Raw genomic sequence first — 114,859 nt, 5'->3', positions numbered from 1 at the left:
AAAAAAAAAAAAAAAAAAAAAAAAAATACAAGTAACACATATTCTGTGTAGAAAATTTGGAAGTTTAACAAAAATAGTGTGATTGTCAGTTTTATGTGTCAATTTGGCTGGACTATAATACCCAGTTACTCAATCACACACTAACCTAGGTGTTTCTTTTATTTATTTATTTAGAGGCAGAGTCTCACTCAGTTGCCCAGGCCAGAGTGCAGTGGTGCGATCTCGGCTCACTGCAACCTCCACCTCCTGGGTTCAAGTGATTCTCCTGCCTCAGCCTCCCAGTAGCTGGGATTACAGGTGCCTGCCACCATGCCTGGCTAATTTTTTAAAAATTTTTAGTAGAGATGGGGTTTCACCATGTAGGCCAGGCTGGTCTCGAACTCCTGACCTCATGATACACCCACCTTGGCCTCCCAAAGTGCTTGGATTACAGGCATGAGCCATTGCGCCTGGCCCAATATTTTATTTTATTCATTTTTTTTTTTTGGAGATGGGGTCTCTGTCACCCAGGCTGGAGTGTAGTGGTGCAATCTCGCTCACTGCATAACCTCTGCCTCCTGGGTTCAAGTGATTCTCCTGTCTCAGCCTTTCGAGTAGCTGTGACACAGGTGTGTGCCACCATGCCTGGCTAATTTTTGTATTTTTAGTAGAGATGGGTTTTTGTCATGTTGGCCAGGCTGGTCTTGAACTCCTGACCTCAGGCCATCCGCCTGTCTCCATCAACATTTAAAAAAAAGATGTTAATGCTTCACAGGTTGTGCATCTTTCCCCATGTGAGTCCACATTCTTTTCTACCCTAGGATTACTACCGGCACAGAGGAAGGTTAAGCACTGTCCCCCTTTGGTTGGATGTTTGCAATGCTTCTGCTTTTATACTGCAACAAACAATACTTGTACTTTCCCTCCATCTAGCACTGTGCCTCCAGGAGAGAGGGGTTTTCTTCTGGGTGCCCTTGCAGACATGACTGTGCTTGTCCCGGTCCAATCCCAGTGCCAGACTGGATCATTGGCCCTCTAACTCACCCTAGAAGGCCTGGGGCTGGAGAGGCCTGGAACTACTCGGAGGTAAGTGCCAGTGTGAGGCCAACCAAGCCCTTCCAGACCTGCTTTCCTTTCCTTGTGCATAAAGAAAACATGCCGAGTCATTGTAACTTGCATTTTTTGAGTAGTGCGGTCAGGCCCTGTGTGGCACAGCCGTAGGCCTGGGTACCTCCTAGTGCGAGGAGCAGGAGCTGCTTTGCGCAACGCCCTACAGTCCCTGTCAACTCCTGCCCAGGGGCACTGGACAGGCTGGGCTGGGCAGGGGCGGTGCCGGTGACAGACAGGACACTCTTAGGGGCTCCTCCTGCACAGTCTGCAGGACGCAGTAGGGAGAGATCTTCATCCTTGCCCCCTTTTCTGGTACCTCTTGGGTTTCCCTGAGCAAGGCTGCGGTGGTGGAGGGAGCTATTTTGTTCCAGTGGATATTAAACATTAAAGCTTTTGTTTTGTGTCATGGGGAGATTAAGTTGATTTTCTCCTGGGCTGGTTGTTGAATAGCTGAGAGTGAAACTGGCTTCCTAGAGTAGGACTAAAAAGCTCCAGAGAGGGGCTCACAGAGGGATTGCTCAACCACTGCAAGCCACAGCTCCTCCTGGAAAATCTGAAACCACCACGAGCACCTCCCTCGTAAGGTCACCGGAGAAAGTGAGTGAGGAGATATGTCACTTCCCAAACCAGGGTTCCTTGGCCCCCAGACACATGAGTTTTACTCTCTTTCTTCCCATCCCTGCCTCCAGAATTAGCAAGGGCACCCAGTCAGCCATCCTGTTCTAGTGACTTGGACAAGACATTTAAAAAGCATTTGTCAGTCCGGGCGCGGTGGCTCACGCCTGTAATTCCAGCACTTTGGGAGGCCGAGGTGTGCGGATCACAAGGTCAGGAGTTCGACACCAGTCTGGCCAATATGGTGAAACCCCGTCTCTAATAAAAATACAAAAATTAGCTGAGTGTGGTGGCGGGCGCCTGTAGTTCCAGTTACTCGGGAGGCTGAGGCAGGAGAATTGCTTGAACCTGGGAGGCAGAGATTGCAGTGAGCTGAGATGGCACCACTGTACTCCAGCCTGGGTGACAGAGCGAGACTCTGTCTCCACAAAAAAAAAAAAAAAAAAAAAAAAGCATTTGTTCCATGCTACTGTGCAAAACAGAAAAGTGCTGCTGCTGGCCACCTGGTCGTGGTTTTGCCATCACCGATCCTCTGATTTCACTCATCAATTCATTTACCAGGGTCTATGCGTTGGGCACAAGTGCTGGATGCCCCAGCAGCACGTGTTTATGCCGCACTGTCCTGTGATTTGTATAAACAATTGCCTGCTAAGATTGTTGATCAGGGAAGGTGCCAAGGAGTTGTCACTAGGGAAGGTGACAACCAGTTTTGAAATAACAGAATTTTCTGCAACAAAACTGTGCCTGTGTCTAGCTGGCATGGGTGAAGAGGGGATTGAGGAAATACATTCATTTCCATATGTATTCTTTTTATGTTAATTTCATTTAATTTTATTTTTGTAGAGACAAGCTTTCACCATGTTGACCAGGCTGGTCTCAAACTCCTGACCTCAAGTGATCCACCTACCTTGGCCTCCCAGAACTTTGGCCACCGTGTCCGGCCAACTCTTTTTTTTTGTTTTTAAACCCAAGCTGGAGTGCAGTGGTATGAACACAGATCATTGCAGCCTCGACCTCCTGGGTGTAAGTGATCTTCCCACCTCAGCCTCCCGAGTAGCTGGGACTATAGGTGCACACCACCACATCTGGCTTTGTGTGTGTGTGTATGTGTTTTTGGTAGAGATGGGTTTTGTCATGTTGCCCAGGCTGGTCTTAAAATCCTGAGCTCAAGTGATTCGCCCACCTCTGCCTGCCCAAGGGCTGGGATTATAGACGTGAGCCACTGCAGCTGGCTCCTGCACAGACGTTATGTGGGAGAGTAGCATGCTTCTCAGTGATGTATGGAGAGGTTTCAGAGGGAAGACCAGAGGTCCTCTATGGGGCATTTTGGGAATTTGTGTACCTGTGCCCAGGCATTTCCATATTAAAGAAAAAATTTTTTTACAGAGTCTTATTATGCTGCCCATGCTGGACTTGAACTTTTGGGCTCAAGCAGTCCTCCTGCCTCAGCCTCCTGAGTAGCTGGGACTACAGGTGTTCTCCATACATATTTAATATGAAACATTTCATTATTAACGTTTCTCCTTTATGTTACAATTATTGAGTATAAAAATCTTTTCAAAAATTCTTTTTTTTTTTTTTTGGAGACAGAGTCTTGTTCTGTCGCCTAGGCTGGAATGCAGTGGTATGATCTTGGCTCACTGCAACCTCCGCCTCCTGGGTTCAAGCGATGCTTGTGCCTCAACTTCCCTAGTAGCTGGGATTACAGGCGCCCACCACCAAGCCAGGCTAATTTTTGTATTTTTAGTAGAAATGGGGTTTCACCATGTTGGCCAGGCTGGTCTCAAACTCCTGACCTCAGGTGATCTGCCAGCCTCGGCCTCCCAAAGTGCTGGGATCATAGACGTGAGCCACCGCACCTGGCCAAACCTTTTTATTTTTACTTTGCTCTGTTGACCAGGCTGGAGTGCAGTGGGCCCCAGTTATCCCCCTCGGTCTCCTGAAGTACTGGGATTGTAGGCATGAGCCACCATGGCTGACTGTTTTGTTTTTAAGAAAAAAAAAAAATGAAAGGAAAAAAAATAGAAGCTCCTTCTTACAAAAGATCTTTCTTACAAAAAAAGAAATTGCGTGTGTAGTCGTAAGTTATATTATCTATGAATTCCAGGTTAAGATAGCAAAGAAGGATTTATAAAATATTTTTAAAAAAGAGTGGAGGTGTCCAGTGGAGCTGAGGCCTCTTGTGCAGGACCCACATTAAATGGGAGCCACGGTCCGCACACCACAGCTAGGGTCCCCTTCCCATCTGAGGGCCGGGCTGGAGGGTGTCAGACAGAAGTTAGGGAAGCCTCTCAGTGCCAGCGAGATGGGGACAGCGTGCTAGAAAGCTCTATTCAGGGAAGGACACCTAGCCTGGAAGGGGCAGACTCTGAGCGGCAGGGACACATCAGAGAAACAGTAAAATGGGGCTTCTGTAGCAAAACTGTGTAGGGGCCCAGACTTTGCATCTACTTCAGAAGCTAGAGCTCCGCTGCTGACTCAGAGACACCGCAGAAGATGGGAAGCGGCCTGCAGAGGATGCCTCCTAGAGCTTCCCTGAGGCTCAGGCAGGGCCAGAGCCACCGTTCTGGGGTGACTGGGACCTGGTAGGAAAACAGCTGCCCTGTGGATCATGGCGACCTTCCTGGCTCCACATTCTGGGCCTGGGGCCATCTGGGGCCCCTTCAGACTAAAGGACTGACATCAGTCCTGCCACAACCAATGCTCCTGTCCCTTCCTGGGGTGACAGGAAGTTGGTGTCGTGTGTGTGTGTGTGTGTGTGTGTGTGTGTGTGCGCGCGCGCGCGCGCGTGCGTGTGCACAGGTGTACATTGTGGCCCTTCCAGGAGGCTACACTCGGAATAAGCTCTGCCTCTCAGGGGGTGGGGAGCCATCAATGAGAATGTACTGACTTAGTCTGTGTTGCGATAAGTGAACACCTGAGGCTGGGGGAATTTATAAACAAGAGGGGTTTGTTGGACTCACAGTTCTGCAGGCTGTGCCAGAAGCATGGAGCCAGCATCTGCTTCTGGTGAGGACCTCAGGAAGCTTCCACTCATGGCAGAAGGAGAAGGGGAGCTGGCGGCCCATGCAGATCCCAGGGTTAGCGGGAGGCAAGAGAGAGGAGGGGAGGGGCCAGGTTCCTTTTAACAATCAATTCTCGGTCGGGCGCAGTGGCTCACACCTGCAATCCCAGCACTTTGGGAGGCCAAGGCGGGTGGATCGCTTGAGGCCAGAAGTTCGAAACCAGTGTGGACAACATGATGTAAACCTGTCTCTACTAAAAATACAAAAATCAGCCTGGCGTGGTGGTGTGCACCTGTAATCCCAGCTATTTGGGAGGCTGAGGCAGGAGAATCACTTGAACCTGGGAGGTATAGGTTGCAGTGAGCCGAGATCACGCCACTGTACTCCAGTCTGGGCAACAGAGTGAGGCTCTGTCTCAATTAAACAAAACAAAACAAAACAAAAACAAACAAAAAGCTAAAAACCCCAAAAAACGAAACAAAAAAACCAAACCAAAAAAATCCTTATCAATTCTCCTAGGAACTAACAGTGAAGACTCACTCACTGCCACGAGAAAGGCAGGAAGCCATTCATGAGGGATCCGCTCCCAGGATCCAAACACCTCCCACCAGGACCCACTTCCAACATTAGGATCACATTTCAACAGGAGATTTGGAGAGGACAAATATGACAAACATCAGCTTATGATTTCTTGGGGAATTGCACTTTAAATTTATTCAAACTCATCTGAAATAAATGTTGGTTGAACATGATGTGACTGTCACACTGACTTTGCATCATCTCTCCCCAAGCCATTCCATCTCTGCTGGTTATAAGAAATCTCTTACTAGCAGTCGTTTAATTGATTTACTTTATCTTATTTTATTTATTTATTTATTTAGAGACAGAGTCTCGCTCTGTCGCCCAGGCTGAAGTGCAGTGGCCGGATCTCAGCTCACTGCAAGCTCCGCCTCCCGGGTTCACGCCATTCTCCTGCCTCAGCCTCCGGAGTAGCTGGGACTACAGGCGCCCGCCACCTCGCCCAGCTATTTTTTTGTATTTTTTTAATAGAGACGGGGTTTCACCATGTTAGCCAGAATGGTCTCGATCTCCTGACCTCGTGATCCACCCGTCTTGGCCTCCCAAAGTGCTGGGATTACAGGCTTGAGCCACCACACCCAGCCTATCTTATTTTATTTTTTAGAGATAAGAGTCTTGCTGTGTTGCCCAGGCTGGAGTGCAGTGGCACAATCACAGCTCACTGCAGCCTTGAACTCCTAGGCGCAAGTGATCCTCCCACCTCAGTGTCTAGAGTAGGTGAGACCACAGGCACATACCACCCACACCCGGCTAATTTTTAAATTTATTTTTTGTAAGGGGTGGGGATGTCGTAATATTACCCAGGTCAGTCTTTAACCCCTGGGCTCAAATGGTCCTCTCACCTTGGCCTCCCAAAGTGCAGGGATTACAGGTGTGAGCCACCAGTGTCCAGCCTAGCCGTCTTTACTTTTGGCTAATGTAGCCTGGTGAATCTTAAGAGACATGTAAGGTACATAAGGCTCTCGTGGGCTGGGAGCCCTGTGGCATAGGCTCAGCATGGGTTCCTTATACCTCTGTGTGAGTGTGGCAGCTGTCTTCTTACCTAAAACTCCATTCAGCAAACTCGAAGAGGTTTAGAATCTTGAATTGATCTAAGCCCTTTAGAAAGTTCTTAGGGCTCTTCAGATTACATGTAATAGGCAGCCAGTTCATACTGTGTCAAACATGGAAGTGGAGAGTGAGCTTCAAGCTTAGTTTGATTCTGTGACTGGATATTTCTTGCTGTTGCTCCCTTCTGCCTTCATCTGATGGGCTTCCTGCAGATTGACAGCCTGGCTGCACCACTTCCCACCTCTCCTCTCGTGGGAGAGACTGCCTGGTTCCTGACAGCTCTGAGACAAACATTACTTTTCAGAAGACTCAACAAGCTGTTATTCATACTCTTCTTATTCAAAGATCAGGTTTTTTTTATAGCAACACCTAATCTATGAACCAGGACCCATAAACAGTGAGGGAAAATGTCTTTAGAGACAACCAAGAAATCCCAAACCCATCTGTTTCATTTGCAGAGGAAACTCTACAGCTCTTATTCAGGACCTGTTGACTTTAGCTTTTCACAGAATTCCAATGAACTTGGTTACCTGGCTTCCTAGGACTTGACAGGTGAAAAAAAGCAGGTGAGAAGCTTTTAATAAACAACAGTAACATGAATGACCTCAGACACTATGAAAAGCCTCAAGGATAATTTATCACTTAGGCAACAGAGTCAAGAAAGGAATTCTGGCTGGACACGGTGGCTCACACCTGTAATCCCAGCACTTTCGGAGGCCGAGGCGGGTGGATTACCTGGGGACAGGAGTTCGAGACCAGTCTGGCCAACATGGTGAAATCCTGTCTCTACTAAAGATTAAAAAAAAAAAAAAAAAAATTAGCCAGGCATGGTGGCACGTGCTTGTAATCCCAGCTACTTGGGCGACTGAGGCAGAATTGCTTGAACCTGGGAGATGGAGGTTGCAGTGAGTCAAGATTGTGCCCATCACCATACCCAGCTAATTTTTTTTTGTATTTTTTGTAGAGACAGCGTTTCGCTATGTTGCCCAGGCTGGTCTTGAACTCCTGGGCCCAAGCGATCTACCTGCCTCAACCTCCCAAAGTGCTGGGATTACAGGTGTGAGCCAGTGGAGTGGAATGGCACAATCTCAGGTCACTACAACCTCCACCTCCCAGGTTCAAGTGATTCTCCTGCCTCAGCCTCCCAAGTAGCTGGGATTACAGGCATGTACCACCATGTCTGGCTAACTTTTTGTATTTTTAGTAGAGATGGGGTTTCACCATGTTGGCCAGGCTGGTCTCGAACTCCTGACCTTAGGTGATCCACCCGCCTCAGGCTCCCAAAGTGCTGGGATTACAGGTGTGAGCCACCGCGCCCACCTGGACAGCAATTCTTAAAGTGTTAAATGAATGAGCATGCAACATTAATGATGACTGAGGGGGGTGTGTGTGTAACACTCATACAGCAAGAGTGAACTCAAAGACAGGCAAATATAGCAAACATTTTAGGGAGAATTTATACTAAATTGTTACCAATGATTACATTATTATACGATAACTATTATTAGAGAGATGTCTGATTAAATCTTTTTTTTTTTTTTTTTTTTTTGCTGGGCACCATGGCTCATGCCTGTAGTCTCAGCACTTTAGGAGGCCAAGGTGGGCAGACTGCTTAAGCCCAGAAGTTCAAGATCAGCCTGGGCAACAGAACCAGACCTTATCTCTACTAAAAATAAGGCTGCAGTGAGCCAGGATTGCATCTTTGCGCTCCAGCCTGGGTGACACAGGGAGACTCAACAAAAAAACAAACAAACAAACAAACACAAAAACCAAACCAGAAAAACGAAAAACCCACCTTTTTTTATTTAAACTTTTCTCTATTTTCTATAATAATTATGTTTTACTTCCCTCCGTCCCTCCCCGCTTCTTTTCTTCATTATCATCCTAGACGCCCAGCACATCATAAGAGCTTAAGACACATTAATTGATTGAATCTGGGAAATGATTCAGGCTGTGTTTTTGGCTGTGATTAGAATTATGCCCTTTATCTGGGAAACCTTAGTGTTCTTTGTTTTTCTTTTTCTTTTTGAGACAAAGTCTTGCTCTGTTGCCCAGGCTGGAGTGCAGTGGTGCGATCTCGGCTCACGGCAATCTCTGCCTCCTGGGTTCAAGTGATTCTCCTGCCTCAGCCTCCTGAGTAGAGTAGCTGGGATTACAGGAGTGCACCACCACACCCAGCTAATTTTTGTATTTTTAGTAGAGACAGGGTTTCACCATGTTGGCCAGGCTGGTCTCGAACAACTGACCTCAAGTGATCTGCCCACCTCAGCCTCCCAGAGTGCCAGGATTATAGGCATGAGCCACTGTACCTGGTCACCTGAGAGTTCTTTAGAAGTCTACCCATATGAGGCCGGGTGCGATGGATCATGCCTGTAATCCAGCACTTTGGGAGGCCGAGGCAGGTGGATCACTTGAGGTCAGGAGTTTGAGACCAGCCTGGCAAACATGGTGAAACCCCGTCGCTACTAAAAATACAAAAAAAATTCAGCTGGGTGTGGTGGCGAACGCCTGTAGTTCCAGCTACTCAAGAGGCTGAGCCACGAAAATTGCTTGAACCTAGGAGGTGGAGGTTGCAGTGAGCCGAGGTGGCACCACTGCACTCCAACCTGGGTGACAGAGTGAGACTCTGTCTGGAAAAAAAAAAAAGAAGTCTACCCATATGAGTCACAATGTGTGGCTACTAGGAAGGAAGTATTTAATAGGTACCGGGACTCAGAAGCTTCAGATCTAATAATCCATATGGCCTGTGATCCAGCTGCCTGGGAATAGGCTGTGATGGTTAATTATATGTGTCAACCTGACTAAGCCACAGGGTGCCTACACAGGTTGTTCAACATGATTTCTGGGTATGCATGCCTTCAAGGGTGTTTCTGGGAGACATTAGCCTTTGAATGGGTGGACTGAGCAAAACAGACCTGCCCTCAGCAGTGTGGTTGAGCACCTTGCAATCTGTTGAAGGCCTGAATGTTAGTGTAAACCCTGGAAATTTGAGTCAGGTCTCAGTTAATTTAGAAAGTTTATTTTGCCAAGGTTGAGGAACATGTGCCTGTGACACAGCCTCAGGAAGTCCTGGACACGTGTCCAAGGTGGTCAGTGCACAGCTTGGTTTTATACATTTTAGGGAGACATGAGACATCAATGTATGTAAGAAGCACAGTATGTTTGGCTGGGCGCGGTGGCTCATGCCTGTAATCCCAGCACTTTGGGAGGCCGAGGTGGGTGGATCATGAGGTCAGGAGTTCAAGACCAGCCTGGTCAATATGGTGAAACCCCGTCTCTACTAAATGTACAAAAATTGGCGTGGTGGCGTGTGCCTGTAGTCCCAGCTACTCAGGAGGCTGAGGCAGAAGAATTGCTTGAACTTGGGAGGCAGAGGTTGCAGTGAGCTGAGATTGCACCACTGCACGCTAGCCTGGGTGATAGAGTGAGACTCCATCTCAAAAAAAAAAAAAAAAAAAAAAAGTACACTGGTTCCATCCAGAAAACTTGAAGCAAGAAGTGGGTTTCTAGGTCATAGGTAGGTGAGAGAAAAATGATTGCATTCTTTGAGCTTCTGATAAGCCTTTCCAAAGGAGGCAATCAGAATATGCTTCTCAGTGAGCAAAAGGATGACTTTGAATGGAATGGGAGGCAGATTTGTCTTGAGCGGTTACCAGGAGGATCCCCTGAGTTCCTCCAGCCTGGGTAATATAGAGAGACCCCATCTCTAATAAATAAATAAGAATGAATTAACTCTGCCTGACTGCGCTGAGATATCCATCTTTTGCCTTCAGTGCTCCTGGTTCTCAGGCCTTCAGACCCGGTCTGGAATCTAGACCACTGGGTTTCCTGGTCTCCAGTTTCCAGACAGCACTGACAGTGGGAATTCTCAGCCTGTAAAACCATGTGAGCCAATGTCTTTTTATTTTTATTTTTTTGAGATGGAGTTTCACTGTTGTTGCCCAGGCTGGAGGGCAATGGCGCAATCTCGGCTCACTGCAACCTCCACCTCCCAGGTTCAAGCGATTCTTCTGCCTCAGCCTCCCGAATAGCTGGGATTACAGGCGTGCACCACCACACCCGGCTAATTTTTGTATTTTTAGTAGAGATGGGGTTTCACCATGTTGGTCCGGCTGGTCTTGAACTCCTGACCTCAGGTGATCCATCCGCCTTGGCCTCCCAAAGTGCTAGGATTACAGGCATGAACCACAGCGCCTAGCTCTTAAAATATCTTATTGTAGGCTGGGCATGGTGGCTCACACCTATAATCCCAGCACTTTGGGAGCTGAGGCGGGCAGATCACCTGAGGTCAGGAGTTTGAGATCAGCCAGGCTAACGTGGCAAAACCCTGTCTCTACTAAAAAATGCAAAAATTAGCTGGGCGTGGTGGTGCAGACCTGTAGTCCCAGCTACTTGGGAGGCTGAGGCACGAGAATCACTGGAACCTGGGAGAGGGGTGGAGTTGTAGTGAGCTGAGATCACACTACTGCCCTCCAGCCTGGGCAAGAGAGAGAGACTCTGTCTCAAAACCAAAACAGAAAGTTATCTATCTGTCTAATCTATCTGTATCATCTATCATCTATCATGTATCTTATTGTATTGTACTCACCCTTCTTTTATGATGATATGAGATGGTATGGTGCCTACGGGATGATAAGTGAGGTGATGACGTAGGCATTGTGATACAGCATTAGGCTACTGTTGACCTTCTGTATTCCTGAAATCTGTGTAACCATCCCTTTCTTGCAGTAAATAGCTTGGTGTCCCCATTTAAAGGTATCTTTTAAGTCTCTGGATAGGCTCAATGCTTTCTGGTGCAACATATTGCTGTCAATCAGAACACCTTTTCTGTTCATGTCTTCCACGAAATTTAATGCTTTTTCCATCTTTTGTTTTGAGACAGGGTCTTTAGCACCCAGGTTGGAGTGCAGTGGCACAATCGTGGCTCACTGCAGCCTCCACCTCCTGGGCTAAAGCCATCTTCCCACTTTAGCCTCCTGAATAGCTAGGACTATAGGCACAAGCCACCATGCCCAACTCATTTTTAATTTTTTTGTAGAGATAGGGTCTTACTCTGTTGCCCAGGCTAGTCTTGAACTCCTGGGCTTAAGCGATCCTCCCTCCTTGGCCTCCCAAAGTGCTGGGAGTACACGTGTGAGCCACCGCACCCAGCCACCTCTTCCATCTTATCACACACCATGGCTATAACTTGCAGTTTAAAGTACAACAGCAGGCCAGGCATGGTGGTTCACACCTGAAATCCCAGCACTCTGGGAGGCTGAGGTAGGCAGATCACTTGAGGTCAGGAATTCGAGACCAGCCTGGCCAACGTGGCAAAACCCCATCTCTACAAAAAATGCAAAAATTAGCCCGGTGGGCAGCACATGCCTGCAGTCCCAGCTACTCAGGAGGCTGAAGCACGATAATTGCTTGAACCCAGGAGGCAGAGGTTGCAGTGAGCCGAGATTAGGCCACTGCACTCCAGCCTGGGCGACAGATAATAAAAAAAAAAAAAAAAAAAAAAAAAAAGCAACAGCAAAACTGGAGCAAAGTTTTTCTTCATAATTTTATGGATGCAAAGTTCATTTTTATGTCAATCTCAGCAACTTCAGATGTGACTTTTTGTTTTTTTTGAGATGGAGTTTTGCTCTTATTGCCCAGGCTGGAGTGCAATGGCATGATCTTGGCTCACTGCAACCTGTGCCTCCCGGGTTCAAGCAATTCTCCTACCTCAGCCTCCCCAGTAGCTGGGATTACAGGCATATGCCACTACACCTGGCTAATTTTGTATTTTTAATAGAGATGAGGTTTCTCCATGTTGGTCAGGCTGGTCTTGAACTACCAACCTCAGGTGATCCACCTGCCTCAGCCTCCCAAAGTGCTGGGATTACAGGTGTGAGCCACCGCGCCCAGCCAGATGTGACTTTTGTTTCCTTAAAAGGTTGAGAACTTTAACTTTTCACTTAAAGGAAGCACTTTATGGCCTCTCTGAGGCATACCCGACTTGCCACATCACTACTCTTGCACTTTGGGGCCATTATTAAATAAGGGTTTCTTGAACACAAGCATTGTAATACCCCAACAGTTGGTCTGATAACTGAGATGGCTACTAAGTGGTTAACTGGTGGGCAGCATATATAGCGTGGATTTGCTGGGCAAAGGATGATTCGCAGCCCAGATGAGATGGCAAATGATCTCATCATGCTTCTCAGAACAGCATCAAACTTAAAATGGTTTACTTCGGGAATTTTGTATTTAATATCTTCAGACCTGGGTTGACTGTGGGTAACTGAAACCTAGATGGTATAGCCTACTACACACCTAGGCTACACGCATGGTACAGCCTATGGCTCCTAGGCTGCAAACCTGTACAGCACATGACTGAACTGAATACCGTAGGCAACTATAACACAAGGATAAATATATGTGTATCTAAAAATAGAAAAGATTGGATAAAAATAGGGTTATAACTCCATGGGGACACTGTCATAGATGTGGTCCATTGTTGACTGAAATATCACATGGTATGTACCTCTATCTTCTATCAGGTCTGTTTCTCTGGAGAACCCTGACAATACAGGCTGGAAACAAGTAGATAACAGTTTTCTTTCTGTATCAGACAGGTAATATGCCGACATTGTAACAATGTTTCAGGATGGCACATCGCACACCTGTGTGTGAACACCTAATCCTCATGCTTATGAACTACATAAGGAGCTGGTAACAGTTTTGTCAGTTCTGTTTTTTTGCCTCATCCCATTTCACCAGTATGGCACTGCAAAAGTGCAGCAATTCATTCAAAAGTTCCTATTTCTACAAATTAAATAAAAACACAATTAAATTTTAGTAGGTGCTAAAACTTGGTTTTGAAATTTTATTAAAAAAATATATTTGCAAACATATAAAATTTAGGATGAAAAACGCTCATTTTAAAACATGTAATAACTTAATATTTGCAAACATACACAGATGGTATAAAATCCATACCATTAAAAATGTTAATGACACAGTATTGCGCTCATGGAACAAAAACCTTGCTGTAATTCCAGAGCTTCTCGTCCCCACATTTCAGGGAGCTGAGAATCTGGTACAATGAAAGTCATGAGAGCCACATGGCCAAAGCAGTAATACAGAATAAAAAACCATTTAGAACACATATTTTAAAAACATGTTTCTTAAGGAATCACACGGATAAAAAGGAAACACAATTCTGCATTTTCCCCACTTTGAAGTGAATGATATTGCATCTTAGCATTTTAAATGAAGGTGTCAAATACAAAACGGAGGGAATCACTGCACACTCTGCTGAATTTGCTGAAAAACAGGCTCCTCGAGGCCCTGGTCCACTCGGAAATGTTCTCAAGCACAGCTGTAAAAAAGCCTAGTGTAAGCTGCTTGACTGTGCTCAGATCTTAGCATTTTAGAGACTTGAAAACAGAGAGCACTATTGGTTCCAGAAGGTACGTTGAACGCAACTGAAGAAAACCGAAGGGAGGCAAGAAAGAAACACATGCTCTGCAGCTAATGTGCAGCCAGGATGCAGGATGCGCACCCCGTGATTCCTCAGTTCTCCTCACTCACATGGGCTGAGCCCACTCGTGCCTGTGCCACCTCTCATTCCTCTCAGAGTTACAGTATGATGGCTGATTTTGTTTTTTGAGCAGTTAGGCACCTTCAATTTCATGTTGCATTATTAGTAATACAATGGCAGTTAGGGCCTCTACTACGGAAACGAGAAAATTTCAAACTACATTCTTTGGGGGAGGAGAGTAATAAAGCTGCATGGTTTAAAAATTTACCTAGTAGTGGATGATAGGGTTTATATAATTTCTACAAGAAAACATAAGCCAGGAAAAGAACAAAGCTTGACATGCAAAATCTGGTTAGACATATACTAAACTAAGCTTGTGTGTCCCCCTGTAGATAGGGGCCCAGCTTGACTTCTTTATTTATTTATTTTTCTTTGTTTTTGAAATCGAGTCTCACTCTGTCACCCAGGCTGGAGTGCAGTCGCTCGTACTTGGCTCACTGCAACCTCTGCCTCCCGGGTTCAAGTGATTCTCCTGCCTCAGCCTCCTGAGTAGCTGGGATTATAGGCGTGCGCCACCACGCCCAGCTAATTTTTGTATTTTTAGTAGAGACAAGGTTTCACCATGTTGGTCAGGCTGGGACTTGGGTTCTTAATAAAATATCACTCTCTGTGATGGCTACATCTAAGCCTCTGAAGGTGAGCTGTGGACATATCACATGTGGACAGCATGAAATGCTTCTGACACTGAGAGTCACTTGCAAAACTTGAATTCAAAGTCAAGCGGGCCAAATCTCACACCTTTTGAATCCCAGGAGGGACACAAAGAAGAGCTTCTGCCTTAAGGGACAAGGCTGTCTGGGAGGCGTGAGAGTCCATTAAAAGACAACACATTAACTACAACAAAAAGAAGAGCAGCACCACCCAGCAGTGGTGCCCCAGACACACCTCTCCTCCAAGCTCTGGGCTGCTCCTCTTGGAGCCCACACTTAGACCCTGGGGGTGGGGGTGGGCACAAAAATAGAGTGGTCTAAATGCAGGTCTCCTGGGGTTCTGCGAAATCTAGCCAGAAGCATCTCCATCTCGGTGTCCATTTCGATTCAACTAAGCTTCCAGTAAAGACACTGCAGCAATGTAAACATGCAACCTAGGCTAGCATGAGGTTCTAGATAGTAAGCCTGAACTAGGAATAAGGCAACTAAACTGTGACTTTCGGGCCAGGGTCATCCAACTGCAATTATCCAGGCTTGGCCTGGCTTCTCTAGAGATTCATTCTGGCCTGAACTTCCTGGTAATCATGACATGAACTTCTGGCTTCTGAATTTTAAGTAAATGCTTTGAATATATAAATTTGGGAGGTGAAACAGGTTTACCCTTTTCAAATCTTCATGACTTGGTTTACTTTCATACTAAGGAAGCCTTATCATAGATTCTCTTTACTGTCTATCATATCCATTCCTAGCATTAAAGGTGAAAATTAATATGATCACAGATTCTCTTTAGGATATTCTCTCTTAACTCTCTCATAATATTACATACCTAAAAGCATAATTTCAATTCAAGAATCCCTTGATTTGTCTGTTCACCAAAGCCCACTGAGACCACATTTGGGGTGCAATCACACCTACTGGTGCATCCACTTTATGGAAGTCACGTGGCTCCCTGGACACCATCTCTTGGTGTCAGCAACACTCTGTATCCTACTATAGCTTTCTCGTTCCCAGATGATGCATAAGCAATTCATTTTTGGTTGCTTAATTTACACACTATCTGTGAAAACAAACTATTCATAATTGAGCATGAAAACTTATAAGCTTCCCTGAATTCTGCACAATTCACACATAATTAGGTAGACAGCAATAGAAGACACTAAAATGAGAAGCAGAAACCCTGTCCAGGAAGCATGTTTAGATCAACAAAAGCCAATCATTCTTTATGCTAAAAACTAAGACCAAACTAAAACAAGTACGTAATTCACAAGTAATCTTCTAGAATTTCAGCTAGAAAAAAATAATCTATTGACTTATGATTGAGTTACCATTAAAGCTTAAATGATTGTTCCCAAGGAACCATCATATCTGTCAGCATTATTCACAGCTAATCCTTATGCTAGCTGGTTGAGCCAATTGGGTTTTTACCCCATCATTAAATAGTGCTCATAAAAAGTAAGCAGTGCATCTTAATTGGTTAAATACTACAAAATGACCTGTATCATAGAAACGAAGACACTTTCATTCAAAGAATATCTTAAAATTACTATTGCTGAAATAAATCAAAATCTACATTAAAATATTACTAAACACCATTACATGCTATAAAAGAATAAATAGAAATCATGGCAGATCAATAGCAGCATAACAAAGCTTCTTTACATATTTTCACACTTTGGGCTGGGAAAGTACTCACAGCCTAGGAATACATTGGTAGAGTTCGGAATCACATTTTCTTTTAACTCCATAGTTCTACAACAAAATAAGGGCAGTGTGAATAACAGCTCCCTTTTCTGCATAGCTTTAAAACTATTCTCAGTACACTCAAGGAAAGGAACCAGGATGGCTTTGTCAGATTGGTCCACAGGTCCTTTTGTCAAAGTGTTAAGGAAAACAATCAACAATGACAGAAAAGGAAAATAAGGCTGTGCTTCACACACAAACTTAGCATTTTCAGAACCACTGGAGAGTTTAACCTAAAATGAAGATCTGATAGGATGTGGGCATTCCCAGTCCCAGCCTTCCTTCAAAGGTGTGACATGCCTGTGTCAGAGCCTGACAGCGCCCTATTCAAACGGTAATGCTGCACTGGGGGCCTGCTGCGGGGCAGGACTGGGGCACTTAAAAACAAAACGCTATTAAGAAATTTCACAACTTTTAAGGCCCAAACGGGGCATTCATATAAAATATATTTCACTTGAGGAAATAATTCCCAATTTGCCACCTTAAATTCTGGTCCTAAAAGCTCGAAGCTACTTTGCAGAGCTGCCTTCTACTCTGTTTAGAACTTGACTGTCAGCCCAAAGCCTGTTTCTATGGGGTAGGCTGGGGCAAGCGGTGGGGGCCAGGCTGAACTTCTGCTGTGAGGCTGGTGACTACTCCTCTGTAAGTCCTTGAAAGTGAAAGCGAGCTGAGAATCAGATTCCTTATTCCACAGCCTTGCTCCTAGCTGATGAAAACACCCATATAACTTAACACAATGATTTTTTTTTTTTTTTTGTCAAAACAAAGGTCTGCTGGTGATGCTTCACAGTGAAACCTCCATTATCACTGAGAATGTCACTTGGAAAACATTCTTAAGAAATGAGTCTCTTTCTCATAGGCTCAATTTCAGGATTCTCAAACTCGATGTTCTGTTCAGAAGTTTCCATGATGAAGCCTATTTGTCTCTGAGGTTAGCACTCTGCCTTTAGACTTACTCTGCTCCAGTCATAGGTTGTTGTTGTCTTTGTTCTTGGTCAGCACCTGCAAGTAGACTTCATGAAGTGTACTGAGGAAGCTGGAATCATTCTAGAAGAGATGGGAAATGTTAAGGATACGAATGCCACATTTACCTCGACAGATTTTACTTCCTTGGTAACAGTTTAGGAAAAAAAATTGTATAAATGATTTGTATAACTGATAATCCCACCATCCAGAGACAATCATGATTAATATATTGAGTTTGCGCAGATATTTCTCCACCAGGACAGTGTGCTTGAAAAAAGAGAAACAGTACTCCCAGTCTGTTTTTTTTTTTTTGCCCGCCCCGGTCTCCCAAAGTGCTGGGATTACAGGGGTGAGCCACTTTGCCCGGCCTCCAGCTAATCTTTTGAATTTACTTTATGAACTGATTCTGTAGGAGGAATGTATACAATTTATTTTATTAAGTAATGAAAAATCAAAGATAAAATTGGTATCCTACATACCTTTATGAGATGTATTAATGTATCCTGGAGCTGAGACTTGCTAAGAATAATGGAAGGCTTTCTCTGACTTTCTGGCGTTCCAATAGTTAGAGGAGAAGGAGAGCTGGCTTTCCTCTCAAGATCTGAAGACCTTGTTACTGTCTGCTGGAAAACACTTGGGGCCAGCAGGACTGAAGACACTGCAGTGGTCGTTGCAGTAACCAGTGGGGCGCCTGCAACCTGGAGAGGAACAATGGTCATTTTGTACCAAAGTGCAGAAGCCAGTAGCCAGGCCCAGAATAGGGACCATGTGGAAACAGGCACAAGCAGCAGAAGAGTGAAGCCCAGAGACAGATTATTTTGGGCTCAGGTAAACATTCAGTAGGAGCATTTGAACATCTAGCATCTGGTTATAAACTTCCGTTAGCTAAAGGATGACGAGCCCATTTATATAAGAACATCCTAGAATCATCACAGGAAGCCAAGTCCAACTGCCACAGAAGGTAAGAGAAATAACAGTATAGAATGCACAGTAAGAAAAATCCTATGATACATTCAAAATGTAAAGGCTTTTTGGGAGGGGAGTTGGGGAAATGACTGGAAGAGGACACGAGGGAACTTTCTGGAGTGACAGAATGTGACATATTGATTGGGTTGCCCAAGGGATAATATATACATGTGTCAAAAACTCATTTAAAAATCTGTATTGTTTGGCTGGGCGCAGTGGCTCATGCCTGTAATCCCAGCACTTTGGGAGGCCGAGGTGGGGTTCGAGACCAGCCTGGCCAACATGGTGAAACCCCATCTGTACTAAAAATACAAAAATTAGCCAGGCATGGTGGCCTGTGCCTATAATCCCAGCTACTCGGGAGGCTGAGGCATGAGAATCGCTTGAACCCAGGAGGTGGAGGTTGCAGTGAGCCAAGACCGCACCTATTGCACTCTAGCCTGGGTGACAGAGCAAGACTCTCTCCAAAAAAAAAAAAAGAAATAAAAAATACACATTTTTTTTTTTTTTTTAAGGCAGGGTCTCACTCTGTCACCCAGGTGGGAGTGCAGTGGTGCAGTCACCACTCACTGCAGCTTCAACTTCCTGGGCTCAAGCAATCCTCCCCTCATTTTTGATTTTTTGGTAAGAGACAAGGTCTCACTATGTTGCCCAGGCTGGTCTTGAACTCCTGGGCTTAAGTGATCCTTCCACGTAGGCCTCCCAAAGTGCTGGGATTACAGGTGTGAACCACCATGCCTGGACTCTAAAAATCTGCATTTCAGTGTATATAAATCACACTGCAATAAAAAAGAATTTAAAAATCCAGTTATGACCAGGGGCGGTGGCTAATGCCTGTAATCCTAGCACTTTGGGAGGCCTATGTGGGAGGATCACTTGAGGTCAGGAGTTTGAGACCAGCCTGGCCAACATGGTGAAACCCCGTCTCTACTAAAAAGACAAAAACATAGTAGAGTGTGGTGATGGATGCCTGTAATCCCAGCTACTTGGGACGCTGAAACAGAAGAATCATTTGAACCTAGAAGGTGGAGGTTGCAGTGAGCTGCACTCTGGGCAGCAAAGCAAGACTCCGTTTCCAAAACAAAACCAAAACCAAAAACAAATCCAAATCCAGTTATGTTCAATCTATTTTTTTATACCATTATAGAAAGCAATGAGAAAATTTCTTAAAAATAAAGCTAACATCTACCTCTCTCCTCCATTTAGATGTGCCTCTAGGCTAATTCCAGCTAATTATCTGAATATGTTAAACCAGTAATCATCAGTATTTTCAGTATTCTCAGATCTAATACAATCAACAGAGATCTACACTTCTTTCTCTTACATGTCACTTCCTCATTTACAAAGAGCACAGTTTCAAGGGTATGGTTTTTGGCATCTGAGCTATTTATCCTTTATTTATTTTTGGTGCAAAAGCAGGCTGAGAGCTCCTGCAGATAGATCACCACGCAGAAGGACAAGACACACAGAAAAGAGGCTCGTTTCCAAGAACAGTCAGGAGCTGGCTCCCATTTAAACTCAAAGATATAAGACCAGTCAGAAGCTGGTTCCCATTTAAACTCCAAGACTCAAGGAGGGTACAAAGGCTCAAAGGAAAACAGAAATGATTTTAGGGAGCTAAAAAAACCTGTGTGCATCGCAAGGTTAGTGGGTGATGGAGAGTAGGGACAACAAAAAACAAAGCAAGGGAGGACAAACGGGACAGAACACACAGGCCTGGGAGGCTTTGTTCTCAGAGCAATGGGAAATGAGAGGACTGTAGCAGGATAGTGGCTCTGCCACCTGTGACATCACAGCTCCTCCAGGGCAATATTTCCTACTTACAAGCCAGGTTACCACACTCTTAGCAGTCACCCGTTCACAAATACCGAGTAAGGGCCCACCCTGCCCTCTACACACACAGTCAGGGAAGATATCCATGCAGATGCCTCAAGATCCACAGAGGCCACAGTAATGGACTCTGCCAGGACGGGGGTGGGAGGTGCCTGGCCTAGGAAAGGCATCTAAGATGGGCTGGGCTCCACAGCCAACTCTTTTCACTAAGCTGACAACCTTTTACTTCACATTCAGCAGAAGAACTTAAAAATACATAATGTGTCCTTTAGAAAGAGGGAGTCCTGGCTGGTCCAAAGGTAGTGAGTTAGCTCAACTGATTGTTCATAGTCAGTTACAGATCAAACTCCTTGTTCTGCTCTACCTTCTCATTATAGCACCAGACTAGTCTTAAAAAAAAAAAAAAAAAAGAAAAGAAAAAAAGAAAAAGCAAGTCCTTACCGGGATGGCACTGGATAACACCTTAGGCTGGACAAATACTTCAGGATCCTGGTTCTGCTGCATAGACTGAAATGTTTATGAAGAGAAGATAGATGGATATAAGAAGTTTCAATTGACTTCCTAGTCTTAATTGAAGAAGACTTTCCCAGTGGAAAATCTAGGTTAGTAATAGAAAATGGTTCAGATATTAACTAGTTCCTAGATTCCCAAGGGAAGAGTCTGACAGAAACTTGCAACTATGCAGCCAACGATTCAACTGCATGAGAGCTCTGCGACAGCCTCTCTTCTTTAGTTCTGGAGGGAAGGGGTGTGTGCAGAGCCTTTCAGGTTATCTTTAAAGAAAAGCCTGAGACTTGTATCCCTTCTAAGAGACAGGGACAGCCCAGGAATATACATAATTTTTAAGTTTTGTGGGTATATAGGTGTATATATTTATGAGGTATATGCATTTTTTTTTTTTTTTTTTGAGACAGAGTTTCGCTCTGTCGCCCAGGCTGAAGTGCAGTGGCCGGATCTCAGCTCACTGCAAGCTCCGCCTCCCGGGTTTACGCCATTCTCCTGCCTCAGCCTCCCAAGTAGCTGGGACTACAGGCGCCCGCCACCTCGCCCGGCTAGTTTTTTATATTTTTTAGTAGAGACGGGGTTTTACCGGGTTAGCCAGGATGGTCTCGATCTCCTGACCTCGTGATCCACCCGTCTCGGCCTCCCAAAGTGCTGGGATTACAGGCTTGAGCCACCGTGCCCGGGTGAAATGTTTTAATATAGGCATGCAATGCATAATAATCACATCATGGAAAATGGGGTATCCATCCCCTCACGAATTTTTCCTTTGTGTTACAATCTAATTATACTCTTTTCATTATTATTATTATTATTATTATTATTATTATTATTATTATTTTGAGACGGAGTCTTGCTCTGACCCCAGGCTGGAGTGCAGTGGCGCGATCTCGGCTCACTGCAAGCTCCGCCTCCCGGGTTCACGCCATTCTCCTGCCTCAGCCTCCCGAGTAGCTGGGACTACAGGCGGCCGCTGCTACGCCCGGCTAGTTTTTTTGTATTTTTAGTAGAGATGGGGTTTCACTGTGTTAGCCAGGATGGTCTCGATCTCCTGACCTCGTGATCCGCCCACCATGGCCTCCCAAAGTGCTGGGATTACAGGCGTGAGCCACCGCGCCCGGCCCTCTTTTCATTATTTTAAAATATATACTTAAATTATTATTGACTATAATCACCCTGTTGTGTTATTAAATACTAGGTCTTATTCATTTTTTTTTTTTTTAATGCATTCACCATCCCCACCTCCCCCTACCTTCCTAGCCTCTGGTAACCATCCTTCTATTCTCTATCTCCATGAGTTCAAATAAAGTGAGAACATGTGATGTCTGTCCTTCAGCCTGGGCATATTTTTGCTGTTGAGTCTGTAGAGATAGAGATGAGAGATCTAGGCAGCATGGCACCTCTCGATAAGGTGATGTACATGTGGACAGTTGAAAAAAATCAGCTTTATTTGACCTCATACCTTCAAGTCTAGGATGCTCTTATGGCACCTCTAGGGTACTTGGCACAAGGTAGGCACTCTAGGAGAGTGCTGTGGGAGATAGGAAGGGAGTTAAGCTTTGGAATAATTTGGTCCTGAGTCAAATGAGGACTCCTGGAAATGCTGGGCAAAAGCAAAACAAACATACAACCTCTGCTAAAGTGCATATCCAGATAGGAAAATAAATTACTTGGTTGTTCATGATAGGGCTTCTTACCTCAGCTGTCTCCTAGCCCGACATACTTTAAAGGGACAACTCTTCAAAAACTGTCGGTGTCATGACAGTTAAAACCAAGGTCTGTAGTTTCATCCCATCCAGTTACAGTTACCCACCATGCCCACCCCCACCCTCCTGCCATTACCTGAAGGGGAGCAAGCACCATGTTGCTCAGGGAGGCTGAGGCTGCCGCTCTTGCTGCTGCTGTCTTAGAGGGAGGCTCTATGAAGCTCTCAGGTGTGGCCAGCTGACCAGCTGCTGGAGAAAAGCTGGCTACCATTGCACCTTTCCCAAGTGGTTGTGTCTGTATTTGGTCATGCTGTGGGGTCAACCTGAGTTTCTGGAGAAGATCAACGCTTGGGAGGGATGTGCCAGCTGTGTTCGTCACGTTCAATGGGGCCCGGAAGGGGCTCTGGCTGGCAATCAGACCGGCATGGCTTAGCTCAGGGACTGGCTGATTCAGGAGTGGAGACCTCTGTCTAGGTGTGGTCTTCACCACCTGCATCATGGTGCTGTTTCGAGGTAAGCTGGGGGGAACCTGTGTAGTAGGAGCTTCAGATGGCAGAGTGGGACTGAGAACGGGACTCAACGGGATTGTGTAGGTTGGGGCATGCTTTTCATTGGACTGTGTGATGGAGGCTGGAGTGATTAGCACCGGGGTGGTGATTTCAGGCTGGACTGAGTGGTGGGCAGCAGAAGGGACACCCAGGGTTTCTGATTGAGGGGCTCCTCCTGACTGCTCAAAGGGAAATGGTAGGAATGAATTGGGCTCTTTCTGGGAGGCATCTCCTGGCAACCTCTCCACTTCTTCTGAATCCAGACCCACAACTGCTGGCTGTTCCTTTGGCAAAGAGGTTCCAAATAACTCTTCTACCGTCAGATGCTTGTGTCCAGATGGAGCAGACTGAAAAACAATGAAACCACCCAGTGAAAGAGGTCTCTTATAAAACAGCATAACCAAACTTCTTTTCCAGAAGTCAAAGATTGTGCAGAATCAAGGATGGATGGAGTATAAAAATAAGGAATGGAAAAAACTGAAGATGTACTAAGGATTAAGGCCCAAGTTCATCCAGTGTCCCCAGGTTGGTGGATGGAAATTTGCAATGGTAATATAATTCAAATTTTTAGGGTCTCTGGGAGGCAGGATCAGAATTCACCGTTCTTTTTCTTGGCAAAGCTCACTGTGCCCAATTGTCTCATGTCAGCAACACATAGGGAAATGACACTAGAGGAGACACAGGGACCGAATGCTGATCAGGTGATTCCACCTTTCACTGTTCTCAATGAAACGCTAGGCATTGGACCTCCGTAAATCAGAAAACAAATCCAGCCATTTAACAGTGGGCCATTACCCCTCCTTATTCCCTAGCTACAGAATTCTTAAGAAAAAGCAAAGCATTTAAGCCTGACAATTTAAAATGTATACATATTTTAGTAAGTTGGCTTACTGACACCATAACCACTCAAAGGAAAACCTTTTGTGCTTTCCTGTGCTTGTAAGCAGTATTTCCACAGTCAATAACGTTTATTTCCTGAGTGCTCACAGGGTGCCAGGTCTTGCTCTAACCTGGGCTCACGGGACGCAGTAAGGGAGGAACAACAGCTCCCACAGAGCTTACATTTTAGTGGGAGACACACCTAAGTACTTTGAAAACACAGGCAGCCTCAACTTTTTATGCCTAAAATGACTGAATTAATTGTTTAGATCTGTTTATACTGAAAAAATTAGTTCACTGAAACACGATTCTCAAGGCTTCAGAAAATCTGTAAGGCCCCAGAATACACTGCAAATTAGTATACTATTGATAAAACTATGGTATGATCACATTTCTACAGGAAAACAAACCCAATTTTGTCCAGGCAAATGTTTGTTTCATCCATTTGATAAAAATTCTTGAATTTATCAGGTGCCAGGCATTGTGCTGTCACTGTGATGTGAAAAAAGAGGCCAGGACAACTGGTAAGGCCCACCTCCCAGCCCTCCCTGCGCCCCACACTAGGCAGAATTGCAGAGTTGAGTGGGAGGGAAGGTGCTAGGAAGAGTGAAACTGGGGAGGGATGTGGTGAGCTGGCTGGGGAGCACAGCCACTGAGACAGCCACACGTGCTTCAGCACAGCTGGGTCAGAGGCTGGGTGGGAGGGTGACGGAAAGAGAGAAGCAGTGGGCAGACTGCAGAGTATCTGAGCCATGTTAGAGGATCTGGACTTTATCCACAGGACAATGGCGACATGTTCAGGGGATGAGCCATCAGGCTTTATATTTTAGGAGGTGCACTTGGTTGGCCACATAAAGGAAAAATTGTAGGGGTGAGACTGAGGAGAGTCTGGACTAAGATACTGGCAGAGAAGAGGATGAGAACCGGAGTTGGAATGGAAGGAGTTGGTGGCTGGCCAGGCAGCAGCAAGGAGCCGAGAGGACACCCTGGTATCTGCGTATTGGGTGGTGGTATCACTGCCTGGGCAGGCCAGCCCAGGAAGAGTCCCTAGGGTTAGGCAGAGGGGGAAGCTGAAGTTAGTTGTGAACATGTCTGGAGGTCTCTGTGGGACCTCTAGAAGCTGGAGGTACTGACTTAGAACACAAAATGGTGATGTTATTTTATGTTATTAAAACACAAAAATGGTAATACAAGTCAAGGGAGCAAAGGTATCCCCTCAGGAGGTTGTAGCGACACAGCTGTGGTGTCCTATCAACCACCCAGAGGCAGGGCCTGGAGCCAACCACTGCTGCCTGGCTCTGCTCCTTTCTAGCTGTGTGGCCTGAGGAGGGCTGTCCACTTCTCTGAGTCTCAGGCCTCTATAAAGTAGGGAGGGCTGGTAGAGGCTGACATGTATGGAACCCAGTGCGTGTTTAATGTCAGCACTCCAAACAACATGGAGAGCAAGTTTGCCAAGGCAGGGGTTCTCTTTCTCATGTATTCCTAATCCTTGCCTTTCTTGCTCTTGGACTTGCCTACCCAAGTAATGGCACCGCTACCCAGGACCACAGATCCCTTCAGTACATAGCAGACACTCAACAGTGCTCTCTCCCAAAGTTCTTTCAGGGAGTAGGGGGAAGTCAGTTTGAGGAGAGAGGGAGCTTAAGGCAAGAGATCCTGTGTCAGCAGGGGCTCATGTCAGACAACAGGGAAAGAGGGCCAGCAGCGATGAGCATGCACACAAGTTTGCATGCGAAGGACAGAAAGTTAAGGGACTGCCATTCTGTCTTCTCTCCCTGGTATGAGGACAGCATCATCTGCTAGGTGAGAGGGACAGGGCAGGTCTGAAAAAATGTAGTCAGTAAAAAGTAACTTGTGGAGGAAGAGGCAAGAACCTCCCACAGTTGAAAAAAAGTTATAGCTTCATACCAAACCATTTCACCTTAGAAAATATTCAATAAAGAAATTCCACCAATCTCACTTCAAATATAAGGCAGCATCAATATCTAATTTTAAACTGTGGATACAAAAAAATACTAAAGATCTTACATGTTTCAATTTCTTCATATTTTTACTTCTGAAAAAAACTGTAGAGTTTAGGGTCTGAAAAAAAAGACACCTCAGTTGTTAATTGGGAAAATTACATAATCTTTCTTTTTCTTTCTCTTTTTTTGAGACAGGGTCTCATTCAGTCAGACTGGAATGCAGTGGTGTGATCACAGCTTATGCAGCCTCAACCTCCCAGACTCAAACAATCCTTTCATGTAGCTGGGACCACAGGTGCATGCCACCATGCTCAGTTTATTTTTACATTTTTTGTAGTGAGCCATTGAGCCCAGCACAATCTTTCTAATTTAGTTCCTTATCTGAAAAGCGAGGACATTCTGACAATGATCTCAGAGCACTGTTGTGAAAATTAAATTCTCAATATAATGTCTGGTGCCCAAAAAGCATTAAATTGAAGTTGGCTTAAACTGTAATCACATAAACACCATGTGGTCTTTCTTTTTTGAGACGTAGTCTTGCCCTATCGCCCAGGCTGGAGTGTAGAGGTGTGACCTCGGCTCACTGTAACCTCGCCTCCCAGGTTCAAGCAATTCTCATGCCTCAGCCTCCTGAATAGCTGGGATTACAGGCACGCACCACCACATCCAGCTAATTTTTGTATTTTTAGTAGAGACGGGTTTAACCATGTTGCCCAGGCTGGTCTCGAACTTCTGACCTCAAGTGATCTGCATGCCTCGGCCTCCCAAAGTGCTGGGATTACAGGCGTGAGCCACCAAGCCCAGCCCACCATGTGGTCTTAATAGCAAGCATGGAGTACCAAACAAAAATTCATTAAATGCTCCTAGAATATTATACCCCACAATGCAAGACAACAACAACAAAACACCTGGTAAGATGATCAAGGCTAGGCCATTATAAACCTCCTGGTCACTCCCGATGCAAAGAATCATCAAGGACACAGCTGGTTTGTTTAAAACTCCCTGGTAATATTTCAAACCCATTCCATCTAGGTCAAAATAGACAACAAATTCTCCCCTGGGACAGACTTCTCTGTCCAGGCCACATAGCTGCAGACATGTGCACCAGTTCCATTTACTACACTGAACATTCTTAGTCACTTGTGAATTCCTGGCATCATAAATGTCTACCGACAGCACAATAGACATTTATCTCCCTATTTTAAAAAACTGTATTAAAATATACACAAAACTTACCATTTTAACCATGTTTAAGTGTAAAATTCAGTGGCATTTAGTACATTCACATTGTTGTTTTTAAGGTTCATCCATGTTCTAACATGTATCAGAATTTCATTTCTTTTTATGGCCGAATAATGTTCCATTGCATGTATATATGACACTTATTTATCCATGCTTCCACTAACGGACACTGGAGTTCTTGAGATGTTTCCACCTTCTAGCTAGTGCAAATACTGCTGCTGTAAACACTGGTGTGGAAGTATCTGTTTGAATGCCTGTTTTCAATTCTTTTGGGTATATACCCAGGAGCAGAAGTGCTGGGTCATATAGTAATTCCAAGTTTAACTTTTTGAGGAACCACCCAACTGTTTTTTCCCTAGTGCCTGAACCATTTCACGTTATCACCGGCAATCCAACAGGGTGGCCAGTATACAGCAGTATATGAGGTAACAGAGTATATGGAGTATTTTCCACATACTCCCCAACACTTGTGATGTTCTGTTTTAATGATACTAGCCATCCTAATGGGTATGAAGTGATACCTCAATGTGGTTTGAATTTGCAATGTCCCTATTGACTAATGATGTGGAACATCTTTTCATGTGCTTATTGGCCATCTGTATACCTTATATGGAGATTCCTATTAAAATCTTTTACCCAGTTTTGAATTGGGCTAATTCCTTTTTATATACATTATATGCTTAGAAAACGAATGGGTCAAGTTTCTTAGCAAAAAAGTACTGGAAAACAACACTAACTCTTTTTTTTTTTTTTAATTTTTGAGATGGAGTCTCACTGTCACGCAGGCTGGAGTGCAGTGGTGTGATCTTGGCTCACTGCAACCTCCACCTCCTGGGTTCAAGCAATCCTCCTGCCTCAGCCTCCCGAGTAGCTGGGATTGCAGTCACGCACCATCACACTCGGTTAATTTTTGTATTTTTAGTAGAGATAGCATATCACCATGTTAGCCAGGCTGTTCCTGAACTCCTAACCTCAGGTGATTGGTCCGTCTCGGCCCCCGAAGTGCTGGGCTTACAGCCAACGTGCCTGGCCAACACCACTAATTCTTATTAATGCAAAGAAAATGGATCATGACTACTCCATCTATTATAGAATGTGTATGTAGACACACAAACCAATATTTAGATATAAACTACTTTGGAAAACAGAGATCAGACTGGGTCTATGTTGCAGAAATTTAAGAAAAGGAACAATCATGGAGAAACCTCATCACAAAATACACCTGAGGCATAATCCAGACCGCAACTTTTACTTGTCCAGTGAAACATAAATTAACTTTGAACAGCCAAAAATCTACTTTAAGTCAGGCAGAGTGCCTCATGCCTATAATCTCAGCACTTTGGCAGGCCTAGGCGGAAGCACTGTTTGAAGCTAGGACTTTAAGATCAGCCTGGTCAACACACTGAGCCCCTGCCTCTACAAAAAATTTAAAAAGTAGCTGCACAAGGTGGTGTGCACCTGTGGTCCTGGCTGCTTGGGAGGCTGAGGCAGGAGGACCGTTTAAGCCCAGGAGTTTTGAGGTTACAGTGAGCTATGTTCACGCCACTGCATTTGAGCCTGGGCAATAGAGTGAGACGTCGTCTATACAAACAAACAAACACAAACATACCTACTTTATATTAAAATATGAAACCACCATATGGCAGAACCCTGAACCCTGACTTTAAAAGGAGCAGAAAGTTTCCAGATTGCTGGGCGCGGTGGCTCAAGCCTGTAATCCCAGCACTTTGGGAGGCCGAGATGGGCAGATCACGAGGTCAGGAGATCAAGACCATCCTGGCTAACACAGTGAAACCCCGTCTCTACTAAAAAATACAAAAAACTAGCCGGAAGAGGTGGCGGGCGCCTGTAGTCCCAGCTACTTGGGAGGCTGAGGCAGGAGAATGGCGTGAACCCGGGAGGCGGAGTTTGCAGTGAGCCGAGATCCGGCCATTGCACTCCAGCCTGGGCGACACAGCGAGACTCCGCCTCAAAAAAAAAAAAAAAAAAAAAGTTTCCAGATTCTCTATGCTGCCTCCCTAAAACTACTGCCAGGCCAGACAGATGCTCTGACTTTCTCTAGAATGGGGTGTATGGTAAAGCATTATAGTTTTGGAGGTTTCCTCACATAAGAGGGAATAAACATTGATGGCAATAATGAATCATCATACACACAATGCTCCCTATGCTAAGCACTTTACATGTATTACTCTATTCATCTGCTAGCGTAGGTCTATTATTATTGCCACTTTATAGATGATGCCCAAATACAACAACAGAACCAGACTCCAACTTAGTTCTAACAATACAGTCTATATTCTTAACCAGTGTGCCACCATACAGAGATGTCAATCCAGCAGATTATAGGTAACCTAATCACCTGGATGGTGATACTTACCTCTGGAAAACAGGTGCTGCTAAGGTTTGAATAACTGAGGTGGCTACAGATAAAAATGCATCAACATTTGGAAATACTATCATTTGGCACAAATCATGTTTTGGTCAGTGATGGACTGCATATACAACAGTGATCCCATAAGAATACTGTGTTTTTACTAAATCTTTTCTAAGGCTAAATATACAAATACCAGTGTGTTACAAATGCCTATAATATGCAGTGCACTAATGTGCTGTACAGGTCTGTAGCCCAGGAGCCACAGGCTATCTCATTGAGCCTAGGTGTTAATAGGCAATGCAATCTTGGTTTCTTGGTTTGTGAAAGTACAAATACACTCTATGATGTTTGGAAATGAAATTGCCTAATGACACATTTCTCAAGACAGTATTCTCATTGTTAAATGACACATGATTGTACCTAACTGGTTGAATTTGTCATAGGAGCCTAGGTGAGCAGAACATTCCTCTTCACACAAATCCCCAAAAGCTTCACAGTCTCTGCATTCTTTTCTGTTTCTGATAAGAAAAACTGGTTGCCCTCCTCTAGTAGCTGGGCTTATTTATTCATGAATTAACCTTCCATCATCCACAGAAAAGGTAAAATGTTACTCTTTTCTCATGCTTGAATATGCTTAAAGTTAGGATTCTGACTTTTTTAATACTTCATGTAGATCAAGTGTTAGTTAGTCTGATCGTTTAGTTTGGGAAACGGCATTCAGCAAGCAACAGCATGTACGGCGCAGGACAAAATTATCATATTCAGCATCAGGTTTAATATGGTTCATTCCTCATCCCAGAGAATTGATGTTTAGAGAATTTTACACTTCTGTTTGGAACTACTGGTCACTGCAGTGGGCACACTGTAAGATAGGCATTATTCTTGAACATAGGAAGCAAACCAAAACAAAATACACTACAGAAACAATCCCAAGAAAAATTTAATAAGTGAATTATGCGACTGAAATGGAATGTAATACTATCAAGGCTTGATAGCAGTACTTGCTCCTCAGCACTAGATGGCAGTATTACTAAATAAATATAGTATCTGCGTGTGGTGACTGGCGATAAATTAAGCTAATTTTAGTCAATCACATGGCTTCTGACAATATCCAGATCTCAGTATTTCATAAAATTTTGTCACTATAACCTAAAAAGTGGAGTCTTCCCCCCACCCTGAAACACAGTCTTGCTTTGTCACCCAGACTGGAGTGCGGTGGCACAATCTTGGCTCACTGCAATCTCCCCCTCCTGGGTTCAAGCAATTCTCCTACCTCAGCCTCCTGAGTAGCTGGGATTACAGCATGCACATCACCTGAGGTCAGAAGAAGTTTGAGACCAGCCTGGGCAACATGGTTAAACTTGTCTCTACTAAAAATGCAAAAATTAGCTGGGTGTGGTGGTGCGTGCCTATAATCCCAGCTACTTAGGAGGCTGAGGCATGAGAAAGAATCGCTTGAACCTGGGAGGCATAATCTGGGAGTAAACTGTGTGCGCCACCACACCCGGCTAATTTTTGTATTTTTAGTAGAGACGGAGTTTCACCATGTTGGCCAGGCTGGTCTCAAACTCCTGACCTCATGATCTGCCTGTTTTGACTTCCCAAAGTGCAAAGTGCAAACAGATGGGATTACAGGCGTGAGCCTCCACACCTGACCAAAAGTGAAGTTTTAAAAGTATATGAAAAATCACAGAATAACACATCAGCATTATCTGTACCTCTTGAGTTCTGTATGTCTACAGACTCAGTGCTGTTGTTGAAAGGCTGAGCATCTATGGCTTGTCACACTCATTTTTCAACTTTCAATGGGCAGTGCTTTACAATTTTTTTTTTTTTTTTTTGAGATGGAGTTTCACTCGTTGCCCAGGCTGGAGTGCAATGGCACAATCTTGGCTTACTGCAACCTCTGCCTCCTGGGTTCAAGCGATTCTCCTGCCTCAGCCTCCCAAGTAGCTAGGATTACAGGCATGTGCCACCACGCCTGGCTAATTTCTTTTCTATTTAGTAGAGATGGGGTTTCACCATGTTGGTCAGGCTGGTCTTGAACTCCTGACCTCGGGTGATCCACTTGCCTTGGCCTCCCAAAGTGCTGGGATTACAGGCATGAGTCACCGCGCCTGGCTGATTCTTTTTTTTGTTGTTGGGTTTCTGAAAGAGGGTCTCCCTCAGTTGCCCAGGCTGAAGTGGAGTGGTGCAATCTTGGCTCACTGTAACCTCCACCTCCTGGTTTCAAGTGATCCTCCCACTTTAGCCTCCTGAGTAGCTGTGATTACAGGCGTGTGCCACCACACCCAGCTAATTTTTGTATTTTTAGTAGAGACGGGGTTTCACCATGTTTGCCAGGCTGGTCTCAAACTCCTGGACTCAAGGGATCTGCCTGCCTCTGCTTCCCAAAGCCCTGGGATTACAGGTGTGAGTCACCGTGCCTGACCTTACAATTCTTAAGGCATTTTTTTCTGCTCCATTTCTTCCTTAGGTCTCACAACAAATCTGCTTTAGGCAGTACAAGAATCCTTAACCTCATGATTCACAAAAGGAAGATGAAGTGATTCATGATTTAGAAAGGGATAGTAGTAAGCCCACTGCACACTCCTGGATGATGATCCTAAATCCAGATACAGTAAAAATGGGGCATGGGAAGGTAGAATACAAAATTTGGTTTAAATTAATTATCATCTAAGTATCTAAAAACATTTTGGATACATTGCTGATGTGAATGTAAAGCTGTACAGACTTCCTAGAAAACAGTTTGGTGGTTTCTTTCTTTCTTTTTTTTTTTTGAGACGGAGTCTCGCTCTGTCACCCAGGCTGGAGTGCAATGGTGTGATCTCGGCTCACTGCAAGCTCCACCTTCTGGGTTCACACCATTCTCCTGCCTCAGCCTCCCGAGTAGCTGGGACTACAGGCGCCCACCACCACATCCGGCTAATTTTTTTGTATTTTTAGTAGAGACGGAGTTTCACCGTGTTAGCCAGGATGGTCTCAATCTCCTGACCTCATGATCCGCCCGCCTCGGCCTCCCAAAGTGCTGGGATTACAGGCGTGAGCCACCGTGCCTGGCCTTTTTTTTTTTTTTTGAGACAGGGTTTTGCCCTTGTTGCCTAGGCTGGAGTGCAATGGCATCACCTCGGCTCACTGCAACCTTTGCCTCCCAGGTTTAAGCGATTCTCATGCCTCAGCCTCCTGAGTAGCTGCGATTACAGACACCACCACCACGCCTGTCTAATTTTTGTATTTTTAGTAGAGATGGGGTTTCACCATGTTGGTCAGGCTGGTCTCGAACTCCTGACCTCAGGGGAACCACCCGCCTTGGCCTCCCAAGGCAGTTTCCTATTAAACTAAAACATGCAATACCAAATGACCTCACACTTGTACTCCTGGACATTTATCCCAGAGAAATGAAAATTTATGTTCACACAAAAACCTGTACATAAATGTTCATAGGAGCTTTATTTGTAATAACCCAAAATTGAAAACAATCTAGATGTTCTTCCGTTAAGCGAGTTGCCAAAAATAGTTAAACAAATTTGTAATACTCTCAGTAATAAAAGGTAACAAATTTGATACATGTAACAACTTCAGTGAAATGTTCAGAAATTACGCTGAGTGAAGAAAGACAATCTCAAGAGGTCATATATATGATTCCATTTATATAATATTCTTTTTTTTTTTTGAGATGGAGTCTCGCTCTGTCACCTAGGCTGGAGTGCAGTGGTGTGATCTCAGCTCACTGCAAGCTCTGCGTCCCGGGTGCATGCCACTCTCCTGCCTCAGCCTCCTGAGTAGCTGGGACTACAGGCCCCCCGCCACTAGATCCAGCTAATTGTTTGTATTTTTAGTAGAGACGGGGTTTCACTGTGTTAGCCAGGATGGTCTCCATCTCCTGACCTCGTCATCCACCCGCCTCGGCCTCCCAAAGTGCTGGGATTACAGGCATGAGTCACTGCGCCCGGCCTATATAATATTCTTGAAATGACTTTATAGAACTGGAAAATAGATTAATAGTTGCTAGGGCTAAATGATGGTGGGATCGGGGAGGCAGAGGTAGAGGCAGAGGCAGAAGAGGGTATGAAAGGGAAGTCAGTGTGTTTATGAAAGGGCAACATAAAACATCCTTGTGGTGATGAAAATATTTAGCATCTTGACTGTGGTAGTGGATATACAAAGCTATACACGAGATAAAATTACACAGAACTGAATATACACACAAATAACAAGGGAAATCTGAACAAGATGTGTGGATTGTGTCAATAACCTGGTTATGATATCACACTATATTTTGCAAAATGTTATCAGGGGGAAAATGGATAATGGGTACATAGGATCTTTCTGCATTATTTCTTACAACTGCATATAAATCTGTAATTATCTCAAAACAAAAAATCTACTTAAAAAACTATGGATTTTATTTGGTATCTGTTCTTCTATCAGACTATCAGTTATAAAGAGAATTAACTCAACAAATATTTACAGTGCTACATGCTAAGGACACAGCAATGAACAAGGCTCATAAAACTGCCCTTCTTTCCTATTAAGAGACAGCTTAAAAACAAAATAAAAAGCCAAAACTGCTTTACATGGCGCTTATATTTTGATGGGCAGGAGACAGACAAAAAACAAAAACAGAAAACACGTTAGCTGGTTAGAAACCTTAGTGAGAAAATAAAGTACAGCAAGAGGATGGAGGTGAGGGAAGGTTGTTTTATTTTATTTATTTACTTATTTATTTTGGAGCTGGAGTCTCGCTCTGTCGCCTAGGCTGGAGTGCAGTAGCGCAATCACAGCTCACTGCAACCTCCAGCTCCTAGGTTCAAGCGATTCTCCTACCTCAGCCTCCTGAATAGCTGCGATTACCGGTGTCTGTTACCACGGGCTAAGTTTGTATTTTTAGTAGAGATGGGGGTTTCGCCATGTTGGCCAGGCTGGTCTCGAACTCCTGACCTCAGGTGATCCGCCTGCCTTGGCCTCCTGAAGTGCTGGAATTACAGGCGTGAGCCACTGCGCCTGGCAGTTTTATTTTATTTTTAATCAAATTAAATTAAGTTAAATTAAATTTTTGAGACAGCGCTTTGCTCTGCTACCCAGGGTGGAGTGCAGTGGTGCGATCAAAGCTCATAGCAATCTCAAACCCCCTGGGCTCAAGCGAGGCTCTTACCTCAGCCTCCCAATTTTCTGGGACCACAGATGCATGACATCACATCTGGCTAATTTGAAAATCTGTTTCTAGAGAAGGGGTCTCACTATGCTGCCCAGACTGGTCTCTAACTCCTGGGCTCAAGGGATCCTCCTGCCTTGACCTCCCAAAGTGCTGAGATTATAGACAAGAGCCACTGTACCTGTCCAAGGGGTATTACTATTTTTTCTTCCTTGAGACAGACAGAGTCTTACTCTGTTGCCCAGACTGGAGGGCACTGGTACAATCTAAGCTCACTGCAACTTCTGCCTCCTGGGTTCAAGCCATTCTGGTGCTACAGCCTCCTGAGTAGCTGGGATTACAGGCATATGCCACCACACCCAGCTAATTTTTGTATTTTTAGTAGAGACAGAGTTTTGTCAATTGGCCAGGCTGGTTTCAAACTCCTGGGCTCAAGTGATCTGCCTGTCTTAACCTTCCAAAGTGCTGGTGTTACAGGTGTGAGCCACTGCGCCTGGCCAAGGGTTATTTTAAACAGGGTAGTCAGAGAAGGCCTGACTTATGGAGGACATATGAGGCTTGAAGGAGGAAAGGGAGCAAGCCCTATCTGGGGGGAAAGTATTACAGGCCAAGGGAACAACAAGTGCAAAGGCCTGTCCCAAGGCAGGAACATATCTGGTACATTTGGGGAAAGGCAAGAGAGCCAATGGGACTAGAGCCAGGTGAGCAATGCACAGTGACAGATGAGGCCTGGGGTAGAGGGGCCAGGTAAGGTAGGGCCTCGTGGTCCACTGTCATGATCCTGGCTATTATTTGAGTAAGCTGGGACACTGCTGGAGGGTTTTAAGCAGAGGAATGCCACGATCTGAGTTATGTTTTACAAGGATTACTCTGGCTATTGGGTTAAGAATAGATAAGAAGCAACCAGGGGGCAAAAGATGGGAAACCAGGTAGCAGGCTACTACAAAATCCAGATTAAACAGTTACTCGGATCATAATGACCCAGGAGGATGTCATTATGTTGCTGCACGTATGAACCTTGACACAAGTGAAAAATCAAACTTGCACTCACTATAACCCTTACTAAACGTTACTCTTTGTCACTTAGGATAAAGCTAGAGCTTTAGCTGTACAAACCTTATCTTGTGACCCAGAGGGCGTTTCTTCTAGAGTCTCGGTGCTTCCCAGATTGGAGAGCTGAGTGCTTGGCTGTAACCCAGGGCTGGAGATATTTGAGTCGCCCATCTGATTCTTTAAAAAGTTAAAAGAAAAAAATATATCATGTGAAAAAAATTGCTATTATTTGGCTCACAAAACAGCATTTGAGGTTATCAGAAATGATACTTTTTAAAAAGAAGAAAAACCAACCTCGAAATGTTTGCTCTGTACTCCAATGTAAGTAACATGCAATAAAATTTCTAGAACAATGAGCACCTAATTTGAGACAACAGTGTTGGCCACAACTGTTATTTTTATCACCTTTTTAAGAAAAAGATAATGGTATTACTTTATCACATATTCTTTTAATCTTTATTTGTTTCTCTGAGACGGAGTCTTGCTCTGTTGCTCAGGCTGGACTGCAATGGCACGATCTTGGCTCGCTACAACCTCTGCCTCCTGGGTTCAAGCAATTCTCCTGCCTCAGCCTCCCAAGTAGCTGGGATTACAGGTGTGAGCCACCACGCCCAGCTGTTTTTTTTTTTTTTGTATTTTTAGTAGAGACAGGGTTTCACCACGTTGGCCAGGCTGGTCTCAAACTCCTGACCTTGTGATCTGTCCACCTCGGCCTCCCAAAGTGCTGGGATTATGGGGGGCATGAGTCACTGTGCCCGGCCTGATTTTAATTTTAAGTAAAAGCTAACATATGGTAAAATTAATTTTTAAGGGGTGTACCGTTCTATTTCTGTTCCTATAGGCATAATCAGGATACAAAACAGTTCCAATCATCCAAAAAAATTTCCCTTGTGCTGTCCTATTGCAATCATGACCTCCTTCCACTCCTGGCAACTAGGTCTATTCTCTCCCACTCTAGTTTTATCTTTTCAACAGTACCTTAACTCGTTTTGCCAATTTGAAGCTTTTTTCAGGATCATCGATTAATAATTTAGTAGCTAGTATTATAGCAGAACTGTATGCGAAACAGTGCTTTTTCACATTTTGTTCCTTGAAGTTCTGGTGAGGATGAAACAGGCATGAAAGGAAAGCACTTAATTCAATATTTAGCGAAGAGTAAGGTGACAGTATAATTCCGCTAAAAGAAAGTTCAGCAGTAGAGAGCTTGTCTCACTCCAGTGAAGCGTGGGGGCTTTGAGGTGCCAAGTAAAATTCCAGGAGAGTTTCATAACCATTAAATGCCCATTGCTTGCACATAGTAGATGGTTCATAAGCAGGTATTGAATAAATTAACTAATGTACCACAACTGCCATTTTATTCAACTTTTGGGAGAGAATTTTATCAGCTAATTTATAAACTAAAATGCAAAACAGAAGAGAAAGAAAACAGTGAATTTCAGAAAAGCCTCTCATTTGGGTAAAATTTCAAATGAAGCTTAATGAAGGTTGTGTATCTACCACCCATTACAGACCATGACCATACTTTTTAGTATTATGTGGTACAAACTATCAGAATACTTTTCAAAGCCTACACAAATTCCTAGGACCACTGAGGATCCTAACAGAAATGGCAGTGGTAAAGAGGCACGAAGCTTTACCAGAACTAGCTGCTGCAAGCTAACTTCCGCACTCCAAGACCATCTTCTCCCATAGTAATCTTATAGGAGTAGAAAAAAGCATTGTAAATTTTCCTGCCAAAAACAAGTACTCTGGGGTAAGCGAGTTCTTACCTTATGTTTTAGATTTAAAATTGTAAGACACACCTTTAAAAAGAGACACAGGGTCTCACTGTTGCCCAGACTGGAGTGCAGTGGCACAACCATAGCTCACTGTAGCCTCTGACTCCCGGGGTCAAGTGATCTTCCTTCCTCAGCCTGCCAAGTAGCTGGGACTGATTACAGGAGCATGTTAACATACTTTCTTTTTGAACTTATATTTCTGCTGGTCCTGGAGGCCAGCTTCCCTAGTAAAATAGTCTCCTGCAGACCTCCTCCTCTCCTTTTGGTCTTCCTTGGTCAGCACCCAAGTACTCAGAGAGCCTTACCCTCTCATACTCATCCTTGGCTCTGCTCAGCATCTCCAGGATGTCGATGGGCCTGTGGTCGCTGCAGCCATTGGCCTGGCTGGGACTCTGTTTATCCAGAGCAGCTTGCTGGGATCGCCGTGTCTCCTCTTCTACCACACTAGAGGAGAACAAGGTTTTAGAAAGGCCTCTTAAAATCTGACCCAAGGTTTCTTTTGGTGTTCATCTTCCAAGGACACACTAAGAGTGTCACATGATGACATTATTCTTTTTTTTGTTTTTTGAGATGGAGTCTCGCACTGTTACCCAGGCTGGAGTGCAGTGGCGCAATCTCGGCTCACTGCAAACTCCGCCTCCTGGCTTCACGCCATTCCCCTGCTTCAGCCTCCCGAGTAGCTGGGACTATAGGTACCCGCCACCACGCACGGTTAATTTTTTGTGTTTTTAGTAGAGACAGGGTTTCACTGTGTTAGCCAGGATGGTCTCGATCTCCTGACCTCATGACCTGCCCTCGGCCTCCCCAAGTGCTGGGATTATAGTCATGAGCCGCTGCACCCAGCCAATGACATTATTCTTGCAATATTTAACACAGAACCTCAGTTACCTCATTTCAGGAATATATGACTTACCATTTCACTGTCTCATTAACAGTGCCAATATTTACCCTTCAGAAGGATAAAAATACAGAATTCCTTCCTAGAGTTGGCAGAGATGCATTAAAAACTCCACTAAGGTATCTCCCTTTTTCCCTTGAAGTATTTCAAAATCAGTCAAACTAATTGCTAAAGTAAATCTGAAAATGGACAATGCCACCAAGACACAGGAAGGCTGCATAGTTGAACAAATCCTCTGTGGAAAGTTTGGATTGACACTGGGCTAGTAAGGACAAAGTCATTTCTTGAAAATAGAGGTCCTGGTGAATCCTTAAAAGTTAATGATAATGCTATAAGCAAATAAAAGGTTTCCCCTATTCTCCCTTTAAAAAACCACCAACTTAGCCTGGGCAACTTGGCAAAACCCCGTCTCTATAAAAAATACAAAAATTAGCTGGGCGTAGTGGTACACGCCTGTAGCCCCAGCTATTTGGGAGGCTGAGGTGGGAGGACTGCTTGAGTCTGGGAGGTAGAGGTTGCGATGAGCTGAGATCACGCCACTGCACTCCAGCCTGGGTGACAGAGGAAGACCCTGACTCAAAAACAAACAAACAAACAGACAAACAAACAAAAAAACCACACACTAAGTGGGTTTCCAGTTTTTAAGAACACCCCCTTCTCCCTTGTATAGAAAGATCTGAAACAATTACAGCAAAATGTTAGGAACTGAAAGCTGGGTGGTAAGCACATACATATTTTATTATTTCCTATATTTTTCTTCAAGCTTTCAAGCCTGAATAATAAATTTTAATAAAGCAACTTTTTTTTTTTTTTTTTTTTTTAAAGATTCATTTAGGCCAGGCACAGTGCTCATGCCTATTATCCTAGCACTTTGTGAGACCGAGGCAGGAAGATCACTTGAGCCCAGGAGTTTGAGACCAGCCTGGGCAATACAGTGAAACCCTGTTTTAAAAACCAACAAACCCAGCCTCTACAGGAGCTCTCAGTACAGTGTGGGGAAGAGGTGGACAGAGACGGCTTTTTTATTTAAAAATACTGGGTTAAACAATATTAAACCGACTTAAAAAAAATAAAAAACAGAATCCTTGAGTTTTATTATTATTTTTGTAGAGATGGGGTTTGATATGTTGCCCAGGCTGGTCTCAAAACTCCTAGTCTCAAGTGATCTTCCTGCCTCAGCCTCCCAAAATAATGGGATTAAAGGCATGAACTACCACAATCCACCCACTGAATTTCTGTTTGTTTTACTTATTTTTTTATTGTACAGACAAGGTCTCATCATGTTGCCCAGGCTGGTCTCAAACTCCTGGCCTCAAGCAATCCTCCCACCTCAGCTTCCCAAAGTGCCGGGATTATAGACATGAGCCACCACACCTGGCCAGTTGATTTTTAAGCACGCAAAAATTTATTGTGATTCTCCAAGGGCAGGCCTATAGATATTCTCAAATTTTATTTGATTATAGAATTTTCCTCTGAGGCAGAATTCCTGTTTGGAAAATGTGGCTTTAAGGTTAGTTACCTTATCTAGATAGTTTCTCTATCTATATTTTTATAGCTCTTCATAAGACTATTACTTCTAAAACAAATGTAGAATCATGAATTTCATGGTAGACTGAAAGACTGGTATGGGATATGAGAATAAGACCAAATATGAACTGTTTATTTAATGCTCAGATATCGGTCACATCAGCCTGAATCCATCTTCATAAAGGATCTGTCACACAGCCTGTTTTCCACCTACTTCCTGACATGTTGCCTGACTTGGCCATGCTGGTATTTAACTTTTCCCTGACCCAGACTAGGATCTGTGATTCTGTGATTATTTTGGTTTAAAAGAAGAATATTTCTTTTCTTTTCTCATACCAAAGCCTCCCTAGTAGCTGGGATTACAGGTGTGCACTACCATGCCCGGCTAATTTTCGTGTTTTTAGTAAAGGCAGGGTTTTGCAATGTTGACCAGGCTGGTCTTGAACCTCTGATCTCAAGTGATCCGACCACCTCAGCCTCCCAAAGTGCTGGGATTACAGGCATGAGCCACTGTGCCCGGCCAGAACAAGTAATTTTATAAAGCTCACCACTGCTGAAAGCAGAAGCTGTCAGGGGTGGTATGGAAGGGACTCTCACATAAATGAGGCTTGGACTCTAAGGCCTCTTCTAACCAAACTTTATGAATAGCACCCATGCCGTTCTCCTTTCCTTTCAAACACCAAAACCTACCCCTAAGATGTCTGTAAGATCAGGAATAAAGCTTACTTCCATGAGTTCTCCAAAGTTTACATAGTCTATGTGGCCAAACATTCAAACAACATTTTATTGTTAAAAAGAGTTTCTGAGGCCGGGTGTGGTGGCTCATGCCTGTAATCCCAGCACTTTGGGAGGCCAAGGTGGGTAGATCATGAGGTCAGGAGTTCAAGGTCAGCCTGGCCAAGATGTTGAAACCCCATCTCTACTAAAAATACAAAAATTAGCTGGGTGCGGTGGCAGGCGCTCGTAATCCCAGCTACTCGGGAGGCTGAGGCAGGAGAACTGCTTGAACCCGGCGGGGCAGAGGCTGCAGTGAACCGAGATCACACCACTGCACTCCTGGGTGACAGAGCAAGCCTCTGTCTTAAAAAAAAAAAAGAGTTTCTGGCACACTGGATTTCCTCTTTAGGAGAGTCAACATCTTCTAAGTTTAGTGGGTTTTCAACTCTGCCACCACTGACCAGAGAATATCCAAATTTAGATGATATAGGTCTAGAAGTTCACTCATTTTCCTACATAGTTTCTCATTTTTATAAACATTGTTTGGAGTAAATCAGTTTTTTACTTGGAGGATCTTTATTATATTGTGGCTGTCAAACAGTGATGGGAATAATTGTATTTAAAAGAATGGGCACTGATGGACACATTTATTTATATGTACAATATACTAACAAGAACTGTACTAGTATTTTGGGTTAGTAGAGGTGATATTGTCAAATATGTAGCAAACGACAATAAAAAATGTAACAAACAGGCTTATGCAGGCAGATTTAGAACAAAGACAGATAGATAGTCTTCTTTAGTTTTGGTGACCAGAAAAGCATTTATCACAAAGTTAAGGGTAACACAGTATTCTCTTCAGCCATAAATAGGCCAGACACTTAAAACTCATTATCAACAGTTTCACCATGGTATTCTCAAATCACTATTTTTTTTTTTTGAGATGGGATCTCACTATGTTGCCCAGGTTGATCTTGAACACCTGGGGCCCAAGTGATCTGCCCACCTGAGCCTCATAAGTGTTATAGCTGAAATGACAGGTACACACCACTGCGCCTGGCCTCTCTAATCACTTTCTTTTCTTCTTCCTTTTTTTTTTTTTTAATTGTTAAACAGAGATGAGTCTTGCTATTCTCAGGCCAGGATGGTCTTGAACTCCTGGCCTCAAGCAATCCTCCCTGCCTTGACCTCCCACAGTGCTGGGACTACAGGCACGAGCCACTGTGCCCAGGCTCAAAGCACTTTAATAACACACCTGATTCTAGTCAAACAAGCTGAAAATTTAAGCAATTGTCCCTTTTCGGGCATTTCTGGTGAAAGAAGCCCCAATGCTCTTCTTTTCCCTTCCAGCTTCCCATTTCTACTCCTCATCCTATTTCTGGGTTCAATAAAATATTTTTAGAAAGGCCTTCAGTCTTCAGCTTCATTTACCATTTGAAATCTTGCATTAGGGGTAACACTTGCCCTGATAGATAAATGGTTTTCTTTCGATAGTTGTTAGAGCTAAAAGACCCAGATCGTTTCACTCAGGGCCCAAATGCTCATTCTGTAGGAGAAAGTGTTTATATATTAATATATTCCAAAGTTTAGAAAAAATTCTGGATTTCTAGATAACCATGAATCAACAACCCTGTGTCTTCTTTTGCTGCTGCTGTTGTTGTTTTTGTTTTTTGAGACAAAGTTTCACTCTTGTTGCTCAGGCTGGAGTGCAGTGGTGTGATCTTGGCTCACCGCAACCTCCACCTCCTGGGTTCAAGTGATTCTCCTGCCTCAGCCTCCTGAGTAGCTGGGATTACAGGCATGCACCACCACACCCAGCTAATTTTGTATTTTTAGTAGAGATGGGATTTCTCCACGTTGGTCAGGCTGGTCTCGAACTCCCGACCTCAGTGATCTGCCCGCCTCAGCCTACCAAAGTGCTAGGATTACAGGCATGAGCCACCGCGCCTGGCCAACCCTGTGTCTTCTTTTTGTTTGTTTGTTTGTTTTTTGAGATGGAATCTTGCTCTGTCGCCCAGGCTGGAGTACAGTGGCGCGATCTCGGCTCACTGCAAGCTCCGCCTCCCAGGTTCACGCCATTCTCCGGCCTCAGCCTCCTGAATAACTGGGACTACAGGCGCCCGCCACCGCGCCCGGCTAATTTTTTGTATTTTTAGTAGAGATGGGGTTTCACCGTGTTAGCCAGGATGGTCTCGATCTCCTGACCTTGTGATCCGCCTGCCTCGGCCTCCCAAAGTGCTGGGATTATAGGCGTGAGCCACCACGCCCGGCCCAACTCTGTGTCTAAGTAACCACAAGTAAGCTGCCTTTGCTGTCACTTTCAAAGCTAAAACGAGTGATCATCAAATAAATGGCTTTGTTGAAAAATGGTTTTAGCTGGGTATGGTGGCTTGTGCTTATAGTCTCAATTACTTGGGAGGCTGAGGCAGGAGGATCCCTTAAGCCCAGGAGTTTGAGACTAGCCTGGGCAATGTGGCAACATCCCATCTCAAAAGAAAAAAAAATTAACGATGCCCTCCGGGTGTACACAAGTAATAAACATGGGCCTGCCCTGCAAGCTTACAGCCAGAACAGACAACAAAGCAGGGGGCTGATAACTTCCGATCAGGACATGTTGGTAGTCTTAGATCATAATCTGGCCTTAGCTATGTCTGCCTTCTTTACAATGTAAATATACCCTGAACTGAGATTCTGGGTTAATTACTTCTATATACTTTCATCAGTTTAAAATTAGGCTGTTGGCTTGGCACAGTGGCTCACGCCTATAATCCCAGTACTTTGGAGGATTACTTGAGCCTAAGACTTTAAGACCAGTTTGGGCAACATAGTGAGACCCTGTCTCTACCCACATCGCAAAAAATTAGCTGATAGTGGTGGTGCATGCCTGTAGTCCCAGCTACTTGGGAGGCTGAGATGGAAGGATCACTTGATCCCAGGAGTTTGAGGCTGCACTGAGCTGTGACTGCGCCACTGCACTCCAGCCTGCGTGACAAAGCGAGACTGTCTAAAAAAAAAAACCAAATAAAGTAAAATAAAATAAAAATAAAATAAGATTAGACTGCTAAAAAACTTAAGATTATTTTCTTTAAAACGTGTAGATTGAAAACTGCAAGAGAGCAAAGGGAATTTTATTTTGACAGATGGGGATGGCGGAGCAGGGAGAGAGGTCCACATTTCTAAGAAGATTCAGGCAAAAACTGAAAAAAAGCAGAAGTGCACCAGAGCACACCGTCTACCTATTATAGCATTTTGCCCAGAGCTCTGTAGTCCCTCAGGCACCCTGCAGCCCCGTGTCGTGGGCTTCCAGAATCCAGAATGGCAGTCCAGCAATATGGACAGGTCACACAAGGGCTGGCTTCTACAGGCTAGCTTGAGAGAGGACAATGAACTGTCCTTTAGAACATTAACTCAAGGAAAATAATTTTCTAAATGTCAAGGTTCTGAGTTACAAAAAATCTTCTGGAACACAACCCATGAGTGGATTGGGGCCTGCTAAGCCTAGAGTCTGTGTCAAACACAAGTTCACTTAAAAGAACTAAACACAGACGTGTGTGAGAGTTCTCTATCAGGCTATCACATATGGTATCACTTGTTACAGTGGAAATCTGGACAGAACCTAAATCAGAGCCACTGTATATGGTCAGGCTGTATACCTGATGCAGATATCCTCTGGAGCCAGGCAGTTTGGCAGCCCTAACCTACAGGTCCAACAGTAAGGTTCTGGTTAAATAATCATCTGTCTATAGAGCTGGATACAATGCAGCTGTCACAAATACTACAGAGAAAGATTTAATGCCTCGGAAAAATGCTGTTCATAAGAAAAGCAGTATATACAGTATGATCCTATTTTTGTAGAAAACAATCATACATATCTACTTAAAATATACAAAAAGACTGGAAGGAAACTGAAATGCACACTGGGAGGAGTAAGATAATAATTATATATATTTTAAAGCTTTTCGGCCTTTTCCAAGTTTTTGGCAGTAAAAAGAAATTGGGGAAATACATGAGTTGGCAGACTTACAAAGAGAAGTGGAAGGGGATTATTCTTCATTTCTCACATACCATCAGTTAAATTTATGGAGTAATATACTTACTCAGCCATGAGTTTTGCTATGCGGTGACAGTCATTCTTGTCATAAAACCAGATACTATATATCGACACTTGAAAAACAAAGGGAAAAAAAGATAAGAGGAAATGAGGTTTCAATATTTGGGTATATGTAAATAATATATTATCAACATGGAATGTCACTAAATATACCATCAGACCCTCAAATTGTTAATAGTCAATCTAAAGAAAACAAGTATCTCCTCCCCAAATGCTGTTTAATAAAATCAGGACAGGTAAAACATTCAGATAAAAATGACACAAAATAGTTTTAAACATTATCACCAGATCTCAGTGAACCTAAGACGTTACAAAGCGTAAGATGGAACCATTAGTTATGTACTATCAAGCTTTCAAGAAAAAGGCTTCCAATTAAACTAAGAATCATACTGATTCTAAGATGCATTCTAAATTGATATTAAAATTGTTGCCGGGTACGGTGGTTCACACCTGTAATCCCAACACTTTGGGAGGCCGAGGCGGGCAGATCACTTGAGGTCAGGAGTTCAAGACCAGCCTGGCCAACATGATGAAACCCATTTTTACTAAAAATACAAAAATTAGCCGGCTGTGGTGACATGCCTGTAATCCCAGCTACTCAGGAGGCTGAGGCAGGAGAATCGCTTGGGCCGGGAAGGCAGAGGTTGCAGTGAGTCGAGATCATGCCACTGCACTCCAGCCTGGGCAACAGAGTGAGACTCCATTAAAAAAAAAAAAAAAAAAGATACTAAAATTGTTACAACAAAAAGCTTTCAAAACAAATGTCAGCTCTATATCCATCCTATGACTGACTGTTTACATGTGAAACGGACTGAGCTCAGTCTATGGCACTTCTTATCCCACTCTTTTTATTTCCAATATGGTGCTCAGTTCAAAGAAAGCCCTAAAAAAATTACTGCAAGATAAATGAACTTTATTAAAGATTATAATATATAAAAGCTACTATAAATGTTCTTTGGATAAGGTAGAGTAGAAATACTAAACATACATGCTGAAACAGACACATGGATGGATAAGACCCATTGCTACCATGTGTGCCCATATGATGACACTCACAGCTCAGCACACTTTGCACCTCCTTAAATACTTACAATGATTCCCTAGCACAGAAATGGCAGGTATCATCATGCCTTTTTTAAAGAAACATTACAACTTTTTATTTTGAAATAATTGGACCTTCACATGCAATTGTAAAGAACAGACAGATCTCAATTGTTTCCTCCAATGGTAACATTTTACAAAACTATGGTATACTATCACAGCCAGGATACTGACATCAGTCCAGATACAGAAATTTCCACGGCCACCAGGATCCCTGGTGCCTTTTAGAGCCCACATCCACCTTGCTCCGGCCCCTCTCCTGTCCCTGACTCTTGGCAAATCGGAACCTGTTCTCTATTTCTACAATGTTGTAATTTCAAGAGTATTACATTATATAAATGAAACTACAGAAGTCATAGAAGACTGCTGTCCATTTCAAGCTGGCTGTAATGAGATCCTCTTTGCTCTTCCTGTTCCACCGCCTTCATGGAAGGGAGACGCAGAAGTCACCTGGTGGCCAATTATCATCAGTGGGGCTTCCAATCCTTGCCAGTTTTGCTGGGCTGGCCTAGTATTGCCAGCAGGACTCTCGTTCAGTCTAGGAGAGGAATGAGCCTACCCGGGCCACCTTCTGTTGCTAGGCTGAAGGTCAAGAAACACCAGGCCCACGCCCCCTTCTTATGTTGGGTAGGGGTTTGTAAGACACTTTCCTGCTGCTGTTCCACCAGTTCTGGGTTCCTGACCAGATCGTCCTCCTTCTACCTTTCACAGTTCTCCAGATTGTCTGTTGTGTCATTTCCAGGTTTTATAGTTGTAAGTGGCAGGCAGAGAGAAGTCTATGTATGCTACTCGGTTTAATTGGAAGTTTCATTTTGCATTTTTATGGATGGGAATACAGGTTAATGGAGAGACTAAGTAACTTATTAACTTGAGTTAATAAGACTAAGTAACTTATTAAAATGAGAGAAAAAAGTCAGTCTCAGAGCTATAAGTAAAACTTGGGTCAGGCCAGGCGTGGTGGCTCACGCCTATAATCCCAGCGCTTTGGGAGGCCAAGACGGGCAAATCACCTGAGGTCAGGAGTTCGAGACCAGCTGGCCAACATGGTGAAACCCCGTCTCTACTAAAAATACAAAATTAGCCGGGCATGGTGGCCCATGCCTGTAATCCCAGCTACTCGGGAAGCGGAGACAGGAGAAATGCTTGAACCCGGGAGGCGGAGGCTGCAGTGAACTGAGATTGCACCACTACACTCCAGCCTGGGCAACAAGAGCGAAACTCTGTCTCAAAACAAACAAACCCAAAAAACAAACTTGTGTCTTCTCAATCCTAGACCAGTTATCTTGTTACTACATTTTCATTGCTTACATCTCATTGCATTGAAATAACATTACATTTTTTTATAGAAACAAAGTTAGTGAGCTTAGTTATGCTTGATGATTAAAGTGACACATAAAAGAATACATAATTAAATTAAAAGGCACATTAAGAGGGTGCTATAGAATATAGGAAATAGAAGTGCTAGCACAAGAGATTTTAAATAAATCAAAAAATCATTTTTATAACTATTATTTGAATTCCATAAATATATTATCAGTATATATCGATTTAGAAAACCACTGCTATTAAAAGTTATTTTAATGGTCAATTATTTGTTTCACCCTAAATTAAGGCCATTATTCCACAAAAGACTTCATAGCAAATCATAACTTTAAAAGTTTCCTTCTTGGCTGAGTGCAGTGGCTCATGCCTGCAATCCCAGCACCCTGGAAGGCCAAGGCGGGTGGATCACCTGAAGTCAGGAGTTCAAGACCACCCTGGCCAACATGGTGAAACCTGTCTCTACTATAAAATACAAAGAATTAGTCAGGCATTGTGGTGGATGCCTGTAATTCCAGCTACTCGGGAGGTTAAGGCAGGAGACTCTCTTGAACCGGGAGGTGGAGGTTGCAGTGAGCCGAGATGGTGCCATTGTACTCCAGCCTGGGCAACAAGAGTGAAACTTTGTCTCAAAAAAAAAAAATTATATATATATGTTATATATATAATTATGTATATAATGTAATTATGTATATAATTATATATATGAAAGTTCCCTTCTCAGTAGAAATATAATTTTGAGTCCACTGTTATTGCAGAGTTAATTAAAACATGATTGATACACAGAGCGAGTGAACGGCTTCATTTTAATGATTGAAGATCATGAACAAGAAAAAATCCTACCCTGTTTACAAAGGGCTTCTCAGGCAGGGAAAAACCTCTAATTACACCAAAACTGCTCTAATCTATGGAGCCCGTGTATGGCCATGTGTCCCACAGGTGGCCACACTACCTGAAGGAAGTCCAGGCTTGCTAGTCTCTGAGCCTTCAACCAGCTGGGAAGAGTTTCCCATGTTTGGAATCCATTTTCACAGTGCCTCTTTTGTTCACAGAACGTCAAAGCACTGTGAGTGCTCCAAACAGAATCAAACTCCAATGAATAACAAGTAATTTTGGAATGTTTTACATGACGGTAAGTCAATAAATTCACTCAGCTTTAACATCTCAATGGAAGGAGCACAGAAGCAGCCTTGTTACAGAGATAATTAATAAGCATTATCTACTGCAGGGTCTTAGTTATGATCTTAGCAGCTAAGGCTTGCTCCAACTACAGTAAATCAGATCAGGGCTTTAAAAAGACTCCATATATGGCAATTATACATGACCACCTTTCTTGAAATACGCCTCTTCCAAGCCTGGCTAATGAACAACCCAAACACCGAAGTCCAAATACAAAAATTTGTTTTCCTCCAATAAGCTATATTAATCTGGACATACTAAAACAATACACAGTGATAAGAAAAATTTATGACATGTGGCCGTGTGCAGTGGCTCACGCCTGTAATCCCAGAACTTTGGGAGGCTGGGGTGGGTGGATCACCTGAGGTGAGGAGTTCGAGACCAGCCTGGCCAACATGGTGAAACCCTGTTTCTACTAAAAATACAAAAAGTAGCTGGGCGTGGTGATGCATGTCTATAATCCCAGCTACTCAGAAGGCTAAGGAAGGAGAATCGCTTAAACCCAGGAGGTGGAGGCTGCAGTGAGCTGAGATCGCGCCACTGCACTCCAGTCTGGGTGACAGAACAAGACTCCGTCTCAAAAAAAAAAAAAAGTTTATGATATGCAACACATCAGGCTTAGAGAGGAACACACAATATTTTCTGTGCTAAACAGAAGCAATTAAGTGTGTTTTCACAGGTGCTTCTAAATTTAACTCTTAGGAAAGAACTTCTTATCAATAATCACAATAAGTCCATCAAAGCTGTCAACTTATTTTGAAAATCCTTCATTTAAGATGCCCCCCTTTTCCTTTGAAGAAATACAATATAATTTAGAAATAAGGCACATGCCTTCTGCTTTTGTATATTATCAAACTGCCTAAAAAGAGCCAAACACTTTCAAAGGCATGTTTGCAGAAGAAATAAAGATAAGAAAGCCATAATGATAGCTTAATGGGTAAGGGATAAGAGTCACACTCGATTCTGCCAAAAGCAGACCTGTAGAGGTTCAGACACGCATCCAAGAATCAGCTCTGTCTGCCCACATATCAAACCGTCAGTGCATGCAACTGGCAAGAAAGCCCAGGGAGCTGCCACGGAGCCTGTCACTATCACTCATGAGGAAAGACAGACAAGTTCACCAGATAGCTAAAACTGCAGAGGACCTCCTCTTCAAACCAAAGTTAAACATTCTTCCCTTAAGAGAACTTATACTCTAAGGCCCAACACATTCTGCCAACAATTCACTTGCTGAAATAAATTTCTCTGACTAACTATGCCACGGAGAATTTAGGTTTTTGGCAACATAGTATTGCCTTTTGCTATGGCAAATGATGGCACACTGTTTTACAAATGGCCTTTCTCAAGATGAAAGAAACTACTTAGTTAATGGATACCTACCACACACTGTGACTGCTAATAGCTATCCTAAGTCAGTCACGTTGCATAAGATAGACAAGACATTGAAAAGTTGGCTGGGTGCGGTGGCTCACATCTCTAATCCTAACACTTTGAGAGGCTGAGGTGGGAGGTTCACTTGAGCCTAGCAGTTCAAGACCAGCCTGGGTAACTTAGTGGGACCTTGTTTATTTAAAAAAATTTTTTTTAATTAAAAAAAAAAAAAGAAAAAAGAAGAAAAAGTTAGGAGGTGTGATAGAACATTTCATTGCCTTCCACAAAAAATATCAAAATCCATCTAAGAATATCAAACATTAAATGTTTCCTTTGCTTTTCAAATGAAGGTCCCATTCTTTCGAAAATGTAAAAAAAAAAAAAAAAACTTATTACAAAAATTAAAGGTATTTGAACTATTTTGTATTGAGAAATTTTAATAACTGGAGTTTTGAGTAAGTTTTCTATTTCCTTAGACCCATTTAAAGATATACCAACCTATTATGATTTCATATAATATTTCACTGTTTGTCATCTTGAGAGAGGTACATGGCTCACACAAGATCAAGAAAAGTCAAATTAATTTGGTATCTTTATAAAATCCCTTGAGACTTCTAGAGATGCTGTGAAATGTCACAAAAACAGAGCGGGGAATCATTCTCATACATATGTTGTCTTTGTGATTCATTATTTAGATCTAACCTACTTTCTAAAAGGATCTGAGGAGGCTGGAGATTTTCTCAGTATGGTGCGGAGCAAAAAGGGGATTTGATAAAAAGCTTTTTGGTAGTGATGTTAAGAGTCATAAAATTTCTTTTTCCTGAAACTCTGTGCTTGAGAAAATAAATAAGGAGAAGAGAAGTTACACAATTTCTAAAGATAATAATGACAAAGATCTCTTACACCAGGAAACAAAAACAAGAAAACGGGCTTTGGGTATAGACAAATACACTTTTTATATATAAAAATGGAATAGGTATATAAACAAAAGTCAGCCCTGGCAAGTGAAAAAGCAAATACGTCTCCCTCGGCAGATCATTTCCTTTAAGACAAGAATAAGCATGGAGGCTCTCCAGGAACATCAAAGGGTTAGGAAAGAGAGAGAAGGGGAGAAAGGCTCCATGATAGAGGAGCAGAAAACACACACACACACACACACACACACACACGAAAAAGGATATGGAGCCTAAGACTGAGTGACGTGAGATCGTAACAGATTTTGGCATGTTACAAACACTTAGGTAGATGAGATGCTGTATATTTGCAAGTAACGCTGGAAAATGTGATTCAATTATCTTTGCAGCTTAACCCTTTTGGCCAAAAAACCCACTCATTTCAGACCACCACCAAACACTAATATGGTAGAGAAAGAGTTCAATTTCTAAAATTTAAATTGTAATATGTACTTATTGAATAATTCAACAATGATTAAAAGACTCAGGACAGGTAATTTAAAAATGCTACTCTTCATTTAAAAATTTGGTGCCTCTGTCTAAATTAAATCAAATCTGAATATATTAACTCAAAATACTTCTTCCACTATCCCATTAACATTATAATCTCAATATAGAATTCAGACACATGAAATGACCATTGAACTTCTTTAGGAATTAGGAAAATAAACCCAACAATATCACAACTAATTACTCCCACTTGCAAAAGCTTTATTCTTAAACAATGGGCAACCCTAAGTAAAACAGTGAATTGCACTACGGTTTTGCCTTTGCTTTTAGGATTTCTATCGCTATTGCCACACAGTACCCACAACTCCTTAAAGTACAGCTTCTAAAGTGTGTGGTGTAAATCAGGGGTCCCCAACCTCAGGGTCACGGATTGGTACCGGTCCGTGGTCTGTCAGGAACCAGGCTGCACAGCAGGAGGTAAGTGGCAGACAACAGAGCATTACTGCCCGAGCTCTGCCTCCTGTCAGATCAGCTGCGGCATCAGATTCTCATAGGAGCTCCAGCCCTACTGTGAACTGCGTATGTGAGGGATCTAGATTGTGGTTCCTTACGAGAATCTAACGCCTGATGATCTGTCATTGTCTTCCATCACCCCTGGATCTGACCGCTGTTTAGATGCAGGAAAACAAGCTTAGGGCTCCCACTGATTCTACATGATGGTGTGTTGCATAATTATTTCATTATATATTACAATACTAACAGAAATAAAGTGCACAATAAATGTAATGTGTCTGAATCATCCTGAAACAATTCCCCAATCCCCATCCACTGAAAAACAGTCTTCCATAAAACTGGTCCCTGGTGCCAAAAAGGTGGGGGAATGTTGGTGTAAATGATTACGGTTCTGCCAAATGTTGGACATGTCCAACCCCTGCACTGGCAGTCTAGTTGCTCTAGTATCCCACACAAATATCATTTTTATGTATGATAAGGGAAAGACAAAGGCAGGGGGAAGCATGACTCTTGACCTCCATGGAGTTGAATTCCCATTTCCTAGGCTTCCAAAAATCTACAGTTAGGGATCTGGGAAATGGGTCAGACGGGGTGTAAAATAGGGGGGAAACTTCTTTTCTCTCCTTTCCCTCACTTCTACGCTCCTACACATTTTTCTACCAATTTACTAATCAATATCCACAGCAGGGTTGTAAGCACAAATATGGACTATAAGAGACCTCAGAGTGTGGTGGGATCAGTGATGAACCTGCCTTACCTACAACTCTGGCTGACTGTAGTACTTGCAGGAATCCAAGTGCTGTGTGGCCACACATGTCATTTTGTCACAAGAAAAATCAGCAATCTAGGTATGGATGTATAAAATATGGTAATTTTAAAACGTTGGTAGCAAATGCTTAGTCTGTGCTTTCCTTTTATTAAAAAGAAAAAGCTGGCCGGGTGTGGTGGCTCACGCTTGTAATCCCAGCACTTTGGGAGGCCGAGGCGGGTGGATCACTTGAGGTCAGGAGTTTAAGACCAGCCTGGCCAACACAGTAAAACCCCATCTCTACTAAAAATACAAAAAAAGTAGTTAGGCACGGTGGCATGTGCCTGTAATCCCAGCTACCGTGGAGGCTGAGGCAGAAGAATCACTTGAGCCTGGGAGGCAGACGTCACAGTGAGCTGAGACTGCACCAGCACACTCCAGCCTGGGCAACAGAGCAAAATTCCACCTCAAAACAAAAACAAAAACAAAAACACCAACCAAACAAAAAAAAAAAAAAACAAAGGCCGGGTGTGGTGGCTCATGCCTATAATCCCAGCACTTTGAGAAGCTGAGGCGGGTGGATCACCTAAGGTCAGGAGTTCAAGATGAGTCTGGCCAACACAGTGAAACTCCGTTTCTACTAAAAATACAAAAATTAGCCAGGCGTGGTGGCGTGTGCCTGTAATCCCAGCTCAGGAGGCTGAGGAAGGAGAATCACTTGAACCTGGGTGGCAGAGGTTGCAGTGAGCTGAGATTGCGCCACTGTACTCCAGCCTGGGTGACAAGAGTAAAACTCCATCTCAGGAAAAAAAAAAAAAGAAAGAAAAGAAAAGAAAAGCAAAAGCTGAGCATGCCTGGAAGCAGTGACTTTGTAAGTGACTCAGACCTGCCTGGATCCTCCAGGGCACTGAACCCGAAGGGCCCAGTCTCCAGGTTTATTCTGCACACTCCAGAGGAGCTTCCCTCTTCTTAAGACTAGTGGTTACTCTGTTTCAATTTTTACATACACAGATAACTTCAGTGTGTAAACAGAAGGTGAAAACCTACATATTACAGTTAACATATTTCTGTCACTTAGGTACAAAAAATGATTCCCTTTGTGAGTTCTCAAAATAAATAACATTCAAAGTATTGAATACTTAATATAATTATCTAAAAGAGATAAATGATACAGGCATGGTTAACTTTACCAATCTTTACAATTAAGATAACACCACAATAAAAAAAAAGATGAAAAGTGCTTTTATCTAACAACACTACCTGAGGGGGAAAAAGTCAGTAATTAATGAATCATAATGAAAAGAATCTTCTTTGGAAATTCTGAAATTTCAATGGATTTACAAAGATACCAAGAAGGCACCCGGTAAATGCTCTAGCAGAATACTAAGCAGCACCTACAATGAGCCAGAAAGTAATACATGTATTTTTAAAACATGTGAACTAACAGTGTCACTGAGTCAGACTCAGCCACTGAGTCTTAAGTCCCTCTGTGTTTCTGTGGTGTTTTTACCTCTTCAGTCTACAAATGTGGCAACAGCACGGCTCTTTCCTTATCTTGGTCCAGAAGGCCAGACTAATGCAGTTGCCACAGACCCTTTCTCCTTCACTGATTACAGAATCATACCAACCACAGCACTGCCGCAGCTGATGGTGGAAGACTGCCTTTCTTCAAGCTAAGAAAGAAGAACTGCACTGAATTCAAAGATATCAAAGAATGAACCACGGAAATTTTCTTGTTGTTTATGAATTCCTCTTTCAGTCTGGAGGGAGAACTCACATTTTTGGACTGGACAAATTATAAACTTATCTTGTAAGGAAATTTCTTGCACTGTGCTTTAAAAGTCTGAAGATTTGCTCCAAATGCCAACAGCCACCTACCATCTCTACTGTTTTGAATCTTACCCTTGAACTGAGAAAGGACAAGCAGAGAGACAAAAAAAGCACACACTACAGTATTTCTTTTACTAAAACTTTCCATTTGGCAGCAGCATTTTCAACACTATGGAAATGAACCTTCCTACTTTTTCTAGTGATCTAATTTTACTTAAAAACACTATATATCAAGAGATTGATGCCCGATATAAAGGAAAAGTGATAAGTGAAGCAGAAACAAAGAGGTACTTCTCTCTGGCTTTTGGAGGTAAGTTCTTAAAAATATTAAATAGCAATAATTGTTGACATTTTAAATTATACTTACGAGATAATTGTCTTTTTTGTTTAAGCAGGCTAAAGAGCAACATACTAGACTAGTAGCTATATGACATTAACACCTTTTTAAGAAAATTTCAGATTAGATATTACTCACATAGGATCACTTTGAAAGTGTTTCATACAAACCACAAACTTGTAATTGTTTAAACCTGTCAAGGTAAAATAAAATTCGGGAAATATCTGTGTTCTTTTGAAAAACTGAAAAGGGCTTTGTCTATTTTCCCAAAACTGCTTTTGGTTTTACAGAAAACATTAAAAAATACAAAAAGTGGCATTAAGTGGGAGATACATGCCTTAGGGTGGAGGAAACATGAAAAAGTTGTCCTTATAAATGATTAGCTTCCAGTAAAGAGATGCCATATCTAACATGCACATAAAGTAAAATTATCATTGTTTTTGGTTAAAACTACCATTACACACTGGTCTATGGTGAGAATAAGGTCTGAGAAGAGAAAATCAAGACTATATACTCTTTCCAAACAATGGATGAGTACTGCCGCTGAAAATGACCAACAAAAAATATGTACATACCCTTACTGTCTCTCTGGTAGATGAGATTGTCACTATTACTAGCCCAGTCATTCAAATTTACAACCAATTACTCTCAAATCACAGACCTTAAATCATTAATTTTTATCATTAATCTACAGGGGGTTGTTTTAAGAATAAACGTGCATAGCTTTGGGCTTAATGTAGTAGCACATTTCATTAAGAATCCTGACCCAGCTGGGTGCAGTGGCTAGTGTGATCCGAGCACTTTGGGAGGCTGAGGTGGAATGATCGCTTGAGGCCAGGAGTTGGAGACCAGGTTGGTCAACACAGCAAGACCCTATCACGACAAAAAATTTGTAGAGACCCTATCTCTATTTAAAAGAAAAATATTTAGCTGGTGTGGTAGCTCACACCTATAGTCCTAGCTACTCAGGGCACGGGCTGAGGAAGGAGGATCGTTTGAACACTACAGCCTAGGCAACAGAGTGAGACCCTGTCTCAGAAAAAAAAAAAAAAAAAAAGAATCTTGACCCTTACCAAGAAGGTAGAGTTTTGACACAGAAAGTTCTAACGTCCTTTAGTAACTTCAGCTTATAATTTTCTAAGAAAATACAATAGAGCCTAAGAACTAAAAAAAATTAATAAAATTCTTTAAAAGTGCACAGTAGTTTTAATCTATATGATATAGCAGCTGGTAAAGTGCTTGGCAAATGACATATTCAATAAATGTCACTGAATTAAGGTATGTATCTAAGTTAAATAATTACCTTGGTTAAAAACCAGGTAAAACGCTATATATATATATATATATATATATATATATATATTTTTTTTTTTTTTTTTGAGATGGAGTATATATATGCAATTTTTTTTTTGAGATGGAGTCTCGCTCTGTTGCTCAGGCTGGAGTACAATGGTGCGATCTTGGCTAACTGCAACCTCCGCCTCCCAGGTTCAAGTGATTCTCCTGCCTCAGCCTCCTGAGTAGCTGGAATTGCAGGCGTGTGCCACCATGCCCGGCTAATTTTTGTGTTTTTAGTAGCAATGGGGTTTTACCTTGTTGGTTAGGCTGGTCTCAAACTCCTGACCTTGTGATCTGCCTGGCTCAGCCTCCCAAAGTGCTAGGATTATAGGTATGAGCCACTGTGCCTGGCCTAAAATGCAATATTGAAATAGTTTTTGCCAAAGAAAATCATTAAATGCCAGAACCAATTTTATAGAGCTTGATGGTACTGCAAACCTATATTATTAATACTTTCAATTAGCCAGGTTATACTGTAGACTGTCTAGCTGTAAGAAAGAGAACAATCAGTTCTGTTTGCTTTTACAAGTCATGCGCCACAAATGCTGCTTTGGTCAGTGACAGACTGCATACATAACAGTGGTTTCTTAAGATTATAATACCACATTTTCACTGTACGTTTTCTCTTAAGATGTTTTTAGATGTACGAATTCTTACCAATGTGCTACAACTGCCTCTCACATTCAGTACAATAACATGCTATACAGGTTTGTAGCCTCAAAGCAATACCATATATTCTAGGTGTGTAGGCTATGTCATTTATGTTTGTGTAAGTACAGTCTATGATGTTCATACAACAAAACTGCCTAATGACATCTCTTAGGACATATTCCCGTTGTTTAGCGACTCATGACTGTACTTTGTTATTGATTCACATGCCAGGTTTAGATTCTTAAAAAATTCCTTAGAACACACTTTACAGAATATTCTTGGGGCATTTTGTAATTAAGTGATAGGTAAGCATATAGATATTTAAAAAAGATTCCCCATTACTACTTTATTCCTAAGAGGTGTCCACAGTGAAAATCAAAACACCTCTGATACTGGTCTTGAGGAAAAACATGTTCTAAGAGAAGTATTACTCAGTGAGGTGTGCTGCTTGTAGCAGGTATGTATTGGGTTGGTGTAAAATATTTGTGGTTCTTGACATTACTTTAATTGCAAAAACCACAATTACTTTTGGACCAACCTAATAGGGAGGTACGTTGCTTGTAGCAGGTATGTATAATAGGCTCACCACCTTGCTGAGGGAATAGTGAATCACAGAAGCGTGATTTCCTCATCACAGAAGAGCGGACTTTGGAGACAAGTTTCCCTTGAAGATTAGACCAGAAGTGTACGAACCCTGTAGCTGCCTTTTCAGAGGCTGGTCTCCACATGGAGAACTAACAGTCCTAGTACCATTTACTGAATAGAACATTCCTCTCAGCATTTTCTTTAGAAGTGATGAGAGAGATTTTTAGTCTATTGGCCCAATTATTTTATTTATGAGCCCTTTCAAATCTATTTATTCCTAAGTAATCTTTGTTAAACTATGTTTTCCTAGGAAACTGTCTTTCATCCAAGTTTTAAACGTATAGGCAAAAGTTCTTCACAGTGGCTTGTTTTTAAAAATGCGTGTTCTCTTTTAGTTGGAACATATTTATATTTTTATTTCTAATACTGCATATTGTACCTCCCCTTGTTTTTTTAATGATTGTTGCTCAATCATGTTATAGTGGAATTTTTTGTTTTGTTGATCTGCTCTATTCTATTGAAATTTCTACTTTTTTTTTTTTTTTTTTTTTGAGACAGAGTCTTGCTCTGTCGCCCGGGCTGGAGTGCAGTGGCCAGATCTCAGCTCACTGCAAGCTCCGCCTCCTGGGTTTACGCCATTCTCCTGCCTCAGCCTCCCAAGTAGCTGGGACTACAGACACCCGCCACTTCGCCCGGCTAGCTTTTTGTATTTTTTAGTAGAGACGGGGTTTCACCATGTTAGCCAGGATGGTCTCGATCTCCTGACCTCGTGATCCACCCGTCTCGGCCTCCCAAAGTGCTGGGATTACAGGCTTGAGCCACCGTGCCCGGCGAAATTTCTACTTTTTGCAATTAATTTCTACTCCTTATTTTCCTTCAACTTTACTCAGATTTCCCTATTTTCCTCCCTAAATTCTTTGGATGAATGGCCTATATTTGGCAATTTTTATAAACCTCTAATATATACTCGAAAAAAACTCAAATTCTCTAATTGCTAGAAGTAGGATTTTTTTTTTCTTTTTTCTTCTCAGACATACTTTATCATCAGTTAATGTCAGTAGCAGAACTGGACAAAATTTTCATTACTGAGAGTAGCAGGGTTTTTTTTTTTTTTTTTTTTGAGACGGAGTCTCACTCTGTTGCCCAGGCTGGAGTGCAGTAGTGTGATCTTGGCTCACTGCAACCTCTGCCTCCCGGGTTTAAGCAATTCTCTGCCTCAGCCTCCTGAGTAGCTGGGATTACAGGTGCCCGCAACCACGTCTGGCTTTTTTTTTTTTTGTAGTTTTAGTAGAGACAGGTTTTCACCATCTTGGCCAGGCTGGTCTTGAACTCCTGACCTCGTGATCCACCTTCCTCGGACTCCCAAAGTACTGGGATTATAGGCGTGAGCCACTGTATCTAGCCAGTAGGGTTTTTTATATGTCCATCGTATCAGGTTTGTTAACTGTATTGTTCAACTATCCAATAACTTTATTGTCTGTGGCCAGATGTGGTGGCTCACACCTGTAATCCTAGCACTTTGGGAGGCCAAGGTGGGAGGATCATTTGTGGCCAGGAGGTTGAGACCAGCCTGGCCAATAAAGCAAGACCTCATCTCTTAAAAAAAAAGTTGTCTGCTTTATCTGTCAATTACTAAAGTGGCTTATTAAAATCTGTCACTATAATTATGGATTTTTAACATTCAATTTGCAATTCTGACATACACTAAGTATATATCATTCAAAATTATTTTATCTTCTAGGTCACTTATGCCTTTCATCATTATGTGGTAAACTTTTACCCCTAATGATGCTTTTTGCTTTACAGTTTACCATGTATGACTCACACAGACATCAGCCTTTTTTGCTTGATAGCTGCCTGATAAAATCTCATTCTATTGCTTACTTTCAACCTTTCCAGGATCTTAAGGGTTTTTAAAGTTTCTTGAAAACAGCATACAGGGCCAAGTGTGGTGGCTCACATCTGTAATCCAGCACTTTGGGAGGCCAAGACAGGAGGACTACTTGAGCCCAGGAGTTTGAGACCAGCCTGGACAATATAGAGACCTTGTCTCTACAAAAAATAAAAACGTATTAGCTGTGAGTGGTGGCGTGCACCTGTGGTCCCAGCCACTTGGGAGGCTGAAATGGAAGGATCACTCAAGCCTCAGAGGCTGAGGCTGCAGAGCCATAATGGTGTGTTACTGCACTGCAGGTTGGGTGTCACAGCGAGACCTGTCTCTAAGAAATAAATAAAGAAAAATAATTAAAAATATTAAAACAGTATGTAGGCAAATTCTACATGTTTATCCAATCTGAGTCTTTCAACTGGCAAGTTTAGTTCACTTAACATTTGTTCTAAATTGATTGATTTCTGCCATTTTATTCTGGGCTTTCATTTTCCCATGGTTTCTATTTACTTTTTTCCCACTTCCTGGTTTTTATTGGTTTGAAAGTTAAGATATCCTATTTATGTTCTGCAGTGGAATCTTTTGAATATACAAAACCTTATTAATCAATTTATCTGCCATAATCACAATCTTGGAATGCTTAGGTTTGAACAGCTTTTAGTTTGTTACTGCTTTTTGCAAAATAAAACCATTAAAAGCCAGAACCTATTTCATAGAGCTTGATGGTACCACAAACCTGTATCTTAATATTCTCAGTTAATCAGGTTATACTGTGGAGCATCTAGCTGTAAGAAAAAGAAAAACCAGTTCTGTCTGCTTTTACCAGTTACACGCTGCAAATGCTCAACAGACACATGTGGCTACAGCAAGAATCTGGGGAGACAACTGCTGTTGTTTTTGCTGAAAAGTATATTTTGTTCTCTTGGATTACTGAATTATTGGTTGTTTTTTTTCTTCAGTCCTCTGAATATATTGTTCTTTTGTCTGCTAAACTCAGTAGCTGCAACTAGGGAATATATGCTGTCAGTCTAACTGGTGTTCTTTTGTAAACACTTAATCTTGAGCAACCTTTGGTTGCTTCTCTGTCTTTGATATCAGAATGTGTCTGGGTGTGTGTGTGTGTGTGTGTGTGTGTGTGTGCATACATATATATACATACATATATATTTTTTTGAGACAGAGTCTCACTCTGTTACCTAGGCTGCAGTGCAGTGGCATGATCTCGGCTCACTGCAACCTCCACCTCCTGGGTTCAAGCGATTCTCCTGCCTCAGGCTCCTGAGTAGCAGGAATTACAGGTGCCCGCCACCAGGCTCAGCTAATTTTTGTATTTTTAGTAGAGATGGGGTTTCACCATGTTGGCCAGACTGGTCTCGAACTCGTGACCTCAAGGGATCTGCCTGCCTAAGCCTCCCAAAGTGCTGGGATTACAGGTGTGAGCCACAGCGTCCGGCTATATTTCTATGTTTTATGCTTGGAGACCATTCTATTGTTTAAATCTGAGATTTATGTCTTTTATGGATTCTGGAAAATTCCCAGTCTGATATCAACTCTTCAAATATTGCCTTTCTACAAATCTGCTTTATCATTCTGAAATTCTTATCCATCAAATGATAGATTTATAATTCTAATCACTCTGTCGTATTTCCATTTCGTCCTTTGTTTTTGATACATTCTGGATTTCCTCAGATATCTCTTCTAGCTCACCAATTCTCTTTTCAGCTATTACCAATTAACTGTTGAATCCAAGTAGAGAGTGTCTTTTAATTAAAATTTTAATTTCTATTAGTTCTACTCAGCTATTTTTCAAATCTTCCTTTTTTTTTTTTACAGCATTTATTCTTTTTTACTCTTTTACTGTTTGAGACAGGGTCTCACTCTATCACCCAGGCTGGAGTGCAGTGGCGTGATCATGGCTCACTGCAGCCTCAACCTCCCAGGCTCAGGTGATTCTCCCACCTCAGCCTCCCAGGTCCGCCTGGCTAATTTTTTGTATTTTTTATAGAGACGGGGTTTCGCCATGTTGCTCATGCTGGTCTGGAACTCCTGGGCTCAAGTAATCTGCCTGCCTTGGCCTCCCAAAGTAGTGGGATTAGAAGTGTGAGCCACTATGCCTGGCAGCATTTTATTCTTTTCTTTTTGAGACAGAGTTTCACTCTTGTTGCCCAGGCTAGAGTGCAGTGGCGTGATCTTGGCTCACTGAAACCTCCGCCTCCCGGGTTCAAACGATTCTCCTGACTCAGTTTCTCCCGAGTAGCTGGGATTACAGGCATCTGCCACTATGCCAGGATAATTTTTTGTATTTTTAGTAGAGACGGGGTTTCACCATGTTGGGCAGGCTGGTCTCGAACTCTTCACCTCAGGTGATCCACCCACCTCGGCCTCCCAAAATGCTGGGATTTCAGGTGTGAGCCACCGCACAGGGCCTTTATTCTTTTTTCACATTTGCTGTTCTTTCTTTTTACTTTATTTTATAATCTGTATTTTGTATTTACATCTATTAGAGTCTCTAGCTTCCATGAACTAAAGTCTTTGGGAAGGGTTGTATAATCCTGCTGTTTGTTGTATGCCACCTTTCATTCACTGCAAAGTATTTCCTTGTATATTTAGTAATTCTAGACCATGAGACATGTTTGATATTCCTGGGTAACCTGGGCTAAGAATGTATGTTGCCAGAAGGGATCTACATTTGCTTCTGCCAGATGCCCTAGAGTAATCACCAGCTGATGATTAATTTTATGTTAATTTCTTGACCTGGGTAAGAATGAATGGTCTTCACCAAATGAATGGTACAACTTGAACCTTAAATGAAGGAAGACCCATGGTTATTTTTCAGGTAGACATCTTCCTTCTAACCCAAAGCCCAGATTTATTTATTTTTTATTTTTTTAATTGAGACGGAGTCTTGCTCTGTCTCCTAGGCTGGAGTGAAGTGGGGCCATCTAGGCTTACTGCAACCTTCGCTGTCTGGGTTCAAGTGATTCTCCTGCCTAGCCTCCTGAGTAGCTGGGACTACAGGTGCATACCACCACATCTGGCTAATTTTTTTGTATTTTTAGTAGAGATGGGGGTTTTGCCATCTTGGCCAGGCTGGTCTTGAACTCCTGACCTCAGGTGATCCACCCGCCTCAGCCTCCCAAAGTGCTGGGATTACAGGCGTGAGCCACCACACGTGGCCAAGACTTCTCATTTTTAATATATATATTTTTCCAATGTATACCTCAGGCTTTCTAGTAATGACCCCTGTAACATTTGAAAACAATACTTGTAAAGAGACACAATGAGCCTGCAGCTCGTGCATGGTACTATCAGAAGGGATAGGAAGAAGCATATCACAGGCCTGCGTTATAAGCACTCCAGCCTGGGCGACAGAGCAACACTCCATCTCAAAAAAAAAAAAAAAAAAAAAAAGAGATAGGCTGGGCATGGTGGCTCACACCTGTAATCCCAGCACTTTGGGAGGCCGAGGCAGGTGGATCATGAGGTCAGGTGTTTGAGACCAGCCTGGTCAATATGGTGAAACCCTGTCTCCACTAAAAATACAAAAATTAGCTGGGTGTGGTGGTGGTGCATGCCTGTAGTACCAGCTACTCGGGAGGCTGAGGCAGAAAAATTGCTTGAACTCAGGAGGCAGAGGTTGCAGAGAGCTGAGATCACGCCACTGCACTCCAGTCTGGGCAACAGAGCGAGATCCATCTCAAAAAAAAAAAAAAAACAAAAGAAAAGAGAACCTGGATGACACTGATGTCCCTAGGATTCTTTCACTAATAAGATCATTTGTTGAGTCTAGGATGGAGACACAGTCTATGATATTTGGTATTTGTAAATACCTAACAAAATACCTTACTTTCATGATGGCCTTTTAAGATAAATAGGTCATATCAGTGGTTTAAATGATTTAGCCAAGGTTGTAGTTAGTAAAATGGCAAAGCCCGGAATAGAATTCTTATCTGCAAACTAAATTCCATGCCAAAAGAGTGTTGCCATGGCAAAGCCACCCTCAGGGAAATATTCTGCAGCTTTTGTATCTAGAAATCATTTGTAAGTTTCGAAAAGGAATGACTAAATAGGAGGCATAAAAATCTAATCCAAAGCTTCCCAAGTAGTTGTTTGATTCAGGTATGGCACAACAAAGAGTACGTTGGCACATTAACTCATGCTTTAGACTTCCACTGTCCAGTACAGCAGGTGCAGCACATACAGCCATGTAAATTCAAATAAATTAAATTAAATAAACTAAAAAGAAGTGTTCTTCATTTGCATTAGCCACATTTCAGGCTACTATATTAGACAGTGCTGACACAGAACTGTCAATTTCCCTGATTGCAAAGTTTTAGTCGATAGCACTGCTCTAGAATATGGACTGATGAAGTAATTTTATTGTTACAGTAGACTGGAAAGAACATTGGCCTTGAAGCCTGAAAGACCTACTCTTGAATTCTGCATCTGTCACTTATTACCTTTGCGAATCCTGAGCAGGTTCCTAAACAACTCTGAGCCTCTTGTTTTCTCAACCTGTAAGCTGAGGATCAGAAATAAGGTGCTAGAAATATCACTGTTACTCAATAACTCCAGAACTTATAACCTCCCCATTCTTCATTGTAGTTCCACTGCAGTCTTGTGGCTGCCAAAGGCCCTTGCACAGAATAAAAATACACTCTTCCCAAAAGATTCAAGAGGTTGGACATGGTGGCTCATGCTAGCACTTTGGGAGGCCGAGGCGGGAGGACTGCTTGAACCCAGGAATTCAAGACCAGCCTGGGCAACACGGTGAGACCTTGTCTTTTGAAAACAACCACCACCACCACCAGCACCACCACCACCACCACCACAACCACTTCCCCACAAAGATTTAAGAGAATCACCAAGCCTAAGCCTTTAGTGAATGTAAGAATTTTATCTGTAAGATTTTATCTTTTTCTTGAGGGGTAGGGTGGGTGTAGGCTGGCATGTTTTATAAAGAAAAACTCATAAAAATAAATAAAACAACTTAGAACTGAAAAAAAGTTATGGTTCACTGTTCTAGTACATTAACTCCAAAAATTAATTTGAATGAAGGAAGTTGGATATGAAGGTGTAACTTGAGTTAAATGGGTCAGGTGTCTTGGTGGTATTTCCCAAGAGAATGGCAAAAGAGCAGTTACAGAATCAGGTATAATTACCTGTATGCATAATCAGATACTAACTTTTTATTTAAAGAACAAATCCCTAAACAACTTAATAGCTTGCTGACCTGACAAGACTATTTTCCACTTTTAAGACTAGGTAGGTAAAACACACACTCAAGAGAGGTCTTAACACGCACAAAATCATTTTCTGTTGTCTTATCACTTCTCTCCAATAAAGCTATTCCTTTAAATAATTTCCCTAATGAAATGACCTGGTTAAGTGAGTTTTCTGTTCAACTAAGAAAACTTTTGTTTCAATCAGTTAAGAATTTTCTAAAGTAAAATGCATGAGTTCACTTTCTCCCTAAGAATGTTCTAGCTAACATAATAAATACTCCTGATGATTTTAGGTCTCATTAAAACAATTCAACCTATGATACTACATTGGAGTTAAAGTTACAAAATACTGACATTTTAAGGCTGATCCCAGGTTATTCTCTGGATATCTGCTTGACTTTTAGAAAATAAAACCTAGTATTAGCTTGTTTTCTTATAATTTGCCTTCATTTCTTACACACATGAACTGTAAAAATAAAATTCCAGACGACTGAAGCTCTGATTAGTTAGCTTCTAGTTATTCACGGTTCAATTATATTTGTGTTATGTCACACTTTCAATTTCACAGGACTTGTGAAAAAAATACAATACAATTCATCTCAGGTTTATGCTAAATGGTAACTGGGTCCAGATAACTTTCCCTACTGACTACTTTAATAATCAAACCACTTAGGAGTGATGGCTAGATTAAGTTTCCAGGTAGTAAAGAAAAGAATTAAGCCTATTTCACTTAAAAAAAAAACTGGATCTGTATTTCTTTGGAGAATTTCTCCCACCCTCTTTTCATTTTTTGAGACAGGATCTTGCTCTGTTGCCCAGGCTGGAGTGCAGTGGCGCGATCACAGCTCACTGCAGCCTCAATGACCTCCTGGGTTCAAGCGACTCTCCCACCTCAACCTCCTGGGTAGCTGGGACTACAAGTGTGTGACACCACACCTGGCTAATTTTTCTATTTTTTTGTGGAGATGGGGTTTTGACATGTTGCCCAGGCTGGTCTCGAATTTCTGGGCTCAAGCAATCTGCTTGCCTCGGTCTCCCAAAGTCCTGGGATTACAGGCGTGAGCCACTGTGCCCAGCTGAATTTTCCCTTTAATGGAATATTCAGTCCAAAGAAAAGAGCAATCTGAAATAATTATACTGTTAACATTAGTTTAAATAAATCCATCTGAACTTACAGGTATTACAAAGCATGTCTAATATGTCCACAGAATTTAAAATCTGAGAGGTAATTACCTGGACAAATAGTTTACTGAGAAGTCAAAAGACAGAAACTGTTTCACTTATACTTAAAAGTGTGCTACGGAAAAGAACTTGGGGGTTTCTAGCTTTAAAATAGGCCTTGTTACTTCTCATTCAGGGAATTAAGAGGTATATAATTTCTAGTAACCCTTTTCTATTTTATACTGAAGACATCCCCCAAGACCAATTACTTCTCAGCCAAGTGAAATTCAAACACATTAACTTTTACTTTTTAAGTTAGAACCAACATTTCTCCAACTATATCCTTAGATGATAATTAGAGCACAATTGTTACCATAACCAGTTTTGATATCCCTATAGTCAATGTAGAACAAACTGTCCTCAAACACCCATACCTTCAATATCCATATCAACATACTGGAATCAAGTACACTTTTTAGTACTGTAGTTTCTCGGAAGGGCTAATCTAGCTTTGCTGACTGCATCCAATTATTATTAGAGGCTGTAAAAATGCCTGAAAGAACCCTCGACTAAAAAGCAGAAGAGTTATAATCCTAACTCTCCAACAGAGTAATAGTTTTGCATCTCTGAGTCTCAGTTGACTTAACTGCCTGCCTACAGCACATAGGTTACTGTATCGTTAACATTAAAGCACCATAGCTCTTGGCTCAGTGCTGGTAACCAGTAGACACTCAATTAAATAAACATAGAAAAACCCTACTTAGAAACATATTCAGACAAAATAAAGTAGAAAAAGTAATAAATATCTTTAAAAAAAAACCCCACCACCACTATTCTGGGCAAAAATAATACTTTCTTTGTGGAAAGAATTATCTGTATCTGCTCCCATCCTGTGTGTCCCAAACTAAGTTCTGCTGCTCAGGGATGTGGGCAGCTGATAGTCCACAGCCGCAAAAAAACATAAGGCATAAACCTTATTTTAATAAACCAACAACACAAATGTAGTGCTAGTAAATGAAATAGTAAACTAAATTATATACAAAAGAATGTTCTAGTTTCAGAGCCCAATTTATTTATTTTTTGGAACAGAGTCTCACTCTGTTGCCCAGGCTGGAGTGCAATGGCGCTATCTCGGCTCACTGCAACTTCTACCTGCCAGGTTCAAGTGATTACAGGCACCCACCACCAAGTCCGGCTAATTTTTTTCTGTATTTTTAGTAGAGACGAGGTTTCACCATGTTGGCCTGGGCGCCCTCCTCGGTCTCCCAAAGTGCTGGGATTACAGGCATGAGACACCACGTCTGGTCTCAGAGCCCAGTTTAAAATGTTTGATCTTTCTAACAGACTCATTTATAATCATAAAATATAGTCCATATTTTGTTTTGTAATTTGAAGCTTCCTAAATAATGGAGTGATAGAAACTAAAGTCACTCAATTTTAAATGTAATAACTATAATAAAACAGATATACTCACAGCTTGCATTTCTATACAGAAGAAATGGTTCATGGAGCTGAAATTCCAAATCTTTATTCACTGGTTCAACTAGATTGTGCATATTTAGTCGATTCACAATGGTAAAACCATGGTAAGGGGAAGCTGACCTTAGATTTAATAGAAAAAAAAAGTATGCAGTTACCATTTAATCTGTAGAAATGTTATCTACTATGTGCTTTATTTTCATTTCAGAAAAGAGTACGTTAGAACATACAATATTATCAGCACTTACACCTGTAAACAAAACATTTAAGTCAGATCATACTCTTCCTCTGATGAGAAGTCTCCAAAGACAGTCTTTCAGAGTAAAGGTCAAAGTCCTTACTGAGGCCACCAAGGCCCCACCTGATGTATTCCCCCTCTGACTTCATTTCCTATGGCTCTTCCCCACCTCCTCCTCTCCAGCCACACTGGGCTCCTTGCCACTCTCTCTGCACGTGTGCTTCTACCTAAAGACCTCTTCCTGGATTACTGCCCCAGAAGCTGCACAGCTATCTCATCTCCTGCAAGCCTTTGTTCAGATGTCATCTTTTTCATGAGGCCTACCTGAACTACCCTTTTTAATGTTCCCAAGCTCAATACCTCTAATCTTCCTCTTTTATCCATACCACTTATTTTTAATATTTATTGTCCTCCCCCAACTAGGATGTAAGCCCCCTGCAAATGGAGCTTCTGTCTTATTTTTTTCACACATACATCCCAAGATAGACACACAGTTGCTGAATGAAATATCATTCAATTGGATTGGCTATAATGGCTGCCCATCATTACAATAATGGTTTTTCTTGCACCAAATAGATCTTTACATAGTGCTCCTGAGTTAGACAGAAAATGCCTTGAATCCTACAATAGGAAACATCCTTGGTTCCTGTATCAGAGGGATTCGGTATATGATCCCTTACTCTTCACATGTACCTAACATTTCATAGTTTTTCATTTGTTTCTCTACAATATACATGGGGTGTTAACAGAACACTATTCTACAGACTAGAAGACAAGCTTTGAATGATTAAGGCCTGTGCCTGAGGTCACACAAATAACGAGTTACAAATAATGTAATTAGGATTCAGTTTCAGGTTTTTTGACTCCAAATCCAAGCTTTTACTATATGAAGTAGTCTCTGCAAAGTGATAGTCTGACATCCTGGTATACCTTTATCCAAGGTACACAAAATAGTCTCACATTTTCCAAACACAGTTTCTTGCGTCTCATTTAATCAGAATCAGTACCATATTAGACTCCGTGAATTGTATTAAATCCAGCCACCACTACACTAAATCTCCTACTTTCTACCATCAGTGCCTCTGTATGATAACAATAAAGCCAGTAAAGTACTTTTTCCAAATAGAAACTAAGGTTCTAACAACAGAGTTTCTAGAGATTTATATTGCTAATGAAGAGTAATGAAGGGAGTGAGGGTAAAGATCCCTCCTATTTATTTATCTGTTTATTTATTTTATGAGAGTCTCACTCTGTCGCCCAGGCTGCAGTGCAGTGGTTTGACCTCGGCTCACTGTAAGCTCTACCTCCTGGGTTCACGCTATTCTCCTGCCTCAGCCTCCCGAGTAGCTGGGACTATAGGCACCCACGATCACGCCCAGCTAATTTTTTTGTATTTTTAGTAGAGATGGGTTTTCACCGTGTTAGCTAGGATGGTCTCGATCTCCTGACCTCGTGATTGCCTGCCTCGGCCTCCCAAAGTGCTGGGATTACAGGCGTAAGCCACCACGCCTGGCCAATCCCTTTCTTTTTAAAAGGAGAAAGATGAATAGCAGCGAACAAACAAAGTGTCTAAGAAAGAAGAGCTTGGTGTACAAATATCAAAGAACTACACTTAAAAGAAGAAAAAAAAATGAATGCATTTAGATAAGATCTCAAGGCTTTGTATCAAAATTTAAAAGAGTATTTGACAAATTATTTTAAATTGGCATCAATGAAGAAAGGCAATCCTTAAAAAGAAACTCAATACAAAAAAAAAAGGGAAAAGACCAGATATCAGTAATAACTCCTGTTGACTCAAGCTTTAGAAAACAAGGCAAGGAACCTGCCCCTGTCAGAGTAAGACCTTAGAGGAATCCAGGAAAACAAGCACCCCATGACTATCATATACTGTCAGTTGTCTTTAGGCCCCAAAAGCTGCCTAACAAAAAAGTTGCAATTTGCAAACCAATCTTAAAGATAATGAATTTTTGAATAAGTTAAAAATAAAAAATATGCCATTATGAATAATCCAAGCTTTCTAAAGAACTCTCAAACAAGATACTGTACAAAATCTAGAACTTCTGGGGGTTGGGAAAGAGGACAGAACCAGTCATAAAAGACAACCACCCATGCAGTAATGAAACAACAGAGGGATCGACCTCCCAATAACATTATTTTACAGAGCTAGTCTATGTATTCTTTTCCCCAAATATATATCTTTTTTTTTTGTTTCTAATATGGGGGTAGGGAGAGAGAGGCAGGTATCTGTTTTAGACTCAATCATTATTATTTTGAAATTGCTTTGCTAGACTGTTAATATAAATTCTAGTTCAGTTTATTCTGAATCACAGAAAGGCTCAGAGAAAAGAAAGAATCTGGTTAAGATTTCACAGCTAGGGAAAGATGAAAACTTGAAAGGGACTAGCAGGAAGGTTCCAAAGACAAATGTACAACAGAATTGAACCGTTTGACATTGTTCACCATCAGACTGTTAAAAACAAATACACATATTTTAAAAACTTACCTTCGATATACAAATAAGGTCCCTTCTATATCAGTTTTCTCCTATGAAAGACAATGAGTCCATTAGTTTTTTTTCCCCATAATCAGACCCCAAATAGTCCCAATGGAGAAGTAATGCTTCACGTTTAAGATCAACTTGTTTTATTTATTATAAAATTAACCACTTTCAAACAAAGTCTCCCTCTCATTACACAAATTGTGGTTACCATTTCTAATGTATGCTTTCAGTGCTGATGCATACATAAGCATATGCAATGTTTAATCCAGCAACATATCTGTATCTGCAGCATTTTCCTTTTTTAATTAGTAAAGGAAAAAATCATAGAATAAACCTTCACTTTTTATAGCTAAAATGTTTTAGCCAGATTTCTTAACTTCAAGGGTAAGGTCCTGTATACTGCAATTTCTTCTCTTTTAAAGTTTATCCAAGTTAATTTTAAAAAAGGAAAGGAATGAAATTTTTCTATAGGATACTTTATTTCATCACTGGGGAGTTTTCATACATTTTCACAACTAGCAAAATTTGTGGTTAAGAATTCCTACCAAACAAAACCAGCTTGTCATCTTTAGAACTTGAAGAATCATGAATACTGAAAGTATACCCTGCCTCAGTGTAATTATTAGAGGCCTTTACCATAGGTCATTTTCTGTGACAAGAGTATTCAGGTTTTAAACACAGTTCAATGTTTTTTAAAAAATAAATAAGCTTATTAGTCTGCAATTTACAGCCTACAATGGACCTAAATATTTTACTGTAATCAACACATTATTAACATTTCAAATGTTAGTCATATATTGAATGTGTTGGGATTAAAAAATTTAGAAAATTGATCATCTTAATTTCTTCCAGAAGTACCATCCTAGCTTAAATATTATTTTCCTTCCTAAGGATTCAGAGGCTTTTTCTTACCTTTAAAATGTTAGGTTATTACTATAAGAAATTGGTAATCAACTGTCTTACAGTAAAAGAAAACTTGCCCACCAGAAAACAACATGCAAAGTTACAACTCACTGTAAAATAACAACAAAGAGAGAAAAGATTTTTGTTATGCTCTATGTGCCAGGATCCAAATAAATAGTAGCAGCTTATTTTTCAATTCAGGTTATTATCGCTTGTATTTCATATTTAAAACAGAACTCCACAATGTAAAATTTTAAAATATTGAAAGCCTTTGTGAAAAACTAGAAAAACTCTTTAGCAAAAAGTCCTAGCCCCGTCTTCACCCTTTGTCTGCAATCCATATTTCACAAATTTATATATATGCCAAGAAAAGAAAAAAGATTCATAAAATTTCAAACTAAGGCAATGTCTAAAATAGCTACATTTAAAAAACAATCTACAATTTTATTCCTTGTGGCTTCCCATACCTCCTTCTCTTCCAGGAGGCAAAGATAAACAACGTGATTATAAAAACTCTCTTCATCTGAATTAACTGTTCATAAATGCCAAATGATTTTCGATAAACTACTAATAAAAATAATCTACACATCTGTATTATAGGGTAAACGACATACTACAGTCATCTTCCAGAGTTGTTAGTTTAAGGATTTCAAATCTTATTGAAATGTGAACTCCAGTCATCAGTGAATTCAATCCAACAAATATTTACATATTATTTTCTAAGTGTAAAGCCTGTAACCGAATGAATTAATTAGGAAGGGTCAATTACAAGACAGTGGGAAATTATGCTAGTTGTTTTTAAACAACTAACAAAGCTTCAAGCAGGGGCTAACAAGAATCAGTGAACAGACTGAACGTAACTTTTCGGACCCTTTCCAGTGCACGAAAGCCAGAAAGTACTGAGTCTGAGGGGAACATTCAGAGATGACATCACCAGCATCATAGGTGGAACAAAACACATTTACAGGGTCTCTCTTGTTTGTACAAAGGTCTTCGGGGATCCAGTGAACATGGAAGCCCTTTTCCTAAGTGCCTTGAAATCTTTTCCGAAACTGTAGTTCGATTAAAGCCGGACCCACCGCACTCCCCCTTCCAAGAATCGAAACTAATTGGATTTTAAGCTTTAAATCCAAATGACCTCTGCGAAAGGGGCTCTCATTTACGTATGCCAGGGGAGAGGAGGAGTGTTTATTTTATAGACAATGTACATGTAATTTATCTAATAACCCGCAAAGCCTCAAGCTCAAGCTTTCAGGCACCCTTTTGACCCCACCGGTCTCATAACTCCCAATGTATCTGCAAAGAAGGCAGGTCGCCCACGTCCCCAGACCCGACGCCAAGGGACTGATCCTGCTCCAATCCTCCCCTCCACTGGCTTTTCCTTGGGATGTCTCGAGCCACTTCTCTCACTCCTATCCCCCAATCCCAGGTGGACCCGACACCCCTCAGGCTCTGGCTCGGCTCTTCGCCAGTCCCTGGCCCCGTCTTCACCTCCCTGGCCTCTTGCTGTGCCCCCCACCCCACAGCAACCCGCGCGGCCCCTTTAAGAGACCGCAGCGGCCGGGCGGTCGTCCTTAGAGCCAGGCGGCACTCACCCACTGGTTGGCCTTGGGGCAGAAGGTGTACAGAGCAACCTGGCCCGTGAGGTCTGCGATGCTGGTGATGTAGGGGTCGTGTTGCTTCAGGGCCGCCAAGCTCATCTCCTGCCCAGCTCGACTCAGCGCCTCCATCTTGAATCCCGGAGCCTAGCCCCTCTGGCGGGGGCGGAGTCGCGGACAGGAAAGTGCCATCGAGGCAAGGTTCCCCCATCTGCGTCAGTCCCCTCAACTTCCGCCTCTACGTGGGCCTCGCGGCAGGGCGGTACGTTAGCCATTCTGGTCCGCCACGCGCACGCACCGGGCGCCGGGTTCCGGCGTTGTCAGAGTCCACGGCCCTACGATGTGGGGCGGTGTCCACGGCTGCGCAGTGGAGCTTGCAGGCTGGCGCCCCGGCGCTTCCTTTCCCTGACCTAAAACGACTGGGTCCTGGGATCTAACCTCTAGCTCGCTTGCCCAGCTCTTTCTAGGCAAAGGCAGGAGACCGCCGAAGTGCGGGCCTCGCGGTTCTCTGTCTGGCAGGGTCCGGGGCCACAGAAGGGAAACACCTCTGTGGAATGTGGAAATGCAGGACTCTACTGGGCCCGTTTAGAAAGCACAGAAAAGCATGGAAGAAAGGGAGAGGTGAGAAGCCTAGAAAATTACCCTAGATCTTAGGTATGGATATATCGACCTAAAAGAAAGATGGGGCAAAGTTAATGCAAGCAGAATTTCTTTGGGCCAAGCTTGAGGATTGCAACCCAGGAGCATAGATTCAAGTTGCCCTGAATATACACTGATTAGCAGAAGGTACAAGTGGATTTTTTTTCTTTTTCTGTATTTCTTTCCTTTTTTTTTTTTTTTGAGACGGAGTTTCGCTCTTAGCGCCCAGGCTGGAATGCAGTGGCGCGATCTCGACTCACTGCAACCTCCGCCTCCAAGATTCAAGCGATTCTCCTGTCTCAGCGTCCCGAGTAGCTGGGATTACAGGGGCGCACCACCATGTCCTGATAATTTTTGTTTTTAGTAGAGACGGGATTGCGCCATGTTGGCCAGGCTAGTCTCGAACTCCTGACCTCAGGTGATCCACCCGCCTCGGCCTTCCAAAGTGCTGAGATTACGGGCTTGAGCCACCGCGCCCGGCCCTTTTCTTTTTTCCTTTTTGAAACGGAGTCTCGCTCTGTGGCCCAGGCAGGAGTGCAGTGGCGCAATCTCAAGCTCACTACAACTTTTGCCTCCAGGTTTCAAGCAATTCTCCTGCCTCAGCCTCCCACTTAGCTGGGATTACAGGCGCCCGCCACCACACCTGGCTAATTTTTTCTTTCTTTTCTTTTTCTTTTTTCTTTCTTTTTTTTTTTTTTTAGTAGAAATGGGGTTTCATGACGTTGGCCAGGCAGGGCTTGAACTCCTGACCTCAGGTGATCCGCCCACTTCAGCCTCCCAAAGTGCTCTTTTCTTTTTTTGAAATGGAGTTTTGCTCTGTTGCCCAGACTGGAGTGCAGTGGTGCGATCTCAGCTCACTGCAATCTCTGCCTCCCGAGTTTAAGTGATTCTCTTGCGTCAGCCTCTAGAGTAGCTGGGATTACAGGCGCCCGCCACCACGCCCAGCTAATTTTTGTATTGTTTTAGTAGAGATGAGGTTTCACCACATTGGCCAGGCTGATTTTGAACTCCTGACCTCAGGTGATCTGCCCTCCTCGGCCTCCCAAAGTGCTGGGATTACAGGCGTGAGCCACCGCGACTGACTCACATAAATATTTTTGTCCAGTCCTGGGAAGAGTCCATGAAGGGTTTAATTTGTCTTGCTTCATTTAAAGCATTAAGCGGATCACTCATTCCTTTGGTAAATATCTGTTGAGCATTTTAAAGCATTTGAAAGAGTCAGGTACTAGCTAACAAGTAAAACAAATCATGGAGACTATAGGGAGTTCTATCCCCACCAGACTTCTTAAAAAGCAACATTTCTTTCATTAAAAAGGGCATGGATGCCGGGTGTGGTGACTTATGCCTCTAATCCCAGCACATTGGGAGGCTGAGGTGGGCAGATCGCCTGAGGTCAGGAGTTCAAGACCTGCCTGGCCAATATGATGAAACCCTGTCTCTACTGAAAATACAAAAATTAGCCGGGCGTGGTGGTGCACACCTATATAGTCCCAGCTACTTGGGAGGCTGAGACAGGAGAATTGCTTGAACCTGGGAGGCGGAGGTTGCAGTGAGCCAAGATGACACCATTGCACTCCAGCCTGGGCGACAGAGCAAGACTTAACAACAACAACAACAACAACAAAAAGGGCATGATAGCCGGGTGTGTTGGCTCACGCCTGTAATCCCAACACTCTGGGAGGCTTAGCAAGGTAGATCCCTTGAGGTCAGAAGTTGGAGACCAGCCTGGCCAACATGGTGAAACCCCATCTATACTAAAAATACAAAAATTAGCCAGGCACGGTGGCACATGCCTGTAATCCCAGCTACTCAGGAAGCTGAGGCGGAGGTTGCAGTGAGGCAAGATTGCACCACTACACTCCAGAGCTTGGGCAACAGAGGGAGAAATTCCATCTAGAAAAAAAAGTGGGGCATGGTGGCATGTACCTATAAGTCCCAGCTATTTGGTAGGCTGAGATGGGGATCACTTGAGGTCAGGAGTTCAAGACCAGCCTGAGCAACATAGCAAGACCACGTCTGGAAAGAAAAAAAAAATTGACATCCCCAACAGAATTGAAAATTTTTGTAAGATAAAACCATATTTTCAAGAAAATAACACTGAATATTTGTATTGCCTATTATTTTACATCCCAAGAACACTGTTTTTTGTGATTGTGTCACTGAGAAGAGTCAAACTCTGTAAAATAGTTGAAGAAATTTATTCTGATCCAACTATGAGTGACCATAGCCCTTGACACAGCTCTCAGGAGATCCTGAGAACATGTGCCCAAGGTGGATGGGGCACAGCCTGGTTTTATACATTTTTGGGAGACATGAGACATCAAATACATTTAAGATGTATATTGGTTCTGTCCAGAAAGGTGGAACAACCTGAATTGTGTGCCAGCCAGCACACCTGGCTAATTTAATTTTTTTTTTTTTTTTTGTAGAGATGGGGTCTGGCTCTGTTGCCCAGGCTGGTCTCAAACTCCTGGCCTCAACCAATCCTCTGGCCTGGATCTCCCAAAGTGTCACTGATAAAATGAGTTTTTTTCCCCACTGTGTATCAGTCACAAAGAAAGAACATCCCATTGAAAAAGGCAGTCAGGTTTTATTCATTTGCCAGGGAATGGAGAAGGTGCGCCGTTCCACTGAAAGCATCTTTTCTTGAAGAATAAAAGGCAAGAGGTTTATTGCCTTTATTCCTATGGGGCAGGAAAGGAATGTTAGTATGTGCAGGGTGGGACTCTAGACACGCAGGCTCAATTCATAAACATGCATCTTCATACATTATATGTACACAAAATGGCAGAGATTTTCTTTTAGGGAAGGGAATTTTAGCATTATAATGAGATGTTCATGATCTAAAGGCACCTAGGGTTTGCCTGTCCCCTTTTGTGCTAGTTTTGTGGCGTCTTATCTTCCTCTGGCATCTGGTCAGGGGTCAAGAAGCTCTGGCGCCATCTGGTTTCTTTAAGCAGCAGTGCCTATAGATAAAAGGGCCAAAGAAAAACAATAAGAAAAAGGAGGCTGGGCGTGGTGGCTCACACCTGTAATCCCAGCACTTTGGGAGGCCGAGGTGGGTGAGTCACGAGGTCAGGAGATCGAGACCATCCTGGCTAACATGGTGAAACCCCGTCTCTACTAAACATAAAAAATTAGCCAGGCGTGGTGGCGGGCGCCTGTAGTCCCAGCTACTCGGGAGGCTGAGGCAGGAGAATGGCATGAACCCAGGAGGCAGAGCTTGCAGTGAGCCGAGATCACGCCACTGCACTCCAGCCTGGGTGACAGTGAGACTCCATCCCCCCACCCCCACCCCTACCCCACCCCCAAAAAAGGAACTTTCCCAGTTATTTCATCAGGGCTGTCCTGGTTAACAAAAATGCTGAGATTACAGGCATGAGCCACCATGCCCAGCCCCCTTGTTTGTTAATGAAAAGAAAAATTTAGATTCTTTGCAGAATCATGTAAGCATGTACAAATGTGGACAGAGACACAGGGATCGTTCGTTCACTCTTAAGTCAGTATTTATTGAACTCCTAATTGTGAGCTGGTGGCCCCTTGGGAGCATCTCACTCTGTTTAAGACATTCCTGGCTCTGGGGGAAAAAAGAAAGTAGGACAGTGCAAGGAAACAGGGATGATGCTAGAGACATTTCTCTTTGAAATCCAGAGGACAGAGCCGCTAACTGGCTGGGAAAGTCTAGGAGGGCTTCCTGAAGGAGATGATGTTCAAATTGGTGTTCCAGGGATGACTGGGAGTTCAGGGGAAAAAGGTAAGGCCTCTGGTTCATTTCACAGCTCAGTGGTGAGGTAGAGAAGATGTGGTCATCCTCATTTGACAGATGATTTAATTGAAACCTGTGGGGAGAAATCACTGGCTCAAAATTCCACACTAGTCATGGAGGACCCAGTATTAGAATCTAGGGACTCCTATGTTCTACCCTGGAATCCTTTCCTACACAACCCAGATGCCTTTCTTCCTTCCAGTGGCTGCAGGTAAGAGCCCTGTTCCTCTCTACCTACCTTCAATCTGTTTTAAAAATCTGCACCCTAATTTTTAAAAATCTGCGCTTTAATGTTTAAAAAACATACATTCATCTGGTACAAAATTCAAAAGGCACACTTGAAACTGAATTTAGTTTTTTTTCTTACATAGATTTCCTAAAATAATCTAAGACATTTCATTTTAATTTACTATTTTTGATTGAGCAGGGCTAGGCTAGTAAAGAACACCAAGTTATTTTAGGGAGTTTTCATATTTGGAATAGAAAATCACTCCGGGCCAGGTGTGATGGCTCACGCCTGTAATCCCAGCACTTTGGGAGGCCGAGGCGGGCGGATCACAAGGTCAGGAGATCGAGAACATCCTGGCTAACATGGTGAAACCCCATCTCTGCTAAAAATACAAAAAATTAGCCGGGCATGGTGGCGGGCGCTGTAGTCCCAGCTACTCGGGAGGCTGAGGCAGGAGAATGGCATGAATCCAGGAGGTGGAGCTTGCAGTGAGCCGAGGTTGCGCCACTGCACTCCAGCCTGGGCAACAGAGTGAGACTCCATCTCAAAACAAAGAAACAAACAAACAAAATCAAAAAAAGAATCACTCCGAAACACATATTTGACTCCGTCTCAAAACAAACAAAAACAAACAAACAAAAAGAACAAAAAAGGAAAATCACTCCAAAACACATATTTGCATGCTCCTAAACATGCTCTGATGCCCCATATAGCTCTTAAGACATATTAAAGATAATGGGAATATTTTGGACTTGAAATTCATCTTCATTTGTCGTGAGGCCTAATTTTGCCTTGTATTTGTGAATCAAACCTTAAGACCTTTCTTGTGTCTTTACACAATAGACTCTGAGAGGGCAGAGATGGCATGTTAGTCTTATTAAGGTCCCCAGTACCTAGCTCAGCTCCTGGCATAGAGTAGACTCTCAATAAATATTCGTGATTGAATGTCCTCTTGAAACCCAACTACTTCAAGGCCACACACAAGACTTCTAGGAAGGAGGGGAGGAAGCTGAGTGACAGAGGTGGGAAAGAGGCTCTATTCTACACACAGTAACCTACAGTCACTTTGTAATCGCCCACTGTGTTCTTCCTGCCTGCTGCACAGACAAAACCAATTTACTGAGATCATGGTATTACAGTAAAGAAAGAGGTGTTTTTTTGTTTTTTTGAGATGGAGTCTCGCTCTTTTGCCCAGGCTGGAGTGCAGTGGCATGATCTAGGCTCACTGCAACCTCCACCCCCGGGTTCAGGCGATTCTTTTGCCTCAGCCTCCTGGGTAGCTGGGACTACAGGTGCGTGCCACCACACCCAAGTAATTTTTGTATTTTTAGTAGAGACATGGTTTCACCATATTGGCCAGGCTGGTCTCAAACTCCTGACCTCTTGATCTGCCCTCCTGGGCTTCCCAAAGTTCTGGGATTACAGGCATGAGCCACCACGCCTGGCCGAGAAAGAATTTTATAAATGCAGAGCTAGCCAAATGGAAGGCTTAGAGTTATTATTCAAATTAGTCTTCCTGAGAACTCAGAGGTTAGGGTTTTTGCGGATAATTTGGTGGGTAGTGGGCTAGGGAATGCTACTGATTGGTTGGTGATGGAATCATAGGGGTGTGGAAAACTGTCCTCATGCACTGTGTCTGCCTCTGAATGGGGGCCACAGGACCAGTTGAGTCATGAGTCACGGGTCCAGATGGGGTCACTCAGTTGCCAGAATGCAAAGTCTGAAAAAATATCTCAAAAGACCAATCTTAGGGTCTATGACAGTGATGTTATCTATAGGAGCAATGGAGGAAGTCACAAATCTTGTGACCTCTGGCCACCTGACTCCTGAGCAGTAAGGGATTATAGAAACTATGCCTGCATTTTAACAGAATTCAGGTCCCTCCCCTAATCCTAGTCTCATGGCCTTTCGTTAGTTTTACAAAGGTGGCTTCAGTCCCTGAGCAAGGAGGGGGTTGGTTTTAGGGAGAGATTATTATCATGCCTGCTTCCAAGTTAAACTATAAACTAAATTGCTCTCATGGTTACCTTGGTCTGTGCCCAGAAATGAGCGAGAACAGCCAGCCTGTGAGGCTAGAAGGAAGATGGGGTCAGCCATGCTAGACTTTTGTCAGTGTCAGAAACTTTGCAATGGTGGTTTCAACTTTTGAGGTGTGTTCCATGTATGTCAACTTGTGTGTGTGTGTGTGTGAGAAATTGGGTCTTGCTATATTTCCCAATATAGCTATATTTGCTTGCTATATTTCTCAGGAGTTGAGGCTGGCCTCAAACTCCTGGGCGCAAGCATTCCTCCTGCCTCAGCTTCCCAACTAGCTGGGCGTACAGGTGCATACCACCATGCTTGGCCTTTTTTTTTGTTTTTTGAGATGGAGTTTCACTCTTGTTGCCCAGGCTGGAGTGCAATGGCATGATCTCAGCTCACAGCAACCTCTGCCTCCAGGTTCAAGCGATTCTCCTGCTTCAGCCTCCCGAGTAGCTGGGATTACAGGCATGTGCCACCATGCCTGGCTAATTTTGTATTTTTAGTGGAGACAGGGTTTCTCTATGTTGGTCAAGCTGGTCTTGAACTCCCGACCTCAGATGATCCACCTGCCTCAGCCTCACAAAGTGCTGGGATTACAGGTGTGAGCCACCATGCCCGACCTGGCCTATTTTTTTAAAAATTAAAAATAATTTTAAAAAATGGGCAGGGCGCAGTGGCTCACACCTGTAATCCCAAAACTTTGGGAGGCCGAGGTGGGCGAATCATGAGGTCAGGAGATCGAGACTATCCTGGCTAACACGGTGAAACCCAGTCTCTTCTAAAAACACAAAAAATTAGCCAGACGTGGTGGCCGGCACCTGTAGTCCCAGCTACTCGGGAGGCTGAGGCAGGAGAATGGCGTGAACCCGGGAGGCGGAGCTTGCAGTGAGCTGAAATCGCTCCACTGCACTCCAGCCTGGGCGACAGAGTGAGACTCTGTCTCAAAAAAAAAAAAGAAAGAAAACCTAAAACCCAATCAATCCAATCCCTCCTCTCCCCCACTTGGAGTGTCTTTGTGATAAAAAAAAAATCAAACTTGCCACTTTACATCATGGGACCTAAGGGAAAGGCACTGGAAATCAAGTTGGGAAATCAGCCCTTCAGTTCCTAACCTACCAGCTGTGTAACTTTTTCAATTAGTCGCAGGCTTTCCATTTCTCCAGTGTAAAATCCAAAGCCTTTAGCGGGTCCAGGAGATACTGTTTGGTCTGCCCTCCTGCTGTCTATTTCCGTTTTCTGAGAATTGTCCTCTTAATTATTTCACACTAGCCCACTGGCCACCTTGCTGTTCTATATATTACAGAAGAAAAAAATTACAACAAATTTAGTTTAAAGATCTAATTGGCTTTCATTTGTCATTCTTGCATTGGGTATATAAAATATAATCATTATTCCAATGAGCTGATCAGAGGAGCTTGGCTTTACAGGCAGAGAAGGGCTGAAGAAAGCAGAAACAGGAAACAAAAAGCAGATTGGTCACTTCAAAGTTACTTTCCTTATAGGGTTAGAACAGAGACATTTCCTTATGCCAGCTCAGATAAACTAGGGCCCTTCTGATTGGTTGCTGTGACTCTCCTGTTTTTGGAAAATGGGCCCTTTTCAGAGTTCAGTTGGATTATGTCACTTAGCACAAGTGACTCCATTATGGTTTTGTCTGGTCTGCTGGGGCCTAGTGCAGGAGGCTAGTCCAAAATAATGGCCTCCCATACACTTCATTTAACGATGTCAAATCAGTCTTGTCTCAGGTCCTTTGTCCTTGTTGTTCCCCTTTTCTGAAACATTCTTCTTTCTGTTATTTCTTAGATATCCTTATGACTCGTTTCCTTCACTTTCTTCATAGCACTTATCTGCAAGTTGTAGTTATTTATGTGTGGTCTGTCTCATTCATTTGATGAAGGTAGGAATCATGTCTGTCTCTTTGACCATCATATTCCCAGTGCCTGGCAGAGGCAAGGCCTAACATACATATCTCTTGAATTAATTGGAATGTTAGGGTGCTCTCTCTTCATCTATCACATAAATCTTACAGAAGGGATGGTGGTTTGAACTCCACCTCTAACAAAGCATTTGTTTCTCATGAGTGCTAATTAAATAATAATGCCTGATTTACTTGTATTAATATATTCTCATTCTGAGGCTTAATGCTTCCTGAAGCAAACATAATGTTTTTAGTGTAGCCTAGAACAATCTTTAGCACCTTTTCAATCTTACAAGTTTCTCCATTTCAATTCTCTTCTTCTCTCCCCACATTTCCCCTCTTCTCTGCCCTCCTTTACCTCTCCCTCTCCCCACTCTTTCCCTTTCCTCTCTCTCTCTCTCTGATTTTTAAAATTAATTCTGGAAGTATCTGCTTATTCCTGTTCGCCTTTTTTGGGCCAGGAAACTAAAGCTAACTAATTTTCTCAAGGTCATGTAATGATTCATCTGCTGAGTTAGGATTAGCACCTTCTAGCCTTGGCTTCCAGGTGGATCACGTATCTTGCTACTTTGCTGCCTGGCAGGCTCTTAAATTACACTGGCTACACGTGAGTGAAACTTGTTATCCTTGTGCTGCTGTTTCACCACCGATATTTATTTTTCATGATTGATCCAAAAAATTGTGGACTTACTGTAAAATTCATTTCCAGGTCCTTACCAGATATTTGGGACAGTAATGCTTTCTTTTGGTTTCTCAGAAAGGTCTCAGAACTTTGTATTTTAAAATGATACTTTATGAAAGTATTTTTAAAGGTGCTTGATGTTCTCTAGAATTACACTTCTGAGATGTGAACAAGGCTAGTCTGTCAGTTCTGGAGCAGAAATGCTTTCAACTAGAAAGGAAGAAATAACTGTTCCATTTGGAGTAGTGCACCTAGAATATAAGAAGGTGGGACTAGACAGCCTTTAGTTCATCCTTTTATTACCAGACAAGACTGTATGTAACATAGTGTTTTTATGATGTTGGTAGGTAGAAAGTATTATGTTTTTTTACTGTTACTTAACCCAATGTAATGTTTCAAATAGCAATAGCACAGCAGTGGAATAAACAATAGCAATATAGTCAACGGATACACTACTTACCCATGAAGCTCAAAGTACTTCCTAGGTATACGTATTCACAAGCTCTCAAAACAGATATTGGATGTACATAAATTGTTGCCCATTTGCAGATGAAGGAGTTCAGAGGTAGGAGGAGATTAGCTGATTTGTCGGTGGCAGAGCTCTTTTGGGTTCACCAACAATCCTTTGATCCTTTCCCATTGTATTGGGCACACAGCTAGGCTTCATTTCCCAAGCGCCTTTGCATTAGGCATGGCTCTATGACCCAATTCTGGTAAGCGGAATAGTAGTGGAAAAGCTGTGTGTGCCATCTGCAGGCCCAGGCTTGAAGGAGCATGTTGCCCCTCCACACTTTCTTATCCCCTTTCTGTTGACTGGGTGCGGCAATGGTGAGACGGTAAGGAACCGCAGAGCCAGGACTGGAAAGAGCTTGGACCTTGAAGCACCACACTGAGGAGTGTTGCCCGATGACCAGACTATCCTTCTCAGACTGTTATGTGAATGAGAAGCAGAGCCTGTTGACTTTAAGAGATGATGAACTTTGGGGTCTCTGTTACCTCGGTGAAACCTATCTCAGTTAAGTACACGGCTCTGGATTGTTTAGGAAGTCAGCAATAAAACTTCAGCCTTCAGAAATAGAATTAAAATTAAGCACATGATTTATCAGAACACACTGCTTAGTGCTTTGACAATAAGTCAAGATTTTAAAAGAACTCCAGGCATAGCTCTGCATTTACAATCAGTTAGAGGCACAGATTTGCAGATTCACAAAGTGGCCAAAGACCAAAAATGTTTTTGTCTATACCATTAGGCAATTGATTTTGCAATTGCATCATGAAGTAATCTGCCTAGCCCAAATGGGAGGTTGTCATTTAAAATGCACTTTTCCATGAGAGTTCCACAAATATGCTCAGAGTTCCTTTAATCCTGCCTTTCTTTTCCCCTCAGGCATACTAAAATACAAGTATTTCTTTAACCAACAAAATAAGAAGAGTTTGATTAAAGGTATCTGTCCACTTTTTCAATTCTGAACACTGCAAGCTTCTTTGTTGTTTCTGAAGTACCAACAGAACCTATAGACTCTTTCTGTTCCTGGATGCTTTCTGTATCTTCCCAGTTGCAGTTCTAGGGTACTTCTAATCTTATATTACCATTATTCATTCACAAATATTTATTTATCTGGCAAAGTTAACACAGTAATAATAATAATAATTCTTTTTAGAGATGGGGGTCTTGCTATGTTGCCCAGGCTGGAATGCAGTGGTGATTCACAGGTGTGATCATAGTGCATTGCAGCCTCCAACTCCTGGGCTCAAGTGATCCTCCTGCCTCAGACTCCCAAGTAGCTAGAAATACAGGTGTATGCCAACATGCCTGGTTCATAATGATTTTTACATATGCATTTAATAAGTTTTTTTTTTTTGAGATGGAGTCTCACTCTGTTGCTGAGGTTGGAGTGCAGTGGCACCGTGTTGGCTCACTGAAACCTGCATCTCCTGGGTTCAAGCAATTCTCCTGCCTCAGTCTCCCAAGTAGGTGGGATTACAGGCACCCACCACCACGTCTGGCTAGTTTTTATATTTTTAGTAGAGACAGGGTTTCACCATGTTTGCCAGGCTGGTCTTGAACTCCTGACCTCAGGTGATCCACCCACCTCGGCCTCCCAAAGTGCTGGGATTACAGGCGTGAGCCACCGTGCCCGGCCTCATTTGATAAGTTTTAGTTCCCTTGGATCTGAAATTTGATTGTTTGACGACCAGGACATGCTGATAAGCTGTTGAACTCCTACGGATCAAATTTGCACAGAAACACCCATAGGAATGAATTATTGATCTTCATTGTATCCTCCCACTTTGAGGTAAAACCACAGTGTTACATAGTTAAAGGGTTCAGTTGCTTCCTATTTTTTCAATTGCATGCTGTCTTAATTTAGGTCTCCAACATGTGCTCTACTTGGGGCAAAACTGATACAGGATTCACTAGGAGTCTTACTTGTGTAAACCACTCATTATAAGATTTGTGGAATAGTGAACACAGTCCAGATATTGGACTACATTTATGTTATTTTTGGTAAACTTTAATTCATTTATCTTGAGGGCTCAAGTGTTGAAAATATTGTGTCTTTTCCCACTCAATTGCACTTATAGAAATTAATGTTAAACAAGATATATTGAAAATCACTGTGAATTACTGAAATGCTATAATTTAGTGAAGAGTAACTGTCGCAATATGAAAAACCATTCACTCATTTGTATGTTGCCTGCAGCCTTGAATTTAAGGAATATTACCTGTAGTGGGCCTTGAAGGAGATCTTAATGTTTATTATCTAAAGAGAAGGGCATAAATTATGCTTAGCTATTAAATAAGCATCAAGATAATAGAATAACTGATTTTTCTTGCATAATAAAATTGTTGCCACTACTGTGATAAAAGAGGTTGAACTGGTTCAGGAGTGGTCCTTTTTACATTGCTCAAGAACACTAGAAGAATTAAAAATTTATGATTTACCTCCTAGAAACAATGATCTGGGACAGAAATGTAATAAAATACCCACTCTCCTGTGTCCTCCTAAGCTGCTCCATGCTGCTTCATTTTGTGACTGTATTAGTGTGACAACTTTCTGAACCTCTAGAAACTGTCTTTTGGCAAAGATGAAGATTTACAAACCAAAAGATGTCTTATTGAAAATCCAGAGGCAGATGATGTAGAAAGGTAATGTTAAAATGTGAACCAAATAGAATCTCATTATGTATGTTCTGTATATTTGTAATATTATTTTCTTTGGATCACTGATAAGTAGAAGCAAAAAAAAAAAAAAAAAAAAAAAAAGTGAAATAAGAAGATACGGCATCAAAATCTCATACAATCAAATGTCTTCCTGGGTAAAATTGCATGAGAAATACGATATAGTTATTTTTGTATGAAATCTTCTAGTAGCATAAGCTGCCAACATTACTTCTTAAAAGAGTTATCTCTGATTTTGAAAAGTCATTTTTTAATGTTCCTTTGACCTCTCAGATACTTCTTTGTTTTTGTTCTCTTAAGAGTATGTTAAAGCACATGTATTTGTGTAATATTTAATGCTGGAAAATAGTCCAAGTGAGACTGTTTGGTGATAGATGTAACTTAGTTTTAAGGGATGTTGGGAGGAAATTGGGGCTTTTAAATTGTAAATGGCTGCAAATTGTGTGTTTCTTAAGTATTGGTGACTTAAATGGATGTTTTCATTTAGAAAGGTTTTTGTTTTCTTATCTAGTGACCCCTTTCCTATTATTGTTTTCCACCGATGGCCTTTCATTCTTCAATAATGAAACACAAGAGAACATACACAATTTCAAACTTTCCATTTATCTGTTTTTGAGCGAGACTGACTTCTAGTTTAGTAAAGGTAACGGAAGTACGATTGCTCAGGTGAAACATTACCGTATCGGCATTTTCTGCTTTCTACAAATTCCTGCATTTAAGTAATTTACTGAAAACTAAGCTTGGGAGGAAAAAATGCTCAACCACAGTTTATACTAATGGGATATATGTGAATAGAATTTCTAAACTCTTTAGTTAGTGAATCCCTGAGTATTGACATACATCATCTATAGAAAACAGCCAACAGATCTGTTGAAAGGCACACGAAGGAAACAGTGCCTTGTAGCTTGTAATTGTTAGAAATATGTCAGCTGCATCAAACTGACAGGCAATCTTTATTTTTTTGTTTTTTTTTTTGAGACAGAGTCTTGCTCTGTCTCCCAGGCTGGAGTGCAGTGGTGTGATCTCAGCTCACTGCACCTCCACCTCCCAGGTTCAAGCGATTCTCTTGCCTTAGCCTCCAGAGTAACTGGGACTACAGGCGTGCACTACTATGCCCAGCTAATTTTTGTATTTTTAGTAGAGACGGGGTTTCACCATGGTGGCCAGGATGGTCTTGATCTCTTGACCTTGTGATCTGCCCTCCTTGGCCTCCCAAAGTGCTGGGATTACAAGGGTGAGCCACTGTGCCAGGCCAAACTGACAGGTAATCTTTTTTTATTTGTTTGTTTTTTGTTTTTGAGATGGAGTCTCGCTCTGTTGCCCAGGCTGGAGTGCAGTGGCGCAATCTTGGCTCACTGCAAGCTCCACTTCCCAGGTTCATGTCATTCTCCTGCCTCAGCCTCCCGAGTAGCTGGGACTACAGGCGCCCGCCAACACACCCAGCTAACTTTTTGTATTTTCAGTAGAGACGGGGTTTCACTATGTTAGCCAGGATGGTCTCGATCTCCTGACCTCATGATCCACTCGCCTCGGCCTCCCAAAGTGCTGGAATTACAGGCGTGAGCCATTGTGCCCGGCCGAGGACAGGTAATCGTAATGTCATATTTTGCTGTGCCTTCTCAGAATGAGCAAGGAGTCTTTTCTCCCCCTCAAAGAAGTCAACTGATTTTTAATTAATTAGTTAATTTTTATGCAATCCTCTTCCAGGTGAGCAACTGATTTTGAAAGTTAGAATAGCATAGATCTTTTCTGATGTGGGTCAAATGATCTTTTTAAAAGGTATCCATAAAGGGTATCACTGACCATAAAAAAAGAGCAGTCTTTTCATTTTGTCCTTTCGAACCAGAGGCTAGTCATGCAAAATAGATTTCAGAGGCAAAGCCAATGAGTTTACATTATTCTTAAGTCTGGAGGAGGGTCAACATGTTAACATTGTGAAACAAAAGAGGACTGACCTTTTCTAAAAATATGAGGTAGGCCCTGTCTTAGTCCATCTGAGTTGCTATAACAAAATACCTTAGACTATTATAAACAGCATAAATGAATAGTTCACAGTTCTGAAGGCTGGCACCAAGATCATGGTGCCAGTAGCGTCAGTGTCTGGTGAGGGCTCTCTGCTTCACAGATAGCACCTTCTTGTTGCATCTTCGCGTAACAGAAAGGCAAACAGGCTCCCCCAAGTCTCTTTTATTTTACTTATTTATTTTTTCTGAAATGGAGTTTCTCTCTTGTCACCCAGGCTGGAAACAATGGCACTATCTCAGCTCACTGCAACCTCTGCCTCCCGGGTTCAAGCAATTCTCCTGCCTCAGCCTCTTGAGTAGATGAGATTACAGGCACCCACCACAACACCCAGCTAATTTTTGTATTTTTAGTAGAGATGGGGTTTCACTGTGTTGGCCAGGCTGGTCTCAAACTCCTGACTTCAGGTGATCCACCAGCCTCGGCCTTCCAAAGTGTTGGGATTACAGGCGTGAGCCACTGCGCCTGGTGCAAGTCTCTTTCAGAAAAGCATTAATCCCATTCATCAAGGTGGAACCCTCATGACCTAATCACCTTCCAGATGTCCACCATCCCAACACCACGGCACTGGGGATTAAGTTTCAACATATGAATTTGGTGGGGTCACAAATCTTCAGGCCATACCAGGCCCAAGTCCATTAGACTTACTCACTTTGTAGAACTGAGTGAGCAAAGTGAACTGCTGACTGCATGATCTCGAGATGTGGTCATTGTGACTGCCTCTTCATCACTTCTCCTTTGCGGTCACCTGTCCTCTAAGACGCAGATGAGGAGAAAATAAAATGTTAAAAGCTAAGGGGGAAAACACAGACTTGGCTTTCCTATCAATTTCTACTTCATTTTAAAATCTGTTTTTATTTATTTATTTATTTATTTATTTATTTATTTATTTATTTATTTATTTTAGAGACAGGATCTCGCTCTGTCACTTAGGCTGGAGTGCAGTAGTATGATCATGGTTCACTGCAGCCTCAACCTCCTGGGCTCCAGTGATCCTCTCACCCAAGCCTCCCAAGTAACTGGGACCACAGGCACGCACCACCATGCCTGGTTTATTTTTTTAATTTATTTGTAGAGTCGGGGTGTCACTCTGTTGCCCAGGCTGGTCTCGAACTCCTGGCCTCAAGTGATCCTCCCGCCTTGGCCTCCCAAAGTGATTACAGGTATGAGACACCACTGCCCTGCCTGAATCAGTTTTATTTAAAGCCGTCACCATCAGATGTGTGTATGGTGCACTAAAATACTTTATTTTTTTGAAACAGGGTCTCACTCTGTTGCCCAGGCTGGAGTGCAGTGATCTTGGCTCACTGCAGCCTCTGCCTTCCGGGTTCAAGCAATTCTCCCACCTCGGCTGGGATTACAGGGGCACACCACCATGCCCAGCTACATTTTTAGTAGAGACGGGGTTTCACCATGTTGGCCAGGCTGGTCTCGAACTCCCGACCTCAGGTGATCCATCTGCCTTGGCCTCCCAAAGTGCTGGGATTACAGGTGTGAGCCACCGTGCCTGGCCAATGTTTTTAACTTTAAACCAAAAACATAGTCAGTACACTTTTGAGGACTCAGTAGTGTTTCTTCTAATAAACATTTATGCATTTCAATTTTTTATCACATCCATGGTAGATTTATTAGAAATCATTGTGATTCTTTGGAAAAGTATAGAAGTGTGGAAAATAATAAAGAGGCCAAAGTTTACACGATTAACACATTAGGTAGTTCAATTTTGAATAGACAAAACAATCTTGGGCCTACAGTTCCAGGATAAGAACACTGATAAACTGTATCAGAGCTCTGCCACGATGAACAAAGCACCGTGCTTTTAGTACTTTGATCTTCAGTATATTCCCTGCCATATTAACCCATTATGTAGAATGTCCATATATATTACCTCCTTTAACTCAATCTGGCACAGAGCAAAGATCATTACTCTTGTTTTATTGAGGGAAAAATCGGCACTTCGATATACAAAATGACAGAGCCTGTGTGCACAGAGGTGGAGCCAGCACTTACCGCCACAGCATCCATCCCACAAGCTTGTTCTTCCTCACTGTCCATGGACTCATCTGGGATCTTAACCCTTTGGCTTCCAAGAAATCATTTAGCAAGACCCATAAACAAATGCTAATGGACTCATGGTGGGCTAGAGGGCCATTCCCAGGTGTTACGTATTTTACCTGATCTACCCTACTAGTGGCTTTTATAGTGGATGTTTCACCAAAGCATGAAAGATAGTTTTGTGCTAGCAAGATAATAAAACTGAGCTGTGAAGCAAGAAAGGAGAAATCCATAAAAATTCTAGTGTCCATAAAATTTTATTAGATAGCATAAGAACTCTGGGAATTATTTTTGAAAGATCCTGTGATTGACCTAACTCTTAATTTTGTGACTGGAGCTGGCCTGCTTTGGAGCTAGCCACGGGTTTCCTTATCTCCTGCCTCCTCAGTGCTGAGTAACTCAGTGCATTCACTCCCACAGAACTGGACTTTGGAAGTCTGTTTTTGGCTTTGCCTCCTCTGCAGGTGGGGTGCAACCAAGTCAAGATGCTTCCTCTGGAATAGAGTTAATTCTGGATATCTTAGGAACATATCTGGATTCCAATCTGTGGAATGTCCATGATTTTTCTTTTTTTTCTTCCTCTTACCATTATCTTCTCATTAAAATTTCTGTGGTGGCATATGCTTGTAATCCCAGCAGTTGCGGATGCTAATGTGGGAGGATTGCTTGGGACTATGAGTTCGAGGATACAGTGAGCCATGATTGTGCCATTGCACTCCAGCCCAGGCAACAGAGCGAGACCCTATCTCAAACAAACAAACAAAAAATTTTCATCAGGTAATTAGCAGTTGGAAAGAGAAGTTAGAAGAGAGGGGAACTAGCAATATAAAACAGTACATGGTCCTGATATCTAGGGCTGGGTGTCCAGATGAAGAGTGCTCAGAGAAGCTATTATGGAAAAGGCAGTAATGCAACTGAGGCTTAGTGAATGGGTAGGGTTAGGATAGCCTGAGAGGAGAGGAGAAGATGCCATGTCCAGTTGTTTTTCTTTCATTTTTGTTTTTTTTTTCTTTTTGAGAGAAAGTCTCACTCTTGTCGGCCAGGCTGGAGTGCAGTGGCATGACCTCGGCTCACTGCAACCTCCGTTTCCCAGGCTCAAGCAATTCTCCTGCCTCAGCCTCCAGAGCAGCTGAGATTATGGGCGTGTGCCACCACGCCCGGCTAATTTTTGTGGTTTTAGTAGAGACAGGTTTCATCATGTTGGCCAGGCTGGTCTTGAACTCCTGACCTCAGGTGATCTGCCCGCCTCAGCCTCCCAAAGTGCTGGGATTACAGGCGTGAGCCACTGCGCCCGGCTTCTTTGTTTTTTTAGGAGACAGGGTCTCATTCTGTCACCCAAGCTTGTGTGTTCAGTGGTGTGGTCATGGCTCACTGTAACCTCCAACTGCTAGGCTCAAGTGATTCTGTCTCAGCCCCCCAAGTAGCTGGATCTACAGGCACACATCACCACACCTGGCTGATTTTTAATTTTTTTTTTTTTTTCTAGAGATGGGGTCTTGCCATGTTGCCCAGGCTGGTCTTGAACTCCTGGGCTCAAGTGATCCTCTCACTTCAGCCTTCTGAGAAGCTGGGATTACAGGTGTGAACCACTGCACTTGGCCAATTCTTTTTGTTGTTTTTGTTTCAGAGAAAATCATATGAATTCTCTTTGAGGTTACACTCTTTTGGACTATGTTTTGGGCAGAACTTTTTCTTTTTTCCTATTTGTTGTGGTATGTTAAAGCAGTGTTTCACTGAAAGCTTTAAGACACCTAGCATCTGAGTATTCTAAATCAGAAAGTCAAATAATCTTGGTTTTCCCATCTGATGGCTGGCCCCTTGGAAGAAGTCATTTAACTTGTCTGGATCTGTTTTCTCATCTGAAAAAATAGGGTTGATATTACCTTCTTCCCAGGCTTACAGAAATTGAGAAATTTGCCCACGTTGAGAAGAACATGGGCCTTCCACTTAGTAAAGAGCTCATTCAAGAACAGTATTCTCTTCCCTCTTCACAGGCCATAAATGATAGATTCGTTTTATAAGTAGGCGACAGCCAGCACGACTCCTGGCAGCATGCATTAAGAATGTGGTAACTCCGCTCAAATGCTTGGCTCTGGAATTTGGGTCAGCCTTCCTGGAAACTCAAGCCTGGCCTTTCGCTAGTGGCCACCTGGAGACCCCTCATACTTGTCTGGGAAATGGATAGTGGCACCACAGTTTACATTTCCCAGTACATTGCCATCCACAACCCTCTAGATCCCTTAAACACATGCTAGCTGTCAAGAGAAGTAAAGGACAACAGAATTTAGAACTGAAAAGTGCTGAGTCCAGGCTTATATGTTAACAAGTGAGGACATTTGTTAGCCAAGGACAAGTGCATATTGCTAGGTAATCAGAAGTTTTCCACTGAGCTGGTCCAGCTCAGAGCTATAGCAATTTTTCTTATGTATATTTTAATGAATGACTTTCAAAAAGCCTACAGCAGTGCAATCAGATGAGGGATACTTGCTAGTTAAGCCCACTGTCTACCAGGAGAGAGGGAGAGATGGCTTTCTATAATTAAGGCCACTAAGGGGGAGAACCTGAATCTGATTTTGGAACTTGTTCTAAGTCTAGAAAGAAAAGAAAGGCCCTGTAGCAAGCAAATAACATCTCTTTAAAAGCTAAATGTAATTTCAGAGTGTATCAGGTACACACCTATAAGTCCTGTGTCCCTGTGCTCCAGGGTTTCTGTTGAAAGAATAACAAAAACAAGTGACAAGTAATTCTAGTCAGAGAAACAGAACCAAGGCAAAAAAAAAAAAAAAAAAAAAAAAAGAAATGAAAACCCCCCCAAAACACACCAAAAAACAAAAAACAAAAAAACCCCAAAAAACAAAACCTCCCAAACAAACAAACCCTCCCCTTGGCCAGGTAGTGGCTCACGCCTATAATCCCAGCACTTTGAGAGGTCCAGGTGGACGGATCATGAGGTCAAGAGATCGAGACCATCCCGACCAACACGGTGAAACTTTGTCTCTACCAAAAGTACAAAAATTAGCTGGGCGTGTGGCGCATGCCTGTAGTCCCAGCTACTTGGGAGGCTGAGGCGGGAGAATCGCTTGAACCTGGGAGGCAGAGGTTGCAGTGAGCCGAGACGACGCCACTGCACTCTAGCCTGGAGACAGAGCAAGACTCCATCTCAAAAAACAAAAAAACAAGGAAAAAAACCCCTCCCTTAAACTTGCTAACATCTACTCCTAACACTGGAAGGCGGGAACTTCTGTGAATTTGCTTCAACTGCATAACTAGGCTCTTAATGCACAGCAGGGTCGCCATCTTGCAAGTCTGCAAGGGCTTCCATTCTCTGCTTCTTGCTCTAACATTCAGTGACTCAGCGGAGAGGGGGGCTCGTGCTGAAGAAGGTGTTTATTCTCTGAGTGATGAGGTTAGCGTTGGTGTTGGGGACAGGGAAGAGAAGGTCTTAGAGGTGAGAAAATGATGTTATGGTTACTATCTTCTTTCCCTCTTTTCTTCGCCTTGTCATTAAATGGTGTAGAAAACGGGTCAGCTTTTGGAAATGTTTGAAAATAGCCTTTTAATGTTTTAGGCAGCTGACTAAACTCTTGTTCAGAGCGGACTTTGGACCAGAAAATGGAATCATCACCTGGGGAAAAGGGAAATTAAAGGCTGTTTTAATTATGTAAAGAAAAACACTGATACAGTACTTTGCTGTTACTTAATGATGATGCTATTTGCAGACTCCCTTTTGATGAGGAAATCAGCCTTCTTAGGAAGGAAGAGGCTTTTTTTTTTTTTTTTTTGAGACAGAGTCTTGAAGTCCAGGCTGGAGTGCAGTGGTGCCATCTCAGCTCACTGCAACCTCCACCTCCTGAGTTCAAGTGATCCTCCCACCTCAGCCTCCCAAGTAGCTGGGATTACAGACACCCACCACCATGCCTGGCTAAGTTTTGTATTTTTACTAGAGATGGGATTTTGCCATGTTGGCCAGGTGGGTCTTGAACTCCTGGCCTCAAGTGATCCGCCTGCGTTGACCTCCCAAAGTGCTGGAATTATAGGCGTGAGCCACTGTATCTGGCCAGAACATGAATCTTAAGGCACCTTGGAAAAGGATACCCTAATTAGAATGGAGGATTTGAAAGACGGTAGAATAAAGGATTTTCTATAGGGAGTGTTTTTTTGCCCACCCCAAAGCCACAGGGTAAATTTTGTCTGCTCCTAAGGTTGATTATATTTCTGAAAGAAGTGATTAGTTGACGAGATGAATCCTGTATCCCCCTCCACCACTCTCCACCATATCCAAGTCTGAACTTCCCTTTTGTTTGGTTTTGTTTTCAGTGTAAATAAGATGAGTGTCAAGTATCATCGTATAATATAAGCCAAATCTTAATTTAAATGTCTTTTTGTTGACCAGCCTTTTCAATGGAAAAGTTAATTCTTTAAAAATAACTGAAAGAAAATATTTCAGGGTTTTCAGATAGTCTGTGCTAATTGAACTTACACTGATATATCCACAAATAGTCAACTTAGCTGAAATTTGGCATATATGTTAAAAGTAAGAATGAATTAAAAGCATGTTGTGACACTGCTGGTAATGTAGATATACTTGGTACAGCAAAATCAGGGGACTAAATCATTATTGCAATGCTTTTTAACCTGGGGCCTGTGGATGGTCCTTAGAAGTTCTAATGAACGCCTTGGTATTGAAGGCAAGATTTTGGGTGTCTGTGCTTTTGTCACTGGAGAGGATTGGCAGCTTTTATCAGATTCTCAACAAACGGATCTGTGTCTCACCAAAAAGTTAAGAACCACAGACATTTGAACATACTCTGTACAGTGGACTAAAAAAAAATTGATCAAAAGTAACTTACCCTGGCATCCATATCTTCTCTTTCCACCCTGAAAGGCTTAGAATATTAGATATTATAAGATATACAACTTAACTTTCTATTTAGAATTTTAAATTCCAGTGCAATGGCTATAAAAATTATTTCATGAATAAAGAAAGTCTATAAAAAAGAGACACACTGGGGTCTGGCGCAGTGGCTCATGCCTGTAATCCCAACACTTTGGGAGGCCAATGCAGGTCGACCACTTGAAGTCAGGTGTTTGAGACCATCCTGGCCAACATGGTGAAACCCTGTCTCTACTGTAAATGCAAAAATTAACTGGAATGGTGGCACACGCCTGTAGTCCCAGCTACTCGGGAGTCTGAGGCAGGAGAATTGCTTGAACCCAGGAGGCAGAGGTTGCAGTGAGCTGGGATCACACCACTGCACTCGAGCCTAGGCGACAGAGCGAGACTCCATCTTAAAAAAAAAAAAAAGACATAGCGCCTTTGACTATGGGATGGTCTTAATAATGCAGATGAAAATTTTCCTCAGACCTGGTGGACTATGTGGAGGAAGAGGGTGTGTTGGATGGCTCCAGTAGTGCTGTGGGTGAAAAATGTCACCTGGATGCCACTGGGAGGCGCTGTGGTACAGGGAGTGACAGGAACCCGGCATTTACCATTGCCTCAGCTTCCAACTCCCGGGAGACCTTGGACAGGTCACTTAATGTCACTCTGGGTCAATTTTGTTATCTGCAAAGTAAAGAATTCTTTTCTCAATGTGTTTCGATGAGACTAAGATGTGATAAATGGCAAAGCGCTTTTTTTTTTTTGAGATGGAATTTCGCTCTGTCGCCTAGGCTGGAGTGCAGTGGCATGATCTTGGCTCACCGCAACCTCTGCTTCCCGGGTTCAAGTGATTCTCCTGCCTCAGCCTCCCGAGTAGCTGGGATTACAGGTGCTCACCACCACGCCGACTAATTTTTGTATTTTTAGTAGAGACGGGATTTCACCATGTTGGTCAGGCTGGTTTCATACTCCTGACCTCAGGTAATCTGCCTGCCTCAGCCTCCCAAAGTGCTAGGATTACAGGCGTGAGCCACCTGCACGGCCTGGCAAAGCGCTTTTTAAAACGTGCACCGTGGTCATTAAAATAAATATGTAGATAAAGATTGCCAAGATATATTAAGACTAAGGTGCAGAGTAGTAATTTATAGCATGATGGAGTTTGTGTATGAATTTTTACTCAAACATATAGGTGATATATGCATTTTTTTCCTAGAAAAATAAAGAGCTGTGGTTATCTTTATGGAATAGACTAGGATGGGGGAGGGAGGCTTTACTCTTCATTTTATTATTTCTATTAAAAATATTAACAGGGGGCCAGTGCTGTGGGTTCTGCCTGTAGTCCCAGCTACTTGGGAGGCTGAGGTGGGAGGAGCCCAGGAGTTTGAGGCTGTAGTGAGCTGTGATGGTGACACTGCACTCCAACCTGGGCAACACAGTAAGATCATGTCTTGAAAAAATATTTAAGCTGGGTGTGGTGGCTCACGCCTGTAATCTCAGCACTTTGGGAGGCTGAGACAGGCAGATCTCCTGAGTCCAGGAGTTGGAGACCAGCCTGGCCAACATGATGAAACCCTGTCTCTACGAAAAAAGAAAAATTAGCTGGGAATGGTGGTGTGAACCTGTAATTCCAGCTACTCAGGAGGCTGAGGCACGAGAATTGCTTGAGCCTGGGAGGTGGAGGTTGCAGTGAGCCAAGAGTGTTTCACTACACTCCAGCCTGGGCAACAGAGTGAGACCGTACCACAAACACACACAAAAAATTAAAAAAAAATATGAAATGTATATAAATATATACTATATAAAAATATAAATATAAAAATATACTTATATATTTATGTAATATATAATATACATTGAAATATATATTAATATTATATATTGTTTATATATTTATATATCTGTATAGCAGGATTATGGGCTGTTTTGTTTTCTCTGTTATTTCCTCTTGAAAAACTAAAAATAATTTAAAAAATTGAAAGACTCTTGGGAAGAGGGTGCTGTGTAGTTGTTAGGTGGGACTGTAATTAATGAAGAATAATCGCAGCTGATTTAAGGCCTGATCATAGGAGAGTGTTTACAGGAAGATGCTGCCCAAGGATGAGGAAGCATCCTGGATTTATTCTCTGGTCCCTTAAATAGAGCAAACCAAGTGACAGTTTTCCTCTCCTAAGAAATCTGTGTCCCTGGCATGCCATCCTGTGAAACCGTGCTGCTGGATTTATTTGCAGGTAACTGCTTCATGCTGGCACCGCTGGAGAGCATTGCCCCAGCAACTACCCCCTCTCCCAGTTTTCTCCCCTTTCCACTGGACCATTCTCTCCTCACATGCAGGCCTTCCCTAATTCTTGCCTTTCTCATTTACATTTTCAGAAAACCCTCTGTTGACCCTACCTTCTTTGTCTCTTTGCTTTCTTTCATTCACTGGATTCTCTAATGAGGATTCTGTACTGTGCTGTCTCTCTTCAGGTCCTCTCCTCCCATTCTTTCTGTCAGCTTTGTTTTTTATTGAGACAGAGTCTTGCTGTGTCACCCAGGCTGGAGTGATTGGTGCAATCTCGGCTCACTGCAACCTCCACCTCCTGGGTTCAAGTGATTCTCCTGCCTCAGCCTCCTGAGTAGCTGGGATTGCAGGTGCGTGCCACCAAACCCGGCTAATTTTTTTGTATTTTTAGTAGAGATGGGGTATTACCACATTGGCCAGGTTGGTCTTGAACTCCTGGCCTCAAGTGATCCACCCACCTCAGCCTCCCAAGTGCTGGGATTACAGGCAAGGGACACTGCACCTGTCCCTTCCTGCTATCTTAATGCCCCAAGGCTGGGGCATCTCTGCTCCTCTTCACACTCACTCTCCAGGGGCCCTCTTCCAGTCTCAGGGCCTTAAACCCCATACACATATATGGCCTCAACTCCTAAATTTGGACCTTTTTTCCTGAATTCCAGAGCCATCTATTCATCTCCTCTTGGATGTCTAATATGCAATAAAAAATCAACACGACCAAAGCCGGACTCCTGAGTCACCACACCTTCCTGTCCTTCAACTTGCTCATCCCATAGGCTTCCCTCTATTGCTCAGACTAAACGTTTTGTAGTCATGCTTTACTTCTCAGTTTTTCCCACCCCCTATGTTGCATATATCAGCAAATCCTGTTAGCCCTCCCTTCAAAATATATCCAGAATCTGACCCCTTCCCATTGTCACAGCTACCCCCTTGTCTAAGCCCCTTTAGCTCTTGTTTGAGTAATTGCAATAAACTCCTCATTGGTATCCATGCTACCATCCCGTAACAGAGTATTCTGAGCAGCTCAAGAGATCACTTTATTTTTGTTTTTTGATTTGTAGTCATTCCATTTAACTTTAATTTAATTTTTATTTTTTTTAGATATGAGGTCTCACTTGTTGCCCAGGTGGGGCTGGAACTGCTGGCCTCAAGTGATCTTCCTGCCTTGGCCTCCCAAAGTGCTGGGATTACAGGCGTGAGCCACTGTGTAATTTTTATTTTAGATTTGAGGGTACATATGCAGGTTTCTTTTCTTTTCTTTTTTCTTTCTTTTTTTTTTTTTTGAGATAGAGTCTTGCTCTGTCGCCCAGGCTGGAGTGCAGTCATGCGATCTCTGCTCACCACAAGCTCTGCCTCCCAGGTTCATGCCATCCTCCTGCCTTAGCCTCCCGAGTAGCTGGGACTACAGGCACCAGCCACCATGCACAGCTAACTTTTTTGTTTTTTTAGTAGAGATGGAGTTTCACTGGCTTAGCCAGGATGGTGTCCATCTCTGGACCTCGTGCTCCACCTGCCTTGGCCTCCCAAAGTGCTGGGATTACAGGCTTGAGCCACCGCGCCCGGCCCATATGCAGATTTCTTACAAGCGTGTATTGTGTGATGCTGAGGTTTGGGCTTCTACTGATCCTGTCATCCATATAGTCAACATAGTACCCAAAAGGAAGTTTTTCAGCCCTTGTCCCCCTCTCTCGCTCCCTCCCACCTTTTGAAGTCCCCAGTGTCTGTGGTTCTTGTCTTTACGTCTGCATGTACCCAGGGCTTAGCTCCCACTTATATGTGAGAACATGTAATATTTGGTTTCATGTTTCTGGGTTGGTTTGCATAGAAACATGGTCTCCAGCTGCATCCACATTAATGGAAAGGACATGCTTTTGTTCTTTTTAATGGCTGCATAGTATTCTATAGAGTATATGCACCACATTTTCTTTACCCAATCCACTGTTGATGGGCCCCTGGGTTGATTCCATGTTTTTGCTATTGTGAATAGCACGGCAGTGAACATACAAGTGCATGTCTTTTAAAAAATATTCCCCAGAACTAAGCAGAACATGTGTCTTTTTGGTAGAACAATCTATTTTCCTTTGGATATATATCCAGTAATGGGATTGCAAGGTCAAATGGTAGTTCTGTTGTTAGTTGTTTGAGAAATCTCCAAACTGCTTTCCACAGGGGCTGAATTAATTTACATTCCTACTAACTGTGTGTGAGCACTCCCTTCAAAGAGATCATTTTGAAACATAAGTCAGATCATGTCTCTCTTCTGCTTGAAATCCTTCAATGGATCCGCTTGTTGATGAGAATAAAAGCCCAAGTCCTAAAGCCCTACATGATGTACCCTCTTCTCACTCTGTCACACTCACCTCCTCTGCTCTCTGCCTTGATGTCTCGGATTCAGCCATGCTGGACTCCTTGCTATTCCTTATAGATGACACACGTGTTCTCAGCCCAAGACCATTGCACTTACTGTTCTTTCTGCCTAGAATGTTCTTCCTCCAGGTCTCACCTCTCGTCTTCCAGTTTTGTGTTTATATGCCAACTAATCCATGAAGCCTACTCTGACAACCCCATTTACAATAGCAATGCACACCTGACTTTTTCCCCCCACATTCCTTATGCCACTTTCTCTGTTTTACCTTTTCCTAAAGTGCTTACCATCTAACACATGCATACATAGATATATACATGCACATATGCATACATGTATGCACACATGTATACACACATGTATGTATAGCTACTTGCTTGTCTGTTGTCTGTCTTTCCCATGAGAGTATCAGCTTCATGGGAGCTTTATTTTGTTCCCTGCTGTATTGCTGGTGCCTAGAATAGTGGCACATTATAGGCTGTCAATATATATTCACTGAATGAGTGAATGAACTGTCTAAATTTTCCCCACCCCCAAGGCAAGTGGCAGGAGCAGAAATTTTAAAGCATTATTTTGGTTGCCTTCTGCTTGATGTGAGCTGGCCAGCTGGTCACCCTGTGAAATGGGAGGAGCCTTCTGATTCCTTTCCAAAACTTAGGCTGGTCAGGGACCACATAGTTCCTCCAAGTTACGGGCTCACAGGGATTCTCATGGGACATTTAGTCAGCACATCTTCCCCTTTGATCTCCCACAGCATACTTGGGGAGCCAACATTTATGTCTATCTGTGAGCCTGGCCCACAGCCTGCCTTCCCTTCAGATGTATCAATGTTTGGCTTTTGAGTAGAGATACCAAACAAGGAAAAGAAGATTGTTATTGGGGCTAGGAATTACTTCCAAAAGCCAAATGTGAGAGAAGTGCTACCACAAAGGTTAGCACACACAAATAGCCCGAAAACTGGCTGCAACAATTCTGCTTGCTACAAATAGAGATGAAAAGACATTTCTAAATGTAGTCCCAAGCAATCATACTGCCAGAATTGGAAGGGCATTCCTTTCCCTCCCTCCTTTTCCCCTCCCTTCCTTCCTTTCTTCCTCCCTCAAAGAGGACACGAAGGGCCAGTGAAATGAGACAAATCTCCAGGGTCACACAGTTAGTGGCAGAGTCAGAGCCAAAACTCAGGTTTCCTAATTCTTACTCTTTACAATATACTATTGTGGTAACTTCCCAGTAAGCAAGGGAATAGTAAGAAAAAATTTCAATTAAATACACTGGAGAAGTTAATTGCTTAGTTCTCAAAAAGCTCAGTGCTGGTGAACAGCTAGCCAGAGTGTCACCCAAGAGATGGAAAAATGGACATTTCCAGCTGGGCGCAGTGGCTCATACCTATAATCCCAGCACTTTGGGAGGCTGAGGTGGGTGGATCGCTTGAGTTCAGGATCTCAAGACCACCTTGGGCAACATGGTGAAATCCTGTCTCTACAAAAAATACAAAAATTATCTACAAAAATTACAAAAATTAGCTGGGTATGGTGGCATATGCTTATAGTCCCAGCTACTTGGGAGGCTGAGTTGGGAGGATGACTTGAGCCTGGGAGGCGGAAGTTACAGTGAGCTGAGATCGTGCCACTGCATTCCAGCCTGGGCGACAGAGCCAGACCCTGTCTCAAAAAAAAAAAAAGTTTTTAATGGTATAACAATATATCTATATGTATCTTTGTAATAGATACATATATAGAATGCACATAAAATTTGGAATACTCATTCTCAGGATACACAGATTCTCCAAAGAAGCTACTTAGACATGGTACCTGGAAGTCCTGGAAGTCAAATCCATGATTTAACTCCAGTGACTACATTCTACACCATCATGCGATAGAAGATAAAACTAAAATATATTTTTTGTATTTTCTTTATAATTTTGTGACCTTTGTAACAAGGGAGCTTTGGCATGATAGTCATCTTAAATAAATCAAAACATGATTTAATAAAAATGCCATTTTATAAAACTGTAAAACTCTTAGCAGGAAACATAGGTGTAAATCTTCATGACATTGGAGTAGGCAACAGTTCCTTAAATATGACACCAAAGGCATAAGCAACAAAAGAAAAAACAGGTCAATTAAACTTTATCAAAATAAAAACTTCTGTGCATAAAAGGACTATCAAGAAAGCAGGAAACCTGGGCATGGTGGCTCATCCCTGTAATCCTAGCACTTTGGGATCCTGAGGTGGGAGGATCACATGAGGCCAGGAGTTTGAAACCAATGTGGGTAACTTAGTGAGACCTCATATCTGCAAAAAATTTTTTTTAAATTTAAAAATTAGCTGGGCATGGTGGTGTGCCTGTAGTCTCGGCTACTCAGAAGGCTGAGGTGGGAGGATCACTTGAGCCTGGGAGGTCGAGGCTGCAGTGAGTCATGATCATACCACCACTGCACTGCAGCCTGGGGACCCTGTCTCAAAAAAAAAAAAAAAAAAGAAAATAGAGAAGATAACTCACAGAATGGGAGAAAACATTTGTAAATAAAATATTCGTAAATCTTATCTCTGATTAGGATCTGGTATCAAAAATATATTTAAACAACTCATAAAAGAATAAAAAGACAATTGCATTTAAAAATGGGCAAAGAATCTGAACAGACATTTCTCCAAAGCAGATATACAAATGACCAATGAGAACATAAAAGCATGCTCAACATCATTAGTCATTAGGGAAATAAATCAAAACCACAGTGAGATACCACTTCACACCCACTGGGATGGCTATAATTAAAAAAAAAAAAAGAAACACCAGAAAATAAGTGTTAGCAAGGATGTCGAGAAATTAGAACACTCATAACATTGCTGGTGGGAAGACAAAATCCTCAGCCACTTTAGGAAACAATCTGGCAGTTCCTTAAAAGGTTAAAGTTACCTTATAACCCAGAAATTCCATTCCTAAGTATCTACTCAAGACAACCGAAAACATACATTCACACAAGAACTTGTGCATGAATGCTCATAGCAGCATTACTCATAACAGCATTACTCATGAATGCTCATAACAGCATTACTCACAATAGTCAAAAGAAGGAAACAGCCCAAATGGCCACCAGCTGATGAATGGATAAACAAAATGTGACACACAGTGGAATATTATTTAGCCATAAAAAGAAACGAAGTACTGATGCATACTAGAACATGAACGAACCTTGAAAACATTATGCTAAGCTAGAGAAGTCAGACAGAAAGGGCCACATACTGTATGATTACATTTATAGGAAATATCCAGAATAGGCAAATCCAGAGACACAAAGTAGATTAGTGATTGCCGGGAGATGGATGGAGGGAGGGAGGAATTGGGAGCAAGTGCTAACAGGTATAGGGTTTACTCTTGGTGTAATGGAAATGTTCTGCAGTTAGACAGTGGTGATGTTTGCATAACTCCATGAATTTACCACTGAATTATACATTTCAAAATGGTTAGAATGGTGAAAATTTTCTCTCAATAAAAAATGGTATTTTACAAGCTTTAAGTGATACATATTTTTGAATCATCTAATTTAAATTAAGTTTCTGTGTTCTGTTTTTTTTTAAAGAGATGGGATCTTGCTCTCTTGCCCAGGCTGCAGTGCAGTGGCACAATCTTAACATACTTCAGCCTCAAACACCTGGACTTAAGCGATCCTCCTGCTTCAGCCTCCCAAGTAGCTGAGACTACAGGCATGTGCCACCACACCTGACTAATTTTGAAAATTTTTTTGTAGTGATGGGGTCTCACCATGTTCCCTAGGCTTGTCTCGAAATCCTGGGCTCAAGTCATCCTCCTGCCTTGGCCTCCCAAAGTGTTCGGATTATAGGCGCAAGCCACCACACACAGCCTTCTGAGTTCTTTGTTGCAAGCAAGCTTTGTTTCTTTTTTATATTCTGTCAGGGTTTGATTTTGAGGCATCTCCAGGTTGGGGTTTGGGCATATGCTTGTTGAATTTTATGTGGTTGTTATACCTCACCTCCTGCCCAGCTAGTTCACAGTCTCACTTTCAGAAGGTAGTAAGGAAATCTGGCCTTCACTAAAATCATGTCTACCGAATGGCAAAACATTGGGGAATTTCATTTAAAAAATCAAGCTGCAAAAACTAGACTCTTAGAAGTCAAGATTGTGGTTGCCCTTGGTCGGGGGATGCAGATGACAATAATTTGTAAGGAAACATGAGGGAGGTTTCTGCAGTACTAAGGATATTCTATTTTTGGATCTGAATGCTGGTTACAGGGGTGTGTTTGATTTGTGAAAATTCGTCTTGTGGTACACTTACACAATGTGTACTGTTCTGCATGTTTGTTATACTTTAATACCAAGTTCATAATTCAGTTCAACCTCCAGATAGGTATGTATGATATCAACAAATTGGTGTAATTAACTGGGTACCAGAGTTCACTGACTTGGCCTGCTGCCTTTGAGATGACACCCAGCCATGGCCATGGATTCGAAAAGGTTTTGTTTCCATGGACAGCTGCATAGGTCAGAGCTCTGCATCAGGGCCCTGTTATCCTCACCGTCTCCTAACAATGGATTTCAACAGCAAGGCCGTGTCTCAGCTGTGCCTCCTATGTTTTGGGGCTGCTGGAATATAAACCCCCTGGAAGAGGTGATGCTCTGAGTCAGGAGTAGCACTACCAGGCAGGCGTACCCCACTCCCTGCTCTGCCACTGGTGCCAGACCCCCAGAAACTATCACGGTGCTTGCCCTTTCCACCTGGACCCAGAGATGCCATGGTGGGTACCCATGACAAACTGACCCAAGTGGCATTCTAGTGGGCTCAGGCTCACAATACTAGATCTAAAATATTCCATGCTAAATGTATTTCAGCATTAAGATGTTTTTGAATTTTAGAAAGGTGATACATAGCATTTAGTATATCTTATACCATACTGCCAACATGGTCTGGGATAGCTTTCTGTAATCAGACAGTGACGAATTTTTCCACTAAATGGAATAAAGACTACAAATAGTCTCATGTCAATTCAGTCCAAGGTGTGCTACCAAATAAGTCTGTGTCAAACTTCAAAAAGTTTTCTAGACTGGGCACAGTGGGTCATGCCTGTAATCCCAGCACTTTGGAAGGTGGAGGTGGGAGGATCACTTGAGTCCAGGAGTTCAAGACCAGCCTGGGCAACATGGTGAAACCTCATCTCTACAAAAAAAAAAAAAAAAAAATTAACCAGATGTGTTGGCATGTTCTCATAGTCCTAGCTACTTGGTAGGCTGAGGTGGGAGGATCACCTGAGCCCAGGAGGTCAAGTCTGCAGTGAGCTGTGATTGTACCACTGCACCCCAGCCTGAGTGACAGGGCGAAAATGTGCTCAAAAAAAAAAAAAAAAAAAAAAAACAACAACAACAGTTTTTTGGTATTCAGTTTGGGAATTTTGGAATTGCTCATGAGGGAGAACATGAGTCTGTCTCAGTCAGTTTCACCACTAAATAAATGAGTTTTAGTTCTTTCTCGACACAGGTTCATGGGCAGAGGTGCTGAGTGGCACCTCTGGGGAAAAGTTTACTATGGGGAGGAATTTCACAATTAACTCAGGCTCCAGCTGTGCCTCTAGGTCGGTTAATGTAGGTGGATGAGTGGCAAGATGATAACCTTGAAGGGACAGAGATGCCTGGGTAGCACAATCCTTTTTTGGATTCTACTCTCCTCTGTAGCACCTGCTAAGCTGTCAATGCTTGTTAACATTTCATTGATTTCTGTAGCACATTAGGGCCTTCCTGGAGTGTTCAACCATAGCCAAGTTTATAATGTAAAATTTCTGGAGACTAATATTTATCTAAATTAAGTTAATTATAGGGATGATAAAGCTCACTTAGACATGTGTTTTGAAGAGATTAGAGTTGAATTTCCTAAACAAGAAGCAAGGGAAACCTTTCCTAGAAAATCGATTTGCCATCCTTCGTGCTGATCATTTATGGGACATAAGTTCACTGTGGGAATGGCTTCTAAATGCCTCTGTTCAGAACCCTCTATTGGAGTGAGAGGAGAATAAAGAGACAGTTCTCACTTCACACTGGGAGAGTGTTCTCCTGCAGTCCCAAACATAAATCTTGGTGTAAACTCTTTAAAAGGAGCAGTAAAGAAGGTGATGGTAAGAGCTCATATATGTGTGTCTAGGGATGAAAGATGGTAGCCAAAGGGAGGAAGTAGTTTGTAAGCTGATTCTAGTTGTAGATGATAATTACATTTTACTGTGTTGTCATTTTTTTTTTTTTTTTTTTGGTTTTTGAGACAGAGTCTCGCTCTGTTGCCCAGGCTGGAGTGTAGTGGCACGATTTCACTTCACTGCAACTTCTGCCTCCCGGGTTCAAGCTATTCTTCTGCTTCAGCCTGCTGAGTAGCTGGGAGTACAGGCACCTGCCACCACACCTGACTAATTTTTGTATTTTTAGTAGGGATGGAGTTTCACCATGTTGGCCAGGCTGGTCTTGAATTCCTGACCTCAAGTGATCTACCTGCCTCAGCCTCCCAAAGTGCTGGGATTACGGGCATGAGCCACCGCGCCCAGCCTGTGTTACCATTTTTATGGGTTGTGACAACCTCAGAAACCTTCCTGCCTTCCCCTTGTCACCACCACCATCTTTTTCCTATCATTAAATTTCATTTTGATTAGTTTAATAGATGTTTACTGCATGATTTTCATGGTACTGAAGATGTCACAAAAATGGTAGGTGTTGGAGAAATGAAACTAAGACCTGGTCTTTGCTCTTTGTATCAGTCCGTTTTTGCACTACTATAAGGAAATACCTGAGACTGGGTAATTTGTAAAGAAAAGAGGTTTACTTGGCTCATGGTTCTGCAGGCTGTATAGGAAGCATGATGCTTGGCTTTTGGGGATCTCTCAGGAAACTTACAATCATGATAGAAGGCAAAGGGGAAGTCAGCACTTCACATGGCTAGAACAGGAGAAAGAGAAAGCAGGAAGGGGAGGTGCCGCACACTTTTAAATGACCAGATCTCATGAGAACTCACTATCACGAGAACAGCACCAAGAGGAAAATCCACCTGATCCAATCACCTCCAACACTGGGAATTAAAATTGACATGAGATTTGGGCAGGGACACTCATCCAAACCATTTCCTCTCTGAAGTTTATAGTCTGGTGAGGTAGACAAATAAATTCAATAGTTATGTATGTACAGTAAGATACATTTCTAAGTCTTGGTATAGAAGTATTCATGAAGTGTTATGGGAGCACAGAGGGGATATCCAAATCAGCCCGAGTTAGAGGTGGGGAGAGCTCTAATGAAAAATTTTTTTTTTTTTTTTTTTTTGGAGGTGGAGTCTTGCTCTGTCGCCCGGACTGGAGTGCAGTGGCCTGATCTCAGCTCACTGCAAGCTCCGCCTCCCGGGTTTACGCCATTCTCCTGCCTCAGCCTCCCGAGTAGCTGAGACTACAGGCGCCCGCCACCTCGCCCAGCTAGTTTTTGTATTTTTAGTAGAGACGGGGTTTCACCGTGTTAGCCAGGATGGTCTCGATCTCCTGACCTCGTGATCCGCCCGTCTCGGCCTCCCAAAGTGCTGGGATTACAGGCTTGAGCCACCGCGCCTGGCCGAAAAATAATTTTTTTTTTTTTTTTTTTTTTTGAGATGGAGCCTTGCTCTGTTGCCCAGACTGGAGGGCAGTGGTGTGATCTTGGCTCACTGCAACCTCTGCTTCCTGGATTCAAGCACTTCTCCTGCCTCAACCTCCTGAGTGACTGGGATTATAGGCACCTGCCACTATGCCCATCTGATTTTTGTATTTTTACTAGACATGGGGTTTTGCCATGTTGGCCAGGTTGGTCTTGAACTCCTGACCTCAGGTGATCCGCCACCTTGGCCTCCCAAATTGCTGGGATTACAGTTGTGAGTCACTGCACCCAGCGAAAATGATGCTTTTGAATTGACTTTTATCTTGTTGCCTAACATTTTAAAAATTTTAAATAAAACGCACAGATTGTGATGTAGCTCAATCAATTTTGACAAATGTATACATCCATATTGACACCACCTCAATAGAGATATAAATCATAGTCATTTTCGTCAACACAGAAAGTTCCTTTGTACTTCTTTCCAGCCAGTATCCCACTCCCAGCCACCTCCTCAGAGGCCACCAGATGAACTGCCTTTGGCCTGGGCATTTACAATTAGGAGTGGTGGAAGGGCAGGTCCATGGAGGGAACAGTGTACAAAGGCATGGACGTGTGAGAGATTGTGGCACATGTGAGGGATCTCCAGCCCTCTGATCTCATCTTTTTGGGCTGAGGGCAAGTCATCTTTGTTAAATGAATGTTTGACAGAGATGAGGCTAAGTGCCAGGTCACCAAGGGATGGGACATTCAAGCAACTTGACTTTCATCCTGTAAGACAAAGGGGGCCATGGAAGGGTTTCAGGCAGGATAGTGGTCTTCATGGTACATTAAGACTTTGATTTAATTAATTAATTAATTATTTTAGAGACAAGAGTCTTGCTCTGTCACCCAGTCTGGAGTGCAGTGGTGCAATCATAGCTCACTGAAGTCTTGAACTCCTAAGGCTCAAGTGATTCTCCCACCTTAGCCTCCCAAGTAGCTCAGACTACAGGTGTGCACCATCATGCTCAGCTTAAATGACCTTTTAAGCAGAGAAAACTTAAATGTCTCACTTGTTCTATGAACTATATACAATTATCACAAAAGTGCTTAAATTGTGATAATTTTTTTTTCTGGTTAAGCTGTGACTCCAGACAGGATCTACAGAGGAGTTTTACAATCTCATCTCCGGATTTTATGGATAATTACTTTAGCTTTCTGTGTTAGTCTCTTAAAGAACTGTGAACTTGCTTTTTAAAGTTCAAATGGTTAAAACATTTTGAGGGCAAAGTTCTGTTCTATTGGCAGGAAACTATTAAATCCATTCTTCTGTAAAAGAGAGTAATCAGTCCTTTTATGTGAGGAGGGACAAGTATCTAATTAAAAAAATACTGCTTGACATCAAACAATTGATCAAATATTTCAATGAAGACAAAGTTTTATGCTCAGTGATAGTGTTGGATGGTGTCTACATTTAAAATGCTCTTTCATATTAATTCAATATGTCATTGATCTCTGTCTTTGATTTACACAAAGGAGTCAGAGATGTTTCTTTTCTGTAGGGAGAATCTCAAAAGCAGAAGCTGAACTGACACTACAGAAGAAACGAAATGAGACTCATTACGACTTTTTGAGAGAGTGTTGTTGGGTGCAGTGTCTTCTGACTAAATTGATAGTTTATTTGCTTTTGAGATATAAAAGGAAAAGCAGTTACCTGAAAGAAACTTCCAGTCTCTGGAGCAAGGTGGCCTACCTTTGGAAGTTTGTAGTCTAATGTTGACTGGTTGGTTTTGGGAATTGCCTCTGCCACCTTTCAACAAAGGAAACATTAGAATGCAAATTTATGTTTAAAATTACATTGTTTTTCATACTTTGAAAAGTGAACTTGGATGAGTAACACTGGGTCTCAGTATTTTTATGCAAAAATTAAGGGAGTATAGACAATGAAAGCAAACCAGAAAGACACATTGAAAAAGAACGGTTAAATACAGTGACATACTATCTGAAAAGAACTAAAAGACGTTAAGAAAATGGTAAAAGACATGAAAGAGCATTATTCATCAGAATTAGAAAAACTTACAAATAGGGTGACAGAATTCAAGAAATAAGTAGAAATGAAAAGAAAAATATCATTTTAAAAATGAGAACCAAACCAGAAGAAAATCTAAAGCAAATAGACATAAGAGAAGGCAAAAAGAAGTATAAGTTCAAAGAAATAACAAAAAACATTGAAGAAAAGTGACAAATACAAATCAGAAAGATCTGGAATATGGATAGAGTCCCTGAAGCGAAAGAAGATGAAAGAAAGGGAACAGAATGAGTACTAGAACTGAAAGTCAAGAAAACTTGCCTGGCCGGGGCAATGGCTCACACCTGTAATCCCAGCATTTTGGGAGGCTGAGGCACGAGGCGAGTGCATCACTTGAGCCCAGGAGTTTGAGACCAGCTTGGGCAACATAGTGAGACCCTGTCTCTACAAAAATTTAAACATTAAAAAAAATTACCTGGGTGTTGTGGTGTGTGCCTGTAGTCCCAGCTACTCAGGAGGCTGAGGTGGGAGGATGGCTTGAGCCTGGGAGGTTGAGGCTGCAGTGAGCTGAGATTGCACCATTGCATTCCAGCCTGAGTAACAGAGCCAGACCCTGTCTCAAAAAGAAGAAAAAAAAAAAAAAAAAAAAAGAAAAAGAAAAAGAAAAAATACTTTCCTGAAATATTTCCTGAAGTATTTTGAAATACAGATTGAAAAAGCACACCATGTACCTAAACATATTGACCCAGGGCTATTCTAGAAAGTATTTTAGGACATATTCTAGAAAAATTGTTGGACTTTAAAGGAAAATAAACATTTCTCTTTTTTAGCAATATATTTGGCTTTCAAAAAATTTCTGTAAGCAGTTAGGCACAAATGGCATGTGACTTATGAAGAAAAGAAAATTAGATTATTATCAGACTTTTTGACAGAATAGATTTATGCCAAAATAAAATGGGATGACATACTTAAGATACCCAAGGATATCAAGTGTGAGGGAAAGACCTTCTATCCAGTAAGATTGACACAAACTGTGATCAACATGCAAGAACTCCGGACCTCTTGTTCTCACGGGCTTTTATTAAAGCATCTACTCGAGATCAAGGCCACCAAAACAATTGGAGAAACACTGACACAAGAAGTGGTGAGCATGAAATACATGGTTGCTTATAGAACTAAGACTAAGTGAGAGTTTAAACAGGAAATTATTGTATATAAAGGTTTTATAGCCTGTCCAGATAGATCTAGCATGACCATTAAAAAGGGGGAGAGAATGAAGTTAGCCTGAGAAAAATATTTTAAACCATTTAGTCAAAATATGTGGTGGTATTATTGTTATTGTTATTCTGAAATTGCCTCATGATCCTTATAGGTTAGCACAAATGATGGGCTATTCCAATCTTGTCATCCTCTGGGTCCTTGAGAACCAGGATTCTTGGTATAGAAGTGCCTAGTAACAATGGGCAAGCAGCCATAATGCCTAGATTATGGTCTTGAAATACCATGTTCCACTAAAGCAAACCTGGGCTGCTTGGAGAAATGGCTGATTCCAAATCTGGAATAGGAAATGTACAAGACGAATTGGGAGTATCTTGACCTACGACATAGTAGAGAAGTTATCAAAGACTACTAGAGTTGTGGGCAGAAGGTTCTTAAAATTTTTTTGAAGAGAGAGGGTCTCGCTATGTTGCCCAGGCTGGTCTCAAAGTCTTGGGCTTAAGTGATGTTTCCCCCTTGGCCTCCCAAAGTGCTGGGCCTACTGGTGTGAGCTCTGCACCTGGCATATCAGGGGCCATTTTGAAGAACTTCTCACAGGTTAAAAAGGAAACGATTTCTGCCTTAATAAGGATAATGTTTAAATATTTTAAAATCCACGAGTTCATAATAATCTTTATTTTATTTTTAAAATTTTTCTTATTTATTTATTTATTTATTTATTCATTCATTCATTTTTGAGATGGAGTTTTGCTCTTGTTTCCCCAACTGGAGTGCAATGGCACGACCTTGGCTCATTGCAACCTCTGCCTCCCGGGTTCAAGTGCTTCTCCTGCCTCAGCCTCCCGAGTAGCTGGGATTACAGGCATGAGCCACCACACCCAGCTAATTTTGTATTTTTAGTAGAGATGGGGTTTTGCTATGCTGGCCAGGCTGGTCTCAAACTCCTGACCTCAGGTGATCCGCCCACCTTGGCCTCCCAAAGTGCTCGGATTATAGCTGTGAGCCACTGCGCCTGGCCTATTTTTTATTTTTCTATTGCCCAGGCTGTAGTGCAGTGGTGCCATTTTGGCTCACTGCAACCTCCGCCTCCCGGGTCCAAGCGATTCTCCTGCCTCAGCCACCCAAGTAGCTGGGATTACAGGCCTATGCCACAATGCTCAGCTAATTTTTGTATTATTAGTAGAGACTGAGTTTCACCGTATTGGCCAGGCTGGTCTTGAACTCCTGGCCTCAAGTGATCTGCCCGTCTTGTCCTCCCAAAGTGTGGGGATTACAGACATGAGCCATCTTGTCTGGCCCACAATAACCTTTAAAAAGAAAATGAATTGATTGCATTCTGAAGATGACAGGTAAACAATTCATTATTGTGGAAATGGTGTAAATAAAAACAAAGAACCAACGATTTACCTTGCCTTTTCTTTATGAACTGTACAACTGGGTAATCAAATAGTAGATGAGGGGAAGCATCTCTTTGTAAAATTATTCCAGCTAAAAAATAAAAACAGTAGGATAGAATTAGAATGACACCATCCTAACTATCCCAAATGGATCAGTGAACCTAGGCATTGAGCTGACATCAAAAAAAAAAAAAAAAAACAGTGAAAAGCAGGCATGATATACCTCTTAATGAAAGAAACACCACCACTTAATTTTGCCAAAGGAATGGAATCTAAGACTCATCAATCCTTTGGATTTAACTGCCAATTTTCAGGAAATACAGAGGATAGAGGAACATGCTGAACTGCGCCATGCGTATGCAGTCATCGAAGCCCAGATTGCAGGAAACTCTGCATATAATACAGCCTCTGTCCTTCAATACATACATTGTGAGGGAAAGAAAGAGACTGATGGGGATATATCAAGTTAAAAAAAGGGAGCAAATGAAATACACACTTGGGTGATAAAACAATAAAGTAGCATAAGAAAAGTGATCAACGTGCTGTTGGAGGGCTGGGAAAGGCTGTGGTTAGTATGGTGTACATGGTAGAGTTTCTCGGGTGGCTGCCTAAACTCTATTTCTTGACCTGGGTAGTGATTACAAAAATGTTTACCAAGACTTTTATCGTTAATATATTACTATATTTGCTTTTCTCCATATCCCATATGTGGCCATCTATCCATCCCTCCATCCACCTATTAATCCATCTTATTTTTGGATGCATTTAAAAGTAAATGACAGATATTTGTATACCTCCCCCTCATTACTTCTGTACTCTAATACCATTAACTAGAGTTCAATATTGAGTTTTTCTTTTCTTTTTTTTTTTTTTGAGACAGGGTTTTGCTTTTGTCCAGGCTGAAGTGCAGTGGAGCTATCATGGCTAACTGCAGCATCTGCCTCCTGGGCTCAAGTGATCTACCCACCTGAGCCTCCCAAGTAGCTGGGACCACAGGTGTGCACCACCACACCTGGCTAATTTTTGTATATTTTGTAGAGATGCAGTTTTGCTATGTTGCCCAGGCTAGTCTCAAACTCCTGAGCTCAAGCGATCCTCCTGCCTTGGCCTCCCAAAGTGCTAGGATTACAGGTATGAGCCACCCTGTCTGGCCTGTTGTTTACTTTTGATGTAAAACTTACATAAAATGAAATAAACTTATTTGAAATGTATACTTACTGAGTTTTGACAATGCATACACCCACATAACTCAAACTCCTATTAAGATATACATTACCATTGATCGCCCCCAAAATTTCCTCTTTTTTTTTTTTTTTGAGATGGACTCTTGCTCTGTCGCCAGGCTGGAGTGTAGTGGCGGGATCTCAGTTCACTGCAACCTCTGCCTCCCGGGTTCAAACTATTCTCCTGCCTCAGCCTTCTGAGTAAGCTGGGACTACAGGCATGCGCCACCACGCCCAGCTAATTTTTGTATTTTTAGTAGAGACGGGGTTTCACCATGTTGGCCAGGATGGTCTTGATCTCTTGACCTCGTGATCTACCTGTCTTGGCCTCCCAAAGTGCTGGGATTACAGGTGTGAGCCACTGCGCCTGACCTTCCCTCATTTTTTTAAGTCTCTAAAATCTGAATGTATTTTTCTTCAAATTCAAACGTGAAATCAATTTTCTTTCAAGTAAAATAAAAAAAATTGCATATTTTACTTCTCTTGTTCCTCTCTCTCTCTCTTTCTTTCTTTCTCTCTCTCCCTCTCTCTCTTACTCTCTTTCTTTCTTGACAGAGTCTAGCTCTGTTGCCCAGGGTGGAGTGCAATATGGCCTGATCACAGCTCACTGCAACCTCGAACTCTTGGACTCAAACAATCCTTCTACTTCAGCCTCCCAAACAGCTAGGACTACAGGCATGTGCCACAACACCAGCTAATTTTTTATATTTTTTGTAGAGATGAGGTCTCGCTATGTTGCCCAGGCTGGTCTCACACTCTTGGCCTCAAGTGATCCTCCTGCTTCGGCCTCCCAAAGTGCTGGGATTACAGGTATGAGCCACCACACCTGAGCCCTGGTATTCTCAATTTTGTAGATACACTCCAGGAATCTCACTTTGGATTATTATTAGTAATAGTACTGAGAGGTAGTGTAGAATGGTGGTTAAGATTCTGGCAGCAGACTGCCCAGGTTTGAATCTCAGCTCCTTCCCTTATCAATGGTGTGACCTTGGTAATTAACTTCTCTGCCTCAGTTTTGTCCTTTGAAGGATGGAGTTAATAATAATACCTTCATTGAAGGGTGGTTGGGAGGATTAAGTGAGGAAATATATGTAAAGCCCTTAGAATAGTGTCTGGCATTTAGTGAACAATATAGAAATGCTCAATTTTTTATCATTATTAAATTACCATTTTATATTACATATTATTTCTTTCAAAACTATTTTGACATTTGCCTTCAGATACAAAATTGTATTAGCAAAAATTATATTAACCATAATTATTTAGACTTAATTAGATTTGCATGTCGATTGGAAGCACCCAGTGACTTAACTATGGATCATCCATGTAGTCTGGAACCATGGTTCTAGCATCTTCCAGAGCCCACCTGTTTGGTGTAAGTCCCATGTGGTCAGCAGGAAGCCATATCCCTTCTCTCTTCAGTTTCTTCTTCTATGAAATATAAGGGATACCACAGAGTCATACAAGAGATTCTTCATACCCTTCATAGGAACTACTTGATTATAAATGAAATTATTCATACAAGAACCTGTGGAAGTCTCAAGGAAATCAATACTCTGCAAATACCTGTGATTGTTGCTATTTATCATTCTCCTGGTGAGTCAGTCCTTTTCATCACTCAGGCATACTAACTTTAGCAGATGGGGTCAGCCTGCAGAAGATCAATTACTGGTCTCCTTATTTCTTCTTCCTTGTCATCTTCCCCAAGGATCCCCCCCCAATTTCCACCACCATTTCCCAGCCATGTCTTTTGTATAACATGGTCAGTAGTCATTATGACAGCTCCAGGCCATCCAGGACTTCTTAGGGGTTGGATATACACTTTCTCTGTGAGAAAGCAGAAAGACTTCTACCATTTCTTTGAAATAGCCTTGCAGCTTTGGAATTTAGGGCAGTCATTTGGAATTCAGTTTGATTTTTACCTTGTGTATCTTTACTCCTATGTAGTCAGACCTCTGGGGTTCACTGGCAGAAGGTACAGCAGATACTTTATTTCATAAAGATGAATTTTTTAATATGTTAAACTAACTTGCTCCTGGTTTCTGTCTTTTGAGGCTCTCCATAATGTCTCCTTTCTCTCAGATAAGAGAACCTACCTTTAAAGTTAAAAAACACATAAAATCTGTCAATATCTATTGTCTTATTAATGAATAAGACTGAATTTTAAGTTTTATTTTACATTTTATATATTGTCTACATATGTGATAAAACCCTGTCAAAATCATGTGAAAATTTCAAAGATTTACTAGACTCTTCTATATATGGTTACATTAAAATTTTAAGTCAGGCATGTTGCCCAGGCTGGTCTTGAACTCCTGGGCTCAAGCGATCTTCCTGTTTGGGTCTCCCAAAGTGCTGGGATTACAGGTGTGAGTCACCACACTTGGCCCTATAAGTTCTTTACATAATTGAGAGGTGATATCTTGATAATACTAATTTATTAAAATTGATTTGTGCTGCTGGTTCTGAAACAAGATGGAATAGACTTACTTTTCACTACTTTTCCCCTCTAAATACAACAAAACCTTTTGGAAACATTGGGACAGACAATTATAAAAGGTCTCTGAAAGCTAGAAAGATGACAGAGTAGTAGGAAACCCCAGGATATGAGGAACGACAACATGCTGAGTTTTCTGGGTTTTCTTTTTGTCTTGCATATGCCCCTGGCCTGGATGCCAGAGAGGCCTGTAGTCTGGAACTACCCACAGGCATAGACATAAGAACCTAAGGAAAGCCTGCTCTCTCTGGCCAAAGAACCAGGAGAGGGGAAGCTCAACAGAGACCTAGTGGGGAACTAAAACCCCTGTTTCACACCACAGGCCAGTAGACAGTACAATCTGTTGGCAATGGTGGTGGCAGCAAAATCCCAAGCTATCCAAGACATTGCTCCACAACCAGGGCATTGGCAGGCAGTCTCATCTGTCCACAGTGGCAGAGACGGTGAATCCTTGTGTCACCCTGCTCTCTACCCACTGGCGTAAGGAGACCCAAGCCTAGTGGCTTTTGCTACAACTCCTACTGCCAGAAAACCACCAAGCACTAGCAGGTGGCTAAAAGAAGCACCTCCAGCCCCTGTAGATGGCATCAGCGGGAATGAGCAGGAACCCTATCAGCACCAGAAGAACAAAACAGACCAGAATAACATTGCAAGGGCTCTCAAAAATCAACTGTCATTGGAACAACAAAGCCCACAAAGTAGGCCAGAACTTATAGGCTAAATCTAAGCAGAGTGACAGTCTGCTAAAATAGAATATTTAAATATAATCTAGAGTCTTCTGGCATAATAATCATAATGTCCAGTGATAAAAACAAATAATTAATTCTACCAGGAACCAAGAAAACCACAGTTTGAATGAGGAAAGACAACTGATGCCAATGACAAGATGAATCAGATGTTGGAATTATTTCACAAGGATTTTAAAGTAGCCATAAAAAAAATGCTTCAACAATCAATTACAAATTCTCTTGAAACAAGTGCAAAATA

General features: G+C 42.4%; 1 protein-coding gene and 3 non-coding genes across 5 annotated transcripts; all 4 read right to left on the bottom strand.

The window, feature by feature from the left end:
* Positions 1-12,930: 12,930 nt before the first annotated feature.
* LOC111524381 lies at positions 12,931-13,034 on the bottom strand. Its single transcript, XR_002725772.1, has one exon. It is a non-coding gene; the product is annotated as a small nucleolar RNA U13 (small nucleolar RNA).
* A 129-nt stretch (positions 13,035-13,163) lies between these two features.
* DCP1A (decapping mRNA 1A) lies at positions 13,164-72,126 on the bottom strand. 2 transcript variants are annotated; one of them, XM_023189531.2, is made up of 11 exons: positions 71,882-72,126; positions 69,387-69,427; positions 66,641-66,768; positions 44,503-44,569; positions 37,569-37,707; positions 35,549-35,662; positions 25,726-25,779; positions 22,407-23,165; positions 20,505-20,570; positions 17,744-17,962; positions 13,164-17,345 (listed from the first exon to the last, which is right to left on the bottom strand). In XM_023189531.2, the coding sequence occupies exons 1-11, from the start codon at positions 72,014-72,016 to the stop codon at positions 17,265-17,267; spliced, it is 1,803 nt and encodes a 600-aa protein (XP_023045299.1). In that variant the 5' UTR covers positions 72,017-72,126; the 3' UTR covers positions 13,164-17,264. The 2 variants fall into 2 exon arrangements, with proteins under 2 accessions (XP_023045299.1, XP_023045300.1); XM_023189532.2 differs by lacking the exon at positions 25,726-25,779.
* Positions 57,915-57,983, bottom strand: LOC111524379. The gene has a single exon (XR_002725770.1). It is a non-coding gene; the product is annotated as a small nucleolar RNA SNORD38 (small nucleolar RNA).
* A 34,522-nt stretch (positions 72,127-106,648) lies between the features above and the next one.
* LOC111524380 lies at positions 106,649-106,772 on the bottom strand. The gene has a single exon (XR_002725771.1). It is a non-coding gene; the product is annotated as a small nucleolar RNA SNORA26 (small nucleolar RNA).
* Between the last annotated feature and the right edge of the window lie 8,087 nt (positions 106,773-114,859).

Source organism: Piliocolobus tephrosceles, chromosome 2 (assembly GCF_002776525.5).
Source record: "Piliocolobus tephrosceles isolate RC106 chromosome 2, ASM277652v3, whole genome shotgun sequence".
Lineage (NCBI taxonomy): Eukaryota > Metazoa > Chordata > Mammalia > Primates > Cercopithecidae > Piliocolobus > Piliocolobus tephrosceles.
Note: the sequence above shows the minus strand (reverse complement) of the source record. Positions and strands in the feature narration are given on the sequence as shown.

Bases quoted from the DNA above. Each gene is read 5' to 3' on its own strand.
- DCP1A (XM_023189531.2), bottom strand. From the start codon at position 72,016: ATGGAGGCGCTGAGTCGAGCTGGGCAGGAGATGAGCTTGGCGGCCCTG. The intron at 66,769-69,386 runs GTAAGTTTTTAA...ATTAAATCTAAG, and splicing joins ACCTTATTTGTATATCGAAG to GTCAGCTTCCCCTTACCATG. The intron at 20,571-22,406 runs GTAATGGCAGGA...TAAACATTTCAG, and splicing joins TGGTGCTTGCTCCCCTTCAG to TCTATGCAGCAGAACCAGGA.